The 142,626-nt window shown below is 34.8% G+C and overlaps 13 protein-coding genes across 17 annotated transcripts; 6 read left to right on the top strand and 7 right to left on the bottom strand.

Annotated features, from left to right (window-relative positions):
• Positions 1–23,903: 23,903 nt before the first annotated feature.
• LOC145625441 (beta-amyrin synthase 1-like) lies at positions 23,904–34,120 on the bottom strand. Its single transcript, XM_081678483.1, has 18 exons — positions 33,920–34,120; positions 33,573–33,758; positions 33,359–33,448; positions 32,914–33,111; positions 32,372–32,456; positions 31,962–32,128; positions 31,045–31,236; positions 30,736–30,843; positions 30,486–30,608; positions 30,171–30,293; positions 29,182–29,280; positions 28,197–28,253; positions 27,912–27,958; positions 27,664–27,807; positions 27,181–27,358; positions 26,984–27,061; positions 24,160–24,243; positions 23,904–24,029 (listed from the first exon to the last, which is right to left on the bottom strand). The coding sequence occupies exons 1-18, from the start codon at positions 34,118–34,120 to the stop codon at positions 23,904–23,906; spliced, it is 2,286 nt and encodes a 761-aa protein (XP_081534609.1).
• Positions 34,121–37,973: 3,853 nt separating this feature from the next.
• Positions 37,974–47,905, bottom strand: LOC145617910 (beta-amyrin synthase 1-like). The gene is made up of 18 exons (XM_081672677.1): positions 47,703–47,905; positions 46,536–46,721; positions 46,350–46,439; positions 46,047–46,244; positions 45,856–45,940; positions 45,581–45,747; positions 45,277–45,468; positions 45,067–45,180; positions 43,632–43,754; positions 42,530–42,652; positions 42,310–42,408; positions 40,179–40,235; positions 39,990–40,036; positions 39,745–39,888; positions 38,793–38,970; positions 38,485–38,562; positions 38,322–38,405; positions 37,974–38,163 (listed from the first exon to the last, which is right to left on the bottom strand). Exons 1-18 carry the CDS (start codon positions 47,901–47,903, stop codon positions 38,038–38,040), a joined length of 2,292 nt encoding a protein of 763 aa, XP_081528803.1. The 5' UTR covers positions 47,904–47,905; the 3' UTR covers positions 37,974–38,037.
• Positions 47,906–56,898: 8,993 nt separating this feature from the next.
• Positions 56,899–64,304, bottom strand: LOC145624314 (beta-amyrin synthase 1-like). The gene is made up of 18 exons (XM_081677319.1): positions 63,764–64,304; positions 61,455–61,640; positions 61,247–61,336; positions 60,939–61,136; positions 60,740–60,824; positions 60,462–60,628; positions 60,161–60,352; positions 59,968–60,081; positions 59,734–59,856; positions 59,289–59,411; positions 59,072–59,170; positions 58,854–58,910; positions 58,500–58,546; positions 58,244–58,387; positions 57,825–58,002; positions 57,530–57,607; positions 57,284–57,367; positions 56,899–57,161 (listed from the first exon to the last, which is right to left on the bottom strand). Exons 1-18 carry the CDS (start codon positions 63,962–63,964, stop codon positions 57,036–57,038), a joined length of 2,292 nt encoding a protein of 763 aa, XP_081533445.1. The 5' UTR covers positions 63,965–64,304; the 3' UTR covers positions 56,899–57,035.
• Positions 64,305–68,519: 4,215 nt separating this feature from the next.
• LOC145625440 (protein STRUBBELIG-RECEPTOR FAMILY 5-like) lies at positions 68,520–83,926 on the bottom strand. The gene is made up of 22 exons (XM_081678481.1): positions 83,370–83,926; positions 81,949–82,099; positions 80,790–81,050; positions 79,642–79,723; positions 79,188–79,384; positions 77,180–77,468; positions 75,810–75,920; positions 75,485–75,617; positions 75,317–75,388; positions 75,135–75,200; positions 74,734–74,805; positions 74,558–74,629; positions 73,542–73,613; positions 73,409–73,474; positions 72,646–72,711; positions 72,128–72,426; positions 71,664–71,911; positions 71,039–71,310; positions 70,612–70,726; positions 69,992–70,128; positions 69,683–69,839; positions 68,520–68,849 (listed from the first exon to the last, which is right to left on the bottom strand). Exons 1-22 carry the CDS (start codon positions 83,603–83,605, stop codon positions 68,742–68,744), a joined length of 3,282 nt encoding a protein of 1,093 aa, XP_081534607.1. The 5' UTR covers positions 83,606–83,926; the 3' UTR covers positions 68,520–68,741.
• A 1,168-nt stretch (positions 83,927–85,094) lies between these two features.
• LOC145617888 (organic cation/carnitine transporter 7-like) lies at positions 85,095–90,244 on the bottom strand. 3 transcript variants are annotated; one of them, XM_081672657.1, is made up of 6 exons: positions 89,962–90,244; positions 88,789–89,057; positions 87,796–88,033; positions 86,541–87,078; positions 86,247–86,449; positions 85,095–85,344 (listed from the first exon to the last, which is right to left on the bottom strand). In XM_081672657.1, the coding sequence occupies exons 2-6, from the start codon at positions 89,055–89,057 to the stop codon at positions 85,096–85,098; spliced, it is 1,497 nt and encodes a 498-aa protein (XP_081528783.1). In that variant the 5' UTR covers positions 89,962–90,244; the 3' UTR covers position 85,095. The 3 variants fall into 3 exon arrangements, with proteins under 3 accessions (XP_081528783.1, XP_081528776.1, XP_081528792.1); XM_081672650.1 differs by lacking the exon at positions 89,962–90,244 and having other exon boundaries at positions 88,789–89,075; XM_081672666.1 differs by lacking the exon at positions 89,962–90,244 and having other exon boundaries at positions 87,796–87,995; positions 88,789–88,908.
• A 4,009-nt stretch (positions 90,245–94,253) lies between these two features.
• Positions 94,254–98,502, top strand: LOC145624313 (myb family transcription factor PHL6-like). 2 transcript variants are annotated; one of them, XM_081677318.1, is made up of 8 exons: positions 94,254–94,478; positions 95,222–96,340; positions 96,511–96,718; positions 96,866–96,942; positions 97,022–97,061; positions 97,421–97,493; positions 97,580–97,643; positions 97,907–98,502. In XM_081677318.1, the coding sequence occupies exons 2-8, from the start codon at positions 95,762–95,764 to the stop codon at positions 98,228–98,230; spliced, it is 1,365 nt and encodes a 454-aa protein (XP_081533444.1). In that variant the 5' UTR covers positions 94,254–94,478; positions 95,222–95,761; the 3' UTR covers positions 98,231–98,502. The 2 variants fall into 2 exon arrangements, with proteins under 2 accessions (XP_081533444.1, XP_081533442.1); XM_081677316.1 differs by having other exon boundaries at positions 94,257–94,478; positions 97,418–97,493.
• A 1,806-nt stretch (positions 98,503–100,308) lies between these two features.
• Positions 100,309–107,020, top strand: LOC145624310 (uncharacterized). Of its 2 annotated transcripts, XM_081677314.1 has the most exons (12): positions 100,309–100,549; positions 100,695–100,789; positions 101,055–101,151; positions 101,801–101,887; positions 103,045–103,158; positions 104,289–104,459; positions 104,686–105,152; positions 105,493–105,592; positions 105,686–105,745; positions 106,182–106,274; positions 106,373–106,492; positions 106,595–107,020. In XM_081677314.1, exons 2-12 carry the CDS (start codon positions 100,755–100,757, stop codon positions 106,910–106,912), a joined length of 1,662 nt encoding a protein of 553 aa, XP_081533440.1. In that variant the 5' UTR covers positions 100,309–100,549; positions 100,695–100,754; the 3' UTR covers positions 106,913–107,020. The 2 variants fall into 2 exon arrangements, with proteins under 2 accessions (XP_081533440.1, XP_081533439.1); XM_081677313.1 differs by having other exon boundaries at positions 100,309–100,789.
• Positions 107,021–107,131: 111 nt separating this feature from the next.
• On the bottom strand, positions 107,132–108,313 carry LOC145624312 (uncharacterized). The gene is made up of 3 exons (XM_081677315.1): positions 107,797–108,313; positions 107,632–107,676; positions 107,132–107,448 (listed from the first exon to the last, which is right to left on the bottom strand). Exons 1-3 carry the CDS (start codon positions 108,195–108,197, stop codon positions 107,391–107,393), a joined length of 504 nt encoding a protein of 167 aa, XP_081533441.1. The 5' UTR covers positions 108,198–108,313; the 3' UTR covers positions 107,132–107,390.
• An 804-nt stretch (positions 108,314–109,117) lies between these two features.
• On the bottom strand, positions 109,118–113,849 carry LOC145624309 (protein HIGH CHLOROPHYLL FLUORESCENCE PHENOTYPE 173, chloroplastic-like). Its single transcript, XM_081677312.1, has 13 exons — positions 112,986–113,849; positions 112,187–112,399; positions 111,583–111,787; positions 111,209–111,284; positions 110,952–111,087; positions 110,738–110,842; positions 110,503–110,583; positions 110,303–110,392; positions 110,040–110,105; positions 109,884–109,940; positions 109,714–109,791; positions 109,587–109,634; positions 109,118–109,472 (listed from the first exon to the last, which is right to left on the bottom strand). Exons 1-13 carry the CDS (start codon positions 113,550–113,552, stop codon positions 109,401–109,403), a joined length of 1,794 nt encoding a protein of 597 aa, XP_081533438.1. The 5' UTR covers positions 113,553–113,849; the 3' UTR covers positions 109,118–109,400.
• A 1,077-nt stretch (positions 113,850–114,926) lies between these two features.
• LOC145617880 (putative auxin efflux carrier component 1b) lies at positions 114,927–118,002 on the top strand. The gene is made up of 6 exons (XM_081672639.1): positions 114,927–115,739; positions 116,246–116,462; positions 116,594–116,679; positions 117,020–117,177; positions 117,354–117,430; positions 117,526–118,002. The coding sequence occupies exons 1-6, from the start codon at positions 115,073–115,075 to the stop codon at positions 117,599–117,601; spliced, it is 1,281 nt and encodes a 426-aa protein (XP_081528765.1). The 5' UTR covers positions 114,927–115,072; the 3' UTR covers positions 117,602–118,002.
• Positions 118,003–122,710: 4,708 nt separating this feature from the next.
• LOC145625439 (uncharacterized) lies at positions 122,711–123,829 on the top strand. The gene has a single exon (XM_081678480.1). It carries the CDS (start codon positions 122,711–122,713, stop codon positions 123,827–123,829), a length of 1,119 nt encoding a protein of 372 aa, XP_081534606.1.
• Positions 123,830–128,508: 4,679 nt separating this feature from the next.
• On the top strand, positions 128,509–129,846 carry LOC145617872 (glutathione S-transferase U8-like). The gene is made up of 2 exons (XM_081672629.1): positions 128,509–128,923; positions 129,354–129,846. Exons 1-2 carry the CDS (start codon positions 128,594–128,596, stop codon positions 129,744–129,746), a joined length of 723 nt encoding a protein of 240 aa, XP_081528755.1. The 5' UTR covers positions 128,509–128,593; the 3' UTR covers positions 129,747–129,846.
• Positions 129,847–130,746: 900 nt separating this feature from the next.
• Positions 130,747–141,749, top strand: LOC145617861 (uncharacterized). The gene is made up of 9 exons (XM_081672619.1): positions 130,747–131,126; positions 131,387–131,711; positions 131,810–132,034; positions 132,399–132,658; positions 135,105–135,310; positions 137,777–137,899; positions 139,718–139,903; positions 140,508–140,645; positions 141,057–141,749. Exons 1-9 carry the CDS (start codon positions 130,937–130,939, stop codon positions 141,366–141,368), a joined length of 1,965 nt encoding a protein of 654 aa, XP_081528745.1. The 5' UTR covers positions 130,747–130,936; the 3' UTR covers positions 141,369–141,749.
• The last annotated feature ends 877 nt before the right edge of the window (positions 141,750–142,626 follow it).

Raw genomic sequence — 142,626 nt, 5'->3', positions numbered from 1 at the left:
AAACCCATTTATTCTCTTTGTGCGCCTCTTCATTAGCCTTCTAAATCTCAGCCCTCCATTTTTTCCCTTTAGAACCCACGATCTCCATCTTCTCCCACAAACAAAATTGATAAACTCCCATAAACCCACCTTCACCCATTTCAATTATTTTTTAAGCTTGAACCAAAAATAATTCTCCATAACTTCTTTTTCCTTCTTCTCTTAGTTTTTAAGATTCAGACTATCTCCTTCACCACCGTTCTTCACCAAACTCTCTTATCGCCAGGGTCGATTTCAGACCACCTTTGGCTCCGATTTTGTCAATGGAAGCGATGCATCTTTCGTCTTGCGATTTCTTCTCTGATTTTCTAATGTTTATTTCTCATCTCTAGCTTGTATTAACGAAAATTTCTTTTTTTTTTCTTCTTATTTTCGATCTAATATAGTTTCTATTTAATCCATAGATGTTTAATTTGTTTTAATCAAATTAATTTTAAGGAGTATTACTTTGGTTTTGGCCTGGGTTCAATGTTTGAGTTTTTGGGGGAAATAATTAGGTTTTTGCATACTGTCTTTTTCAAAAAAAAATTAAATTGCTTTTCTTCTTAATTATTTTTTTATGAAGATCCGTAACTGAATAGTTATTTACGAGTAGTACTAAATTTTTTTATCCTGAATTATCGATAATTTTGTTTTCCTTTTGATGCAGATTCATCAATGGAAGCAAGAATAGCCGACTTATTTGATTCGAACTTTTTTTTTAATTTTTTATCGCATTCTTCTCCATTATACAGAGTATTGAGAAGTTCAATTATTGTATTAATTTTTTTTAAGTAGAATTGTATTATACGAAAGATTATAATACGAGTATGAGTTATAAATTTTGAATACGTATCATTTTGTTTGATTTAGCCTATTTTTACAGAATAGCAAATGTAAATACGATAAATAATGTACTGAAAATTATTTAAATATTTTCTAATTATTTTTTTTTTAAGAAAAAAAACGAAGAAAAGAGGACCGTTAACTGGGACAGGCGTTCTATTTTCATATGATTATAGAACGCCTAATATGAGATGGGCATTCTCTTTGCCTGGTTTTTTTTATCTTTTAGTGGATACAATTGGAAACGCCTATCTTGGATAGGTGTTATGTATTGTATTGAATATAGAGCGCCTCAAATAGGCGTCTTATTTACTTTATAAGGCATCCCACTTGAAGGACGCCTCTAAGGCGTTCTATATTGCCTATTTCAGACGTTCTCTATTGCATATTTTGTAGTAGTGAACATACTACATAGAAAGGGTTTCATTCCATTCCCTTTCATTCCCTTTGTTCATTCCATTCCCTTTCATTCCCTTTGTTTATTCCATTCCCATTACCCCGTGGTTAAATTCCTATGGAAATTTATGTCTATCATTACTAAATAAATACCTTTAAAAAAACTCACATGAATCTAATTATGGAATTTAATTCTCATATATTAGAAATTCATGAGAATTTTCACTTTCTACGTTAACCAAACAAGTAATGGCATGTTCTGATTTACTGAACTGAACTGAATGGAGCTGAACTGAACGGAACTGAATAGAGTTGAAATGAACTGTTTATGAGAGAAGGAAATTAGGAGCTGAATTGAACTGAACTAAACTGAATGGAGTTGAATTGAACTGAACTGAAATTAAGATGAAGAAAACATGCCCTAACTTTTACAATAGGTTTCACATGATTTAATGGTCCATTAAAGCTTTGATTAGTTCAGCTAATAGCAACATCAAAATCAGGATTTGGGTGTTTGAAATGCTTTTCATCAAATCTACTTTTCATAGGTTCCAAGTTGACTATATTGGGTGTTTGAAATTAAAGCAGGGCAATGTTGATTCTGCTGCTTCTTCGAGCACTGCTATGAATAGGATTTGGGCTCCACCTCATAGAGGTTTCTATAAGTTGAACTCAGATGGTTCATGGCTGAACTTGGAGAATGCAGGGGGAGATGGTGTCATAAGATGCCAGAAAGGTCTTTGGCAAGAGGGCTTTGCAGTTAGCTTCAATGTTGTTTCTGCTGCTGCATCTGAGTTGCTTGCAGTTAGGGAAGGGTTGCTGATTGCATGGAAAAGGAAGATTGAGCTTCTTGAGTTGGAGATAGATGCGGATGGTCTTTCTAAAATGCTCAAGAATCCAGAAGCTTTTTTAGACAATGATCTTGGAAATATCATAAGGGATGCGACATCTCTTCTCAATAGAAATTGGACAATCACCATTTTTCATGCTAGAAGAAGTTATAATCTTGTAGCAGACAGAATTGCTACCATTGGAAGAACTAGAGTCAAGAAGGGGGAGAAAGAAAACTATTTTTCCCCCCACCTGATGTCTTTGATATGTATTGTTTCGGGGGTTTTTGTCCCTCGGGAGAGTTACAACACTGAAACTGGATTCAACTGAGGATGCCTGTACCTGCAAAGCAAACGAGCCGCCGGATGGTCGGTGGTCCGCCTCCGAAGATTAAGTCAGTAAACGTTCGGAAATAAAACGTGCGGAAGTAAAGTTATCTGCTTGGATTCCAAGCTCAGGTAAAGTGATGTGTGTTCCTTGAAAACGACAGTTCTGTGGTAAGTGACGTATTGTCTCGTAATGCGTGTCAAAAATTCTCTCTCTGTCATAAATGACATAATGTCCCTATTTATAGGGTCCTTTTAAAAAGTGTGCCTTCCTAGGATCAGGTGACCTAGGAATTAGGTCACGCCGTTTTGCGGCGCCTCGGGATTTGGGCCTTAGAAGGCTGCCATCTCAGGGCCAATGCCTGAGTGACATGTGTCACTGTGCCCAAAGGATTTTGAAGCACTTTTTGTGTGACACGTGTCGCCACCTGAATGGTCTTTGCTGGACCTTCAGTCCACGTAGGACGGAGAAAAGTCCACCCTCCACGTGTCATCATTCCATAGGGCCAAATGGCATCTATACAGAGGACACGTGGCACTTTCTGATTGGGCCACCTGGCCGGGTATAAAATACCCAAATCATTTGCCCCTCACAGGGGTCACGTGCATTGTACGTGACTCCTGTGATAGGTGTCAGTATCTGAGTGGTCAGATTCAAAAATTACTGGAGGGAAAAAATTAGGGTTTTACCCCCCTATAAATAGTAAGGTTTGACCCCCCCCCCCCCCCCTTGGATTCACACCTTGGCGAATCTCTGGAGAATCTTGGACTTTTTGACTTAAAGAATCTCAAAATTCCCTAAGCGTTTTTCAAGCATCCGACACTCGGCCAACAGTCCGACCGTTCTTTAGTCAACCAGGTGTCTTTCTCCCTTCTTCTAAAGGTAACGCCTGTATTTTCTTTTTACTCTTCATTTTTTCTTTGTTTTCGAAAAAATGGCTCCCCAATTGCATGCGGCACGGCGTAGGATAGTGATCAGCCGGTCACCGGGGACGGCTGAATCTAGAACTAGCAGTGCCGAATGCTTGTCCAAAGACCCTGCTTTGCGAACTTCTCCGAATCCGACCGTTTCCGTGTCTGTGATGGACACTATGGCCAGGACCAAAAGAACAGCAAGGCAGTGTAGCTCCGATGGAGTTTTCTACCATTCGGACGGGTCGACTGTTTATTCAGACGGCTCAATAAGAGTGCCTCGAAGTGAGCTGTCGGAACACCCTGACAGCCCTTCCTACCTTCCTCCAACCCCCACCTTTTACCATTCGCCCACATCTAGTGGAACTCCCAGTGATGGAATCCTGGGGGAGGCGGATGAAGAATATCAACCCGGGCCTTCTGGACAGGCGCCGGAAGAGAGTCTAGGGGAGGACCCCGCTGGCACCATTCGGCGGTCCCCTAGCTCTGATGAGAGCTCTGATGACGAGTCGGCCTCGTCATCTTCTTCAGAGAATGCCTCCGTAACTTCAGAGGAGGCTAGATCAAACATAAATTCTGCCAGAGAGTCCCTGGCAGTGGATAGGGGGGAAAGCTGGGCCGAGCCGAGTGCTTCCAGGCGCTTGAAGAGAGCCCCCTACTATCAGCATGTTCCGCCAGGCAGGCGGAGCGCCATGGCATCCGGCCTTACCAATTTTAGGCGCAAGGTCGTCCTAGGTTATGGCTACACTTTGTCGGTCCCTAACGAGGGCGACACCATAACCTGGCCGAGCCTGGCCAGCTATCAAGACAAAGCATTCGGCTGCTATGAAGCGGCCTTCCAGGCTGGCCTCCGCTTCCCTCTCCATCCGGCCGTGGAGAGGATCTTGGACGGATACCAACTGGGTATCTGGCAACTTGTACCCAACTCCTGGATCAATATTCTGGGGTACGTTGCCGCCTGTGAGATGCTGCAGGTGGAGGCGAGCTTTGAAGCGTTCGCCCACATGCACTATCTGAGCAGGGCGCCTGCTAGGGGCGGTGAAGGCTGGTACACCTTGACCACTTGCAAGGGGTACATGATGGCTGTTGGCAAAGAGAACAAGTGGAAAGACTGGAGGACTAAGTTTTACATAGTCAAGTCTGCCGACAGCCGCCTGAACCAAAAGTATAACAGGTGGAATAAGGATCCACCTCTCCTAGCAGGCAGGAGTGCATTGCCGCCTATTCCCAGGCGGGCAAAGGAGGAGATCATGGACGCGGGGTTGTTTACCGTGTCCGTGTGGACGAATGATGAGGGGGACAAGGAGGTCACCCCTCAATGCTATCTCCCTTTGTACAAGTGGTTTGAAGAAGGGACATTCTTAGCCGCCTGTGGGCTAAGTTCTGAGATGCCGAGAGGTAGTCGGCCGTCTGTTTTATATGCAATTTACTTTTTCTTTTCAGTACTTGTTTAATGATGCTAATCACTTGTTCATTTTTGCAGACAAAGCAATGGAAAAGCTCTCGGCCACAAGGAAGCCGGCTGTATCTGCTTCTCGATACAGGTCGAATGTCCTAAACAGGGCAGAAGTAACTACTCACACCAAAGTGGACGAGCAGAAAACTGGCAGCACCTCCAAGGTAGAAAATTGTTATACTTTCATTTCTGACCTATATTAAATTTGCTCGAATGATTTCTAACTTGCGTTTATCTTGTGTTGATGTAGGATGCGCCTTCCAAATCTCCTTCAAAACCATCTGACCCTAAAATCCAAAAGACTAGGGCGGGTGATGTGAGCGCATCCGGCAAGGGCGGCCGGAAGCACATTGCTCATAGGCCCAAGAAGGGCCCAGACGCCTCTTCTCTCGAAGCTGAAAAGGAGATCAGCAAACCGGATGCCCAGAGGGCATCGAAGGGTGGCTTTAAGCAACCCACCACTGCTGTCGGCTCAGTAGGAGAGAAGAGGAGCTTGGGGAGAGAGGAGGAACAGAAGGACGACGGTAAAATCCATTCGCCTCTATTGTTCTTCCATTTAGATATACTTGAGTTATTTTTCTAACTTTCTCTCCTTCTCAGTTCCTGTGCAGAGGCCGAATGTAGTCCAGATGGCTAAGTCCATGCTGAGGGCGGTTGATCCTGACGACAAGGCGTCTGTCAGAGGAGTCGGCACCCTTGACTTGGATGGCATCTTGGGGAACCTCTGCGAGGTATGAGTCTTAGCTCAAGGGAAATTTTTTTTTTTTTTTTTTTTGGTTTTAACCATTCGGCTCATTTGCAGGCCATGCTGCGCGTCCAAGGGCTCAGGCAACCCCTCAAGGAGAAATCCAAAGAGGTAACAGTCGCTAAAGCTCGGGCCGAGTCCACCTTGGATCGAGCTCAATTTGATATTGCTCAGAATGAGCATCTGACGCTTGATATGATGTATTCGCAGGCGGAAGCCAATATGCAGGTGTAGAAGGACTTGGACTCGGCCCGCCTGCGCATCACTTCCCTTAAGAAAGAGATTACAACTCTTAAGGAGAAGCTCGAGCCTCTTCAAGATGCCAAAGAAGAGGCCGAGAGAGCCAAGCAGAAGGTGGGCCGCCTGGAGCAGCGCCTCAGCAACCAGGAGCATCAGCTGAAGTCCAAGTTTGAGTCCGTGGCTGATCAAGAGAGAGAGGCTCTTGTTAAGCAAATGATGAGCGATTATGAAGCCATCATGCGGGACACTTGGGCGGCTGTACAGCCGGACTCGAACTATCAGATTTGGAAATCCAAATTTGACGAAGCCAGCAAAGCATTCGACGCTCGCCTTATTGAAGAGGCTGAGAATGCTGAGGCCGAGGAAAGTTCTGGGTCCGACTCTTCTGGGGAGTCGTCCTCTGGTGGCGAGGAGGAGGATCAGGCAGAGGAGCAAGAGAAAAAGGATGAAGAGCAGCCGAAGGACGACAGGTCGGCTGTCACTGAAGAGGCTCTCCCCTGATCACTTAAGCTTTTATGCTTTTCTGCGGCCGAATGGCCATGTACTTTTCTTTTCCGGCCTGCGTGCCGAGTATTTGTATCTTTACCGACCGAGGGGTCGGGTAATTTGACAATCTTTCTGGCTTTGCCAGATGACAATCTTAACCAATCGTCTGGTGACGATTGGTCTTTTTTAATTTGAATCATTCGGCCATTTGGCTGAAGTTATCCATATTCTGTCCTTTGAACTGTTTGAATGTTTATTTCTCATTGCATGTTTTTGGCTAAGTATTATAACCTGTATACCATGCGAATGTTCTTGCCCCTGGACGGATGTCGAGTGGTTTCGGTTTATTGGATTGATTGACTTAGAAATTTTTGATACTTAAGAAGAGTATGCATGGTTTCTAAGTCAATCAATCACTATGGTGATTGCCCCAAACCACGCGGCAGACGTCCATCCAGAATTGGCAAACATAAGTGTTCATTCGGCCATTGGCTCGAACTAACTCAAATTTCCAACTTAGCTAATTTGCTAAGGGTAAACCTACGCCTGTTCTGCCCCATAAGCAAAAACAAGCGCCTCCGGCCATAGGCCTTTTTGAGATAAAATGCTAAGTTTGTAACTTAACCAATTTTCTTTAAAAATAATTGTCCGCCTGTCTTGCCCCATAGACAAGGATCAGGCGTCATCCGGCCAATAGCCTCAATAAGTGCTAAGTAGTTAACTTAACTTGTATATTAATCAAATATTCCGCCTGTTTTGCCCCTGAGCAATAACAGGCGCATCCGGCTTTATGCCTCGCTTAGCCTCTACTTATGAAACAGTGACCATTTCTGAACTGCGCTAGATAGAAAATTCAGGTCTTTTAGATTTCACTTTCGATTAAAACAAACGACTGCGAATGCTGCCTTAGCATTCGGTAGGGCCGCTTGATATGTTCGTAGAGCAATGTGCCACCCAAATGGGAGATGCTTCTCCTCGACGAATTCGCCCAAATGGACGTCGCCGGTTATCTGACTCATGTTGGAGCAGACGGTCATGCTCATGTTGGAGCAGACTGTGACCATTCGGTCTCTTTTTGTTTATTAACATCCGGCCATGGGCCTCATCATGATTTTATCTGGCCTTAGGCCTCTTTAATGATTAAGTAAATATTCGTCAAGTGTTGGTGTAAACTTGATGAATTTAGTAGGAAATGAAGGCCGTCTGTATTTGGTACAGGCGACACTTAAAAAACAAATAAAAAGATAAGTTGGGAAATGAAGGCATATTCTCATCAACAATACGTGAAATTTACAAAATTGAGGTTTTTACATTCGTACTTAGAAGTAGTACTTTTTCAAGTTGTCTACATTCCAAGTTCTGGGCAGCTGCCTGCCGTCTGGGTCTTCCAGGCGGTAGGTGCCGTCTCTTACTTCCTCATAGATTTGGTAAGGGCCTTCCCAATTTGGGGTTAGCTTTCCCTGTTCGTTCGCCCTACCGACTGCCTCCATTTTCCGTAGCACAAAGTCCCCCACTTTGAGAGGACGCTTGTGTACTCTTTTATTGTATGCCCGAGTCATTCTCAGACGGTATATCTCATGACGCAAGGCAGCATTGCCCCTGCGCTCTGGAAGTGAGTCCAATGCTAGGCGCATGGCCTCCCAATTTGCCTCTTCATCATACAACATGATTCGAAGGGTCGGCTCATAGTGCTCAATGGGCAGAACAGCTTCTGCACCATACACCATTAGGAATGGGGTTTCTCCCGTTGCCCCTTTAGCAGTCGTTCTGATGGACCAAAGGACGTGTGGTAATTCATCCGCCCAAAGGCCACCAGCCCGCTCAATTTTATTTTTAATCCCGTCTGAGATTAACTTGTTGAAAGCTTCGACCTGGTCGTTTGCTTGCGGCCGGCCGACTAATGCGAAGAAGCTTGAGACCCCCTGATTTCCCAGCCAAGTCTTGAGTTGAGGCGTCTCAAATTGAGGACCATTGTCAAAAACCATAGACATGGGCACCCCGAAACGAGTGACTATGTTCCTCCAGATAAAGGAAATGACGTCTTTAGTCTTGATGTTTTTGACTGCCTCAGCCTCTACCCACTTGGTAAAGTAATCCACAGCCACCAATATATAGCGCTTGCCGCCTGGTGCAGTTGTATATGGCCCCAGAATGTCCATGCCCCATTTGGCAAAGGGTATTGGGCTGTGGATGGCCGTCAGGTCTGTAGCCGGACGATGGATGAGTTTGCCAAACTTTTGGCACTTGTCACATTTTTTCACCATTTCCATGGCATCCGACTCTAGAGTTTTCCAAAAGTAAAGCCGCCTGGCCTTGGCTGCGAGGGATCTGCCGCCTATATGGGAGGCGCAGAATCCCGAATGCAACTCTTCGAGGACTTCCTTCCCCTTTTCAGGGGTAACACACTTCAACAGGGGTTTCAGAAAGCCAGCTCTGAAGAGTTCTCCTTGTCGCAACTCGAAGTTAGCTGCTCGTTTTTTTAGAACAGCCGCCTCCCGTGGTGAGTCAGGGAGCGTGCCGTCTGCAAGATAGGCCCGGATGCTGTCCATCCAGGTTGAGCTTCGGTCAAGAATTCCAATGGGGTCTTCCTCAGATATACTTTGTTGTAAAAGACATATTCACTTGCGTAAAAGTGTCAAAGATCTCGTTGGGAATTATGGATGCTGTCAAAAACAAAAATCCTAAGTTGCCAAAGGAACAATGGAAGAAACTTTGATAGAACAAGACAGATAATTAAATTCCCAAACTATTTTATCTCATATGGTTATATATTTTAGAGGGAATGAACCTATCTTTTTTCCAACTTTCAAATTATCTGCACCATTCATCTTTGAAAACAACATTATTCTACAACATTATGTTGTGTGTCCGTGTTGTGTTATGGTTTGTGTTTCTCATTTTCATATCTTACATATACATAACTTTGAAGATCCTTATTCTCATTATGTTTTCCTTAGCTCATTCATATCCTCTCATTTTATTTTCACACAACCCATGTGCTCTAAGTTAAAATTCATCCCTTTTTATGGTTCAATGATACATGAAGAGTTGGATGAATACATGTTGAGGGGGAAGTTGTGAAAGGATTGAAGTGCGTGTGATTTATCATTTGATGTCTTGGAGGAAGAATCAGCTTGAGGAATTTCTATAATAAATTCCAAGATGAAGAAGAATGATAAGAAACTAAGGTGAAATAAGGGAGGAACCAATCAAAGTGGTTCATATATTTGGTGTTGAAACTCAATAGTATATGAGTAAGTTCTATCTTCATTACTGTACGTGAATGAAAGAAAAATTTGAAAGTTGCCCAAAAAAAAAAAAAAAAAAAAAAAAAGGTGAATATTGAATCTTTATTTCCTAGATGATGAAGGATTTTATTCATGAAGCTTGAGAAAGCTAAGGAACAAAAGGAGATGTTGAAAAAACTTGATTATGAATATTCAAGTTTCACTCATGAACATGTTCCTTAAGGAAGGTTGGTGGTTGAAGTGAAGGGAACTTGGTAAGTACATATATACCAAGGTAATTATGTGTGTATATTGTTTTTCGTTGAACATTCAAGAGTGTGAGATGAAGGTAATTAAACTCTTATGATTGTTAAGAACCTTATCTCAAACTTTCTAAACTAAGAACACAACATTCGTCTCAAGTTCCTTCTACTCGAAATATTTCCATTATCTTCTTTCGTATCTTTTGAGCCAAATATTCATTATCCTTTTCTTTAACAAACTTTCAAAATCGATCTTTGCTTGATTTTGTATCTTATATGTCAAGTTCCTTCATTGGTTTTGAAGTTGGATCTTTAGATTGTGAATTGGAAATTTGTGTAGCAGCATCCTAGTTTGAAAATTGAGTCTCTTAAACTTTTAGGAATACCAAGTGTTTAATCATTTTTATGGTGGTATGTGTGACATTTGCCCTTATGTATGTATGCATAAATGATTGAATTGAATTAATAATTGTGTGCAAGAATACCCTTTTCGATAATGACAAAAGGGGGAAGAATATGTGTGTTTGATGCTTATTATGTGATGTGCTAATTGAAATGCTTATTGAATATTTATTCATGAGTGATGCGTATTGAATATTTATTTATATAGTTAAGCTAAGTCATATTGATGAACATCCATATAATGTACTTTAAACATGTTATTGTCCTTTTATGAGTAGTTCCTTATCGTACATGCATGAATTGTTCAATAGCTCCTAATTTGCATGATTAAGGGGGAATATATATATACATCTTCTGTTATTTATCTTGTGATAAACATCATTTGTTTGTCATCATCAAAAGGGGGAAATTGTTGTAATGTTTTGATGATTGTGAACAAATGATGATTATCTAACTAACATGTGTATTGAGATGTGCATGAACAAGTCATGAAGCAAGAAGATGATTGAGTACAGGTTAGATCATTATTGAAGATGGTTCCAACATACAATGTATGGATCGTGCTTAAGTTCCTCAGGGGGAACACAAAGAGAAGAAGTCTAAACGTACAAACGTATTGTTAGACTTTGTATGCAGTTCCTAAGAAGAATGAGAAGTAGTTCTTTGCAAGGAATAAGCAGCAATTCGTATGTGAGAACAAGAGAAGAGAAGTTCCTTTAAAGGAACAGAAGCTTTGGAGTAGAAGCTTCAAGACAGAAAAATAGGAGTATATTTTTCTAGGAATCATGTAAGTATGTTGGACACGAGAAATTGTTTGGAACATGCCTATGGAACTAAATTGGAACTTCAGTCTCGATGGAACTGACAGTCTGGAAGGAACTGGGTGTTGCTGACCAGCCAGTTCCTTACGGGTGAGTCTAAAATTCGTGTATAAGAGAAACACACGTTTACACAGCACTAGAAGTCAGTTTTCCATGTTAGTAGTCATTGCATTATCTTTGCCTACTTTCTAGGTAATTAGTTTTGACTTGGTATAATTTATTTTAAATAGATTTTATTTTATAAAAGATAAGTTTTTAAAAATAAAATCTGATTTTCTTTTTAGTCAAAATGATATTTTATTCTCTTTATTTTCTACTATATTTTAGGGATATGTTTTAGGTTGTTTCCTATCTAATTGGTTTAATATTTCAAATTAAATAGGATAGTTATTTTGGGATAAAATATTTTTATAAAATATTTATTCTTAATGAATAAATTCCGAATTAGTTTTTAATTAATAAAAATCTGATTTGGTTAGTATTTTATTTTCTTGTATTTTCTATTTTTATTTATTAAGTTTTTGGAAAAATAAAAATTACTTTTCACGTTTAATTTGAAACAGCTTTTCACTAGAGAAAAATAAGGAGATCATGGAGAACATGTTTTTAACTCCAATCCATGTCTTCCATTACTTCTTATGTTCATGGAGTTAATGGAGATAATGCCTAGAATTTAGGAAGCACTACTATTATGGTTGAAGATCATGGGGTGAATGGGTTTGTCTTTGAAGCACTATAAAAAGAGAAGTTTTCATTCATTCCAAACTGTCTGGCTTAATTGAGTCATTCCATAATGGAGTTTATCCAAAGTGGTAGAGCAGTAGAAAAGAAATATATTTTCACTCCACGTTGGTAAGCCAGTTCCTCCAGGTTCCAAGTTCCTTACATATCTCAAAGTGTCCAACATATTAGTTTTATACATTATATCTTTTATATGTATTTGAGAGTTGTTTAAGGGTTTGATTGAACTCTTGTAATAGGGAATTAATAAGGGTTTGAGTGAACTCTTGTATTGGGGTGAGAACTTGAGTGAGTTCTTTGTATGTAGAGAAGGCTTTGAGTGAAGCTTGAGAGAAAGAGAAAGAGTAAGGTTTTGAGTGAAGTCTTGAGTGAGAAGAGAGGTCTTTGAGGGAAGATTTCGAGCTGCAACTATTAAAGGGAATAGTTGTTGGGGATATGAGTTCGTTGAGGAACTCGGTAGAGGCTCAAGTTCCTCATAGGTTGTAACAGAGTCGTTGGCCTATTTTAGTGGAATGTTTTGAGTCAAAATCCCTTTGGGTCGAGGTTTTATACTTCCTATTTGGCCTAGGAAGTTTTCCTCGTAAAATCTCTCTTGCACTATTTCTCTATTGCGTTAAGTTTCTTTTAATTCCGCAAAAAGTGACTAGCAATCTCCATACTACAATTCACCCCCCCTCTTGTAGTATTTCATCTAAATAACAATTGGTATCAGAGCAAGATGAGTACGTACAAGAAAATTTAAGGAAGGAACTCAACCCTACGTTGTTCCAAGAAGCACATGAAGATTAACTTTTTCTGCAGAAGTGAAAGGTATTCAAAGACTCATACTTTTGAGGTAAGTATTCTGTTTTTGAGTTCTTCATTGTATACATACATTAGTTTAACCTTGTTCCTTGTAGTATTTTTGTTAATATGATTTTAATTCTTATGAATTTTTTTTTTCATCAAATTTGGATAATGTCTATTCTGATTTTTAGTGTGTTTAAAAGTCAGTATGTTAGATTTCATGTTTGATTGATTAAAACTAGTTCAAGGAACACATCTTGTGGAACAACAAACTTAAAATCCTATCAAAAATCAAAGTACTTAACAAATATACAAGAAGCCTAAAATAAATAATAAAGATACAATAGACTACTTGGTACTCAGTGAAGCTTCGACTCTGGAGCTTCAGTTCCTCACTTAAGGAACTAGGTTTCTGATTGTCTTCTATGCTCGTCCATAGCTCAATCTTAAGACTTGTTCCATGCTCCATTCTGACTCTAGAACTTCGTTGCCAATAAGAACCTGTCAAACACATCAAAGCTAATAGACAAAGGTTAAAGCCCTTATGGGTTTGCTTAGGTTCCTTAAGTCATCATCAAAACTTAAGATCAACAATATTCCCCCTTTTTGATGAATGACAAACCTAAGCAAACTCACAAAATAAAAAGTAGAAGACAACCAGAAAAGAGAAAAAAACTTAAAATGAAAAATGAACTAGTTAAAATTAACCAAGGAACTGAATGAAAATAGTTATGAAAATAGTTATGTACCTTCTACGTTAAACGCATGGAGAGCTTGTCAACAATTGAGTTTGCCTTCTTTTTCCCCCTTTTGGCGTTCATCAAAATTAATGCATACAAAGACAGATATCTAAACACAGCACCATTTTAATGGTTTGTGTCCAAAGCACAGAACAAAGCACATATAGGCAGAAATAGTATGCAAATAGTCATAAAAGCAAGCAGGCAACATCCATATAAGCAAACTGATGTTCCTCCAGAACATCGGAACAAAAGAAAATACCCTGTTTTAAGTGTTTACAGACCAAAAGAAGCAAAAAGAAACAAGATTTTCAATCCAGACCAAGTGCAAGAATCAAAAAGTTTGATAGCTCAAACATAAGAGAAATAGAATTAGGCTTCAGGGGCAGAGGATAGATGCTCTTCTCCTGCATCTTCTTCTGAAACTTCTTCAATGACCAGATCCTCCAGCTTCTTCAAAAGATCTGACTGCCCTTGAGATATAGTGGAGGTGCTCTGCTGCACTGCTGTTGTGAGCGCAGTAGAAACCTTTGCCAAGTCTGACACCATCTTTTCTAGAGCCTCAATTCTCTGAACTAGAGCAGGTTGTGCATCCACCAGCTTTTGCACTGTATCCTTGAGATTCTTTAATTCCAAAGCAGCACTAACAGAGTTAAATCCTGTAAACCCTAGACCTTCTCCTGCTGGAACAGACTGACTTCCTCCAGTTTCTTGCACAAAGGTGCCCTGTTCCCCCTGAACCAAAGTTCCCCCTTCTCCCTTTTCATCACATAAATCTACTACAGCAGTAGATTCAGCCTTGTCTTTTCCTTTTGGCCTAAAAGCCAACCTTGTACTCTTCCTCTTTCCAATACTAGGAGCACTCTTTGCAGGCATTATGAGCACTTCCTTAGTCTTCTTTTCTCCCTCACCCTCACTGTCCTCCTCCTCCAGCCATCTATCTAACTCCTCTTCCTCCAATTTCTTCACAGTTCCTTCATCCTGCTTGGTTTTTGAAAGAGATTTGGAGAGGAATTGGGTTACTCCATTTACAACAGTTAGGTTTCTGGCCTCAAGGGTTCTTGGTTGCACATAATGGTTTGTTTTTAATTTGAGGCGTTCATAATTTGTCATGGAGACACCACAGCTTTCTAGGAGAGTGATCAACAAGTTAGCATATCCAACCTTCAAATGGTTGGCGATGCAGTGAGAGAGGTGCTGGATCATTAGGGAAGGGAAGTTTATTTGTAGTTTGTTTTCAAGGCAGTACATGAGCACAGCATCAAGGTGATTAGCCTCGTTCCTGTGCTGAGTTCTTGGTATTATGGCCATATGGACAAAGATAAACAGCAATTTTTGGATAGGAGAGAACAGGTTATGGTTGGTTTTTACTTTGGAAGCTTTTCCCCCAATTGACTCAACAATCTTTTCAATAGAAACATCATCAACACTTAATTCAGTTTCTCCTTTAAAATACTCATCAAACCCCTCATTAGGAGTTCCAAACACAGCAGCCAAATCGTCAGCATCAAAACTAATTTTCTTATTTTTAACTCAGCTAGTACACACACCATTCACATTCTTAAAGTTTGCACAAAATTCTTTTAACGGAGCATGAGCAATCACATTGTCATAACATTCACTAAACAACTTAACCCAATTTTGAGCCTCAAGAATATCAAGAAGTTCAGTATACTTACTTATCTCACACCACTTGAGATTAATGCAAAGACCAGCGATGAATCGATCAGAGCTTGCTTCAAGCCTCTTGACAGCAGGTGACTTTGATTTTTCCCCCTGAATCGGTTCACCAAGTTCCTCGTAGTCCAATTCCTCTTCAACCTCTATCTTCCTCTTCTTCGAATCACTGCGATCCATGGGTTTGTTTTGTGGGGTTTCAGTGATAGCTTGAGTTGAGGTTTCAGTCTCAACTTCCATGGGTGATGCTTTTTGAGGTGAATTTTGGATTTTTGGTGAGATTTCCATGGGAACTGGAGAAGAATCACTGAAGACAAGTGTGTATTTTACAGAGTAGGGTGGTGAGGAACAGTGGTTAGGGTTTGGTTTCATTTTATAGTGGGGTGAATTTTGAGAGGTGAATTAGGTCGGTGGAATAGTGTAGAAGGTGAATTGAACGGAGTTGTTGAAAGGAAGAACAGGACCCTAGAAGACATGGCAAGAACTATGCTCATAGCAAGTGGTCTTCCAAGGAACTTCTGGGCTGAAGCTATTAATACTGCTTGTTATATTATTAATAGAGTTATGATGAGACCAATCATCAATAAGACTCCTTATGAACTGTTTAAAGGGAGAAAACCCAATATCTCTCACTTTCGAGCTTTTGGATGCAGGTGTTTTGTCCATAATAATGGGAAAAGGAACATAGGAAAATTTGATGAAAGAAGTGATGAAGCTGTGTTCCTTGGCTATGCATCAAATAGCAAAGCCTACAGAGTTTACAATAAAAATACATTGTGTAGAGGAAAGCATTCATGTGATATTTGATGAATCTAATATGTTTATGAATGTGCAGGAAAAAGACAATATTGATTATGAAATTGGTATGATTAGAGACAGGAAAGAAGATGAAGAAACCTCCAAGCAAATCAAGGATGTAAGTGAGGAACCAGAGCAAGAACATCAAGAAAATGCTGAAGTTCCTGATCAAGAAATCCCGGAGGAACAAGATCAGGGAGAATCAGGCAACGAGGAAAATTCAGAAGAAACCAAAGAAGAAGTGCCTCAAATTGGAGTTCCTCAGATATACTTCTTTTTTCCATGACCTCCCAGAAGACTGACCGAGGCGTTTCCCAGGAGGCGGATGATGCCAACTTGGACAGAGCATCCGCTTGATTGTTTGAAGACCGGGGCACTTGAGTTAGAAGAAATTCTTCAAGTGACCCAACTTCACTCTTGACCGCCTGCAAATATTTTACCATGGCCGGATGAGTGGCCTCGTACGTTCCATTAACTTGGAGTACGACCAGTTGAGAATCAGAGTAGGCGGATATCTTCTTCGCCCCTGCCGCCTTGCAATACCGGATGCCGGCCAGCAGGGCCTCATACTCGGCCTCATTATTAGAGACCTGAAACTTGAACCGTAGTGCGTATTCGTACTTATCTCCTTCAGGAGATTGACAGATAATCCCCGCACCACAGCCGTTCACAGTGGAGCTCCCATCCACATACACTTTCCAAACCTGGTCAGTATTTTCCGGAACAACCGGCCTTGTCATTTCGACAATAAAGTCAGCGAATGCTTGTCTCTTTATTGCCTTCCTTGGTTCGTAAGTGATTTCTAATCCTTGCATTTCAATCGCCCATTTGAGCATTCGTCCAGAAGACTCCAAGGTTGTGAGCGGCCGTTTGATCGGTTGGTCAGTATAGACCTCTACCGCATGCGCCAAGAAGTAAGGTTTAAGCTTCTTGATGGCCATGTAAAGGGCAAGGCCGAATTTCTCAACCATGGGGTACCGAAGCTCCGCATTTCTCAAAACATGGCTTATGAAATACACCGGGAGCTGGATGCCGTCTCTTTCAGCTAAGAAGACAGCACTGAGGGCATAATCAGAGACGGCTAAGTACATGAAGAGCTTCTCTTTAGGCAAAGGGCTGACAAGCCTCGGCAAAGAGTGCAGATGAGTTTTTAGCCTTTGAAAGGCCGCCTCTGCATCATCCCCCCATTCAAAGTTTGTCTTCTTTTTGATTGCCTGGAAAAAGTAGAGACACTTGTCACCTGAACGGCTGAGGAATCTCCCCAGGGCCGCCAGACAACCTGTTAGTTTTTTCACTTCCTTCACAGTACGGGGCGACTGCATGTCGATCACCGCCTGTATTTTCTCAGGGTTGGCCTCTATTCCCCTTTGGTCAATCAAAAATCCGAGAAACTTCCCAGACTCAACACCAAAGACACACTTTTTTGGGTTAAGCATGACCTTGTGCCGCCTGAGTGTGGCGAATGTTTCTCGGAGATCAGCAAGGTGATCCGCCTGCTGTTTGGATTTGACTATCATATCATCAATGTACGCCTCTACATTCCTTCCGATTTGATTAATGAAGACCGTATTAATAATTCGTTGGAAGGTAGCAGGCGCATTCTTCAAACCAAACGGCATCACCGTATAGCAGAACAACCCCTGATCAGTGACGAATGCCGTCTTTTCTTGATCTTTTTTCCACAGGGGGATCTGATGGAAACCTGAATAGGCGTCCATGAAACTCATCAGGGCATGTCCGGCTGTTGAGTCGACCAGACTGTCGATCTTAGGCAGTGGATAGCTATCCTTTGGACATGCCTTGTTGAGATCTGTGTAATCAACACACATCTGCCAAGTTCCATTCGGCTTTTTTACTAACACAACGTTAGCTACCCACTCAGGGAAGTTGCACGGCCGAATGAACTTGGCATCTAACAGCTTTTTTATTTCGGCAGCTGCCGCCTGACTTCTTTCTTCGCCGCGGTTTCTTTTCTTTTGCCGGATGGGCTTCTTTTTAGGATCCACGGCGAGTTTGTGGACAGCGAGATCCGGGCTGATGCCTGGCATCTCCTCCACTTCAAAGGCAAAGATGTCTTTGAATTCCTTGAGCAGCTGGTGAAGGTTTTCACCCAGCTTTGCAAAGGCAATCGTCCCCACCTTAACAGTCCGCTCTGGACGGCTGTCATCCAGAGGGATATCAATGTGTTCACCAGCAGGCTGGGGACGAAGATCATCCGACCGTTCCCCGGTCAGTGATTGTTATTGCTTTTCTTTTTTGACCACCACCAGCTGATCAGTCTTTCTTTTCTTTCCGGCTGGTGGGGCCGATTGTTCTTCCTCGTCATCGTCGAGGTCAATCATTTGCTTGCCCCGGCCGGATGCTGCGGCCGCAGGCTTGACGTCCGAGAGATAACACTCTCGAGCCGTCTTTTGGTCCCCATTAAGGGAACCAACTGTTCCATCATCCTTCTCATACTTGAGTAGCATGAGAGTAGGGATGATGACGGCCTTACACTCATTAAGAGTGGGTCGGCCAAAGATGAGGTTGTAAGCCGTGAGCTCTTCAACCACTAGGAAACGGATGGTCATGTGCCGACCGTCTCCCCTGCTTCCCAGGCGGACAGGTAGGTCAATTCGTCCGACTGGGTGCACAAGTCCTCCCCCAAACCCAACTAAGGTGTGGGTGACCTCCATCATGCTATCCGGTTTGTACTTGAGATTGGACAAGCATTTGAGGCTGATGAGGTCAGAGGAACTTCCTGTGTCAATCAGAATTCGGCCAACCAGCTGGTTGGCGACTTTACACTCAATGACAACAGGGTCATCATGCGGCCGACGGACTTTGCCTCTGTCCTGTTCGGTGATGACAACTTTAGGGAAGGTGGATGTGTTAGCTGCATCCCCCTCCTCAACAGAATTGACCATCTTTCTTAGATGGTCCTTGGTACCCCGAATGGTCGGGCCACCACCGGCAAATCCGCCTGCTATGGTGTACACCGGTTCTTCATCAGTTTCGGCACTCACAGCAGGCCGGGGAGTCTTTTTCTTGGACTGCCCCTGATTTGCTTTTGAAGTCACTTTGGACTTCACATAGGACTTCAGCTGTCCTTTGTCGGCCAGACGGTCGAGCTCCCGCTTGAGACTAAAGCAGTCGTTCGTGTCATGGCCAACATCCTCATGGAAATGGCAATGCTTGTTCTTGTTCCGATTTTCAGCGGAACCTTTCATAGCAGTCGGCTTTTCAAGAGTTAGCCGATCCTTAATTTCCAAAAGGATGGAGCAGCAGTCCTTGTGGAATTTGTACCTTGGGACGTACGACTTCCACTCTTTTTTCTTCTTCTGGGCCGGTTGATCAGAGTTATCAATGGCCCAGACTTGCTTTTTCTTTTTGCTCTCTTCTGGCTTAGGAGCCGGCTGAGCAGGCCGACTCTCTTTCTGCCGGTCGGACTTCTTATGGTCCGACTGCTTATTGGAGGAGCAGAGTTCGGTCGCCTGTATGTAGGCTTCCGCCTCTCGCAAGGCTCCTTGTAGGGTAAAGATTTGTTTGCGGACGAGTTCGTACTTAAAAGTAGACCCGTCCTTCAGACCCTTAAAGAAGTCTGTGAAGGCGACCTCATCAGACAGCCCATGAATCTGGATTCGGACCAGATTGAACCGCCTGACGTAGGATCGCAAACCTTCTCTATCTCCCTGCTGTACATTGCCCAAGTCAAAACTTGTCTTTTTGGCGGGGATGTTCATAGAGAAGTTTGATGCAAACAAGAACGCAAGCGTCTTGAAGCTATTTATGCAGCCAGCCGGCAGGTTGCCAAACCACTGCTGGGCTATGCCCTTCAGGGTGGCTGGAAAGCAACGACACCATGCGGCATCATCCAACCCCTGTAAATACATGAGGTGGGTGTATGCCAACAGGTGGTCCTCTGGGTTGGAGGTCCCGTCATAGGCCCCAACCAGAACGTTTTTAACTTTAGCCGGCTGCACGGCTTCAGTTATTTCTCTGGAGAAAGCAGAGGGTTGGTCTCCAAGGTGCTGCAGTCTAAGCTGCCAGTCCATCGGCTGATAGCCGTATGCCGCCTGTCCCCCGTAGAGGGTAGGCTGCATGTAAGGTACTATTGGCGCCTGGTACAGTGGCGGTGCCATGTACTGGGCGGACTGAATCACATGCGGCCCAGACTGAACCCTTTGGCTGCTTGCTGGGGTCTCATGTACAGACTGGGAACACCTCACAGAGGTATTCCGAAAGCTATAATGTAAGTCGACGTTGAAGCCGACTCTGATTGCTGAGTTCTCCTCTCCTCAATGTATTGCCGAACGTCAAAGAACGTTTTCTTGCTACCATCCGGCTGTATGTGCCGGATGGGTTTTCTTGCGCCCGTTTCTGGGAAACGGAGCCGATTAAGGTCAAATTGGGGCCTGGCCTTCTCCTTAGGAGCAGGATGAGGAGTCGGCTGACGGTCCCTGACCGACTTCTGTTTGCCAGCTTGGGCTGGCTTCTTGGCCGACTGCTCCTTTCTAGGAGTAGGCGACTTCTTTGAGGCGAGCTGCTTGATTTCACCCCTGAGGCTGCTCAGGAGTGACATTAGCTCATCCCGAGTGACGGGAGTTGATCCTGCCGCCTGGGAAGGATCAACCGGCCGCCCCGAAGGCTTCTTTGGCTGACCAGCAGTTTTGCTTGGTCCTGCCTAACATGGGGACGTTCTCGCCGTTCCTTACTGCGGATGCGTTTAGAGATGAGGGATCCATTTGGATCCACATAGGTTTCGACATCAGCGTCGTCACCTGAGTCATGGTCCGTTTGGACCAGTACATCATTTGGAGGCCGAATGGCCTCCGGATTTGGTACAGGTTCTTGTGAAGCCATTTCAGAGGTACTCTCCCCACAGACGGCACCAAATGTTTCGGGGGTTTTTGTCCCTCGGGAGAGTTACAACACTGAAACTGGATTCAACTGAGGATGCCTGTACCTGCAAAGCAAACGGGCCGCCGGATGGTCGGTGGTCCGCCTCCGAAGATTAAGTCAGTAAACGTTCGGAAATAAAATGTGCGGAAGTAAAGTTATCTGCTTGGATTCCAAGCTCAGGTAAAGTGCTGTGTGTTCCTTGAAAACGACAGCTCTGTGGTAAGTGACGTATTGTCTCGTATTGCGTGTTAAAAATTCTCTCTCTGTCATAAATGACATAATGTCCCTATTTATAAGGTCCTTTTAAAAAGTGTGCCTTCCTAGGATCAGGTGACCTAGGAATTAGGTCACGCCGTTTTGCGGCGCCTCGGGATTTGGGCCTTAGAAGGCCGCCATCCCAGGGCCAATGCCTGAGTGACATGTGTCACTGTGCCCAAAGGATTTTGAAGCACTTTTTGTGTGACACGTGTTGCCACCTGAATGGTCCCTGCTGGACCTTCAGTCCACGTAGGACGGAGAAAAGTCCACCCTCCACGTGTCATCATTCCATAGGGCCAAATGGCATCTATACAGAGGACACATGGCACTTTCTGATTGGGCCACCTGGCCGGGTATAAAATACCCAAATCATGTATGCTGCTGAAATCCCTGAATACTAGGCCTAACATCAGGGAAGTGACTAATCTGCTAATGCTTCATCAAGATATTTTGCTGCAAGGTTTACCTTGCTCTACAGTGCTTCATCGAGCTATCTGGAGAACCTTTTGTTATGACTCTAGCTAGTCTTTTGTTCTATTTTCTGCATTTTGCTTCTTTAGTTCATCTTCTGTCTTTTAATATTTCTACTTCAGACTCCTGGTTGCTAAACATGCACCAGTTTATCCTTCTTTTGGTCAGGTGGATGAATCCACTTTGATGTAATATATATTTCCCTTATTGCGTAAAAAAAAAACATCAAAATAAAGCGTCCCTCATTTACCAATGAATTGAGCAATCCTTTAGAAGTATTTAAGATTGAGAATATATTTGGCCCTTTACATTAAAAAGCAAAAGCTAATAACAAACGTTTTGGGGTGTTGAATAAGATAATTAAAAGTAAATATTAACTTGAAATAAACATTAATTATACCGATTGACGCATAATTTTGACATGTATTCCCAAATTAATATTATATTAGGAAATATTTTATAGGGTTATCCAACGTCCCAACAGTGTCCATTCACAAGATCGTTACAAAAAAAAAAAATAAAAAAAAAAGTCAAAAGTACTTTAATTTCTTGAACTCCTAACAGCTAACTAGTGAAGCTGTCAACTACTTGCACACCGAAATTGTGGTTGAAGCTTTGCATTGGAAGACTACTATGCAATCATTAGTTACAAAGTCATGTTGTTAGTTAAGGGCTTAAGGCGGGATAAAGCCATAAAGGGTATGATTTAGATGTACTTTTTTTTTTTAATTTTTTATCCAAAACTGGAATTTTTAACGTTGTCCTATAATTGTACTTAGTACTTTCATTTAGGTTGTGATTTTTTTTTTTTTTTTTTTTTGAACGGGAGGTTGTGAATTGATGACATGTCAAATTGTCAATCATCATATTCATAAATTGCGTTATAACATTCGTCAAAAAAAAAAAAAAAAAAAAATTGCGTTAAAACATACTACCTTTGTACAAAATATTGTCAAATTGATGACATGTCACGTCATTTAGTTTCTATGACTATTATCATTGTTTTTATTCTATACAAGTATATCCCTTAAGACTATGTTTAATTTGCCTTTTTATATCATTAATATTTGTTAATTTTTCATTTGACATGTTGAATTGTTGAGGTTAATCCTAAACTAAATTTGCAAATTAATTACTCCACTTGTAATGTTAATTTCAAACAATATTGAGCTATGTGCTTATATAAAGGTAAATTTGGTGATATATAGATAGTTGGTGGATGGAGGTGGGTAATGGATGAAGCATCACCTATTCCACCTCCGATCGATTGTCAGTTCTACAGTCGAGTGGAGAAGGGAAAAGAAAAGAGCAAACTACATTAAAGAGGAAAGAGAAACTAACTGAAGGCCCCAAGTTCACTTGATAGTTTGATACTCCATCCGTTTTTAAATACTTACTCCATTTCTCCATGCGCGGAGTTTTAGGAGAAATTAGATAAAATAATAAAATATGGAGGTAGTGGGGTTGGTGGAAGAATTAAAAAATGTAAAAGTCAAAAGTAGTGGAGAGAATTGGAGGAGGGAGAATACATGTTGGGTCCACTAGGTGAGAGAAATTAATTAAATATTGTAAGAGCTTTCCAAAAAAGAAAATGGAGCAAGTATTTAAAAACGACCGCAAATGAAAAGTGGAGCAAGTATTTAAAAACGGAGGAGTACTAAGTACTAACTATAGGGGGGTTTTGGATACATACATGTGTTCTATGAGCACCACACATTACAGGGGTATTTTGGTCATTTATTAGAAACTTTAAATATCAATGATATATTTTGTACACCATTAAAAAGTATGTACCCGCATATCAGGTATGTACTGAGTAGTCTTTTAAAAAAAATAAAAGTACTAAGCATTTACTCTTTCCGTTTTTTTGCCCTTTTGGGATTTTGGCACTATTCATTAAACATACTTAAACCAATGTTTTTGAATTATACAAAAGAAAAATAGTCTTGTGACTACTTGTTGAAATTGTCTCAATGAGTGGATTATTAATATTCAATTCTTATAATTTATAGTTGATGATAATTAAAGATATTATTGTTTAGAGCTTTACATTAGCATATGTGAAATATCACTATGACGAATTTAAAAATAAAATGGAGGGAGTAATTTTTTTAATATTTTCCAATCTTATTTTTTTATTCTTATTTTGAGGCCCCATTTTTCCATTACAGCTGAGGCCCAATTAAGTGTCGGGCCTGCTTTTAATTACCTATATACTTGCGTATTCCAACTTTTTTTTTTTTTGACGGGACGTATTACAACTTTACAAAGTTGTATTGGGTCTACTTCATTATACTATGGACAGGTACATAATTTTATATAATAAAAAATTAGAAAAAAAAAAAAAAAAAAGACAGGTATATAATAAATAAATTTGTTATTAATACAGAGTGCAAAGTGATTATAACCATTTTATTTTTTCTTCTCATTCAAAAGAGGAACAAAGCCAAAGAAAAATTAAAAACAAACTAGCAAACTACAAACGAAAACACGTTGATTAACCATCTTATGCATTAGCACAAACATCTACATGATAGATATTATGAAATTGTTAGCTTCCCTTGAGATAAATTCAATTTTTTTCAAAAGGAGTTGATTGAAGGTAATGGAACAAGCTTTCTGTATTCAGCAAGTGCCAACAACGGATAATAATTCCTGTACATTGGATAATGTAAAATGCAATTCTTCAAGGATGTTCCCGTTGATTCCTATTTTCCAATAAAATTAAAATCACAGCAATTGACAAATATAATTAGTTTATATTTCGAAAGAAGTATCATTATAATTTAATCATTGATTGAAACCAATAATGACTATGTGGGAGATTAATTGAATTACCTGTTGTGGAAAATCACCATTATCTAGTTGTGAATTGATCATAAGTCTTGCTGCCCGATGTAGAGGAATAGGGTCCCTCTTCGCCTAATAAAAATTTAATCAAGTTATTAAATCAAGTTTTTTTACGTACTCCCTCCGTCTCTTTATTAAAGACCTATTTGGGTTTTTTCACGCAAATTAAAAAAGTTGAAGGAAGTATATAAGTCATGTAGGGTTAGAGAGATAGAGAGAGGAAAAAAAAAGTGTAGTTTTTATTTAGGAAAATTTGCCAATTACTACCGCAAGTTAATACTAGGAAATTTTGTGAAAAACTACCTATTATAGTCTAGAATTTGCGAGAAACTACCTATTAAAAAAACTGTTGTAATTGACTACCTAATTTTCGAAAAATGTTGTAATTTACTACCTTACGCCGGATTATGAAAGAGTTTGACCAAAGTTCTCCGGTGTTGACTTGGTCACGTGACCATCACGTGACACTTAATGACCCTTTTCTTTCACCAAGTGTCACGTGACCAAGTCAACGCAGGAGAATTTTGGTCAAACTCCTTCATAATCCGGCGTAAAGGTAGTAAATTACAACATTTTTAAAAAATTAGATAGTCAATTACAATATTTTTTTTAATAGGTAGTTTCTCGCAAATTTTGGATTATAATAGGTAGTTTTTCACAAAATTTCCTTAATACTACTTTGTATGAAAGCATGGTTCGTGCAGGCGGATGCACGATCCACATGGTACATCTCTTCCAAAAAAAAGCGGAAAGAACATTGCATAGAAATATAAAGAACATTTAGTTTAAGTGAAAAGAACATATTATAGAATTGTAAAGAACATTCCGTTAAAGTGCAAAGAACATGTTATAAAATTGTAAAGAACATAACGTGCAGTTAAGTAATGTTCTTTATCTTCATGTTCTTTGATGTCAGAATAATGTACTTTTATTTGTGACATATGTTAATTGTTTAATTTGAAATGTTCTTTGAAATTTGTCTTTAGATTATGGTGGTCGAATAAAAATAATGTTCATTACATTATATTATCGTTAAAAGTGATAAAAATTTCGGGTCGGGCTGGGTTATAACATAATATCTCGTGTCCAAAAAACCCGAAAAATGTAGTGGGCTTTTCGGCTTTTTTCGGGCCGAGTTTGGATTTTTTTTAACTAAAAATGCATTTTAGGCTTGTCTAAACCCGCCCTATTTTCGGGTTGGATCGGGTCGGGTCGGGTCGGGTCTGGTCGGGCCAAAGTTGATCACCTCTAATTATCATGTTTTTAATTAATATTACGGATGTTCTTTAGATATATTTAAAGAACGTGAAGTTGGATGTTTTTTTTACAAAATAGGTATATGTTCTTTATAAAACAACTATATGTTCTTTACAATACATCTCTAATTTGGATTTTCGGCTTTTTTTCGGGCCGAGTTTGGATTTTTTTATCTAAAAATGCATTTTTAGGCTCGTCTAAACCCGCCCTATTTTCGGGTTGGATCGGGCTGGGCCGGTTAGGGTCGGGCCGAAGTTGATCACCTCTAATTATCATGTTTTTAATTAATATTACAGATGTTCTTTAGATATATATAAAGATATCTAAAGAACATGAAGTTGGATGTTTTTTTTACAAAATAGGTATATGTTCTTTATAAAACAACTATATGTTCATTACAATACAGCTATATGTGATATTCTTTATGAAAAAGCTATATGTTCTTTATAAAACAAATGTATGTTATTTACTGAACAACGGAATGTTCATTCCGCGTTTTTAAAGAGAAAACGGATGCACGAAGCATCGTGCATCCGCCTCCATAGAAAAAATTGTACTTTGTAAATTACTACCGCAAATTAAAAAAGTTGTGAATTACTACCGCAAAAAATTTTAAGATGTTGCGATTACTACCAAACCCTCATTAAACCCAACTATGACGTCATTATATCACTTTAACCCATGGTTAAATCCCTTAACCATGACGTCATTATATCCCTAACCCATTTTATTTTTTTTGGGGCTGGTTAAAGCCCTTAACCATGGTCAAACACGGGTTAAAGGGATATAATGACGTCATAGTTGGGTTTAATGGGGGTTTGGTAATAATCGCAACATCTTAAAATTTTTTGCGGTAGTAATTCACAACTTTTTTAATTTGCGGTAGTAATTTACAAAGTGGTATTAACTTGCGGTAGTAATTGGCAAATTATCCTTTTATTTATTTAAGAGCTACAAGAATCCAACTAGTCAATAAGTTTTTACTTCATATAAAATACAGTGATGGATGAAATCTATGATTGATTTTTAATTATACACTTTATCGTGCTCCTTCACACATCTTCGTACCCAACACTAAATATTCCACAAGCAAGAAATGAGGGGCCAGGGTGAGGGAAATTTGAACTCATTATCAATATATATATATATATTTTCCTCACGTTTAGCTTTTTATTAAATGAAGCCTTTGATTAGGTTTTAAACTTTATCACAAATTTAGCTTTGTATTAAAACCAATTATTGTGTTTTATACTCTATCAAATAGTGTGGGAAACAGGGGTGATAAAATAGTAAACGAGGTTTTATGAAAAATGAAATAAATTAAAGTAAAGTCAACCCAAATATGTAAAGTGAGTCAAACTTATGAAGTTGGCGGAAGTATTTTCCAAACGCTCTAAACTTTTATCAAATACATGGTAAGTTAATTGAAACCCATAATAGAGCTATCACCTTATTTACCTTTAACTCTTTATATATTTAAGTATAATAAGGTTCGATCACAAATTCAAAATATCACATACATCATACATGTACATAACATGAGTTGGTTATATACCTGGTCAGCATGGAGTAGACCCATCAAAGCCCATGCAGTCTGAACCACATTCGAGTTTCCTTCTAGTGGCACAAATTCCTTTATTGTTTCATCCATGAAAGCCATTCATCATATATATATAGGTGCAAATAAATATATAATTGGTATAAAAAAGTTCTTGTACATAATTATGACATGAAAGTCATAATTTTAATTACCTCTTTAGTACATGAAAGGTAGCTCTCACCCCATCCACCATCTATCTTTTGTATTGCTAGAAGAAATTCAACACCTTTTCTAATGGCTACACAATTATCGTAATTCTTTCCTGCTGCTACTAGCCCTCCAAGAGACAAATATGTCCCATACGTGAAGCAATTCCCCCAATTTCCATACCTATAAAGAGTATTATTGCAATTAATTGATGTTGCAATATACTACCTCCGATCCATCCATATTAGTGATTGACGTGTTACTTGTTGTTCAAGTTACATGACATTATCAATATACGGATTATATATTATCCGTTAAATGTTACGTGCAACTTTGAAATATTTTATATCTCACAAATAATATCCCAAAGTTGCACATAACATTTAACGGAGGTAGTATATCTATCTGTATATGACATAATGAGAAAATAGTAATCAGATTTTCATCATCAAGAATATCATGATCGATGATGATATGGAGTACGATACCAAGATCCATTAGGGCATTGAGAGTTCTCAATGAATTCGGTTGCCTTTGTGATGAAAGTTTCAATCTCTTTCTTCCTATGGCTTGGGTATAAATTCTTGAACAATACTAAAGCTTGAATTGCGGAACTTGTACACTCAATGTACCTATAATTTGCATCATCTTGTTATTCTTCAATTCATTCAAAACTCAAAAAATATAGTTAGTCTTGAATTTGTGATTAACATTACTAGTAAATTTGAATACTCACTCGTGCTCGACAACAACGTTGGCAAATGAATCCGTAGGATTTAAGAACTGACGAATTACAAAATAAAATAGAACATTATGTCAACCATCATATTTATATATATCGTAGAAACATACTATCTTTTTACAAAATATTAATCAATAGTCAATTATTTTCCATCATATATCGTCTCAACCTAGTATAGTTATTTTTTGAAATTCAAATTTAAGTTGTATTTCAAGACATCTCAAGATAATGTACGTGCATAACCTAAGATATTACGAGTAGTAATTATCATTTACTCACCTCTAACCATTTTTGACCTCTCGCTGGCTCCCAGCCAGTAACACCTCCATTTTTACTCTGCAAGTAATTAAATTTTTGAATGATAAGAGAATAATTAAGGGTGTTAGAAATAATATCGGAAAATATATGTGTGATATATTTTCCGTATTGATCTTATTAGGAGAATAATATATTTAGGTTTATTATATGTTAAGATATTATTAAAGTATATCTTTTAGGAAGATTGTTTCCTATCTTATGTTCTTAGGTTTTGTATAAATACTCAACCTATTGAAATAATAATCAAGCAATACAAAAACTATTCATTCTCTCTTCTCCCTAATTTGTCAAAGGGAGAGACACTGTGATCGACATGGTATCATGTTCTCTTTTAAATTGGTATAAAAAGCGTCATTGATATCATTGCATCAGATCAAATTCACAAAAACGTACACTATATTAAATTGCAACTTATATTTATAAAAATGTATACATATTAAGGGTGTGTTCATTTCACCTGATTTTCACTTATCTAAACTTAACTTAAAACATATTTTAATTATAATTTGTACTTGAGTAACACTTATAAATATTTTTTTTTTTTTTTTTTTTTTTTTTTTTTTTTTTTTTTTCTGAACTGAACTTATTAAACTTGAAGTGAAATTAAGATGAACAGTTGTGACATGTATGGTACAATAGTACAATACTAAGAATTTTGGCAATGAAATTTTTTTTTTTTATTATTGTAGTTACTCATGGGAGTTTGGGAGAATTGTGACATATATAATTTGGTAGGAAATTTGCCTTTGGATAGTTTTTGTTTATTATTATCATAATTATTTTTTTTACAATCGACTGTGTTGGTATAATGGAATGTGTATGTATGTGCATGTATAATAACCCTGCCTTAAGGTTTTTCTTTTTCTTCTTCTTCTTCTTGTACTAAACTATAGTCTTGAAGATCATAATATGAAAATAATGTACCCAAAAAAAATGACAAGTTTACCTGTAATGAAAGCAAAAAATTGATGGAGTCAAATATACACTCAATGTCCATCTTTTCTCCAACAAGTTCAGGGGGCATCGTTGATAAGATTAAGCAGCACTTAACAATGAATAAAACACATGCATAGTTAATAATGGTAATTGAATAAAATTGACATAAATGAAAATTAAACAACCCCTTCATTCTTAAAATAAATAAATAAAATAAATAAAAGAAAAGAAAAACCTTCAAAATTTTAATATACACTTGATGCATATATATAGTCGATATAGGTGTACCGTGTATCTAAGGATGATTTTTTTTTTTGTTCATTTGATAAATCTTTACTTATTTATATTTGAAATCAGACTAAAATATCAAATGAGTGAAAAAAAAGAACTCTTCAATATACTTATTTTTTTCCTATCCACCTGTTACATGTAAGAATTGAAAAATACCTAACCCCTTGGTCTAGATTATTTTGAAATATTTTATTTAACTATTTCATCTTCACACAAATAAATAAATAATAGTAATGCCACATGTAATCTATCCTTCAGGTTCAAGAATAAGTATTTAATTAATATATTTTAAAATTTTGTATTAATTTAAGAATGTATTACAGAATCATGAGCAATTTAGTGTACTTAATGTTACTTTTTTTTTTCTCTGTTTTAAGTACCTTATACTCCCTCTATTCCTATTTTAGTGCCCCATTTAATTTGACTTTTCATGGTCTTCGAGATGTGAGTTAGAATGTATATATCTCTAATTCTATAAGCGTAAAAATTATAAAAACTTGATATTATTAGTATTTATAACTAGATGAATCTAACAAAATCTCACATGACTATATTAATATATTATTACTTATAATTAATGGGAATTTGTGGTCAAAGTTATGAAAAGTTGACCCAAAATTTGATTATGGAGCAAAAAAATAGGGATAGAGGGAGTATAATGTAGCACTAAGAGTTATGTATAACATTTTCCAAAAATAAAAAGTCTACCTTAAGGCTATCAGCGGTGCAATCAGAAACTTGCCAACCTTGATCTCGATCAGAGAAAGCCCAAGCTCCTTTCGAGATGTGTCGATACATACTCTTGAAGTCTCCCAATGGATTATCCTTTATCTACATTTTAACTAACGATTTAGCAATGGTATTTTTTTTTTTACAGACCAACATTCAATATTACAGTATTGAAATTTGATTTACACTAGCATTTGGTCATATATTGTGAGTATATATGATTTACATGTAAGATAAACATATATAGTCACGTAAAATCTTGTTGAATTATTTCTATTTAAAGATGTGTACCACCTGTGACTCTTTGATGTAGAAGTGAGCTTTCTTTAAAGCAGGTCCAATTTCATCAAGACCCAAATTTGAAGCTAACAATGCTTGGACAGATAATCCACAATCCCATTGTTGGCTCCCAATACCCTAATTTTTTTCAATAAAAAAATATATTGTATATATTATGATTTTCTTGAATAAAATTAATAATTTTGCGACAAAATATTTGTCGCATGGATTTAGCCTAAAGAGAAATTTTATATTTTATATGCACTTTTAATCCATCCTCGGATATCCAAATATAATCAGGAATTCTAGCAAGATGCTTCTTAAAATAATCTCCGTCGGGATCTTCCACCCAACATGCCATCATACATAACACCTGTAAACAAAGACATATTGCAATTGACATCATTAACCATAAAATGTGTAGTCGCAATTATATGATTATTTTTGTCAACTACCTCAATTGGTTAATAAGATTCTAAAAAAGCTATTCAAAAAATACATAATCAATTTTGAATATTGTTTAGGCAACTCTCAAAAAACAATCACTTGCTACTTGGTAACATCCAAGTGTTACCTTTTCCACAGTCGCAAGTGTTATGTAACGACTATTTTCGTCTTCATAATGTATGTGCTTCATAGTAACCTCCAAAGCTTTCTTTCGAAACAACTTGTTTAGGGGCCATCGAGTAAGGAAAGGCTCCACAAAATAGTGAAGAGTGTCCCAAATCAAATCTTGAATCAATGGATGAGGGTAATAGAGATCTTCCTGTCCTTGTATAATCACGATCATTAGTACGTTATATCATTAATGTAATTGGTAATTAAATGCGATAATTGTATTAATTGATCCCTCATCTTCTTCTGATTGATTGCAATATATGTCTCGTTTCATTTGATTTTACATAATGCTCACTTGATGTTAACCCTATAATTTATCTAAAAGACTAAAACGAAGGGATTATTTATTCAATTGTTGCATTTGCAACCGTGCAACTGGTTGGAATTATAGATTACTAGATGAAGCCCGTGCGATGCACGGTTTGTTTGATTTTTATTTTTTTTTTGAGCTAAAATTTGTTATATATTTAGATAAAATTCCTAATATTAAAAGATAATATTTAATATTTAATTATTTTAAAATTAGAAATCTCATTCGCCAATTTTGCTTACGTGACATTTGAATTATTTAATTCTAAAAGAAATTAATAATCTCTTATTTAATTGGCTATTGCTAAGATTTATAATCTTACATGGCGTGCTAAGAAAATTAGATCCTACGTGGCTCTCTAAAAACTCGGGAAAAAACTCCCCTTTATATATATATATATATATATATATATATATATATATATTAGATTCTAAAGTTACACATAACATTTTATTATATTCAATATTTAAATAGTTTGGATCACTCGAGACAATTGGAAGTTGGACACTACGGCACATAAGCAATTGCAAATTTGCAATAAGAAGGTCTAACGTATATCTTACCTTAGCACATGCATGACGAGCTTTACTCCAACTAATTTGCGTATAAGGTTCCTTGTAGAGTTCTTCTCTAAGCTGCTTAATTAGTGGCGTAATTGGACCCACATATCTTTTCCCATACAAATAAGACACTGGCATAAATACCATTCGAATGTAGCACCACATTTTACCTACGTTATCACATTATAGTATAAATTTCTGAAAATTACCCCTCATAATCATAATATTTGAATGTTTACAATTGTTATATGTGTCTGAGTATACAAAATATTTATCTTAAAGTCTTTAAATAAAATGTTCAAATTAAAAAGAAAAAATAATCATTGAGCACACCTGCCTCTAACAACGTAAAGAAGATTCGATCTGTATAAATATTATTGGACTAGGGGGAACTTAAAAAGTCCCTTACATACCCATATGCATTGGAAATAAGGATGGAAGGAGCAATAACTCAGGTGGCATCGGGTTGCATCCGGACCAATCGTACAAACCAATTACCTGAAGATAGAGTAAACAAAACCTTATGTAGTCAAATAACACAAAGTCATTTAATTGATCCCTAAAATTCTATTTTATGTTCATTCATTATTATAGATCACTCACAGTTTCACCAAGGTTTATAAAGTCCAGGATGTCTAATTAATTTCCTTTATGCATGGCTTTACCCTACAACAAAATAATTAATATGTTATGTTCTTCTAAATTATACAAAGAATTGAAGTACATATATAAAAAATAAAAAATAAAAAAAAAACGGTATACACGAATATATTATGAGTTACTATTATTTTTAAGCATGATCCAAGACATGTCTTTGATCATTCTCCAAGCAAAAATACATGCAATTACGAAAAAATTAATAATACCTTGTGCAAAAGTATGTACTAATTAAGGGTACTTACAGAGAGCCAAATTTTACCTTGTGCAAAAGTATGTACTAATTAAGGGTACTTACAGAGAGCCAAATTTTTCCCCAAGAAGGAATATGTGTAATACTACCATGGTCAAGGATCCATTTACGAGCCCTAGGGCACGCGTTGTCATCACCTTCATCAGGTCCTACACCAAGTATCCTCAAACAAATGTAGTTGAGCGCGGTACAAAACATGGTGCTATGTCCTTCACAATGAAATCCCCAACCTCCATCTTCATTCTGTTATCAATTACGTGTTATATATTTTTTTGGTGTTTAAAGAGCCACAAGGGCGGGGGTGAGAATCGATCCCAGGATCTCCTGGAATCGAGAGGGAAGCCCTAACCACTTGAGCTATCCCTCACTCTCATTACGTGTTATATATTATATGAACAACATCAGTATCTTCATATGGGGTATAATTTAATAGTGTACTACTACAAAAATATAGATATTATATTATAGGAATAAAGAATATAAAATCAACCTGATGATTGTAAATGCTACGAAAGATTTCTGTTCGATGTTGAGCTGAGAATGTAGAATTTAGATGTCCTGTTATGTTTAAGCAAAATACCTGTTTAATTGTGTCATTAGTATTTTATATTACTCTAACACTTAGAAAAAAAAAATTCGTATGTTAAGTGCGAAATATATCTTATACTATATATATTGATGAACAATCATAAAAGATGACTAACCAAAGGAGGTAAGTAAAATTGAGGAAAAGAAGCTTGAGCAGGCCAATGGCCATCTTCAGCTTGCAAAGCTATGAGGTAATTAGCAGCTCTCTTTATGGTCGTCGAGGCGGTCTCATATGTGATCTCTTCCCCATCTCCTACCTTCATTTGAGGTATTGTTTGCTTGAAGTTTTTCTCTCTTAGGAACTATTATTTGTTGTTCAATTAATCAATTAATTAATCAACTAATTTGTGGTTAATAATTAATAGATAGATAAAACATAATTAAAGAAATATTCTAGTAAATGGGACAAACTTGAAAACAAATGTAGCCTAATATTTTAGGATGGAGTTAGTAGTAGCTAAACCTGGAGACGCCATATGAGATCACCACAAGCCTTATCTTGAAAGCGGTTTTTATAGTAGTTACGACGAACCTCTTCAACCTCCTCTATCTCTTTGGGGGTGCCATAGTTGGGATCAAACTCCCAAGTTTGGCGCCCCATAAAGTTGTTGGTAGTAAATAAGTAAGGCTCATTTTCTCCTTGTGCTACTTTCAACCTCCACATTTTATGATTTGCCCTATAACTTTATATATGTATAATTTCGTTGTTAATAGGAATAAATTAATTCAATGAAATGCTAGTACGTATATATAAGATCAATCTTAAAGAGAGGAGAGAAATTTAAAGGTTTTTTGAGATGTACTATTTGTGACGATACCGAAGTAACGTCCGTGAAGCTATATACGTACAAAATTTAAGTTGTAAAACTTGGTTAAAAAACTACTCCTTTTATATACTTGCTCTATTTTTCGCTCCGCGGAATTTTAGGAGAAATTGGATAAAATAATAAAATATGGAAGTAGTGGGATATGTGAAAGAGTAAAAATTGTAAAAAGCAAAAGTAATAGAGACAATTGCAGTAGAGAGAATATGAAATTAATAATATAACTAGTTTTGTGTCCCGTGTGATGCCCGGTTTGTTTATTGAGTTTTAAAATAAATTTTCAATTTATATTAAATTTTAAAATATATAATTGATACAAAATTAGGTAGGAATTGATGTGCTTTTGTTACGATTTGCCATCTAGTAGGCATGTAATGAGTAATAATAATGGTGGTGGAAATTTTCGATTTAATTTAATACATTAAAAAAAATTAGCAAAATAAATAAATAAATAAATAAAATAAATGTTCAAAGCCCGTTGAATTGACCCGAACACATAACTTTGGGCAAGGGTTGAACATTTCTTGACTCGTAACCTAAAGTGACCCAATCCGAGGTGAGTTATGACCCGACCCTAATTAACAGGTTTACATAGTAATAAAATTCTATTATATTGTGAAATATATATTATTTTAACCGATTTCTATATATTATAAATGGATGCATGTTTTACGCTTAAAACTACTTCCTTTGCTCAAAAAAAATTATGATATAAAAAATAAATTTATATGATAATTATTTAGAATTATAATCTAATATATTTTTTTTACAAAGTTTCATATGTGGCTGGCCACACGGTGTGGCCAGCCACAATTTTTTTTATTTTTTAAAAATTCTTTCTTTCTCCTCTCTATTCTCTTTCTCTCTCCTCTCTATTCTCTTTCTCTCTCCTCTTTTCTTCTTCTTCAAGCCAGAACATTCATCTCATTTTCTCAGAGAACGTAACACAAATTTCGCAATCGTCATCAATAGTCGTTTTCATGGTTCGTTCGTCGGTGATTCGTTCATCGGAAGTAGTGGTTTCACTGGGAGGGTAGTGGTGGTTTGGTGACTCCGTCGTCGGAAAACAAGTTCAAAGTTTTTAAGGCCAAATTCGGCCATGAAAACTCTAGATCTAGAATTTTCATGGTAGAATTTGGCCTTTTTAGCCATATTTGAAGTGATATTCGAAACCATTGTTAACATTTTAAGGTATTTGTTTGATTTGATTTTTTTTTTTTTTTAATGGTTTGGTTGGATCGGGGTTTGTTTGTGGGTTAGGGGCTAGTGGCAAGGCGTTTAGGTTGGTAGTGGTTCGTTGGTGGTGGTTGTTGGTGGTAGTTTTTTGTTAGTGGTGGGTAAGGGGTTACTAGATCCGGGGTTACTAGGTGGTCCGGTTAGGGGTTACTAGGTCGTCGGTCAGGGGTTACTTGGGGTTACTAGGGGTTACTAGGTCGGGGGTTACTAGGTCGGTTAGGGGTTACTTCGGGTTATTAGGTCGGTGGCCAGGGGTTACTTGGGGTTACTAGGTCGGGGGTTAATAGGTCAGTTAGGGGTTACTTGGGGTTACTAGGTTGGGGGTTACTAGGTCGGTTAGGGGCTCCTAGGGGTTACCAGGTCGGGGGTTACTAGGTCGGGGGTTACCAGGTCGGTTAGGGGTTACTTGGGGTTACTAGGTCGAGGGTTACCAGGTCGGTTAGGGGTTACTTGGGGTTACTAGGTCGGGGGTTACCAGGTCGGTTAGGGGTTACTAGGTCAGGGGTTATTAGGTCAGTCAGGGTTACTTGGTTAAGGGTTACTAAGTCAGTCAGGGGTTACTTTTGTCTTGGGGTTACTTTATCTGGGGGTTACTTTGTCATTTGCTAATTTGACAACCTGCCGCATGGTGCGGCCAGCCGCACCGGAAACCCACTGTATTTTTTTACATCTGAAATATTGGTATTTTATCGAAAATAAAACTTTTATAATAAAATTCTATCCAAATAGAATTCTAAACTAATTTTTTTTAATCCTAAGAAGTCTATTTAAATCTATCCAACGTGGCAGAACACTTAGCGAAAAGTTAGAACGCCAAGTGTCGTGGCTCGTGATCTGGCTAAAAGTTTAGCTTTATATATTAGTTATATGATATCATAATGGGTCCAATAGGTGAGATAAAATAATTAAATATTGTAAAAGCTTTTCAAATAAGGAAATGAAGTTAGTATTTAAAAACGACTTAAAAAGAAAAGTAGAGCAAGTATTCAAAAACGGATGAAGTAGTTATTTAATCTTATAAACTTAATGAGCAATTGATGGTACTTTAATTTGAGGGGCCAGCTGAAACAACCCATCAAGCATAAAAATGGGCCTCATTGACATAATAAATTAGGCCCACATAATAATAATAGTTTCATTCTAGACAAGAGATCCTCTAACATTAGGCTTATTATTACGTATATTGTGATGAGCTACAGCCCCTAAATACTACGGAGTACGGAGTACAATAGTAGTTTTTAAACCTTTAATTTCATGCCAAAATCATTTTTACTTCGTATAATATTTTGAAGTCATAGTTAGAAATAAGTTTTAAGATCATTTCTTAGAAATAACTCTGAGATACACAAAATTTGTTCATCACATATTTACATGACAATTTTGTTTATTTATCAAAATGTCATGTTTGTTTATCCTAGAGATTAATTGGGGCTTCCTCGTAAGAAACGGAGGTAAGTATAACTTTTTATTGACGAAGTATATCATATTGTAATTGATTTTGGCACAAGCTAGTTCCCTTTAAAAGAAAACATCAACAATATGATCTAGTGTGCATTGTTGTGATTATAATTAAAAAGACTGCTTTTTATGGACATCTGGTCTTTTAGGTGTGCTATTTTGATTTGTTTTAAAAACTTTTTTTTTTTTTTTTTTTTTTTTTTTTTTTTTTTTTTTTTTAATAAAAAAATTCTTCTAAAAAACCCTATATGCTCATGGATCTACAATAATTTTCTTTACACTTTGTAATTATTTTTCACCCAAATTTATATCAATTCTTTAAAAATTAAAAATCTTTGGTACTTTTCATTGTCTATTTTCTTGTACTACATATCGTGCAATTAGTATACTCGTGTATTATACAGTGTTATGGGAATGTATCAAAGTAAGTGTATGTGATTAGTTATAATTAATTCAATTATAATACTAGTATATATTTTTTTTAGTGTATATGTGAAATCGTTAGCTTTTTATTATATTTTGCACGCCTGAAATCTTTATTTAAGTGTAATATTTAATTTATATAATTGGTTTATTTGTTTTGTTCAATTATAGACAAATTTAGGGGAAGAATACGCGCAATCACAAATAAGAGTAAGAGTATGGAATTAATAATTAATTGAAAGTCTAGTATGACAAATTTTGCGTTTTATAAATTTTTTTAACAAGCCTAATTATTTACCCCCATACCTTAACTCTTAGATCCGCCACTGTGAGCATATACCAACAAACGAACAAAAAAAACCTTTATTAATCTATTTATATATCTTATTCAAAAATCAACTTTACACCATTAGTATCATATAGTGATCACCAATTCACCCTTAATTAATATGTTGTTCATCCTAAATCGCGCATAGGGGAAATACAAGGAAGAAAAAACTTCCTTATACGTGGAAGCACACTCCATTAGTATCATGCTTATTGGGAAGGTGTCAAAAAATACATCTGTGAGGGCTTAGACTTAAAACAAACAATATATATCATACGAATATGGAGTGTAATGGACTATATTGTAACTCGATTAGGCAGAGTTGATAGAGGGTAATGGAACACGGTTTCTGTATTCTGCAAGTGCCCACATAGGGTGAATACTCCTGTACATTGTATAATGTGACATGCAATTCCTCATGAACACTCCTGATATTTCCTGTTATTTTTTTTTAAATCATAAGAGTAAAATTACGTTAATTAACTGCATCAATTAATACATACGTGTGGTAAACTGGGAAAATATTTAATATCAGAACTAAACTGATCTAAAATTCATTGTTTTCATAGGAGATTAATTAAGTTAATTAAATTTACCTGCTGAGGAAAATCACCATTTTCGAGTTGTGAATTGATCAAAAGCTTTGCAGAGCGATGTAGAGGACTTGGATCTCTCTCTGCCTGATAATAATAAGGAAAATTACATAAATTAAATCAGCGGTTATTGTTTTAGTATTTGATATATAAGTTATGAAAATACCTGTCCAGCGTAAAGTAGACCCATTAAAGCCCATCCAATTTGAACCAGATTGGATTTTCCTTCTATTGGTACAAATTTCTGTGGTTTATTAATCACAAATTGTTAATTAATTACTGAAAAAATATAGAAAAGAGGAAGTATTACATTGTACATGCTACAGTGAAATAAACATTTAAAATTAGAAGTGCACATTTAAAAATAAAACAGATTTAGAGATTGTACACTATTAAGTTAAAGATAACATATAAACAGTGCAAAATATCAAATGATGCATAAAATAAAAAATTAAAAATAAAAAAAGGAATTACCTTTTTGGGACATGAAACATAACTCTCACCCCAACCTCCATCCTCCTTTTGTGTTGTAAGCAAAAATTCAACACCCTTTCTAATAGCAGCACAATTATAGTACGTCTTTCCACCGGCTGCTAGCCCTCCTAGAGCAAACCATGTCCCATATATGAAGCAAATCCCCCAGCTTCCATACCTACAAACAATAATACTCGAGTGGTTAGAGCTTCCCTCCCGATTTCTGGAGATCCTGGGATCGATTCTCACCCCCGCCCTTGTGGCTCTCTAAACACCAAAAAAAACAAACAATAATTTAACTTATGAATTAGATAATACTCGCCAACAACAACACATGTACACGTCGTACGTGTACAAATATTATTGCACAATCCATGCTTTTTTTTTTTTTAAATTTGTGTTCCACCCTTTAAGTTAATTCAGATTCAAGGATCAGTTTTGAGTGGTTGGGTTTCATTTCACTCCTAATAGTTATTATGGGGGATCAATATAATTGGCATAGATATATTAGAAGTGTTAGTGGACCATCTCAACCAAAAGCTTAAGCTTATGTTAACCTTATGATTGAGGCCCAAAAATATGTTTTATACTCTATCACGCCCCCTCACACGAGAGCCCGTTTTGGCTAAAAGTGTGGATGCAGCATAGGCCCTCCTCATACCACCACCAGCTTAAACTGATGTATGGTTAAGGCCCAAAAATATGTTTTATACTCTATCACTCCCCTTCACATGAAAGACCCTTTAGGTTTGAAATGTGGATGCAAGACAGGCTTACTCATACCTAGCGTGAATAATTCCACTTTGAAGGAGGGGTGGATGAGATTTGAACCCGTGACATCTATGTCACGTTGGCTCAGAATTTTCGATACCATGTTAGTGGACCAACTCAACCAAAAGTTAAGATTATAGTTGAGGCACAAGAATATGTTTTATAAAAAGTCATAACATACCATCCTCCACTAGGGTATTGGGTGTTCTCAAGGTATCGGACTGCGTTTACGATGAAATTATCGACCTCTTCCTTCCTGTGGCCCGGGTATAACTTCTTGAACATAACTAAAGCTTGAATTGCTGAAGCTGTACATTCTACGTACCTATTATATGAGTTCCTTTTTTTTTTTTGTTAATTGTCCATTTATAAGATAAACATAAAAATCGAAAATAATGAACACCAAGTAATACGAACAATACTCACTCATATTCAATGACAATGCCTTCAAAAAATTCTATTGGGTTTAGAATCTGGAGATTGTACAAAAAAAGTTACATAAAGTTTCGTATACTTGTATATATTTATTAGCAAACTAATTATTACTATTATTCTTATTATTGTAACATTATCAATACTTTAATTAATTGGCTGTTGTAAAACTAAATAACTCACCTCCAACCATTCTTGTGCCCCTGCTGGTTCCCAAGCAGATATCCCACCATTTTTACTCTGCAAAAAGGTTGTTAATGTAGAAAATATTGTCCAAAAAAATATGAATATTCGATAGCATGTCATACACATGACGACTTTTTAATGTTAAATTTCGAAACAATATAAAATGAGTCTAGACAACCCAAATAAGGATGAAGAGAGTTCGGTCCACAAACAAGGTCTCACAAGTGGACTACAATGGGTTTCAACATTTAATTATTCAAAAATAATATTACCTTTGAATGGTATTTGCTTTAACATGGCATAGTAGATCTGACTTTAAGAAAATATATATTAGTGAGGTGGTGTAACATTCTGGTTATGGCAATAGTATTTTAAGCACCTTTTACAATTTTGACAATAAGATATTGGGGCCGGTGACATTAGGGTTTTGGAAAATTTTGGATTGTTTACCTTTTTAACAATTAAACTAGTGGGGTGGACTGCGATGTCTCGAGTAGCTACTTGCATTATATAGTTTGATAACCATGTTCGACTGTGTTTTTCTTAATGTTTAGATAATCATTTTAAACATTTTTATCTGGAAAAAAAAATATTTGTATTAGGAATTAATGTTCAATATTTTGTATGTTACAATTTAATGATTTCCAACAACTATATTGAATATTACGCAGAAAAATAAAATTATTATTGTTCAAACATCAAAGCACTAATCATCTCCAAATTAATTATAATTTTGTTGAATAAATAGCATAATAAATGGAGAGTTGAGGTGATAAGACTTGTAATTTAATATTTGTTGGTCTCGAGTTTAATTCTTTTTATCTTACATAACTAGCATGGGACAAGAATATAAATGTATGCAATTATGACAGTTTATTGTCACTTTAACAAGAGATTGTTTATAACAAGTGATTTGGTGTAGTGGTTTATTATGTGTTTTTAGAGCTTGCCCATAACCTTGGTTTTTCCCGTCAAAAAAAAAAACCTTGGCTGTGGGATCGGACAAACCCTCACTCCTCATTTTAGCCCCTATTTAATTTTGAATCAGTACAATTACTGAGTACAGAATTTAAATTTGCACCTTAATTACAACATTCAATAGTTGCCTTCTTTATTTAACTATCCTTGTAAAAATATTGATTTTATTTAATTTTTTTTGTCAAACTACTCAATGTCCTCTCGGCTTGAAATTCCAGGCTGTGCCACTAATAAACATATGATTAGGAAGAAAAAAAAAAAGCATAAACACAGATCTTACATCTATTTAATCTAATGTGTGATTGGTACATCAGGCAATGGTGTATCCGGAAAGAATATTAGGTATATTTAAAAGAACATGGGGGAGAAAAAGAACATTATAGATATTTATAAAGAACGCGAGCATAATATGTTCTTTAAGTTTGATTATTATGTTCTTTGAGTTTGAAATATATGTTCTAAAAAAAAAAAAAAAAAAAAAAACCGAGTAACCAGGTTAAAGAACATGTTTATTTAATGTATTATCATGTTAATTTTGTACAGACTTTATGTTCTTTGGCTAGAGGTAATCAAAGTTAGATAGGCTCAGCCCGATTTTAGACGGGTTTTGGGCATAATTTTTTTACCCCCCAAATCGGGTCGCACCCGGCCCGTAAATTTATTTTTTTGGGCGGGTTTGAGAATGCGTTTTTATGCATTTTAGTTGATTTTTTTTACTAGACCCGAAAAACCCGCACGACCTGACCATTTTGGGCAGGTTTGGGCAAAATAATTTATGTCCAAAACTTGTCCCGACCCGAGAAGTGAGCTGATTTTTTAACCTTGGCCTGGCCCGCCCAATGACCACATCTATCTTTGTCAAACGCAAACATGTTCTTTTTTGTTAAATATTGTATTTTTTTTCAAACACATTCAACCACCCGATTAACCATGAAAAATAACATGTTCTTTTTGTAAAGACGTTCTTTGTAATGTCATGTTCTTATGAAACACAAACATGTTCTTTTGTCAAAGTTTTTTTTTCAAACACTAGCACTTTTTTTTTTTTTGCCCATGTTCTTTAAAATATGTCTAATGTTCTTTCCGGGTGCACTTTACTATTTTCAATTTAATCCCTTTATAGTTTATTTTTTTGAACTCTTATTAATACCTGTAGAGAAAGCAAGACATTGACGGAATCATAAAGTCGTTCAGGGTCCATCTTTTCTCCGACAATTTCCGGGGGCATTGTTGATAACATTAGACAACACTATATAATACAAAAGAAACCAAAGTTAATTGTATAAAAATAAACATCAAAATGCATTATATTTTTCTGAAACAAAAATACAATCTACTTGTACATTATTGCTCTTGTTTAAGGGTCTTACGTTGAGGCCTTCAGCAGTACAATCAGATACTTGCCAACCGTGATCTTGATCGGAGAAAGTCCACGATCCTTTCGAGATATGGCGGTGCATAGCTTTAAAGTCGCCCGATGGATTGTCCTTAACCTAATTTATGGACAAACATGTAGCATTAATTTAATAGTATGGTTTAATTTACATATTGATCATTTATGTTACGTTGCATTGGATTGTTGGTGCCTTTGGTGACTAACTTAATTTTACTCATGCTGTCAGGGTCCGAGAGTTCTGACATCGGATTATGCGACGTGCTCTTGTCTATTGGCGACAAGGACGCATGCAAGCCTAGAACGAAATAGGTTCGTGAGCACATAGCAATAACACGGACCAAAGGTATCTCAAGGGAACACTCGCACACAACAGGTGCGGAGTCAGGACTTGTAACGGCCGATACTTCGAAGCGGGCACAAGCGGGACCGACGAGATGAAAGCGTATTTTGAGGGTCTCTTGGTTTGGTGGGGATGCATTAAAACAAGACAATCACAATATCTATAAAGGGTTAAAACAACACACAAGTCTTAAAGCAATAGCAACGGGGTAAGGAGCTTTAATTTGATTCATGATTTCGATTGCATATTTTGTTCTTTCTTGTTGTGCATGCATACTCATATGATAGATCCACATATAACTAATTAACTATATACTTTCTAGTATTTAGGCCACGTTCAATCTACCTTAAAAAAATATATAATATTCAGTAAAAATAATGTTTGTTCAGTAAAATTAATTTCACTTCAATAATAATATATGTTTAATTCACTAAAAATAATTTCAGTTCAATAATATTATGTTTAGTTCACTTAAAATAATTTCAGTTCAGTAAAAATCAATAAACTTAACAAAAAACAAATATTTTAGAAAATCTGTAAAAATAACTTCAGTTCAGCAAAAATAATTTCAGTTCAGCAAAAATAATTTTAGCTCGGTAAAAATAATTTCAGTTCAGCAAATTCAAAATAAGGTGAAATGAACGGGCCCTTTATATATGAAAATTCTAAATTGAAACATAGTCATTGATGTATTAATTCATGAAAAATTCAATTTAAAAAAAAAAAAAAAGAATACCTGTGACTCTTTAATGAAGAAGTGACCTTTCTTAAGAGCAGGTCCGATTTTGTCGAGGCTAAGATTTGAAGCTAGCAATGCTTGGATAGAAAACCCACAATCCCATAATTGACTTCCAAAACTCTACAATTTTTAATCATAATTTAGGACAATTTTGCATGTACGTGTGAATAATAATAATAATAATAATAATAATAATAATAATAATAATAATAATAATAATAATAATAATAATAATAATAATAATAATAATAATAATAATAATAATAATAATAATAATAATAATAATAATAATAATAATAATAATAATAATAATAATAATAATAATAATAATAATAATAATAATAATAATAATAATAATAATAATAATAATAATAATAATAATAATAATAATAATAATAATAATAATAATAATAATAATAATAATAATAATAATAATAATAATAATAATAATAATAATAATAATAATAATAATAATAATAATAATAATAATAATAATAATAATAATAATAATAATAATAATAATAATAATAATAATAATAATAATAATAATAATAATAATAATAATAATAATAATAATAATAATAATAATAATAATAATAATAATAATAATAATAATAATAATAATAATAATAATAATAATAATAATAATAATAATAATAATAATAATAATAATAATAATAATAATAATAATAATAATAATAATAATAATAATAATAATAATAATAATAATAATAATAATAATAATAATAATAATAATAATAATAATAATAATAATAATAATAATAATAATAATAATAATAATAATAATAATAATAATAATAATAATAATAATAATAATAATAATAATAATAATAATAATAATAATAATAATAATAATAATAATAATAATAATAATAATAATAATAATAATAATAATAATAATAATAATAATAATAATAATAATAATAATAATAATAATAATAATAATAATAATAATAATAATAATAATAATAATAATAATAATAATAATAATAATAATAATAATAATAATAATAATAATAATAATAATAATAATAATAATAATAATAATAATAATAATAATAATAATAATAATAATAATAATAATAATAATAATAATAATAATAATAATAATAATAATAATAATAATAATAATAATAATAATAATAATAATAATAATAATAATAATAATAATAATAATAATAATAATAATAATAATAATAATAATAATAATAATAATAATAATAATAATAATAATAATAATAATAATAATAATAATAATAATAATAATAATAATAATAATAATAATAATAATAATAATAATAATAATAATAATAATAATAATAATAATAATAATAATAATAATAATAATAATAATAATAATAATAATAATAATAATAATAATAATAATAACTCTTTGATGATAAATAATTACCTGCATTTTTAATCCATCTTCGGCAATCCAAATGTAATCTTGGACTCTAGCAAGGTGTTTCTTGTAATGATCCCCTTTAGGATCTTCCACCCAACAAGCTAACATGCATAATACCTAATATAATGGATTTAGTTGATTAATTAATTAATAGAAATGCTATATTTTTAATAATTGTGTATAATCAAGCTAAGATTTTTGTATAATCGATACCTTCTCAACACATCCGATGGTTATGTAACGGCTATTCTCGTCTTCGTAATGAATGTGTTCCATCGTAACCTCTAGTGCCTTTTTTCGAATCAACTTGTTGAAAGGCCAACGAGTTAAGAGAGGCTCCGTAAAGATGTAAAGAGCGTCCCACATTAAATCTTGAATTAATGGATGAGGGTAGTAAAGATCCTCCTGTTGTGTATCATGAATCATGATATATAATTAATTTTATTAGTGTAAGTTGCATAAGATTTTATACAAGTTTAACAAAGATTAACGAATGAAACAATTAATATGATCTTACAGGTGCACACAAATGGCGCATTTTCTTCCAACTAATATGCTCAAAGGGATCGTTGAAGAGTTCTTCTCTAAGTTGTTTGATGAGAAGTGTGATTGGGCCTATAAACCTCTTTCCATACAAATATGACATTGGCATATAAACCATTCGACAGTAGCACCACATTTTTGCTGTATAACATCAAATTTTAGTACCAAAAATTTCAATAATTAGTTTTTCTTTACATTATTAGAATTAAACAAAATAATATATCTACTAAATAGTACTAGATCCAATACTTGGATGCATAGGGAGAAACGACGGAAGGATCCAAAACTCAGGCGGCATTGGATTACAGCCAGACCAATCAAACAGGCCAAGTATCTAAAATACATTGTAGAAACAATGTTGCAATAATCACATAATTAGTAAATCACAAACTTTTAAAAATGGTGAATTCATGACTATTGCAAAAACTATGATGACTTACAGAAAGCCAAGTTTTTCCCCAAGAAGGGATATGAGTAACGCTACCATGATCAAGGATCCATTTACGAGCTCTAGGACAAGCATTGTCATCACCCTCATCCGGTCCGATTCCAAGCATTCGCAAACAAATGTAGTTGAGTGCAGTACAGAACATGGTACTGTGTCCTTCAATATGCAATCCCCAACCTCCATCTTTGTTCTATGTTTTGCAAAACACCATATATTTAAAAATGTATATATGTATTTCTTTTCAAGGTCAAATTAAAGTTCATTTCAAATAAAGTATGGAAGTTAATTATTTAACCTGATGATAATAGATACTTCGAAGAATCTCTCTACGATGCTCTGGTCCGAAAACAGAATTCAGATCCCCTGTAATGTATAAGCAGAATACCTGCATTACATTACATGTTTATTCATTATAAAAACTTTGTTATAAAATGATGCAATTACAAAATTAAATGAGCAAATGTATTGTTAAGGGGCTAACCAAGGGAGGGAGGAAAAATTGAGGGCCACCAATTTCAGCAGGCCAATGGCCATGTTCAGACTGCAATGCTATGAATACATTCACTGCTCTCTCTAATGTTGTCGTCGCGGTTTCGTATGTGATCTCCTCCCCTTCTTCCACCTTCACTTGAGGTATTGTTTGCTTGAAGTTTTTCTCCCTTAAGAACTAACAATTTCAAATGATTGATTACATTATATATTAAACTATTATTAGTAGTTAATAAATAATTTATGTTCTAGCAGAAAGTTACTTCTATCAAAAGTAAAAAGATCTTACATCTAATATATCTATACCAATTACCACATACATTCTAGCACATACATTCCTGACGGATTTAAATTCTGTTGGAAATTTCCAACAAATTGTTTTAATTCGTCGGAAATATCAACCGATATTAAAGTCAACGAAAATTTCATTTTTTTCGACGAAATTACCTATCCATCCAAAATCAACCTGATTCTTGTAGTGTAAGAAGGTATACTATGTGTCACTCCCCTTTCATGCAAGGGCTTTATTTTTCCTTGCACCAAATAAAATTACTATGAAAGATTAATCAATTCATGTCAACTCCTTATTAATTAAAAAATAAAAAACTCTTGTTTCATCTAATCTGATTGTCTGATTTGACCTAACTTTGACCTTAACTGTATGATAATCTATAAGGATAAAATATATCAAGTAGGGTCTTATTAGATTCGTAATAATAATGTGTATTTTATTAATATGTAATTATCATAATTTTTTTCAATACGAAATTAAAGATAATTAGTGATAAAAAACTGCACATAAAACGATGATATGATCTAAACTTATTTTTTCTAATATGATCTGGTCTAAACTTATTTTCTAATCTGATCTGATCTGAACTTATTTTTTCTGAAATAAGTAAAAATAATGTGCACTAAAAAAGGTCTAAGTGTCAGCATGCATGTAACCTTTCAAATGAAAAATGAGAGCTCATAACTAACATTTCAAGACTACATATTGTTTAATGTTTGAAAAAGATATATTAGAATTGTCAGTTTGGTGTATTTATGTTAAGTTTGTACATTTGTTAAGTTTATACGGTTTGGAGTTTAGGCAAGTTAGGTTCCTATTGTATTGTGTATATAAATGTGCGTGGTTAATATCAATAAAAATAAAAACCTGGAGACGCCATAAGAGATCTCCACAAGGCTTGACTTTAAAGCGATTGTTGTAAAAGTTACGTCGTGCTTCCTCCACTTCCTCCCTTTCCTCGGGGGTGCCATAGTTGGGATCAAACACCCAAGTTTGGCGCCCAACAAAGTTATTAGTGCTATATAAATAAGGCTCATTTGCACCTTCTCCTACCTTTAATCTCCACATCTTATGATCCTGACTTATAATATAGAAAACAATTTGTAACCTATATATTCTAACTTCAATACTATGGATTGGATGGGAGTGAATATTTTACATTAACCACTAATATAATACTTGATTGATTTTTTTTTTTTTTGTCTCTTTTTTTTTTATGACAATAAGCATAACATACATGGCTATATCCTAAATTCATACACTACTACTCCGTAGTCCGTTTTTATTATGCTCCTAATTTCTTAATCATACCCTTTATCCCACCTTAACTAACAACAAGACTTTGTAATTAATGATTGCAGAGTAGTCTTTCAATATAAAGATATCGACCACCACAATTTCTGTGTGCAAGTACCACAATTTTGGTGTGCAAGTAGTAGACTACTTTCTGTGTTTGAATGTTTCATTTATCATAATTTTACAAAATACGTGTATGGAATTCCATTAGAGATGTCCATTCGGGTTCTGTGAGGTCGGGTCAGATAAAATCGATTTCAAACTTGAGTCAAGCTAATTACTATATATATCCATGCGAGTCGAAATCTAAATCGGGTATTTTTAAGCTGATTTCATATCGGGTTGGTAGAATCCGATTTTGACACCTTTAATACGAGTCCCTAAGATTTTTTCCTTTTTATTGTTAAGTATTTTTTTTTAAAATGAAAAGGACCAAACAAATTTTCAATCTTTAATGATTATTATTGAGATCAATTGGTCAATTCATTAGCAATTGGGGGACCAAGGCTTTATTTTGAATTGAAGTTGCTAGCTGAACCAACCAAAGCTTTAATGGACCATAAAATCACGTGCGTGAAACCAATTATAAGAGTTAGGGCCTGTTCTTATTGACTGAAATGAACTGAATTAAACTTATTAGAGCTAAATTGAACTGAAGTGAACTGAAAATAATCGTATGAGAACAGACCCTTAGTTAACTAAAATTGTAATTTTTGCCCAATTATGTAAGTTAGTTAATGCATGGACCATAAAACGAATAATGAGAATTAGTGAGAGAAAGACTAGAAAAGGTTATATATGTATGTATAACCGTATGAACAGACCAAGGTGAATTCAATTCGTAATCGTGTAATTACGAGCTGGTTTATAGAGAATGGGCTTGATTGTAATTAGTCTGTTTCTTAAGAAGGGTATTTTCGTCATTGCAGAGCTAATTGAGCTTAAAGACCTAGGTTAAGCCCAAATAAAAATTAAAAAAGTTTTTAAATTAAATATGAATTAATTTAATTAATTAGATCCTTCATTAATAAGTTATTATTGAAGTCAACGATATGATTCAATTTGAACTACCTTAGGTACCATGTAATGCACAGACTTAACAAAATTTTGTAATGAATTACAATTTTTAGTTTTATACGAAGTATACAAGGACACCTTTCTTAACTACAAAACCTCAAGAGAAAGATACAATTTTTTGTTATAATGTAAACAAAATAACTTGAATTTTATACTTATTATTTTTATTTATTTTGATGCAGAATTTTATACTTGTACTTAACAAAGACACCTTTCTTAACTACAATCTTTAGTTAGTTCTATGATAATTTCCAAATTGTGTAGAGAACTATAGTTTTTTATAATATGCATAAAATAACTATAAGTTTTTATCAGAGAAATCTAAATTACTCATGCACGCAATACTCTCTTTGTACCTATTTAGTTGACACACTTTAATTAGCACATGATTTAGGCAATAATATAATTGATTTATTTAATTAAATACTACGAAGGCATGCATAATAAAAGCATAGATACTATTTTTTAAGGAAAATTTGCAAATTGCAGCCATTTAAAATTCGTATTTTGCAAATTGCAGCCATTTAAAAATAAAATTAAAAATTGCAGCCCAAAAGTTCATATAAATTGTAAATTGCAGCCCGATTCAACCTTTTCATCGGTTTACAAGTTGAAAAATCTTCGATTAAGGTTCTAGGGGCCATTTTAGTTCTTAGGGGTCCGAATAGAGCTCGGAATTAGCAAAAAAATAACGCAAGTATCTCGTTTTGCGTAACAAAAATGTATCGATTTGTGGGAAATTGTAAATATGAGACACTTACGTTATTTTTTTGCTAATTCCGAGCTCAATTCGGGCCCCTAAGGGCTAAAATGACCCCTAAAACCTTAACCGAAATTTTTTCAACATGTAAACCAATGAAAAAATTGAATCGGGCTGCAATTTACAATTTATACGAACTTTTGGGGCTGCAATTTGCAAAAAAAAATTTAAATGGCTGCAATTTACAAAATAAGAACTTTAAATGGCTGCAATTTGCAAATTTTCCTATTTTTTATTGTATAAGTTTAAAATACAGTGATGGAAATTTTACACCTATACGTATTGTATTTGTTAGCAAAATGATCACTTCAAAATTTTACCACCCTAAAACAGTATTAAAGAGAGTCGTTATTTTTTATATTAGGTATCTTATTTCAGATTTCTTTGAGCATTTTTGTAGCAACATGAATTAAAATGAAGCAAAATGTTGGTGAAGAAATTGACGAATATGAGTCCCTTCTATTATTTCGCTGAAACTTTTGATCTGCAATGATAATGCAATGATTTAAATATATAGCACTGGTGAGTGGTATTCAAGAGATTTCCAACGATATATTACAAACCTCAAATAAAGCTTCAAATCTCAAGTTATATGATTAGTTTAAGATGATCAGCTATCTGCGTCAGCGGCAAGAAGCGTTAGTGCCTCTGAATGGCACACCCATTATGCTTGGTCAAATTTAGGCGGTTTAGAGCCATTTATTTGTTACTTATCTTGGGGTTACTCGTTTAGTTAGGGTCTTATTTGTTACTTATTTTGGGATTACTCGTTTGATCAGTGCCTCAAATCAGTTTTTGTTAAGAGTAGGGAGATCTTAACACTATGATTTATGATTGAACACTTTTCAATTCATTTTTGTTAAGAGTAATGGAGATCTTAACACTATGATTTATGCTATTTTTGGAAAATTTATCCTCTTACCCTCTATTACTTCAAAATAATGACACATATTCACTTTCTCTTATTTTTATACTCCCACATTTTTGTACACCCACCCACTACACAATTTGAGTGTAATTATTAATTGTTATCATGAAATAAAAGAAAAAATAAAATAAAATTGTTGATGATACTGCAGAATATGATGATGCTGATTATTTCTGCTAGAGTCATGCTTATGGCATGTTTGCCACGTAGGCTAAGTTTGTTACAAGATTCTTGATCAGTCAGCAATTCTGTTATGATTTTGTTGCTTGTAATAGAAGCTAAGCATAGAGTATTATAGCTAAGTATAAATATTCATGTTGTAGCTATTCTCTAATTCTGAATTCAATTAAATGAGAATACTCTCCTCTCTTTTCTCTCTCTAATTTCTTCTCTCTCTAGTTCATATTGTTCTTCACTGATTTCTTATAGCAGATTTCAATATGGTATCAGAGCTTCGCTTCTGGAATTCCAGAATTGTTGTTGAAATTCTGCTAGTTCCTGTTCTTCGATCTTCCGCAATTTACTCTGATTGTTACATTTTTTTATTGTTGATTGATTGTTCAAATTTCTGCGAATCATTTTTGTTTGATTCTTGAGAGTTTGTTCAATTTTATTGTTGCTGTTTAAATTTTTCTTCAATGGCGGCAAGTCTTCTTCCTCCTACTCAGGATCCTACCAGTCCATACTTCATTCATCCTTCTGAGAACACTAGTCAATCCTTGATTTCTGAGAAATTTTCTGGTGAAGGTTATGGTGAGTGGAAATGCAGTATGATCATTGCATTGTCTGCTAAAAACAAATTGTGCTTCATTGATGGCAGTCTTCCTCAACCTGCTATTACTGATTATGTTCATTCAGCATGGAAGAGATGTGATGCAATAATCATCTCTTACATTCTGAGGTCTTTGGATACTTCTATTGCTCGAAGTGTTCTATATCTCACTACTTCTAGAGAGATCTGGAAGGATCTGGAGGAACGATATTCCCAAACCTCTGGTCCTCAACTCTTTACTCTGCAGCAGAAATTAACAAATCTACATCAAGGAGCTGAAACTTCGATTGCAGATTTTTTCACTCAGATCAAAGCAATTTGGGATCAGATAAGTGAAATGAGTCCCTTACCTACCTGTAATTGCAGTGGATGTACTTGTGGTTTAACTCAGAAGTTTCTCAAACAACAGCAGGAGGAGAGATTAGTACAAATGTTGATGAAATTGAACAATAAGTACAATAACACTAGATCTAATATTCTGATGATGCAGCCTCTTCCTCCTATTTCTCTTGCTTACAAATTATTGATTCAGGAGGAGAAGCAGCAGGAATTAAGTGTTAATGATAACACTAAGGTCATGGCATTTGCTGCAGATTCAAGAAAATATCCACAGTATTACAAGCCACAATATCAGAGTTCAGCAAATTATCAGAATAGGAAAGCTAATCCTGTATTATGTGAATATTGCAAAATTCCAGGCCATACTGTTGATAAATGTTTCAAGAAACATGGATATCCTCCTAACTTTAGCAACAACAGCAAGTTCAAAGGCAAGAAAGTTGTTGTAGTGGCACAAAATGCTGATATTGATGATGATGTGTATACTGAATCAGATGCTCAGGTCACTATGTCCATGGATCATTACACTTCTATCATGAAGGCTCTGCAATCTCAGGATATTGGTGCAAGCTCAGCTGGAGGTTCATTTGCACCAGGGCCATCTGCAGGAGGTTTTGTGGCAGGTAATTGCTTACTTACTTGCTCAAACTCTAGCTGGATTATTGACAGTGGAGCAACTGACCATATTTGCTCTAATATTGATCTGTTCAGTGATTATAAAGTGTTTGATAAATTTCCTAACACTATTACTATTGCTGATGGAAAGAAAGTAATAGTTGAGCATATTGGAACTGTTAATTTTGAAAATGGCATACAGTTGAGGAATGTGTTGCATGTGCCTGGTTTCAAGTTCAATTTAATTTCAACTTACAAACTGTGTAAGGATTTGAACTGTGAAATTACTTTCACTCATGATAAATGCTTAATTCAGGATCCAACCATGAATCATTCCTTGGTTCTTGGTAGTTTGAGTTCTGGCTTATATTCAATTGATGATTCTGATCCTCTGAAGCAGCAGAAGACTGTTCTATCTGTTCCAAGTTCTTCTTCATTGGTTAATAATGAAGCAGCTAAGCTCTGGCATCTTAGGCTAGGGCATCTTCCTTTTAATAAGTTGCATTTAGTCAATAATGCTTTTAATAGCACTGCTGGTTGTGATATAGTTTGTCAAGTCTGTCACAAAGCTAAGCAGACTAGACTTCCTTTTCATTCTAGTTTGTTTAGATCAACTAAGTGCTTTGATTTACTTCATGTTGATACTTGGGGGCCATACAAATCTAAGACTCATGATGGTTGTAGTTATTTTTTTACTATTGTTGATGACTTCTCAAGGCACACTTGGACTTTTTTGATGAAAAATAAAACTGATGTTGTCTTTATCTTAAATAACCTTGTACTGTTGATTGAAAATCAGTTTGGTGCTAAGGTTTTATGCATTAGAACTGATAATTCTAAAGAACTCTGTGAGGGTGAAATCTTGCATTTATATAATGATAAGGGCATCATTAATCAGAAATCTTGTCCAGATACTCCACAACAAAATGGAGTGGTTGAAAGGAAGCACAGACACTTGTTAGAGACTGCAAGGGGTTTATACTTTCAGTCAAGGGTTCCTATCAGATTCTGGGGAGAATGTTTGATGTGTGCAACACACATAATCAATAGGATGCCTTTGAGCAGTGTTGATTTCAGTTCACCTTATGAGAAGCTGTATAACACTAAGCCTAGACTGGATCACTTTAGAGTTTTTGGTTCATTGTGTTACATTTCAACTCTAAAGAATGATAGGACAAAATTTGATTCAAGAGCAAGTCCTTGTGTTATGATGGGATATCCTCCAGATCAAAAGACATACAGGGTTCTGAATTTGGAAAACAACAAGATCATTATCTCAAGAGATGTTGTGTTCTATGAGAAACATCTTCCTTTTCACTATGATTCAACCTTAAACCAATCTAAAATTCCTATTTTTCTACCCACAGAAACACCTTATCAGCTAGACATTTCATTTGATATCCCTGAACCTTTTATCCTACAACCAGAACCTGACTTACAACCTCAACCAGAGTCACATATCCCAGATCCCTGTACTGTTCCAGAACCCTGTCCTATTCCTATCACACAGCCTGAATCTCATTCAAATGCAGAAACAATTACAGTACAATCTTCAAACACAAATTCACCAACCTTAAACACAAATCCACCTACCCCAAACACAAACCCTATATCTGCTAGACAGTCTACCAGACCAAGAAAATGGTCTTCTCACTTTGACAATTTTGTCTGTATGGCAAGCAATGTAACTGAACACTGGTGCAATCTGGTTCAGTTCAACATTATACCTTCAGCAGCTAGAGCTTTGATTAATGTTGTTGCACAGGTTTCTGAACCTGTCAGTTATTTAGAGGCTTCTCAACACCCAGACTAGGTTACAGCAATGAAAAAGGAACTGGATGCCTTGATGTCTAACAATACTTGGGATTTGGTACCCTTACCTAAAGGTAAAAAACCAATTGGCTGTAAATGGGTGTTTAAGGTGAAATTGAAAGCAGATGGGTCAGTTGAAAGACTGAAGGCCAGGCTTGTAGCTAAGGGATTCACTCAGAAATATGGTATTGATTACTTGGAAACCTTCTCTCCAGTTGTGAAAATGGCCACAATAAGGTGTATTTTATCTGTTGCAGCAAGTAATCATTGGCCAGTATATTAGTTGGACATAAATAATGCTTTTCTCCATGGTGATTTGTCAGAAGAAGTCTATATGAGAGCTCCAGAAGGGCTAGCTAATCCCAGCAATATGGTCTGTAAACTAAAGAAGTCATTATATGGTCTAAAACAGGCTTCTAGGCAATGGTTTGCAAAGCTTAATGCTGAATTATTGGCCATGGGTTATGTTCAGTCAAAGAATGATTATTCTCTTTTCTTGAAAAAGAGTACATCTACTTTGACAATAGTAGCAGTCTATGTTGATGATATCCTTGTTATAGGGTCAGATTCTACTGAAATTGAATACTTCAAAGCTCATTTACATGCTCAATTCAGCATCAAAGATCTTGGTGTATTGAATTATTTTTTGGGAATTGAGGTAACACACCTACCTTCTGGGATTATTCTAACTCAGAAGAAATTCACTAAAGAATTGCTTAGTGAATGTCAAATGGATGTGTCAAAGCTTGCTAAAACACCTCTTCCTACTGGGGTGAAACTACAGAATTCTGAAGGTGATTACTATCCTGATCCAGAATTGTACAGATCTTTGGTAGGAAAATTAAATTTTCTATCTAATACCAGGCCTGACATTGCTTACTCAGTCCAGACTTTGAGTCAATTTCTTCAACAGCCCAGACTTTCTCATGTTAAAGAATTGCAGCATGTTCTTAGATATATTGCTCATACTCTAGGGCAAGGTATTCTGCTCAGAGCTTCTACTAAACTCACTCTCCAGGCATTTTCTGATTCAGATTGGGCATCTTGTCCAACTACAAGAAGATCTGTGACTGGCTATGTTCTTCTTTTTGGAAACTCCCCTGTATCTTGGAAGTCCAAGAAACAGACTACAGTCTCAAAGAGCTCAAGTGAGGCTGAGTATAGAGACATGGCTACAGCTGCATCAGAGACTACTTGGCTTGTCAGGCTGCTTTTTTATCTTGGTGTTACAGACTTGCTACCTGTAACTCTCGATTGTGACAATCAAAGTGCAATACACATTGGCAGAAATCCTGTCTTTCATGAGCGCACTAAGCACATTGAATTGGATTGTCATTTCACCAGGGATAAAGTTCTTGAGGGCTGCTTGATCCAACTGACTTATCTTCCTACAGCAGAGCAACTTGCAGACATCATGACAAAAGCTCTGTCAATAACTCAACACTCTAAGCTTTCTTCCAAGCTGCTCATGTCTGAAGACTCCATCCATTCCAGCTTGCGGGGGGATGTTGATGATACTGCAGAATATGATGATGCTGATTATTTCTGCTAAAGTCATGCTTATGGCATGTTTGCCACGTAGGCTAAGTTTGTTACAAGATTCTTGATCAGTCAGCAATTCTGTTATGATTTTGTTGCTTGTAATAGAAGCTAAGCATAGAGTATTATAGCTAAGTATAAATATTCATGTTGTAGCTATTCTCTAATTCTAAATGAGAATACTCTCCTCTCTTTTCTCTCTCTAATTTCTTCTCTCTCTAGTTCATATTGTTCTTCACTGATTTCTTATAGCAGATTTCAACAAAAATGAACACCGTCTTTCTGTACTACCTCTATTTAATTTGTTTCTTATATTTGCATACTCCGTATTAAAATTTGTTTTTACATATATAATTGACAACTACTATTCTTTTGTGTGTGTGTTTTTAGAGAGCCATAAGGACGGATAATGAGAATTGATCTCAAAATTCTTTAAAGGCGAAGGGGCTCTACCTACCTTAACTATCTCTCACTCGATCTCACAACTATTACTCATTAATTTGATAATATCATTCAATTAGGGGGTGTTTGGTTCGCAGATTATAGGTATGAGGTATGAGTTTAGAATGACAAAAACCCATACCATATGTATGGTTGTCAAAAATATGAATTTTAAACTCATACCTCAAACCCATGAGATATAGGGTTTAGAAACCTTGGGGGGGGGGTGGGTTTGGTCATTCCATTCCATTAGGTTTAAATACATAAAATTAAGGGGATGATATTCCATTCCAGAATTGAACCAAACACATGGTATTAAGTATCAAGTTCCAACACGATACCACCTTAACCCTATTCCTGATTCTAAACCTATACCACTCTACGAACCAAACGCCCCCTTAGTCATTATCCTGTCAATATTAGATTTATAAACCATAAATCCACTCGCGAAAACTTTGCTCTTGCGTTTGTTTTCCACGTATAATTAACAAGACTTATCTTTTCATTTTATTAAGTACAACTTTACATAATTACAACTCTAATAATTCATATTAGATAAAAACTTATTTTGGGACAAAATTATTGTAACATATCTAGCTTGATATGAAATAATTAAATGGATTAGGCAGAGTTGATAGAAGGTAATGAAACACGCTTTCTGTACTCCGCAAGTGCCCACATTGGGTAAATACTCCTATACATTGGATAATGTAACATGCAATTCTTCATGAACACCCCTGTTATTTCCTGTTATTTTTTTTTTTTTTCCAATCATAAAGAGTAAAATTATGTTAATTTATCAATTAATACGTAATTATATTATCGGAAATTAATTATTAACACTTATTATAGGAGATAAATAATGTTACCTGTTGGGGAAAATCACCATTTTCGAGTTGTGAGTTGATCAAAAGCTTTGCTGCACGATGTAGAGGAGTTGGATCCCTCTCCGCCTGATTATAATTAGAAAAATTGTATAAATTAACGTCATTTTTAACAAACATCTAAATGGGAAACATATATGAAAATGGCAAATTAAGCATAGTTTTAAGCGCTTTTTTTTTTTTGGGAAAAGCTAGGTTATTAGAGGAGTATTAGTAAAGTTATGAAAATACCTGTCCAGCATGAAGTAGACCCATTAAAGCCCATCCGGTTTGGACCAAATTGGACTTTCCTTCTATTGGCACAAATTCCTGTGGTTTATTTATCACAAATTGTTAATTAAATTCCAAATAAACAAACAAAAAACTTACGAGTAATAAAAAAACAGTTGGAGTACGAAGTCCAGTATTAAATTGTTCTATTAAATACAGAGTATGTAATTGGTATTTGAAAATATGGGGTTTGATAATCAAGACTTGGGATCAAATATCATCTATATTATATGTAATTACAAGGATAGTTAATTACCTTTTTGGGACACGAAATATAACTCTCACCCCATCCACCATCCTCCTTTTGCGTTGTAAGTAGAAATTCGACACCCTTCCTAACAGCAGCACAATTGTAGTACGTTTTCCCACCAGCTGCTAGCCCTCCAAGAGCAAACCATGTCCCATATATGAAGCAAATACCCCAATTTCCATACCTACAATACAATTTATGCTATTAATTAGATTAAATTTATCAATAAGAACGCGTACACAACTTGTACAAACTACGTACAACATAATATATACTACCTCCGTTTCATATTATTTGCAACGATTTGGCATGAAGTAGAGAAAAAAATGTTTAATCATTGTAAATAATATGAAATGGTGATAGTATATACAAATGGAATAGATATGCTATACAAAGTATTAGAACTTAGAAGTCATATAACATACCATCCTCCACTAGGAAACTGGGTGTTCTCAAGGTACCGGACTGCATTTACAACGAAATTATCGATCTCTTTCTTCCTGTGGCCTGGGTATAACTTCTTGAACATAACTAGAGCTTGAATTGCTGAAGCTGTACATTCTACGTACCTATTATATATATATATATATGTGTTCTTTTTGTTAGTAGTCTGCTCATTAAGTTAAAAAAATTAAAACCATAATAACAATTTAATGAATATAAAGAATAATATATACTCACTCATATTCAATGACAATGCCTTCAAAAAATTCTGTTGGGTTAAGAACCTGGAGATCGTACAAATATACTTATATTAAGCTCATATACATTGATTAACAAATTGATTACTATATAATATTGTTAAGGGTAAGCATTAAATTCACTCTTAGCTTGGAAATTGTATAAAATTAGGAATTCATGACAAAAACACGAATAAATCAGTGTAATTAGTGTTTATATATTTTATGATTTTTGAACTTTTTACGATTTTCAAGCATAAATTTAATGCTTATATGTAGCCCTAAGGGCTATGTATAGCATTTTTCTATTGTTAATACGTAAATTAATACGTTGTAGTAAAATTAAATGGCTTACCTCCAACCATTCTTGAGCCCCTGCAGGTTCCCAAGCAGCTAGCCCGCCATTTTTACTCTGAAAATAAATAGTTGATGTCGTATTATTTTCAAGTTTTTGGGCTAGAAAAATTGAAATTTAACATAATAATAGATCTCACTTCAAATAAAGATATATTGGTGTATGGAACGCCAATATGTAAAAAAAATAACTATTACAATATAGTAATGGATTCTTACCTGTAGAGAAAGTAAGACATTGACTGAATCATAAAGTCGTTCAGGGTCCATCTTTTCTCCAACAATTTCCGGGGGCATTGTCGATAAGATTAGACAACACTATATAATACAAAAGAAACCAAAGTTAATTGTATAAATTAAATAAACATCAAAATGCATTATATTTTTCTTCTATAACAAAAATACAATCTAATTGTACATTAAGGGTCTTAATTACCTTAAGGCCTTCCGCGGTACAATCAGAGACTTGCCAACCATGATCTTGGTCGGAAAAAGTCCATGATCCCTTTGAGATATGGCGGTGCATAGCTTTGAAGTCGCCTGATGGATTGTCCTTAACCTAATATATACCCAAATATGTAGCATTAGTTATACAACTATTCTCCTTTCTAGTGTTTATGAACATTTTATAACACTAGTCCTTAAAGTGTATATGATAGAGTATAAAACATATTCCTGGGCCTCAACCATCAGCTTAAGCTTTTGGTTGAGTTGGTCCTCTATCATGGTATCAGATACGGTTTCGACCTAGGCTTCACCTCCCTAACAACCGCCCTTAAGCTTTTGGTTGAAGCCCAGGAATATGTTTTATACTCTATCAGTATATGAATTTCTGCACCTAATATACATGAAAAATTCACTAGTTAAGAAAAAATGAATACCTGTGACTCTTTAATAAAGAAGTGGCCTTTCTTAAGAGCAGGTCCAATTTCGTCGAGGCTAAGATTTGAAGCTAGCAATGCTTGGACGGAAAACCCACAATCCCATTCTTGACTTCCAAAACTCTGCATTTTGTTTATCACATATATTTATGTTAGTAATGATCACCTTTCATAATTTTGGAGAATTTGGTAAGTACTTCTTTATTAATAAAACTCTACTTGATGATAAATTACCTGCATTTTTAATCCATCTTCAGCAATCCAAATGTAATCTTGGACTCTAGCAAGATGTTTCTTGTAATGATCTCCTTTAGGGTCTTCAACCCAACAAGCTAACATGCATAAAACCTACAAAATTCAAAGAAATTAGTCAATGTTTTATATCTTTAGGTACTAAATTATTATAAGCTTATTGATCGATATATACCTTCTCAACACTTCCAATGGTTATGTAACGACTGTTCTCATCTTCGTAATGAATGTGTTCCATTGTAACCTCGAGTGCCTTCTTTCGAATCAGCTTGTTGAAAGGCCAACGAGTAAGGAGAGGCTCCGTAAAGATGTAAAGAGCGTCCCACATTAAATCTTGAATCAATGGATGAGGGTAGTAAAGATCCTCCTATTTGTTAATCATAACAATTAGTTGAATTAGTGTAAGTTTTAATAAAAAAAATAAAATATCTATGAGTTTATCAAAATTAATAAAGGCCAAAGTTATATGAGCTTACCGGTGCACACAAATGACGCATTTGCTTCCAACTAATATGCTCAAAGGGTTCGTTGTAGAGTTCTTCTCTAAGTTGTTTAATGAGAGGTGTGATCGGACCTACAAATCTCTTCCCATACAAATATGACATTGGCATGTATACCATTCGACAATAGCACCACATTTTTGCTGTATAATAATCAACATCAAATTTTATTAGCACCAAAAGTTTCAAGAATTTAGCTAGCTTTTAAACATAACTTGTACAAGATATCTACTAGGGAATACGGAATTTTATACCAGGATACATAGGGAGAAAAGACGGAAGGAGCCAGAACTCAGGTGGCATTGGATTACTTCCAGACCAATCAAACAAGCCGAGTATCTAAAATGGTAGAAATATATATATGTTTGTTACAATCACATTAGTTAATTAATCACAAGTACATTTAATAATGTTCAAGTTATGACTTATATGAAATTACGTTAAATGACTTACAGAAAGCCAAGTTTTTCCCCAAGAAGGCATATGGGTAACACTACCATGGTCAAGGATCCATTTTCGAGCCCTAGGACAAGCATTGTCATCACCCTCATCCGGTCCGATTCCAAGCATTCGCAAACAAATATAGTTGAGTGCAGTACAAAACATGGTACTGTGTCCTTCAATATGCAATCCCCAACCTCCATCTTCATTCTATTATAATAAATTATACAATTAGTCCAATTTTTTCTTAAGAAAGTAAACGTATTTCCATGGTCAAACCTCTTCAATTCATCATTATATTGTAAAGAATATGAGTTAACCTGATGATAATAGATACTACGAAGAATCTCTCTACGATGCTCTGGCCCGAAAACAGAATTCAGATCCCCTGTAATGTATAAGCAGAAAACCTGCATGACATTACATGTTTATGTACATGTTATTACATTATAACGAACTCTTGAAAACTTTGTTATAAAATGATAGAATTACATAAATGAAATGTACATATATTGTTAAGGGACTAACCAAGGGAGGAAGGAAAAATTGAGGGCCAGCAATTTCAGCAGGCCAATGGCCTTGGTCAGACTGCAGGGCTGTGAATACATTCACGGCTCTCTTTAATGTTGTCGTCGCGGTTTCGTATGTGATCTCCTCCCCTTCTTCCACCTTCACTTGAGGTATTGTTTGCTTGAAGTTTTTCTCCCTTAGGAACTATGGTTCAAATGATTAATTGCATAATTAGTGGTTATTAAATAACTAGGTTAGATCCGGTGCCATACACGGTAATTTCAATATTTATCATTAGTTTAATACAATTATTTTACTATAAAAAATAATATTAAATTGCAAAATAGGATGAATGTTCTTGCATATAAGTGCATAACGTTATATCACTTTATTAAACTAAAAAATTTGCATTTAAATTTTCTAATTATCAATGTTGGACAAAATTATATCATATTGTCTCATATTGTACGAATTATTAAAGTTTACTAATTAAAGGAGCATGAATGATCATCTCACACCACAAAAAGAATGAGATGAAAGATAATGAAATATCATACGAGGTCTAGTGTTTTCATAATAATCCTTCGTACATTTATTTAATTTTTGAAAACGGAGTTTTTGTTTTAGTGACAAATATTGAGGGATACGTATATTCACAGGTTCAAATCGCCCGTCTTTAGTTATTAATGTCATTGTGACATATCATTTGTATAGTAGTTAAGAATGGACCTAGTTACTAATGTCATTGCGACATATCATTTGTATAGTAGTTAAGGATGGACTATTAGACACACCCTCATAAAAAAAAAGGCACATAGTTTTCTAATATGTACTTGTACAAGTAATTTAGAAAAATGTACACATAAAATCATTCTCATTTTAAGAATTTTCTTATTTGACACGTTTAAACTCGAATTTTTATGAGTAGACTATAAAGTCCAATAGTCCATGTAAAATTGAGTGTATACATTTAGGTAGTCGTAAAAGTCCGAATGTGCCCAACCTACCCACGAGGTGCTCGAGGGACATGTTATTAACCCCAATTTGTGAAATTCCAACTACCAAATAATTTCTAATTATTCAATTAATAAATCAATATTGATTTCTGATTCGTACATGTGCAATAATTAATTAATTAATGGATGAAGTTATTAAAGTATCTTACCAAATCGAGTAATCTTGGTTCCCGTTGACTTTAAATCCAATTGGATTCTTTCAATTTTTATGTTACTTAGAGTAAAATTATTAGATACGAAGCGTATTATAACATTGTTTTGGAATTGTTTTTGCAACTTTTGAATTAATAAGTGTAATAAACTTAAATAAACTTGAGTTCAATTCAATAAGATTGATTTTTTACATTGTTGAGCTTTGTCATTCCCAAACAATATTAATAATAACAAAGTAACGTACGCTATTAAAATGGAAAGTACCACCATTGTTTAATATGTTTAATTTGATAGTGTACGTGATTTTATAAACATAATCCTCATCTTGCGTTTGGCATGTAACTGGAATAAGGGGTTCGTAACGACTAACGACATTTTATGTTAGTGTGAAAAATTACCGTATTGCTTGCTCCCAAACTCTTATAATTATTCCGTTGTAAATAATTCTTTACACATAACAAACACCACAATTACCTCTTATAATAAATATTTTATAAACACTCGGGTGTATGACGCACTCACACAAAGTTAGTTTTTGCTCTACATTTGATGATTAAGTGATATCAATTATTAACATGAGAACAAATTAAAAAGTTCATGGATATATCATGCACCCGGGTATACATAATAATCTGTCAAACCTATTTAACGTGATATAATAAATATTCTTTGTATACAGTACATGAATTATGAATATACATTCAATATAAGAGGAGTTTGTTCTATACTTCCGTTTATGAAGGAAAAGTTCAATACCAACCATTTGAGCAAATGCTATGTAATAGTAAGGGAAAATTTCTTATCACTTCAGATTTCACAAACTTGTTTAACCTTAAATCAACTTTCGAGTTATTTAAAAATAAATAAATAAATAAAAAATCAACTTCCGACCTTAAAAAATCAACCTCATCACTGTTTTCCCTCTTTTTATCCCCAGGCTCCCAATCAATATCTAAATCAACTTCAAATATTAAACAATGTAAACAATAAAGGTGAATATGATCTTGTTAAGCTCGTATATATTGTATTTAGTTGGTTAACAGGTTAAGTTTTGGCCCTTCACTTAGGTTGTATACTTGTATATATACCTTGTTTACACTCAATACAAACTAAGAATACACATTCTTGACAGATCTATAATAAAGCCAGAAAACAAACCTGAAGACGCCATATGAGATCACCACAAGGCTTAACTTTAAATCGATTGTTGTAGAAGTTGCGACGTGCTTCCTCCACCTCCTCCCTCTCCTCAGGGGTGCCATAGTTAGGATCAAACTCCCAAGTTTGTCGTCCAACAAAGTTATTAGTGCTGTATAAATAAGGGTCATTTGCACCTTCTCCAACTTTTAACCTCCACATTTTATAATCCCAACTTCACAACTTTAGCACGTAGAGAAAATTTCCTGAGCAAAATTTATAAATCTTCAAATTCTCAAATTACGGGTCACAATTTCTGTGACCAAACTAACTGACAATATACTATATAATTGATCAGCTCAAATTACTATGCGATGTAGTTGGCAAGTTTTATGTTTTGTTGTGCTCAATTAGATATGGTAGAGTGACTTTTATATGAAAACTTTGATGTATGAATATTAAAATATGTGTGTGAAAAATACAAGAAATTATGCATGCATATATTATATAATATGCTAGGTTGGTCCAATAACTAAGTGGGAAAAGGGAAAATAAATAATGAAATATTTTATGTAGGAAAGACGAAGACGTTGAGCGATATGATGAGGTTTATTATTTATCTCGCGCTCCTCGCTTTCCTCGTTGCTACGAAAGCAATCTACGTGTATGACGATTTATTTTGTGGTCGTTTTTTTTTTTTTTTTTTTTTTTTTTTTTTTTATATTTTATGGTAAGGAGAAGGAGTCTGACCGAACCTCAACCCTTACGGTTTTTTTGGTCCGGTATTTACAAGTCAGACACTTTTGAGAGTGAAGGAGGAAGGGTAAGGAATCCCCCACCCTCAAAGTGCCTCTATTGGAAATTAAACTCTTAACCTCAAGGTTGGAAAGTGCAATCCTTACCACTAGACCAAACTTAGCTTAGTTTGGGGTCGAATGTATTGCCTATTAAATTAATTGTGTGGATTCTCGACTCCTCATACATCGCTTGTAAAGTTGTAAACTAACTCGTATATAATTATTAAATTTACACCATAATTATAAAATTACTAAAGTTTTATATATGATTACATGACTAAACATGATGAGTTTGACTTATTAAAATTACAGTAAAGTATGGACTAACACATTTTTAGTACTAATGATGATAATAATAAACTAATTTGGAGATGCAAATTTTTTAAATAAACTAAGTTAGAGAGAGGTGGGTGGTTGCGGCGGGGGAAGGGGGAGGGGCTGGGTCAACCGGCGCAGGGGAGGAGGCTGGGTCGGTTAGCATTCGGGGGGAGGACTGATGTCTGCTGGAGGGTTGGGGACCTTGGGTTGGGGTGGCACGCGGAGGTTAGGATATATATATATATATATATATATATATATATATATATATATATATATATATATAAAGTTTTTGACTAATCAATCACGCAATGATATGTGTTACTTAAATTTAAAGGGAAAAAAAAATACAGGTTACCAGTCATAAGGAACCAGTCAAAAAAAATGCTCTATAAAGGCGAGATTATTTAATGATAATCGAAATATGAGATTATTAGCAGCAAACCGACAAAGATAGAAATATTAGAAGCAATTTTTTCGTTTTTTTTTTCTTCCTAAATTAGCCACAAGTCTTAACAAAGTATATAAGTTAATGAGATAATTTGAACCTATGACTTTTACGTATAGTATACGTGCACATGTAAGATGTGACATGTCCTTAATATTTATCACTAGGCACAGTAGGGGACTGATTCGTGGTGTGAGAAAGGGAGAGGGGCTGTTTTATGTTCTAATATATCGTTTTCTTAATTTAATGAAAGAAAGAAAGAAACATTTTTCTACTCCCTCCATCCCTAAATTAAAAACTTCTTTTTCTTTATTATGTGAGTAATAAATGCTAGAAAGTGGCTTTGTATTAAATGACGGATGAAATACTATTTAGAAGGGCATTCAAGTATATAGATAATAACAAGATATTTTATTTTGTTCTTAAATACTTAGGACACTTGAATTCATAGGCACTGCCACCATAATATATATAGTAATTAATTAAATAAACTTATGTCACAAGTATTGTAAGTATTTAGAAACAATTTGAGTATCATTAGAGGTTATTAAATTACCATTTCCCTTGAAATAAAAGGAAAAATACAAGTTAATATGCCAGATAAACGAATTTTTGTTAATCTGATGACATTTTTGTAAATATATTGAAAAATCAGGGTCATTTATTCACTACTTTTGGTAAGCTGTCCAATTACTGTTTGCTTTTTGCTTTTACTGTTTGATGAGGAAATTACACATGTACCCCTCAACCAGTACATTAAAAGACGTATATACCCCTCCACTGGTACCTGAAAAGACAATTATACCCCCAGATAAACAAATATTATTCATCCGGGGAATTGACTGGGTATCCCTCAAAATAAAAAGTAAAATCACATTCTCTATTCGTAAATTCACAAACTACGAAAAATAAGGCAAAAGGAGAAGGTTTTAAGAAAAATCAATTTGCTTGTTTGCTTAGTGTAAAAAAAAAACTCTTAACTACAACCTATACTAAGGTCTTGTTCACTTTACGTTATTTCAGTTCAACAAAAAATAATATCACTTCAATAAATATAATTTTAATTTAACAAAAATAAGGTGAAGTAAACATGACCTAAATAAAAAAATAAAAAAATAAACGAAAACTAGATAATAATGATACACGTATGGTATAATAGCACCTCACCGGATATTGGAGATACGAGATGACACCCTCGTTTACCTCGAGCGCCAATGTTTGACATTGAGAATTTTCATTAAATTATTTGGCTGCGACTCTCCTTCAATTATCAGTGTTTACTCTTTTCTTCTCTTTCTGTTTACTTATCTCCACGTGCTCAAAGTGTGCAACTTGTAAGCTAATTATTCATTTTTTTTTTTTAAATTATTCAACGTAACCTATTTCAAAGGGTTTTGTACTTTTGTTCATTTTTGTCAATTCCTTTTAAAGTTGCAACCTTTAAAGTTTATGTTTGTCAATCCATCACTAAAATATTAATAATTTTATATATCAACAAATAAATTAATGTTAATAGCCGACATTTACTGATTTACCATGTTTTAAATAAATATACTTCATGAATGTACTCAAAGTTAATGTGTGAAAAGCATGATTTAAAGTGTCATTTAGCTTTAGCACAAGATATTAGTCGCTTTCAAAAAAAAAAATGTATTAGTCTTTCCAATTATACCTTCTTATTATCTATAGTCATTTTTTTTTTTCCTCAAAAAAAAAACAAAATAATTTCAAATCAAACCAGATAAAAAAACATAGGTTCAGTTCAAATGAAATATAATATGAAGTATAAAAAATAAAGTAACTAAATAAGTTCATTGGTAACGTGAAATGTAATCAGTGGCGGAGCCAGGATTTATAATTCGGGGGGACAAATTTCAGATGTTTAATAAAATCGACAAAAAAATTTAAGAAAAAAAGATGATCACATAAATTTGCTTAATATATATTTTTTTTATGGACAAGACAATTATTCTTATATGGCAAAAGAGGAGTTTTTATAAGTTTCATTGCATATTAAGAAAATTATCAACAAAAAAATATTTTTTTGTTGGTGAACCCCAATTGTAAGTTATGTGATCCCCGATAATCGAAAAATACGATTTATCGAAAAATACGATTTATTGAATAACAATATGAAAATAGATATAAAGGGATTTGGGTTACATTCCGAAAAAAAAAATAAACACAACTTTATTTGACTAATGAAATTATTAAAGTGTGTTATGTAAAATTAAAATTAGAAATTTAGTTCCAAACACTATAAAATAAAAAATTTGAATTTAGGCACACATAATCAAAGAGATAAAAAAAAATATGAAGATATGTAGTTGAATAGCAAATTATTAATTATTATAAAAAAGGCGGTACTTGATTAAAGTTAACTGAAAATAGTTAGAGGTTTAAAAACTTATAATACTTTAAATTTATAAATTATATATTATAAAATGAAATCCAAAACAAGTATATAAAAAAGGGGAGAAATCCAAAAACAAGAAAATGAAGTTAAATGGCAACACTTTGTATAAATTATAAAATGAAATAAATATTAAGTCCAAAAAGAGGGAAAAAAAAAAAAAGGATACCAAAAAATGAAATAAATATTAAGTCCAAAAAGAGGGTTAAAAAAACAGGATACAAAAAATTGTATGTGTGAAGAATTGAACAGTGGGACAGTAGGAGGAAGGGAAGCCTTATTCAAGGCCCAACAACCACTAGACCATCTTTTATCATTGTGATATAGTTGTTCATGTAATGTATATAAACGCATTTACTGTGTTTTTTTTATACTACGAAAATCATTTTTTTTTTTTTTTTTTTTTTGAAAATGGGGGGACAGCTGTCCCCCCATGTTCCTATAGTGGCTCCGCCACTGAATGTAATATGAAGTATGTTTATAACTTAATATGTTATTTAAAAAAATATAGATGGGTGTAAAGGTGGTCATGAGTCATGACCAATGACCTCAAGGGCTACAATAATGTTACTACTCCCTCTTACGAGTATTTCATATTGTTTTTCCTATTTTTTTTTTTTTTACGGGTATTTCATATTGTTTTTCCTACTTTAACCAATTATGTCTCGTTAAAAATTTTTAAGTAGGAATAACAATACAATAACAGCGTACAATATATACGTAGTATATGAACTTTACCGATGATCCAACCAACAACATCAGATAGCAACATAACACAAGGGAATAAGGGATACATATATATAGTGCAAGTGACCTTTACATTCAATTCACTACCAAAACGCATAATCATCGTGTGAAGAAGAAACTAAGACAAAATTCAGAATAATCCAATGTACTAGCATCTTAAATCTTAAATCAAAAGCAGAAACTAAAAATGAAAACAGATCAATCAAGGAAAAAAAAGAACAATTTGTACACTCGATATAGTCAAAAACTGTTAATAAAAAAGAAAAAAAAGAGCAGCTAGTAATCAAAGTCATCTACCCCTCGATTGCTCATGCTGGGGCGTCTAACTAACCGATGTAACGACTGCACCACCTCTGACATTGGTGGCCGAAATTCTGGCTCCGTCTACAAAATACCAAGATAAATTATGAAGTTAATGGAAATTGGCTATGATTTATGTTATATGGACTCAGATACTCATGTCCGACACGGGTATGTGTCCAAGCGTCCGACTCGGCTATTTTGTGGGGGAAATATATATATATATATATATATATATATATATATATATATATATATATATATATATATATATATATATGTTTTTGAACAAAAGGTGAAGTGTCCAAGTGTCATATCCACGTCTGAGTGTCAAGGGTCCGGCATGGGTACTTGAGGTGAAATGAAGAGTCCATGTAACATAGGCTATGAATGCAAGCCCATTGCAATTAAAGCTTTAAGTTAGGAGGCACAGGTGGGGACGAATATGAATTGTGATTGTATCTGCCCCATACCCAATCACGACACCTCGCCTCATACTTAAATTTCTTATCATTTTTTGGAGTGCATTATTATGTCAATTAAATATTGGTTTATCGATGTTAAACAAGTAATTGGTAGCAGAGGTGGGTAATGGATTTTCAAACATTTAGTCGGAATGAATGGTTAAGGCATGTATGGTGGTTGAGTTTTAATTCGTTCCTACTGGGAGTTAGTGGGTATGAAGGTATTAGGCGGGTATGAGGGCATAAGGGAATGGTCCCTCGTGCCCACATCGCCCCTAAACTTGTCAATTATCGATAATACACAAAAGTTTATTATTAATTACGCATAGTTATTAGTGCAGGTATGATCGCACCTAGGTAAAGGGTATGGGTGTATGGCCGCCTAAGTATTGGTTTTTAGTAATACGCCTTACCCACAATTGTTAAATTTTGAAAAGGACATATAGTGCTCACCTGTACACAGAGCGCGACAATATCGGCAAACCGAGAAATTGACTTAGGAGGGTAGAGGCCACGTAGTGCTGGATCAACCATGCTTTCAAGAGCGTCGATATCATGAAGCTGTGATAAGGCCCATTGGACAAGATATTGTTCTGCTTTTGGCTTTGTACTGTAAAGAAATGAAGGTAAAAATCAGCAAAGATAATACAGTCTGATAGAGCAAATGGTTGATATTGATTCTTGAGTCACATTCCAACACAGTCTGTGAAATCGAGGGTGGTATGGTTTGAACTTTGAAGTACAATAACAAAAACAGAAAACCTGTCATAAGGCATTCGACCAGTCAACAGCTCAAGCATGACAACTCCAAAGCTATAAACATCGCTCTTAAATGTGTAAGCTGCACCATTTGTGCATTCTGGAGCACACCAGCCACCTCCAAGGTTTCCAGTTGCATCCTGGAGTAATCATTTAAGAGGAAAAGGATCAAAGGATTTTCAGAAAGGATATTAACAAAGAAAAGGAGAAAACATGGAAACAAATGGACCAAAAACTTGAACTTTATCACGGCTGTATTCAGTTTAAAGGTTACAAAAGTTGCTTGATAAAGGCTCACACCTATACAAGTTAACTGAAAACTCACAACTCGCAATAATAACGAACAAATCACATATGAAACAAATCCGACACCTAAAAATTTTGAATTCTCTTACAAGGAAACCCACTTTGTGCAACTACAATATCAGCCACAGATCAGAAATAATAATGAAAAATATCAGAGTTATATCTACAGAGCAGATCAAGGTTCATCAATGATGGAAACAATGCAATCCTGGCAGGAAAACCTAGAAGCAATGACTAATATGAACATATATAGTTGAAAACATTAGACTAGAATATAGCACCACCACCACAATTGCCAGCCATTAGCAGCTTCTAACCTGATAAAAAATTGCCAAACCACACTCCGTTAAACGAGGATTCAACTCCATATCAAGTAAAATGTTGGATGACTTGATACTCCTGTGAAACAGGGAGCAAGTTTCATGCAGGTACCTGTAGACAAAGAGGTGTGAAATAACTTGAAAAAATACACATTACACGAGGATGTACATGGCAACAGTGGAATGAATCTCCCTTTACAAGAATGTCAAATTTAAATAATTAGAAGGAATAAAGGATTGCATGCAACTCCCTCAATAGTGTAATAATGAATCAATTAGCATTCACTATTTCACTTATCACAAAATTTTGAACTACTGTAATCAACAAGCATTTATCAAATCCGAGCATGCATGTATATAAACAATACTTTGTATATTTCCAACTAAATATTCATTCCAAGGAGCATGCAGCGAAGTAACATACTCAACAGCTCGTGCAGTTCCTAAAGCAATCTTCACCCTAGTATTCCAAGTAAGCGGTCTGCTGAATTCATCAGACAAGTGGAGATACTCATGAATCGAACCATTTCTAAAATACTCATACACCAGCATGTTATGCTTCTGCTCTGAACAATGTCCAGCAAGCTCGACAATATTTGGATGGTAAATCTTGGAGAGGCTTGAAATAATATCAGAAAACTTTTCATCTTGGCCATCTTGAAAGAATGCAGAGCTAATTTTTTTCACAACTATTACCTAGAAAACAAATCAAGACATAATCTGTAAGTCAACACACAGTATGATCCTATAATGCTCATGATCATATAATGCTGAAGTCAAAGCACCATAAGAAATACTACAGATGGTAAAAAATGTTGTTTACAGTTTAAACATCAACATCAGCACAAAAAGAAAACTTAGTATACAGGGGCTCAACATATCATCAACAATGGGAAATTATTATGAGAACATTGAGATGTCTTATCCTTTGTAAATAAATGAAAAAAATTTAGTAGGATTTCAGGCTATCTGATTGACAAGCATCAAACGCATGCTGAATTCTATGAGACATATTTACAGTGAGTATAAAGTATTCAAGCAACTGATACCTTGCCATCTGGACGTTTGGCTTTATAAACACGTCCAATGGATCCTTCTCCAAGCAATCGACTCATAGCAAAGTTGCTAGTAGCAGTCTGCAACTCTGACAAAGCATAAGGGGTGATTTCAAAAGACACCTTTCTTTGAGAAGCAGCATTATTCGCAGGCTCATTGTTTCTAAACGACTTCATGCGGTATGATAGTGAAGGCTTAAGACCAATTGGACCAGAAGATTGTAAAGCCTTTATGTCGTGGTCTGCCAAGTATGAAACAAAAGATAAGCAAAGAAGTGATCAGAACAAGAGAGGAAGTATGAACAGAAACACTATGACAGCTCACACAGAATAATAAGGCTGTAGGCATTGAACAACAAATTATGAGATAAAAACAACTCAAAATGACAGGACCAGCATAGAGAATTCCACGACAATCATGAAAATTTTGAAAACAAACTGCAAAGAACAAGAATCACCTTTGAAGCCTTTGTCTTTATCTATTCCCAGTTCAGTTGAGTATCTATTGGACCCAAAGTAATTAAATGATTTGCGACCACTTTGATTATCTTGTTCATCATACAAACTTGAAGAGAAAGAAGATCTTTTTCTCGAAAGTATTGCTAGAAATGTTGCAATTACCACCAAAACACCCATAATAATCGCAGCAATCATTGCCCCACTTAACCCACCTTTGCTCATATGGGTGGACTTAATATTGCCACTCGAAGTCATTCCAGGAGGAGGTTGCCCAGAAGACCAAGAATTTCCTTCAATGCTTCAAAATAATTACTAAATGTTAGAGATGTTACTATGACAAGCTCAAGAAACTTATATCGATTTGTTACTTCCCAGTAATCTAAGGCAACATCAACAATAATATCCCAATGAACCCAAAGAGGCTCTTAAGAAGGCGAGGAAAGCTTTGATGAGAGAAGTCCAGTAATCTAAAGCAAGACAAAACTAGACAAGAGTTTATGCGTATGCAGATACTTACTCTATTTTTTTCACTTTTGTCAACTCATTAGGGATCCACCCACTGAATTTGTTGTTCGCTATATTACTGCAAGCATGACATATATACTATTATCATATCTCCAGAGAACAGTAGGCATGCCAATCTTCAACATATAATAATGCTTAACATAAGCATATTAGAAGAGATAAAATAACATTTATTATTCAAAAATGAAACTAGGGAAACTATAGAACTTGAGCTCTGTTGAGATAGAACTTATTTTGTTTCTGAATCATTCACAATAACATGTTTCTGCAAACTCTGCATGCTACCTCACCTCACCATAACAATAGTCCTCCTCTTCCTCTGTTATGTGTTCCCATCCATTATGTAATAAATGCACTCTCAAAAATATCTTTCCCTCTTCCAACATAAGTAGCCAACATTACATTCGATTTCATTAAACATTGTATTGGTTCTCTTTTAAAACAGGAGTCATGTGAGCAGTATGCAGTGAATATTCTCACCTATATTTGCAAAAAGACTAAAAGAGGGTCCTTGATTCAAATGCAAGAATAGAGTGTAGCAATATATGTATTCAGAGAAGAAAAATATATCGAATCAAGACTCAATAAGAGATGTTTCTGAGTAAGAAAAGCTTATGAGAAGATTGTATAGCAGAAACTATGCATGTTATGTAGGATATATAGTAGAATGAGGTAAATGCATAGCATAGCTCCATCTGAAAAATAAATAAAATTCTAGTCAATATCATACAAAGTACTACAAGTAACCAACTTACAGCTCGTCAAGTTTTAACTTTCCAAGCACATTTATCTGGCCATTAAGTTGATTGTTCTGAAGATACCTGTGATACAAACAGGTTCAGCTTCATGAATTCTTAAGGCACAAAGGTATATGCAATTATTTCTTACAGTGTAGAGAGGCTTGAAAGAGATTCAAAACTCTGAGGCAAGCTGCCAGATAGTTTGTTATATGAAAGATCCCTGCATCATTCAGCAATTTGAGCACTATCAACACATCCACCAGAGTGACAGAATTAAACAAAAACAGGCAGTATCCATCTGATAACAATGCATGGTAAACAAGTCTCCACATAATTTAAGAAAGATGCAAATATCACAATCCATCCTTCATCAAACCATGCTCCGTCCAAAAAGGCTATAAATTCAGATGTACATTATTTGGATGAAATATAAAATCCATACAGAGCCACATCAAGTTATCATTTAAGATTAGAAGTTTTCAAAATTAGAATGGAGTTCCAGGCTTAACTTTTTTCATATTGTCGAATTATGGTTGAATAGCTTGAATTTGAACTCATATCTTCTAAAAGATTATATTTAGGATTTTAAGACTAGCAAATTTATAAGAAAACTTAGCTCAGAGCCCAAAATCCAATGATGGTTCAGGTGTGACCATTTCATATAAGTTATCAAACAAGAATGTACAGTCTTCATATATTGCAAGTTTGCAACAAATAAACTTCTAACCCCACTGAGCCACCTCCCTTTGCTCTGTAGGTACAAATTTTTTTTCTCAGTTTAAAACATTAAAGAGCATCATATGTCCAGCCTCCAATATACTTTGCATCCAATAATTCATGAACTTAAGTTCAAAAGTCCTATCATCTGTGGTGCTATATTATCATTAGCTCTAGCTGTCTTATGCTTACCATTATAACTAAATGAAATTCCATTCATTTATAAAGCACATGCAACTAACAACTTTTATTTTCTCAACCTAAACTTTCAAATTTAAAAGAGAGGATACCAAAAGCTCAAATCACTGCGTTTCTGCTTCAACTTTCTTATAATGCACAGCTTATCTATACTATGTATCATGAGATGTAACAAAGAAAAGGAAGCACCGGTTGAAAGGTATGAACCAACAAAATTCAGAGTTAAACAAGTTTGACGAAAGCACTTACAAGAGATCAAGATTTGAAAGTGAGCTAAACATGTCAGTTATCTGACCATTCAGCTGATTATGACTTAGGTCACTGCAGTGCACAAAAATACACAAACTTAATAATGAAGCAAATGTCTCAACCAGGGCACAAATATGTTTCTGATAAGAATAAATAATATGTCAAACATCACTTACAGGTCCTTAAGGCTTTTCATTAGTGAAACAGAATAAGGAACAGTACCAGTAAAGCCGTTGTTGGACAGATCACTGATAATCACAGCAGTATTTAGAAGTCAGTCAACTAATAGAATCAAGTTCGGAATAAATTATCTGGCGAATTCAACTGTGCAATAAACACATTGAATAATGATTAATTGATGCCTTTCAAGACTACATTAGTAAGCCAAAGCAACCAAAATGAATAGGATAACTATACATCAAAATCTTGAAAAACAGCAATAATCTTTACAGCCTCGCTATGAATACCTCTCTCAGAAGATATGGGGTGACATTCACATTATGCAACTAAAAATTAACATCATAAGCAGCTCAGGCAGCACACTTAAATAGCAAATTCGAAAATGTCTCACACTCACAGGTGTTTCACATTGGGAGGAAGTTGATAAGGTATGTCACCACTGAGTTTGTTGTTGCTCACATCGCTGTTCCATGACAAACAGATGCATAATTAATAGCTTAACAGGTTAATTCCTTAATATTGTGAATAGTAAATCAATTACGAAACTAAGACAAAGCAAATAAGAGTAAATAAGCTCACAAGTAGGTGACTGATGCAAGGTTTGATAACTGATAACCCAGTGATCCTGTCAATCCCAAACCAGATAAATTTCTACAAAAATTGATCAAAGAAAAACAAAACTGTCAAAATTTAATTCAGTAATTAAGAAAAATATTGCTAAAAACTGCAAGAATTTAGAGAATATACATTTCAGTGACTGATGATTTAGAACATTCAATGCCTTTCCATCCATCACCACAAGGATCACCACCATCTGATTCCCAATCTTTCAACTTTTTAGGAGAATTCAAGCTTGTGAACATCACATTAAGAGCAGTGACTATATACAACAAATAAAAACAAAGATTCCATCAACATATAATCATATAATAACAAAAAACTCCTGAAAGTTTATGTTAATATCCGAAATTGATCAATCTCACACACACGAACAGTAAAACCGCTAACATAGACTTCCTTGAATAACCCACATCATAAAGGGAAGAAATAAGAAAATTTAAGAAAGAGTTACCATCTTTAGAATCAGTTTTGGAGTGCACTAATGTAAGAACCCCACAAAAGAAGAACCATAATGATAATCCTATGAAATTGGGGGACATTTCTGAAAACCCAATTCCCAAAAAGGACAGATAGGATCAAAGACAGACATACACATCAAAGCAGCAAATTCATCAAAATAAATTAGGGATTTTGCAGATGAACACCATGAATGTTGCAGGAAAAAAATTGAGAAAATGGAGAATTTCCCAGAACTACCCAGAAATTCTATGTTTCTAAATTTGGATTGTTGAGGCATCATTTCTGCTCTCTCTTTCAATCTAGTGTTTTGGGTGCAAAGTTGATGCATGCCAAATTTAGGAAAATCCTAATATGTTGGGTGAGAGAAAATAAGGGAATTGAAACTGATGATAGATAAACCGTTGAGTTCGCCCCATCTCTTGGAAAATTTAACATCTTGTTTTAATCTTCATATTCATAGCCCCTTTTCATTTGATCTATTCCCGCTCTCTTCGAGTACTCCCTCCGTTTTCAAAAGATTGTCGTTTATTTTATTTTTGTGGTATGACCAAGGTTGTGTATGGCAATATCATACGGTAATCAACGTAATTAATATTATTTGCAGCGCTAAAGGCTTTCAGAATTCTTTCACGAAATTTTTACATGTACAAAAGTAAGGTTACTAACATAGTAACACATGAGTCTTTTCTTTGAATGAAAGAAATGATACAAGCAATCTAGAAAAAACGCTAGTCTTCTGCTAGACAATACATGATGAAAAATTCTACAAGAACAACTTAGCTGAATATTACACATATAAACATATGATGAAAACTTTAGGCACCACCATACTCGAGAGCTTGAGAAGACGAGAACTTCCCAAGAAAATAAATCGGAAGTGTAATTCTATTCAATTGATTCTAGCTGAATTATTCAGAGTCAGCTTTGTTAGAAATATTACATCAATTTCAATTAACAAAAACAACAATATGCCAACTTGTGTATCATATCTCTTACAAATCAAAAAGAAAAAATGACAGAAGACACTGTATGTCATATTGTCATCGGATCTATAATCAACAGTTAAGACTTTAGCCCTTTAGGTCTTTAAGGATTTTGTGGTTTTTGCTCATAAATTAAGCACAAGGAAAGTGCAATTATACATAAGTCACATGTGAGTCGATTTGCAATCGATATACTTGTATAATATACGTACTCACATATATACAATTCCAAGCTTAGAATGAGCACTATCTTTCTGCTATCTTCTTCCAATTCCCTCAGGAATATGAGGTACAGCCGAGATATGAATCAATGAGGAGCCAACGGCTACATATCTGGAATTCCCGACAGATGAAATGATGTATAAACTTTTTTATTAGCCCTGCTGCTTCTGACCAGATGATGAGCCCCGCTTACTTAACTTCTTCAAAACACAAGCAATGGCAACTTTGGCACCTAGACCCGGATTGCCGTGGGATAAACAGATTAAGCCTCCAAGAAGAAGCAAGCCATTAGCTATCAATTTCTTTGAAGGCTTCCTCTTGCACTTTTGAGAAATAGGTCCATTTTCCTGACCACTGATGCCATTGCTAGAACCAGAACCAGAACCAGAACCAGAAGCTATATCCGAAGGTGCTGCTCTGATAATGACATCTAGTTCACGGGGAACCTACATACAAGATAAATCACCACTACAATCATGCTGTATTATATATAAAAATCTAAGTAAATAAAACATCTGTAAAATCTTACATCAATACGAAACTAGCACACAGTAGAGATTGTGGCCTACAACCAGCAGTTCCAGAGTATCCAGTTATCCCTACCACCACAAATGCAGAGGAATGCTTCCTACTTATATAAACAACTTTACTAGAATTTTTTTACAGAGGTCCCGCCCAGGATGGAGCAAGCATCGAACAAATGTATGCAGTCTAAGTCTCAATCCTGCATTTACAGAGGAAGTCTCCTGTTGACCTATGATCTAGATCACCATTTACTATAATACGACAAATTAGACGCATGGCTGCATGGATAGTAAATGAGCCCTTAGCTGATTTATATAAACCAAAAGCCAGCAAAATGTAAACCTTCACATTTTTAAGCTTCAATTGCTGTATTAATTATACTTAATTCTTTGCTAAATTACATCCTAAATTTCAGTTCAATGAAAATTAGTATATTGACCCTGCAGCTTGGAAACTTCAATGAAATAGTAATATAGTACGGAGTATTGCTTTAAGCAACCTTGCTAATCATATAGATTACCACTCCAAGTTTTAATTGCTGTATTAATCACTTCTTCATTCTGTGCTAATAAACATCTTAAATTTCAGTGCAGTGAACCTGTGAAGGCAAATGACAGAACACTTACCATAACAGGCAGCATAGCAGCCTATACTCTGTCAGTGTTGTATGCGATTAAAATAAATCCACTTAATGTTAAGTCTTTGGTGATTATGACCTGGCTTTTTAAAATCCTTTAGATAACCTTTTTTAATAATTCAAGTGTGCAACCGCAAATCATATAACATTCCTAGGCAACATGCAGCAAAAGTAGATACTTCTGCCCAAAGTTCCAATAAATATAATGTTACTGCAGCATAAGACGTCAGAAATTGCCCGTGATCACAGTATAAGCAACATCCAAATTTGCGTATCTTATGAAAGAATTACCAACATAACAAGATGCCTATGAAACCAGAATATTATTCACAAGTCACTACAGCATCAAACAGTCAAACACCCAAAAGACTTCTCCAACTTTCTCAAAAGAGTAAGGTACTCATTTTGCCCTGTCCCAAATTACATACCCACTTTCCTTATACAATGTTCCAAAAAGAGGTACTCACTTTCCCATCTAGCTATCTCAATTTCAATACTTTCTTTGACTACTTATTTTCAAGCTATCCAATTTTTCATTATACAATAAAGCCCCCATTGTAGTAGCTTTAGGACAACATTTAGACATTTAGTTCTAGTCTCCATGCCCTGATTCCCTACATAAGTGGGAACTGCAAAGTTTAAAAAAAAAAAAGGGATGGGGGTAATAGGGTAATTCACATCTTCATCAGAATGCTGACCGACTCTATGTACAGAAACAATTGTTACTTTGAGCCAACCCTTCATAAAACGATAAGAAGGTGGCAACAAGGTTTCCCTACAGACCCGCTATAATAATTATATCATTCCACACATTCCTTATCACTCATTCTAAGTTGGGATTTTTTTTATTATTTTTTTTTAACAATTAATGTAAAAAACATGACAATTTTTTGCGGATATCCCAAATAGTAAACATGGCAGATTTCCAAAGGAAGCTTTAGCTTGCTGACACAGTTTAAAGTGGTTATAAGGAAAAGGAGGACAAAAAATAACTGAGCCTAACCTTCTGAATGACAGAAACAGCAGTCGTTGTTGAACTTGACTGCGGATGAGAGATTGAAGAATACTTGCGTAAAGCATCATCCATTTTACAAACATAACCCCATATCCCTTTTGCAAATGCCAACTTTGCAAATTCCACATTCAAACCAGCATCTTCTTGATGCACCATTCTGATTTCACTTGCATTTCTTCCAGGTACTGAAGCAATACAAACTCACCATCAACTCATCAAGTTTGTGATATACAACCACTCCTAGTTTCTTCATCATAATAGCAGTTCTACATCCTCAATTACTAAACAAGAGAGCACTAATACCTCAGATGATTTTTCACAGAAGACAATGCATTTTAGAAATACTAAAAAGAATCACCTTCAGAAAGATGAAATATACATTTAGCAAATATAGGCACTCAAAGCACAAGAAAAACAATATACGAAGTATATATTTACTTGCCTTGCCGTATTCTCCACCCAGATCTGAAAAATGCAACACGTACATACTTCTTTTGAATAGGTGCCAAAGGATGCTCACATTCCTAATGAAGGTCATCAGCAATAGGCAAAACGTCTCAGGAAAAACACAATCGCAAAATAGCTAAGAAAAGTATAACTCAAAAGCTCAAGACACCTGAGCCAGTAAAAAAAATTTAATATTGACAAAGAAGCTCTGTGTTTAATACAATGACTCGGTAAAAAAAACATGCAACATATGAAATTATTAGAGCCACTTGTGAGGATTTGAAGATAACCTAGCCTGCAAAAAGGGGGGAAAGGACAAGGTGATGAAATGAATATCTAGCTAAAACAATTTGAAACTTTAACATGATTTCTCAAAAATATCTCGCATAAAACCTCCTAATGCTTTTGCAACAACAGCATTAATTGCCCCTTCTCTAACAAGAAAAAAAAAAAAATAAATAAAATAAAAACAACCAAGCCAAGCACCAGTATACTATATAAGGAATGTAAACAGAACAGGAACCAAACATCCTAAACAACTCTAAGTAGTTAATAATAACAAAATCCCTCCACTAGCCACCACACTGCAGCCCCAACGACTTTTTTTTTCTAATATTAATTATAATACATTGGTCAAGAAGATTTGGATTCACTAACGAAAACTAAATAAAATTATTGTTCCCAGGTGACATGTTACTTGTCGAACATTAAGCTGTTATGATGTACTCGTGTACAGCAAGGTAATTCAAGCATATCAACAAATACAGATTATGATACCTCAGAATTTTAACTTCCACATCGCAAACAGTATGTCAACCCGGACTTTCTACAATGTTTCAGGAATCAGGAAAATCAGTTGACCTGCTCTTTGAATATTTATTCCAGTCTATTTTGTTTTGTGAAGTAGTTAATCATAATTCACATCAATCATATTATTTGTAAGAAAAAGAGCATAATAGAACTTCAAAATTCAACATTGTTGATAGAAATTCTATAAGGCCACAAGGACTATGCAATATCTTTTTTCTGAATGTGGAGTATACAATACTATATGTCACACACCAAACTTTGTCAAACAAAACTTTGAAGAAGCTCTGGTAATATTTTAGGTTAAGATGAAAGGTTAAAAGTCTAAGAACTCACCTTTGAATAGCAATAATACGTCTTATTGTTGCCTTTCCAAATCTTCCATGCCAAAACATATTCTCTGGGCGTCAAAAGAGGAAACTTCTTAATGGTCCTCCCAATCTCAGTTCCATTTTCTTTGTCAATCTGCAATTGCTCATGAGCAACCACTGTTTTGTCCCACTGCGTCCTATAGTCACAGTCCATATAGAAGTCTCTTAGGGCTTCAGGGGTGCAATTCTCAAAAACAGTCACACTCAAGTATTTGATAGGACCATCCTACATAAAATAACAAAGAAACACACATCAGTAACACTATCGCTGATTATCAAAGCAACCTAAGTCTTGCTTTAAAACAAGAATAGGGATCGAGAAATGACAGAGGCGTCAGTTAGGGATGACCAATGGGGCTAAACGTTGAGCAGAAGATGCACAAAAAAAGTGGTTCTACAACCTACTCATTAATACAGGCCCATTATACAGGAAAGCCTTATATAACTCAAATCTCTTTCAAAGATTGATGTATCACAAGATGCAAATTCAAATGGTCACTCTGAAATAGAGGTGCAAAAACCATTGCAGTAATCTCTGCTTCATAAACTAGCTAGAAGAAAGACAAACAGTCACCCGCCAGAAAGCAATTTAACATCTACACCATAAGGCAATCAAACACACTTTACTAGGAAAAGAGTTCCACAACTAAAACTCAATTGGAAGTTTGGAACGTAATGATTGTGTCCTTTGCAAGTAATGAAGGGATTGATGAGCCATTAGCATAGTCTCCAAATGTGTTCAGACTCTACTCATAAGGAATTTGACATATCCAAAGCCTAAAACAAAGAGAGAAAGGAGCAATTGTAAAGTAAATTATTCAACTCTATATCCATGCACAATATGTAAACAATTTAATAAATATGGTTACCAGCGTACCAGTAGTGAAATTCTATGTCAACAAGCAAAGAACATCAGTGGAAACTGGCTAGAAAGAAAATTTAACCAGATGCCAACATAAGCTAAAGAAGTACACAGAAATGTATAATAATTTCATCAATTGGTCAAAATAGAAAAATACGCGCACGAAATAGAGACTAGAGAATCCAGATCTAAGGAAACACCTACGTGGTAACATCCCTCCAATTAAATCAGTAACCAGAAATGGTGCAATGTTAATAATTACCTTTGGTTTACAGCATTTTGCCTGGTAGGACATAGAAGTCCTGCTTTTGGCAATGACGTTTTCCCATCTTACTTGTTCAGTCTCATTGTCTTTCTCATCCAAATTGTCAATCAAACTTTTCAAATCACCGTCTGATACTAGGTCTGATATTCTGCAATTGAAGCGCAGAATTTATAATATGAGAAGTTGAAAAGGATATATAATTATATATAAGTATGTATAATATAAATATAAAAACTTTGCTCTCATTGCACACAATCAGCCCATGAAGATCAAAAAAATCTGTACAATTAACATCTATGCTATTTGGTGCAGATCAAATCCAGCGCAAATAGAAAATCAGAATATAAAGGAAATAGAAAGATATTGATATTTGGAGATGACAATTGTATAGCAGATCAAGATATACAGAAAGTCTGATAGTAGTATAGCACTGCGCTGTGATTCACAATGCCCAAGCATATACTCAAGAGAGGCAAAGCTATTTCTACGAGTATGAGCTACACTTGATAAAAATATATAATGATACATGTAACAACCACCACCACCAAAGAATGGGGTTTGCTATGCAAACCAAAGGTAATACCTCCGGTGATCATCAAAGTGTCTTGCCTGTTTTACTGGTGCCCAAAAATGCATTCCCTTCATGAGGGATAATCACAACACATATGAAGTACAGTACTATCTTAAGATGCTTCCAAAAGATTTTCCAGTTTATAAGAGTGATTAGAATTTCGTATACACCCCAACTAAAATGAAAGGCAAAGCTGGCAGACCCACAATTGTAAAGAATCTTTTAGTGAATTCATATCGACTCTTTAGTAATATGAGGTTAGTTTAATGCAGCAACTATTACAAAACAGAGAAAGGGCATTGGAAGTACCTGCAACTGACTGTAACTCAATTCTTAAAAATGATTCATTCAACACAAGTAGACATTGGTATCGGTACCTATTTTGAGCATAGCACTTCATTCATTTAACTTCGAAAACTACACATAGCTTATTGCGTTTTCAGTTTCGAGCTTTATTTCTTTTTCTTTTTTTGACAGCTTTAGATTTAGTTTGCCCATTACAAGTAACACACTCCATAATAATAGTTCTAGTGTAACTCGTACCTTCGAACTTCTATAATTTTATAATCTTTAAACAATATACGAGTATGTTCGTAAATCGTAATCTTTAAGCTATATGTTCGTTACGTTTAAACTATTTTGTTCATTCGAGACCACGATGCAACATCATCATATAATATGGAGTATTCAATTTATACAACAAATTATTTAATCACGTTTTTATAATCTAATAAAAACTGGAAATTCAAACTAAAAAATAGAAACAATTACAAAATTCCAATAAAAACTACAGCATTGGCAAAACAAAATATAACAATCAAAAATAGCAAATAGAATGAGAGATTACCGAAGAGAGGAGATAGAAGCATCATCAGAGGAGAGAGAAAGAGGAGGAGAAGAAGAATTGCGTCTAAATCGAGCGATTAAACTTCGAAAAACTGGGAAAATAAACTTGAAAATTTGCCATACAAAGATGAAAGAGATAGCAGCAATTGCAGCCCAACCTCCTCCTTTGTTTTCCTTCCATAATTCTCTGACTTCTGAAAATGTTGACGATGATGACGATACCAAAATTTCCGCCATTATTGATGTCCTTGATTACTTTGCTGAAACCCTAATTTGATTGCAAGCATCAATCAATGAAAAACAGAGATGATTTTGATGGTTTATTGCGGTAAAAATGAAGAAATTTGATTGAATTTAGGGTAGCTAATTTGAATTGAATTGATTCGAAATTAATGGAAACGAAAATCCGCCATTGATGAGGTTTTGGGAAGTGAGGAAAGAGAAGAAAAAGGATAGAGTGTTTTATAACGACTGTCGAATAAGTATAAACCAATCTCTCTTCTAGTGATGTTGACCTGTCTTGGATTGACAAATGGCCAATTCTTCCGTCTTTTATTACGGAACAATACATTTCATATCAAATCGTTGAAAATAATACGTATGAATACGTATGAAGCAAGGTAGTAATTGCATCATTTGAACTTTATGAATACCAAAATACTCTCCAGCTACGAAAGTCACATTTTGTAGTTGGTGCGGCTCGAACTTGTAACCACAAAGTCTTAGGTTGGTGTGTATCTTGCTCTAATATTGATTTAATATAGTTAGAGTATGTACCAAGAAACCCCAACTCTAATGTGAAACTTATTTGAACATTTTGTTGTTTATTTGAAAAGTCCTCCAAATATTGCCATCAAAGAAAAACTAATTGTCCAAAATATGAACAAAATTACAAGAGGGAAAATTAGCTAAAAAAAAAAAATGGGACAATTAGAACAAGATATGTGTACACAGATCACATTGGAGGTAATCGACAAATCGAGTTCAATTGGATTACAACCAAAACAAAGAAAAATCAAAAGAGATTATTTTACTTTTTGTATTATCATGTGTTTTTATTAACACCTCAAAATTTGTGTGTTTTTTTGCAACCAAAAAAAATTTGTGGTTTCCTTCTAATTGGGGTAGGAAGTATATGTCAGCATGTATTGTGACAAAAGTTTATTGATAAACTCCAAAAATTATTTATTAAATTGGACTTTTTGCCTTTCATAATGGATTTATCATCACTAATACATTATCCATGATACTTATTTAGTAAATACTCACCCTTAAAAATATAAGCTTTCAATTTTCTCTTTCCTGTCAAATTCCATACAATTTATGAAATAAAACAAATTGAAATAAAGGTTTAATAAACTTATACCCTTGTCACTCAATGACTCAGATTTTACCTAAAAAAAAAAAAAAGGTAAGCAAAATTTTACAAGTGTTCTATCAATCCTAGAACAAAATTTTATGGTACATCTCAAATCAACTGATCAGTTACAAAGTTACAAAATTAGATATGCAAGAACTACTAGGCCTCAACTAACCCAAATTCTAAACCCCAAAGCTAATATGAACACTGATCGATCTAGCTAGCTCTCAGATCATTTACAAGAAAGTAACAATTATAGTGGGGTTATTGCCTGTAGTTATGAATTCTTCGAATTTGCTTCTATCTGCAAGAGCTGTTCTAATCCACAGCATGTCAAGTCTACAAGTGTATGAATTACTGCTGGTGTTCAGGTTAATTCAACTTCCTGATTCATGTCAGATACTTCATCACTTAAGTCACGACCTGATGTTTCGATAGGGAACAACAAGACAGATACCCCAGAAACAAAGATAATGGCCTCAAACAGAAGAATGGCTGCAGTTCGGTGACAACCATGAATCAGACTCACTGCCACAAGGGGGCAGGTCATTCCACCAATTCTTCCCATAGAGCTGGCAACTCCTACTCCCGTTGTTCGAACTGAGGTTGGGTATATCTAGACAAACATTTATAGACAGAAGATTAATATTGCAAATTAGAAAGTCCAAAAAAATAGATAAAATGAATAATATGCGTCTGTTAGTAGATCAGTAAGCTCCTGTTAGTCCTGTAGAATGGCACAGTACAGATGCTAATTGTCAACATCATGGACATTTACAGATTCCACACATTCCACTTAAATTCAAATACAAACTCGTTAACATGCCTTCAATTAATGTCTTTGATCAAAAAAAACTTTATAAGTAAGTTATACGCAGCAACTCATATCGACATACTCATTTTACATTAGTCAGCAAACAGCTGAACATGAATTTGGGACATCAATGTCGTCAAGGCATTAAAAGTAATCAAGAAAAAGTTGGGTTTCCTATCTTATGAAATTGCTCTTATAACTGACAAATTTATCACTTTATTCAATTCTCATTCCTCAATCATCCAAAAGACAGGTAAAACCTCACATGCTTGGTTCCTCGCAGATTAGAGGTTCCACTCTCGTATTACAGAACTTGAATAATACTAGGGGAGAAAAAGAGGGGGGGGGGGACTAGCTAGAAACTATTCTCTAAATAGAATATATATAGCATTTATGAGATGTTCTAGACTATCTCAATCACATTGGCTACAGCTACCACCAAAGGTAGTAAAGAATGGCAAAATATTCAGAAATTATTGACTTTTGAGGTTTTGCATTCACAATTTACAGCAACAGATAAGGAATACAGGGATACTAAAATGCATTGAATTTTGAAAGTCACAAGTCAATCACTCTTCAACTTTTACGAACAACTTAACCAATATATAGATTACTGATAATGGGAAATGTCCAACCTTTTGGAATTTTTTTACAGTATGAAGGTATAAAAATTCAAATTTGGCAGACTAAGTACTGTAAGTTACCTCTGGGGCATATATGTATATAATGTTGAATGTTGATGTGATACATATGCGGGCACCAAATAGAAGGGGTGTTACTAAGCCCCCGGACTGATAGAAGGCCAATGGTAGTAGGAAAAGGCAGCAAAGGAAAAACATAGATGCCATAGAAACCTTGCGACCAACATTGTCCACCATTGCTGCAGACAGAAGCAGCCCCGGAAACTCTAGAATATAGCAAATCAGCTGACATTAATTAGTCCCTATTACAAGAAGTAACAGGATAGTCACTCCTAATCTGAAGTACAAAGGTAATACCTGCAAAACTGGTTATGAAAACATTTTTGTAGTTTACATCCACAGATTTCCCCGACTCTGATGGAGAATGATTTGGAGTACACTTATTATCACTGCTGCTCAGAGCAGTCGTCAACAACACAAGTCCATAATATGCAAATGCATTTCCAATGAACACTACCCATAAGAGCAGGGTTGACCTTAGTAATTGTGGTGAAAGAAGGGTGAAGACAGAAGTTCCTTTTTGTGGACTACTTGTAGAATCCAAGCTATCAACTATTTCAATTTCTCCTTTATTTGGTGATAGCAAACGTGCATCTTCTGAAGGAAGATCAACTACTTTGGCAACTTGGTGATCAGAAACAAGAATACCAGGTGGAAGTTCTGCTTGGTTCAATCTTGCTATCCTCTCCAAAATTTCTACTGCTTCATCTGTCCTACCTGTCCTGCACAGATATCTGGGTGATTCGGGTGCAGTTCGGTAGAAGACGAGAAGTACTGCAGAGGGGACTGCAGAAAATGCCAGTAGCCATCTCCAACCCAATGAAGGCATAACAATCTACAAAAGGCAATTTTTAACCGAGTAAATAAATGGCAATTCCATAGCTGAAGAAGCTAACCATAACAAATTAAATCATAACCCCAACTCCCCAAGTCCTAAGTCCTAACACACTCCACCTTTTTATTCATTGGTGAAAAAAGCATATACAAAGTAGTTGCCAGAATGAATTCCATCCCTCATACATCCCCCAACACCCCCCCCCCCCACCGCCACCTTTGATAATCAAACCATGGAAACATACCCCTTCTAATTCCTCTTCCTACATGACAAACATGGGATACATACTCCCTTGTCCAAAATCCCACTGAAAAGAAGCCCAAAACAGAATTAAAAACATAAATTGGGTTACTGCCATTGTTTTATTGCTACTGTAAGCGTGCATTGACTGATGCAGGCCACTATCAAAGAAATCAATTCATTAAATGGTACAAATGTGTTCCAAGATAGAACTGGCAAACATTATAGGATGGAGGGAGTATCTATGATCATTTTCTAAACTTTGACGCTCAAGTATCAATGATGGCATAGTCATATCATTGAATTTTTCTATTAGAAATTACATCTGCACATATTTCCTTCCAAAGTCTGCTTTTCATTTGCTAATGGCAGATTGATGTATTCTTTTTGAAGACAGTACCATCACAACACACAAATTCGTAAAGACTAATAACGATATAGGAGGGATAAATGATAATGCTGTTTATAGAATAATACCCAAGCTAGTGAAGCCTCCAACAAAGTCCCAACAGTCCAAAAGGCTGAAAACAGAGACATCCAGGTACCTCTTCTGGGAGCAGGAATGAATTCCAAAAGCCAGGATGAGAGTACCGGCCCTCCTCCCAAACCAAGACCAACAAAGAAACGAAAGAAGATCAATGTCGCATAGTTTGGAGCAAGAGCACTAGAAATTCCAGCTGTTGATGTAAAAATTGCAGTTATGAAAAATCCATTCCTGGGAGATAAGATAAATGTGATAAAAGTGACAAGTCTGTGTGAATATAGGATAAATGGTATGGGAGCAGCTTTATTTTTTTCAGACCATTATCATAATTTTCATGAAACACAAGCTAAACTATACAGGCAAATCATTAGCATCGGAGCAAGGAGTCAAAGACTCAATGAAGTAGAACAGAAACTGGCAAAAATGACATATAGGAGAAATGCAAATAATTGATATTCGCATTCCTGTGGAAAAACACAAGCCTGTCTACCCTAAATCTTACGATACATGCGTATAAATAGAACGAGGCATGACTACTTTATGCAGACAGAATAATTTTTAAACCATTAAATGATTCTGCTAGAGCATGACATCAGATTACATTAAAGTTTTTAGAAAGTTCTTACACAAACAAGTTCTTTAAGAGGCATAGAGAAAGCCTACATAATTTCTGGTTCAGGCAATATGGCCTCTCCATAGTTTTAAAACATAACTTCAAGATTAAGGCTAAATAAACACTTAGAGATAAGGGGTGGAGGGGTCCAATGTTAATTTGTAAAAGTCAAGAGAAGTAAATTTTATATATGCAGAGATGATTGTTATGAGATATTTGCAAATGATGATAACAATACAAATGGATGGGAAGGCTAAATCAAAAAGATATCTGCACTCACTATATGTTTTAGCTTGTACAAGATAGCATCATTAACTACATCAAATACTTCCTAGCTTCCAAGAATATGTAATCAACTGACAGAAGAGCTCACCTCCGCCCATACTTATCTGAAACTATGCCCCATGAATATGAACCAATCAGCATGCCAGCAAAAACCACACTGGTTATCATACTTTCTTTATTTGGAGAAAGGCCCCATTCTGCCTGAACAGCTGGTCCAACAAAGGAGAGAAGCATCATCTCCATTGCTTCCGCAATCCATCCCATTCCAGCATATGCAAGGAGATAAATCTGAAATTTTCCAGAGCCCATGGCAATGAGGGCATCATCAACCGTGTACTTTTGCGCTTCTTCTTCCATCTGCAAAACATTAAACATTAGATCAATATTCTACTGACTTTAATTTACAACAAATTGCTAACAATATAACAATTGTAAATCTCAATAAGCAGCACAACACCCACTCCATCAGCCTGTATAAAATCACTAACATTGTAAATGACTTAAAAAAAACTAGATGAACAACTAAAGAGTCTGCCACAGAGATTCGGCTAGTCAGCTTCCCTCCTCAAACATAAAATTAGCAGTTTTGCTATACAATAGCCAATGTTTCCATGGGGGAAAAACGTCGAATTCTCATCATCAGCTACCACTTTTTTTCAACCATTTCTCAGAATATTTTTAAAAAAGAAAAATATGTCTAAACAACTCCATTAAAAGGAGAACTTTCTATTACTCATGTCAAGACTCAAGAGTCAAGACCATAATCTACAATGCATTGAGTACTCAACCGTCAACACACACACTTACTCATAATACACACACATCATACTTTTACTAATTAGAGAAACTGATACATAACACCCAAAAATTAACCCTTTACTGAACCTACACAATGGCATTATACCAAAAACCAAGATCAGCAATCAGAAACTGGAACTCGACTCGAACCGATGAATGTTCCCTGAATCACCAACATTTAACCTTAATCATTTGCAATTTTCAAGCTCCCACATTCTTAAAGTATACCATAACAATGCACATTACCCATTTCAACTAACCATTGTCTCAAAATGCAGATCTCTATATTTCCACTGACTTACAAACTTACACTATCACAAATAATAGGTTAAATCTACAAACAATTCTAACAGCAACCCAGATTATCTAGTCAACAATCATATAAACTACAAATCAAATCAACCCATTATACCATCAATTAACAATAACACTAAATACCCAATTAATAAATAATCAAACAAACCTCAATGTATAAGCTCGAATCCCAAAACTAAGAAAAGGGAAACCAATCAAAGATGGGTAAAGCAGAAATTTGTTCTAGAAACTGGCGTAAACGATGGATTACTTTCTGCTTAGCCCCCAACAACAATGGCGGAATTGAAATTTAAATTCTTTCTCCTTTGATTCAGAATCAGGGTAGAAGATGAAGAAGAAGATAGTAATAAGAAGATGAAGAATTGACTGACGCATTTTTTACTTTTCGACGTTTTATAATAAGGATTTTCGTCAAATAAGGAAACAGTGTAATGTCATCGACTTCGCCAAGTTTGCACATGCCGGATTTTAAATTCAGAGAATATTACAACTTGCGTCATTTTTTTAAGCACAATCTCTAAATTCGACGCTTTAGTTGAGTAATGTGTAAAGACGATTTTGCCCTTTGGCACTTTCTGTCCCCAAGCTCCAACACCATAATTCATTAATTCTTATTCGTCTTAGCAACAAGCCTAATATGTCTAGTACTATTATGGGATGGATCCATCATGGCACGTGAGGCTTGCTAGTGGGGTGCATCATAGACTATGGAGCTATTGGGAAAGACGATTTTACCCTTTTGCACTTTTTGGTTCGTTTCCAAGTTTGACATAAGCACAAGTGCACCACGGGCGGTTTTTTTTGGTACATTTTGTTCCTTTTTTTGGTACAGGCAAACAAATAGTCTTAAAACTTTTATGAAGCTATGGGGCATGAGTATGATAAGTTGATTTTGGCCCTGTTTGGTAATTAGCTTTTAGCTGATTGATATACCTGATTATATTAACTGGTTTGACTAGCTGGTTATATTAGCTTATTTGACTAGCTAGTTGTAAATAGCTGATTGTGTAAAAGTGTTTGGTAAATAGCTGTTTATTATTAGCTGATTCAATGTATTTAATACCCAAAAAGCTAATTCTTCAATAAGCTAATTGTAAAAAGCTCTTAAAATGAGTTTTTTCAAAAAGTGCTTTTTGGAACCAAAAAGTTCTTTTAATAAGTTATTTACCAAACACCCAAATTAGCTTTTTAAATTGGTCAAACCTCTAATATTGCTCAATAAGCTAAAAGCTTTTCAAAAAGCTCTTTACCAAACAAGGCCTTTGTGTCCCGAAGTAAACTCCATTGAAAGAGTTTGAGTTTTTGTCCATCGATACTATCACTTTCGATACCTTTTGTCTCCACCTACATGTCCACCTCCATTTCTGACAATTTCGCCACTAAATCAAACGAAAATTCTAAGATCAAAGAAATGAATGACATGGTTGACCCTAAAGGGTAATTGTGTTATGTTACTCCATTGAAGCATCCCTTGAGCTTATAAAATCTCTATTAAACCTTTTGAAATCCTGTTAACGAGCTCTTCAAATTTTAGTCAAGATCACGAACTTAGCAAATTGTTAACTTTAGTTATGGTTGAAAATACAAATTTATCCCCACATACTCAAAATGATAACAATGCTCCCTTGAGAAATAAATTTCTTTTCTCATGTTCAAGAACTTGTATTTTCTCCTATTCTTCTTGACTTTAATGGGTATCCAATTTCTCTTCTTTTATAATTTGTCTTAATCACCTGCACGTTCTAAGAATAAAAAATCCCCATACTATTCTTCTTTTATAATTTGAATTTTCTCTTTAAACTCAAGTTCCCAATCTCAACTTCCTATTTCTTCTTTATAACAATATAAACTTACTATATACTCTTCTCCTACTATAACGGGTATCCAATTGGTTATTTTGGAATTACAGTATAAGATATATCAAATAAGATCTCACATATCTATGTTTTTCTAATTTATTTTGGAAGTATGGGATACTACGTACAAAACTATTTTGTGATCATTTTATGCAACACCTTACTTCAATGATATGAGATCATCAAATCAAAGAAGATGCTTTATTGATGCAATAATAATAACATTCAATAATATTTTAGATGCTGAGAGTGAGGGATAGTTCAAGTGGATAGAGCTTTCCTCCCGATTCCAGAAGATCATAAGATCGATTCTCATCATCCCCGACCCTTAAGAGAGCTTTGTTGTTTTTTATCCTCTAAATGTAAAATGGCGTATTTTTTTCACGTAAAATAACCCATACATAGATGACAACACTTGTATACAGTGTATTGGTTTATTCCATATCATTTGCTTCAAAGACCTTTAGTCTCTATAGTTTAAATTAACTTTGTGTCCTTATAACTTTGATTTTATACAGTTTGAACTTAAAAAAAGAATTCATTTCACACATGTTTTGTGAGAAGTTTATATGATTTCTCTCACTTCTTATCCACTTTCTTAACTTCTACGCCTCTCATCATACATCAAATTAGCAATATTTCGAGATCAAAGCAAATATTTTTTTTAAAAACAAATTCATATTCAACAATCATGAAATAACTCAAGAAAACTTCACTATGACAATTGTTATACCAAATTAGAAAATTTAATTTGTTTCCAACTTGCTTAATTGTACTTGTGGGATTGTGATTTGTGGCGACTAGCAAGTGATTGTGAATTGTGATTGTAACCTAGTAGGGACACAAAAAGTAGTGAATGTGATACCAACCATAAAAGTAGAAGGTTTCCCATCCATAAATAATTTCATTTTAAAAATCTCAAAGAAGAGTATGATGTCATCACAAGTACCGTATCATGGGTACCAAAGGCCAGCCAACTACCACCTTCAAATTCCTTAATGATCTCACCAATCTTTAATTCATACACTAATTATAGTTTACTACTTGTACTTTATTAGTATTCATAGTACTTGTCCAAGAAAGCTTATGACCAAATGGCTCTTTGTAATTAATATTTTCGCTGTTTTGTAGCGTAGCAAACTAATAATCAATTATTTAATAAGACGTGTTATTATCCTACGTGATAAGGTTATGCTACTTTATTTTTTTTCTGTTATAGAAATTATTGACACACACTTATACTTCTTTTGACCGTATTTAAATAATTGATGCATTATTATAAATGAGAATGAATGTTATAAACTTATATTCATGGTACTACTAATCATGATCCACTAATTTTTCTCATTCTCACATTTCTCATTTTTTTAAACTAAAGTGTCTAATAGAACATGTCATATGTCTTTGATATAGATGAACTATTACCTGAATATGAGTAATTAATTATCTTTGTAACTTATTATGAATACAACACTCCGTATTAGTATTTATAGATGCGAGTGTGCTTTTGATATCACATCCGAAATTAAAATATCTCATGTACAATTACAGTTTACAAATTGCAACTATTTGCCTAATATTAGGAAGAGTACAATTGCACTTAAATCACTTTGGAAATTATTTAGTGATTGGCTAATTGTAGCCATCAACTTGACCATGGCAAAGAAGTAGGAAAGTAGGGCACTTGGGCAGGTAAAGTTTTTGGATAATTCTGACAGCAGCAAATTATTAATTTGACTAATTAACTTGCAAGTGGAAGAGTGAAAATTGGAAAGTGGCTAAAGTCCAAGAAAAGAGGGGGATTGTAAAGAGTATTAAAGAATCAATCAAGGTTTTATAATAGACAAATTAATTGAATAATATAAAGCATAATAATCCTGATTATGATACATTATTGCGCTATTAAGTCATTCACCTAAGGGTTGATGGCTATCTCACTCCTTTTTATCATCAACGTTTCTTAATAGTGAAACCCGATCTCACTCAAATCCATATTAGTCAGAGTCAATACTCTAAATTATTACTCCCTCCGTTTTTAAATACTTGATCCACTTTCCTTTTCCGGCCGTTTTTAAATACTTGCTCTATTTCCTTATTTGGAAAGCTTTAACAATATTTAATTAGTTTCTCTTACCTAGTGGACCTACCATAAACCATATTTTATTATTTTCATATTCTTTCTCTTCCAATTCTCTCCACTACTTTTGTTTTTTACATTTTTTTTATTCTTCTACTTACCCCACTACCTCCATATTTTATTACTTTCTCCAATTTCTCCTAAAACTCCGCGCATGGAGAATTGGAGCAAGTATTTAAAAACGGAGGGAGTACAAATTAGTTGCTTTAAAAAGAAACAGTGAATTAATCCATTTAACGAGTAGTTACCAATTTTTTTTTATAACCATTTCACCATAATTGATCACAATCAATTAACTTTATATTTTTTTAAAAAATTCTCGCACCTTCTCTTCCTTTCTTAACAAGACGACAACTCTCGGGATTAACCAAACATTTCCCTAATAAACCCCACACATTAGCAAATTAACGATTCAAAGTAAAATGACAATGATGATGACTAAGACTGCACAAATTGTCCCATTCACAATAACTAGGTCCCTAATAATTTTTCCACCATCATCTTTCGTGTTCTTTGTGGTTGTGTGAGTTCTTCTCTCTCTTCAACTCTTGGCTCATTCTCTCTGCTAAATTCATCTGAAATCTTCACCCTCTAACTTTAACCCACCATTTTTTTCCCCCTGATCTGTTACTTTGCCACTTGTAAAGTTCAAATTTTTCTCTGGGTTTTCAGGTATGCTTAAATTCTTGTAAATTCTACATTCTAAATATGCAATAACACTAATTTAAATCCCATTTTTCTGGGTTTTTTGTTGCATTTTTTTTTGCTCATTTCTTGTTAATTTGTGTGGTTTTTTGTGTAGAAAGTTTTTGCATTTAACTGGGTTTTTGTTTATCCAGGAAACTGTGTATGTGTAATAATTCTGTTGCAATTGGAGTAAGCATTTCTTAAAAAAGAGAAAATAATGACTTGATTAAGCATGAACTTGATTTCCCCCCATTTTTTTTTACTTCTGATTTATTAGTTGAATTGTTTGAGTATGAACAAAGCATTTTTTTTTTTTTCTTTGGGGTTATTTAATTATTTGAACAGGAGATAATCTTGTTAGAGAATCTGGGATTTATGCTCTATGTTTGTACTTTTGAATAACAGAACTGTTTTTGCCTTTTTTTTTTTTGGGATAAAATGAACTTACATTTTGCAAAGGTCTTTTTCTGTGTACTTTATTTAAGTAATAACTGGATAGATTTGCAATCATAAATCTGTAAACTCGAATACCAAGACATATACTTGTATATTTTAGGCTGGCACACTTTTAATCTAATGTTGGTACATTACATAACATACTCCTTAACATTTATCAGCTTTCTACATAGATCGAACTCGGAATTTTCTTTTTTATTTTGGATTGTCATCATATATTTGTTTGATTTAATTAGATGTATAAGAGTCTCATTAAGATTGCTTGTCTGCAGGAGAGATGCTGTATAGGTACCGAGGTTTTAGGGAAAATGTTGCGCGTTAGAGTGAGTGATTTAAGTAGAAGCAGAACAGTTATCATACAATAGCATTGTGTTTATTGTTGCTGTTGATAAATTCGAGTGAGTGAATGGAAGAAAGCTTCGAGAATAATGCTGATTCAGAAACAATTTGGAATATATTGCATAATGGGATTTCCCCTTGGTGTTGATTGCTAATAACATGAATAGATTCCTTTCTTAGGAAATCAAAGTGTGCGTTATTGGTTCAGTTATCGATCGTACTGCTGATTAAGCTTTCGACTCTTCTGCAGACTTTTATTTTATATCTTTGTCTAGTTGACAATCATATGTAGCTAATAGCTCCTGAATGCTACACTGCTCACTCCTCCCTTTCTGTCTACCAAGCCCATAATCAGGCACTTGCAAGCCTTTTTTGCACGGTACAGTTACAACATAAGAAATATTCTGCAGACTTGCAGAGTAATTAGCATCTTGCATCTGTCAATTCTGGTGAAATATAACAGAATCTGCATCATGAATCATCCCAGTAGAACATGCTTGACTGCAAGTGAGTCTAGCAAAGGGACTACTGCTTTTTGTCAGGCTCTTCCGCCGCTTGACTTCTCTAGTGTTGAGACTTATCAAGGTTTAGTGTCAAGTGAATCTTCATATCCTTTTTTGAAGCAATCAGGAAAACTGAGACTCCCTTCTGGACCAAGTGATATCTTCTCATCTAGCTGTGACAACCATCTTAAAAGTGCACCTTCTCGTTCTTCTATGTTCTGCACGAACTTGTATCTATCATCTTCAACGAGTTCAGAAGCTCAACGACAGCTTGGGAATCTTCCATTTCTTCCAAGCCCCTCTGCACCTCGATCAACAAAGACTCAGTTAGTTCTGAATGAAGATACGGATAGTCAATGTGAGCAAAAGCACTCAGAGGATACATATAGGGATTTTTTTAATTATTCTGGAAGCTTTTCTGATGGTGACTTTGATGATGTTACTTGCGGAAGTGACTCTTTGGCCTTTTCAGAGCGTTTGGAGCTACAGTTATTGTCTGATGAACTACAATTAGCTATAACTGATAATGGAGAAAATCCTGGAATTGATGTAAGTGCCCAAATAAATAATCGTGCTCTATGAGAATTGGCTGGTCATATGTAAAGAAGATTCTACAGCCCAGTCTCTATATATCTGACTATCTTAACTTTTTGAATAGCTGTTTGAACATTTTCAGGCTTTTTTAAAAATATGATTCTGTTTGCACTTTTGGTTATTAGGAACTATATGAAGCATCTCCTGTGGCGTTGAGGCCAGTCGTCCCATCAACAGTACAAAACAATGCTCAGCCTGTTTCACCATCCTTAAGTGTTATTTCTTGTAACAAGACACCTGAGGCTGGTGCTTCTCATAAGCCAAGGATGAGATGGACACCAGAGCTCCATGAACGTTTTGTCGAAGCTGTCAAAAAACTTGATGGTCCTGAAAGTATGTTTCTGATTTTTCTTTCTTTAAATATGTTTTTAGTGTTAATAATAACTGAGACTACAATGGTTTGGGATGGAGGGAGTATAATGCAGATGGCGGATCTTTATTGAATTTTGTGAAGTTTGCTCATTGTTCATTAAATTGCAGAGGCAACTCCTAAAGGTGTATTAAAGCTTATGAATGTTGAAGGGATCACCATCTATCATGTTAAAAGCCACCTGCAGGTAAGTAGATAACTTTGGTTTATGCTTCTATGTTGTTGTTTTTGTCATTCGGCTGAATGCATTTTTTCTTTTTCTGTAGAAATACCGACTTGCAAAGTATATACCAGAAAGAAAGGAAGGTGAGACAAGTTTTAATTATGATTGTCATTAGTGAAATTAGAAATTTCAGGAGCATGAGATGTTTAAATTGACTATGTAAGCATTAAGATTTTCTCTTCAAATCAAATTCATGGGCTCTTTTGAAAGGTTGAATTATTACAATTGTTTTCTATTATGCATAATTGCTTCCCACGAAGAAAAATAGATCAATAACTATCAAGTTACTGAAAATGTCTCAAATGTCAATAACGGCTTCTGAAACTAATATATTTTTCTTAAAAGGGGCTGAAGCTATATTATATGTGCCTGAGAAAACGTAGTGCTTTTATGTCCTCTGGAACTTGAATATTAATTCCTTTCTTTGATTTTATTTCAGTAGAGAAGAAGACTTCTAGTTCAGAAGAGAAAAAATCAGATTCAAGTACCAAAGAATCTGATGCATCAAAGAAAGGGTTTGTGACCTAACAACTAGTGGTTTTTTCCATCTGTTTGTTGTCATTGTTAAAATTAAACAGTTTTCTTCTTTTTACAACTTCAGGAGTATAAACGAGGCTCTCCGAATGCAAATTGAAGTTCAGAAACAGCTGCATGAACAACTTGAGGTTGGTCTAGTTATCTGTAAACTTTGCTTTACTTGCAATATCTTCTTGTCAGACTGCACTACACTCCCCCTCCTTCCAGACCATTCATAATCTATGTTATGGCTTGGCTCCTATTAAAATAAGTCGGTAACCTTTTAAAAAAAGTATGATTATTCTAGTAGTCGTAATATTATCTTCAGAAAAAAGATGGATACATCTATTATAACTTCTAATGTACATTAGTAGTATCCAAGGTGTTTTATTCTGATTTGTTCTGTGCACAGGTGCAACGAGCACTACAGGTACGTATAGAGGAACACGCACGCTACTTGCAGAAAATCTTAGAAGAACAGCAAAAGGCTCAAACTGCCTTGGTCTCATCACAGTCCTTGTCATCAGTTACAAGTGAAGAGCCAGAGATGGAACCGTGTCCTGAATCGCTACCTAAGCCTGCTGAATCCAAAACTGATGTATCCTTTACGTTGCCATCAAAGCACACAAATGAGGAATCTGAGCATGAACCATGCCAGAAAAAGCCTCGACTGGAAGATGATTCTAAACCCGAGCCTGTTTCAGATGTGCCACCAGTTGTCGACATTTCTCTATGATTGAGTGGTATCTAAGACTTCTACCCGTCAGTCTTTTTCTCTACCTTGTAAATATAGTCTCTATGAGCCATAGCTAGTATCAGTATTCACCAAGTTCCAAGCTGGTGTGAATTAATTTTTTCAACTTCCGTAAGTACTCTAGGTCATATTTTCGCGCTTAATCAGTGATTCCTTTTCTTTTTTGGCACTCTCCTTTCCTCCAACTCCAAAAGATTCATACCAAAGAGAGGAAAAACAAGTTATTCTTTCACATTATTGTGCTTGAATTTTAATATCTGAAGACTGAAGCTCTTTGTCAATCTTTTAAACAGGAACAGTTGGTGTCATTAGTCAAAGCAATAATATAAGCAACTTTAAAGCTCTTGTTAAACCTACTTTCCTACCAAGTTAATTTAGTTTGCTAATTCAAATTTAAAAACTGTTTATTTTTAATTTTTAGATTTTTAAATTTTAAACTTTTTATCTTAAATGTATTTGTCAATGTTTTAGACTGGTGCAGTTGGTATTGTCAAAGCAATAGCATTTGCAATTAAGCATTATTGCTATCTAATTAAGCCTTTGTAAATGTGAAGTTATATTTGGTAACTGTATTTGTTTATGTGAAAAAAATGAAGTGTATATAACAGTACAGGAGACAGAATATTTTCTTGTCAGGTTCAATTTAGTTAATTATATTGATGATATACTTTTTGATCCAGCTAATTTCTTTTACATTCTACATGTTCTAGCCATATTGTATTTATAAAATTTTGTTCTATAAAATATTTCAAAGTAAAGGTTGTGTAGTACGTATGATCTAGCTTTGGGCCTATATACAATAATGTACAACTTTCAATTATGTGTTGCCTTTGAGTATTTGACCCTTTTGTGACTTAGCGAGTGTGTGTACCGTGTAGTAGTGTACCCTCGATGTACCATCAAAACCTAAGAAAGACAATTATAAGAGGGTGAGGTGGTGGAGTAATGGGCTAATGACATAGTTTCACCTTAGTTTTTATGTGGTCTAACAATCAAATCAACTCATTTGAGGGATTTTCCTTATCTTCTTTTTAGTCAGAGCGTCTATATGTAAAGTTTTCTAAACTACTTTAAATTATTAATTTTATTTTAATACAGAGTAGTATATACTCCGTATTTTTATTATAGGTGAAGAACACAATTTTTTAATAATATGAAGCATTTCGTAAACTATTCTAAATCAAAATTGGATCATTAAACTGACTGTTGTGCATTTACCAAGAAGAATACAATTTTTGTTACTTAATTTTACTGAGAAGTATACAATTCATGTTATTTAATTTTTACTCTATTAACATACATTGAGAATATTCTCAATCCCAATAGAGGTGCACTCCATTTTGCTCTTCTTCAAATACTCATACGTTGTATACGATGTATCTTCATATTTTACAAAGCATTGGTAATTAACTTTGTTGGAGTCAAATTAGTAATGGTAATTTCTAAATCAACCACTTGACTAGCTAACTACTAATAATTCAATTATTTCTTAGGAACTAATAATTGATCTTGTTTGTAAACCTAAACCTACTTTTCAATGGCTTTTTAGGTGGGTTTTTTGCTAGTCAAAATTTTCATCAAGAGTCATTGAATTTATGTTACAATATTAAATACGGAGTATGTAGTAACTTACACTTATCTCCCACTTTGAAAATTTAAAACTTGCACTTGTGACATTAATTATTACAAATTACAAACTCATATTAACACATATTATCTTTCGTTTACATTTACAAATAAACCGACAACCTGCTCAAACAAATGACTAATTCCGTATACTCCGTATATAGAAAACTTTAACCTAATTACTTGTATAGTTGTATTACAGTACTTGGAAAAAAAAAGGTAAACCGAAGAGAGTAAGAAGTATTTGTAGTAGACATAATATACGGAATTATAGAATAACATACTCCGTATAAGGTAATATATGCATGAATGTTTGGTAAACTTATTATAAACCCGATACACACGAGAGACTTGATTGGTAATACGGAATACTACTCCGTATATTCCTAATTCTTTATCGGAAAACAATGAGAAAAGCTACCTGTTTTGGTTAAAACTATAGCAGGTTTGATAAACAAGAACGATAATGAGTTTATTGTGGAATTGTTGGAATAATGAAAAAGACTGCTAACTGTTCACTCAATTCATGTAATTAATGTCGTGGTTTTTGGCCTTTTTCTCAAATTAAGTTCACATGAGCCATAGTATTGTCACCCTCTCCATCTCTCATTTCTTGTCTTCTCCTGTCAATTCATTATTTGCATTTTACATGAAACTTCTTCTTCAACATTACAGGTTTTAAATCCCTATTTTAACCATTTTTTTCTTCTTTAATCTTCTTGTTTCGTCTTTTTGAATTTCTGGGTTTTAAGGGTTTTGCTGTGAAATTTTGCACTTTTTTGTGGGTTTTTTTTTTTCAGTTTCTGTAATTAATATCCAGTTGCAGAATTCCGCCATTGTTGAAAAGCTTTGAGTTTTTAGGGGTCCCATTAAAGTATGCATGATTGAAGACATGGCTGCAACTTCAGCGGTTCTGTAAGTGTTTCTCTCTCCTCCTCCTGTCTTTCTCTTTCTAAGAGTATTTACAACAAGTGTTTAGGTTAATGGGTATGTTTGAAATTGAATTTTCCCTCCTTTTTTGAGTAAATTATTGTTTGGTTTAATGTGGATTGCAACTGGGTACTGTTGAATTGATTAATTTCTGTGTGTATTGAAATAATTTCGAGGAATTTACTTTACTGCTATAATTCTACATATTTCTGTGTCTTACATTGTTTATTTTTCATTCAAATGTTTGTAGAAATGATACTGCACTTGAGTATGCTTCTAGTGGTTCAGTTGATAATGGTTCCAATTCTCGGTTGGATGAGGGTCAGTGCCATTGGTTTTCTCCCAAGGTGAGGTCTCTAGTCTTCATAATGTGAAATAAGGAAAGATAATGGTAATTTGTCGAGTTGTTATCGGTCTGTTGTAAGGTTTTTGACAATTAATTTGAAGGAGAAGTTCAATTTTATGAATTATAGTCGTGGGTTTTTCGGAGCCGGATTGAAGGCCAGAAACTTGTTATCAATTAGTGATGTAGCGAAGTTGGTTGCAATTTCTTTGATTTATTTTTGATGTTTTCAGTTACGAATTCTCAACCTTAATCTAGGTAGGATCTGGGAGCCATTATTAGTATAGGGGCAAGGCATCTCTACTGTGCATTTTTAGCTAAACTTATTGATCATGCGTTTTTGCCATCACGGCCTAAAATGTGCTATACACAGGAGCGTGAAATGTAGGTCTATGCTGGGTGAAAATGTGAGATTTAGTGGAGGCAGTAGATGGTACATGGCAGGAACTTGAAATGTACGAGGATTGTTTTCTGTTTCCTTTAGTTTTAGATACATGATTGATTAACTTTTAACTTAGAATCAATAAGGGTGAAGCTTTGTCTATACTAAAGTTTTTTCCTTCCATTAAAAACATGGCTATATAAGTTTTCTAACATATGACTGATCTTGCTTTCTTGTCTTTTGGGAGCTAATTATTTGTGATTTATGCTAGGCAAGCAATTATACTGAAGCCGAAAATGGGGGATACTATGGCAGAGGTGATGGTGTTTTTGATTACAAATTTCAGCTTGAGAAAGATGTAAGTCTTTGAATTTATGCTATTGTTATGTTTATCTAAAGAAGGCCTTCTGTTTCTTCACCCAGCAATCTCTGCAATATTAGAAGTTGAACTTAAACTAAGAATTAGAAAGAACAAGACATGCTTAATTTTGCAATCCGCAAACAAAAGTACCTGTCTATATACTGGTTAAACAAAATAGACTCGGTAGCTTCTGTTTTCAACATAATTTAATACACTCTCACTTTAATGTCTGAACTCATCCTGCTAATGTTACACAAAAGATTGCTGGTTGTGGACTAAAGTGAAGGGTTGAGACCAAATTAAGAGATTGCAAAGTGTTTTGCCTTGGTCTTTTTCTTGTTGCCACTCTCTAGTGTGGTTCTGTAGAATTCTGGTTTAGTACGATTGTTACCTGTGTTTCCTTTTAGTAAACTCTAGTTATTTACTTAATTTGGACTTGGCCTCTGGGAACTCTGTGAGAAGTCTGGCATTGGATAATTTGGATTATCATGGATGTTCAGTTACTCTTGGAGTGAAAGTTGATGTCCAACTCTGAAGTATTGCCTCATCTTGTTAAATAATTTGAACTTTCAGAAAGTTGATATACTGGGCCTGATGATAGTTTCAAACTTAGGGTAATAGGGGTCGTACATAATAGCGTTAACCCTAGAGATGTGATTTGTCCCCTTGTTGCTACAGGACTGCTGTTATTGGCAGTTTGCACTGACAGAAGCAACCAAGAAGATAGACACAAAGGATGCATACAAAAAAGATTTCCACTACATCTGGCAATACATGATCCCTATCCATAGATTAATAGACTTTGATTAATTAATTTGGGTTAGACTAATAACTTCCCTTGGATACGCATCCAATTGTTTTTCCCCTACATACCACTTCTCTTATCTGACTTAATGAGATTTATATTTAGTCCATGCCAATAGTTGTGTACATGTGTTGTGAGGCGGCTAATATTGTCCTAAACAGAAAGGAAAACCCTGTGTACTCTTACATAGTATAGTTTATACTATGACTTCACTGATACCTGGCTCATATAATGTAGCTCTCAGATATAGTTAGATACCATTTTTTTAAGTAATTGATAATAGATCATAGTTCTAATATAAATTCTCTATTCTGCCCTCAAAAAAAATAAATATAAATTCTCTATTCAGGTTCGAAGTTTGCATCAACAGCTGCAGGAGGAAAAGGAGTTGCATGTGACTCTGGAACATGCTGTCGAAAAGAACGTCATGGAGCTTTCTACTCCATCTCACTTTCCTCAGCGTGTATGTCATGTTTAAAGTTTGTTTTTCAATCGTCTTTTGGTTTTGGCTCATTCTGAATCTGTCTCATTCATAAAAAATGATTTGAGCATTCCAGGACACCAGGCAAATTAAACAATGCGTAAATCATTTTCTGATACTTCCTATCTTCTTTTAAATGCAACAATTGACTGGCACATTGCCAAGGTATATGACCGTAATATCTTTGATTAGGGGTGAGCGTAGCAGGGTACCCTATAAAAATCTCAGGACCCGAAACCGGAACCCGTTCAACAAGTTCTTAAAAATTAGGAACCGTCCGGTTCCGGAACAGGGTACCCTGTCTTTCAAAGTAAGCTTAATAGTTACTTGATTGTCTAGAATATTTATACAAATTTACAAATACTTATATTAATACCATTAATTAAACCTTCAAGAGTAAGATGAAAAATGAATAAGAGGAGGGAGAGAGGTAGGTGATGGCTTTTATATAATTTTAATATAGGGCTTTTATACTTGGGCTTAAATGATAGGTTCCGGTTTCGTGTAACCTATAAGGGAACCTATACTAATAGGGTACCCTACAGGTTCCGGTCCAAAATTTTATTACCCGGAACCGGAACCTGATCTACAGGTTCCGGTTCTAGAACCTATGGTTCTGAACAAGTTCCTGTTCTAGGTCAGGGTACCCTAAATTTTTGGTCACCCCTATCTTTGATTGTATACTAAAAATAAAAAAAAAAAAAAAAAAAAAAAAAAAAAAAAAGAAGAAGAAAGTTACTACTTACTAGTATGAAGAGGGAGTATATATGTAGGGAATGTGGAAGTGGAATTCTGGTGAGGTTAAAGCCTCTGGAATTTGAAATGCTTTATAATATATGATGGTATATTGGTATAGGCATCCTTTCTTACCCCCCCCCCCCCCCCCCCCACAAAAAAAAATAAAATAAAAAATTGAGATGGGAGTACTTACAATTGTCTTTTCGAAGGTAGTTAGGGCGGGGGGGGGGGGGGGGGGGTTGTTGTAGTTGTATATGTACTATGTAGCTTTTTGTGTACAAAATTATATTTGGACAGGCTAAGCATTACTATTGATTGGTGACAGATTCTGTGTTCTTTCTGAACTGATAGCAGTTATTATGATAACTATGTAGACAGTGGAGCTTTTGTCCAGTATTGCAGCACTAGAGGCCTCAATTTCAGAACTTGAAGAAGAGATGGTTTCTCTCCATTATCAACTCAGTCAAGAAAGAAATGAAAGGAAACTTGCCGAATATCGTTTGCAACGTTCTTATTCTAAGAAGACATCTTCACCTTCCTGGCAGGTATCTTCGAAAATATAGGATGGAGTGTTAAATTGTTAATTATTCCCTTTGCATCAGTATTCCATGTCATTAATGGCATTACCTGCATTCCTGCATAATCATCCACAGCACTTAGTACTTGCCTACTCGGATATTGGTTGTATGCAGTAATGTTTATGATGTTAGCAATTTAAATAATTTATGACTTCATGTTGCTCACCTGAATAAGTAATTTATGCTTTTTCAGGGGAGCCAATTGTCTCCAAAAATGTATCCCAAGGATAGTGGGGCTGTGAATGTTGGAAAGCTCACTAAGGAGCTTTCTTCTAAGGGTCTATGGAATCATCCTAATCGATTATCAGAGGAGATGGTGCGATGCATGAGAAGTATTTTTATCTCTTTGGCAGAATCTTCTCCTTCGTCAAACGATATCACAATGGATACCCCGAGTTTACCTCATGCTCATCCTTCAAATGCACCATCATGGTCACTATCTGAACACTTGATGGTTCCCATGTGGGCGAAAAGCCCACAGATTGATTTGCCGCGTGATTCTGAGGTGCTAGGAACAGAAGGTACTTTTGACCCTTATAAAGTAACTGGAAAATTAAGTTGGATGGAGATTGGGAGATATGGAGTGGCAACAGAAGTTTCTTGGATGTCAGTAGGGAAAAGCCAGCTGGAATATGCTGCAGGATCTCTGCGGAGATTCAGGTAAATATTTATCTTTTTTGCTTTGGTTCTTAGATAGCCACATTGGGTACTGATGGAGACATAATTTGATCTTGTGTTCTACTCCAAAGTCTACCTACTAGGTTACTAACAAGTTGGCATCCACAATTTTCGTTTTCTTTTTAATACATTTGACACAGAATTGATGGTATGATCTTGAACATGGTATCAAGTAAATTTTAGGTTGCTCAGAATAGTGAATGGTTTAATTTTTATACAACTTGCATTGTCAATCTTGTCAAATGAGGCTAAGAGGTCCAGGCCTGATCATGGAATTATTGCTTATTAATGCATTATGGTTTCTCATTTTTTCTGAGGACAGGATACTTGTTGAGCAATTGGCCAAAGTGAATCCTATCCTCTTGAGCAGTGATGAAAAGCTGGCTTTCTGGATCAACTTATATAATGCCTTGATTATGCATGTGAGTTTCCTACATTCTGTTACATTGAGTAATAATGCATTTTGGCTGTTAAGATGCCAACCTAATATTTTGTACTGTTGCACCTTACTATAGGCTTATCTAGCATATGGGGTCCCACGAAGTGAAGCAAAGTTTTTTTCGCTGCTGCAAAAGGTTTGAGCACTGTTATCCGCTTTATCTTCTTTACCATTTTGGGCCTTTTTGGCTGATAAAACCATTTTACTTCCAAAAAGTGTTTATTTTAGAATCAATAGAAACCAAGACAAATTAGCAACAAATGTCAAATGACTTTCTCAAAACTAGATAATAAAAGAATGTTTTGGGTTAAGTAATTTATTACTCAATGTTAGAAAAGAGATGCTTTGTAAATAGAGAATAAATTTAAGGAAGCAAGCAATGCATATATGCAAAATTAGATACAACTTTAAGCTCCTGAACAACAGAGCTGATCAGTTGCTCCTTCTGCAAACTTCATTCAAACATAATGTTTTTTCGTAGTAGTCATTGTAAAAAGATCTTTGTGATTGTAGTGCTGTTTTTGGAAGATAAGAAAAATAAAAAGGCTTACATTAAGTGTCCTTGTTCTCAGGCAGCATATACCGTTGGAGGCCATTTATTCAGTGCTGCTGTCATTGAGTATGTGATTCTGAAGATGAGACCACCGATTCACCGTCCCCAAATTGTACGGATCTGCCTTCTGATGCCTGTTAATCTGATTATTTTATTTCCTGATCGATTTTTCACTCTGTGATGCTTCTTTTTTACTATTTCCACCTTTAGGCCCTGCTGCTCCCTCTTAATAAGCTAAAGGTATCCGAGGAACAAAAGAAATTCGCAATTGATTCTTATGAACCAAATATCGCATTTGCCCTCAGTTGTGGGATGTACTCATCGCCTGCGGTAATTCTCAACAAACGTTAGAAATCCTTTTTTCTTGTTTTTGGGTGCTTTTGTATCATCACTCTGATATCTGAAGTTTCTTGTTTCTCCTGTCAAATGTAGGTTCAGGTGTTCACAGCAAAGAATGTTAGAGATGAACTTGAAGCAGCACAACGTGATTTTATTCGGGCTTCAGTTGGTGTGAGTAGCAAAGGGAAGTTGCTGGTGCCAAAGATGCTGCACTGCTTTACCAGAAATAACGTAGATGATTCAAAACTCGCTCAATGGATATCGCGTTATCTGCCTCAGGACCAGGCTGCTTTCATTGACCAACACATAACTCAAAAGCGTCAGAAACTCTTTGGCTCTCGAAATTGTGGGGTCCTTCCTTTTGATTCTCGGTTTCGCTACCTTTTCGTGCCTGAATTGGTTTACCAGTAATGGCATGCCTGTTCAGTGTAGTTCAGCATCAACTCTGCTTGAGTACATGGCGGCTTAAATGCTACCCAGACCTGCAGTGTAAATCAGGAATAGGAGGGTATAGAGTGGGACAATGGGTGCTTTTTTTTTATCCCAAGGAGCAAAATTTAGTTCAAATTTCTGGTACATATAAATGTAAATACATATCAGTGTAATCATAAATTTGTCAGTGCAAATAAATTTAGTTTCTTCAATTTGAATGATATTGAATCATTAATTCATTACATTACTTGAGTGAGTACAACAGTAGTCAGTGTATAATTACTATGTACACACCATTTCTGGTTAAAATTCCACAAAATTCATGATTTTCATCAAAATTCACATAAATGTCGACAGTAACACAGGAATGACCATTATCCTTTCCCTATTTGAGAGTATAATCACAATGAAATGCATTGATGTAGATACTGAGTGAAATATGATGACCGAGATTATATCAACGTCTCTTATCTGCATCGTCGAGCAAGTTGCATATATCTGAACATTCCACCAAGCTGCACAACAGATAAATCCATGAAAGCATACAAACAAGAATTAGAAACAGGTCTAAATATGAGTTCAAATTTCTCTCATAATCTAAAATACTACAGGCACAAAAAAACCTCATTACAGAGAATTATGTAGAGCTCAGCTATAACGATCTTTGATAATATGAATAGAAAAAGAAAACATCTTACCAATATTGTCGACTTCGAAATCCCTGCTTAAATACAATTATAGGCCTGCAATCAAATACACCAGCATCAAAAAAATTTGAATTCTTTTAATTTACCCTTGAAAATAAACATCTTGGTATACTATACTGGTGTTAGTTAATAAGGCCACTCTGTCACTTATAATACCTTCGAACATTAAGAGGACCTTCGTCGCCACCACGAATACAAGTGCCAACACACTTGGTAGTACAAGACTCAGCATTCCTAGACTTTGGACGTTGGATTCTGTTCTTCTTCATATTACTCTGATCACACTCTTTGTCCAAAGGATCACAAGACTTCCCTGAGAGCTCTTGTGGTATATTGGACAACGTTTCTTCGGAAGGCGGAGGCGTCGAAAGCACCACTGCAGCTGCTAGCATGCCAATCCCACTGATGGCATGACAGTTCCCTACATTTGCATTATTCCCATTTACATTGATGATCTTCCATACTGAAGGTGAGGGGTGAGAATGGGAATAATGATGGTATAGTTTTTTGTTGAAAGTTAAGGATTTGAGATTTTGGGTGTGTAAAGTTAGCATCATTTCAATGGTGGAATGAAAGGAAGTTGGGATTTGTGGATTAGATTTTCTTCCCTTTTTTTCTGTTTTGTTTGGATGGGAGGATTTCCAATTTGGATTCCTGGACCCTGGTTAGTTTGATAGGTTGTGTTTTGAGGTTATTAGAGGTTTCGAGTTCGAGGACCGTATCAGACAGTTCCAAGTTGAGTTTATAATATCTTTATGAGGTTCTAAAGAATTTTTTAGACATTTTCCAAGTTGAGTTTATAATATCTTAGTCAATTGATAGACTAAAATCTGCCTATTATAACCTTATAGGGCAATAAAAATGTTGGATTTTTGATGTGATAGCAATTTAAATGGTAAAAAGTCAACCTATCTCAGAGAGTGGATTCAAAAGTCTACTCTCGAACTTTTTTCTTCTTACAAAGAACTTTTGGCTAGCTTAAAAGTTCCAAAAAGATGTTATATTTATTGAGTATTTCTTGAATCTTGAGATTGAATAGTGTAGATTTTAATTTAATATAAGCTACAGTCATTTAGTCTAACTTTTAGGTTAGTTTGATTTCACTAACATATGCCATATTTTAGATAGGAACCTTTAATGGAGCCTTTTAATTGATTAATTTTGTAACTTAAAGCTTATGCACACAAGTTAGAAATTAATGATATTGAGCAATCTAATGAAAAATTCTGAAACGAGAGAGTTAAACATTGTTAGAACACTCCAATCACTCTGTATGCAACATACATACGTGGCATACCTATATTGAGCTTTCACTCGAACTTTTCATTTTACCTCCTAGTCAGATCTTCGAAACTCCCAATATGGGCACGGACATTTAACACTTCATGTTGGATACGTTCAAACACTTGGAACTGTACTGACACCACACAAATCTGAATAGCACAGTACTTAAACAAGATTCAATTCTCTTATGGGAAGCACATAAAAAGCTCGTTGTTCTTGATAATAATCTGCAACTTTTTTCACACAATACAATGTCTTCATTTTCTATTTGCAGCAGATACAGGGTTGCTTGGTATTGATATTATATCTGTTTTCATCCCAAGAAAAAAATATACACGCAGTCTTTATATCCTATATATATGCTATACACAATTATATCACCAAGAAACAAAGGGAAAAATGCTCATCAGATTAATCTCAGTTCTGAAGCAAACGCCAATGAGACGATCAAAATCTTTACATTAAGATATACTCCATTAGGTGTTCTTCTCAAGAACTGAGAGTGCTGGTGCCAAATAATTATTCGCCTTATCAGGCAGATGTGCCACCTGCAAGACACCCGAACAACATAAGCTGCATAAAAACTAACTGTAAAGAGCGAAAAAGTGCAAAACCTGTAAGCTAGAGATTTGATAGAGTTATGCAAGAGAATCAGTTATTACCAGTTCATAAAGCTCCTGACCTTGCTCAGCCACATACTCATAGCACACCTGAAATTTTGCAGTAAGATAAAAAAAATCAGGAATGTTTGAAATGCTCTAATTGATCATGACTTCAGTATTAACTCACATCAAAGCTCTTATTTCTGGCTGTCGAATCATGCAATGCCTTCACACAGATATCAGCAACATCAGCACAACTAATTCCCTGCAATCAGTTTTGATTCAAAGATGGAATCAGAAAAACCAACAAATATATAGAGGCTTGCAGTATGGTTAGCTCTTTCCTATTATGTTCACCTGAGAAATTCGGTTTCCCTGGTCAAAGATCAAAGCACGTTGCCCCCCGGGCTCTTCCTATGAAACAAGTTAAACATACACTTTTAAGTCATTTATAATCAAGTGAAATACAAGAAATTGAACACAGGTTATATATGCAGAAGACGTTGAACATACCATCAAAGGACCAGGACGGACAATTGTATAACCAAGTCCTGATTTTCTCAACGAATCTTCACCAGCCTACAAAGGAGATTAAATGTAAATTTAGCACAATTACGCAGTTCCTATATTGGTGTTTACAAAACTAACTTTTACTGATCAAATCTGATGATTTTATATTATTTAACTTTTATCGAATGTTTGCTTTACAAATTGAAGAGAGAAAGGCTAAGGTTATGGAGAGTTTTAAAAGCTTCTGTTAAAGGTAAAAGTCATACCTTCTTAGCTCTCAAAACCTGTTCCCTTCTTGAGGTCTCTATTCCTGATCCTGTACACGATACCAAGATGAAATCTGTTTCCTGACCGCTCTGCACATATAGATAGATCATATCAGAATGTTATGAAACCTGTAAGAACTTGCTATCATATAGTTTTCTGTGTTCTTAAGGCACTGAAATAAAAACAATGCTGAACTCACGGGCAAGGCTTTTATGTATTCCAAGATTAGCTCGAAATTTCTTGGGTCTTGCTTCATCCCATTAGGCCCTTCAACAGGTCTCTGCATCAAAATTTATATGAGCAAATTAGCAGGACTCAAAGAACATGTGATACAATGTACATGTTTCTGTACTGTGTTAGATGTTTGGCAGATGATTTTTGCATCAAAAACACTATAAAGATCAATGTGTGTTAAAGGAAGATGTTATAGTTACCTGTCTTCTAGGCTCAAAGCGAATGGTCAAAGTGTGCGCAAGAAACGGATCCAAAGGTGGATCACTTGGATTCACTGGGCGAAAGGCTGAAAATGGAACTCTGACCTTCCAAACAGTAAGGAGAGAAATACAGGTTTCAGATACAGTACACTTTAGCGCTTACAAAAGGAATTTTAAGAAGCTAACATATCAACATTACTTATAGATTCTGTACCCTGCAAAAGCCTGCTTTTGTATTAATTCTTGCAAAATACAATTTGCTTTGGGTTGAATCCGCAAGAGGACCAGTTTCAAGGATTACAACATAAGAACGACCGTTGCCTCCAACAGAAAGAACAAGACCTTCATACCTAATCATCACACATTCTCCAAAATTAATGGCCAAGTTTCCATCACATAACATAAGGTGGAAAAAAATAAGAAAAATGTGTGCAATATTACAATACTTGGTAGGACTTCGGAGAAGCATACCTGTCTAGAGTAGAACCCAAGGGGAGTGAAAGCTTTCGTGATAGTTCCACATATCCTCCTCTGGTGAAAACATATCCTTAAATGAAAATGGTAAATTAGAGATACAGAAACCTTAGAACCCCTTCCATAAGTTTTTTTTTTAATGATCAGTAAATGTCAACTGCATATTTTGCTTATTGTTCGGTATCAGGATCATTAACTGGACTAGTTGTTATAGTACTGAATCACCCAACAGTTTTCCAACCAGGCCGTGGTTTTCAGGCCTAATTTTACATGAATTTGCTTCAGTAAGATTATTTTTAGAACAAACATGTATATAAGTCTTTCTTTAAGCACACATGACATAACCAATAACCAATAACAAAAGTATATACCAGAGAAAATGGCAAGGCCGTTCTCATTGAACTCAAACTTGGCTTCCATTCCTCCATCATATTTGCTGGCCACCACATCCTGGAAATAAGTCCCTTGTCGTACTTCCCATCCCTCAAGTGAATCTTTCGATTTGAATTTTGCAATTAGAAGTTTGCTTTTGCTGCTTTTACCTGCTCTTAACTGTGCCAATTTGTTGTTGTAGTCCTGCAATGTACACCATTGCATTGTGATTTAAGTACTCGTTATTAACGTATAAAAACCAAACAGCAATGCACACTATGGGAAGAGCTCTACCATTACACTATCTTCTAGTGACAAATAGCATCAGACCAACACTAGGAAGGATAACACCTAAAAGAAGGCACTGATTTACACTAATACAACTCATCCTAGTATCCTACAATCAAACACTAGTTTTACTGAGCCCTACTTTCTTTCTGATATATGCTTCACAGTACACAACTACATACTATCAAAGCTATCAATGAATATTCTCACAGAAAGTACCATCACTACTATCGATCAATCAAAGCCTTAATCCCATAAGTGGGATCGGCTACATGAAATCAAAAATTACCATCACTACTATAGACAAGGTAATACCTGAAAGGCTTTCGCAGCATTATATACTCCACGGTTGTCAACTCTGTTGAGATCCCCTGTAATGGCAGAACGAGCAGTGGCACAATAAATGATTTTACTGCAACCTTCCACCGCATTTTGGAGACTAACAGGATCTCCTACATCCCCAACCACTAGTTCAACTGATCTCGGCATCATATCCATCACTCCTTGATCAATTCTCCTCACCAAGCCCTAGCATTCATTCATACATATCTTTCAACTTAAGAGTAAGCTTAACTGAATACAATCAAATGAAAAACAAAAACCATTTCATCAAATTCAATCTTGGTCATTTTAAAGCTTGTTTCAATCCAAGTTCATCAACAATAATGCCATGAGGCAATATTATGAACTACAATATTGTTACTTATTAGACATAATCACATCTAAGGGCTTGTTCTCATTTACTGAACTGAGCTGAGTTAGGCCGAACTCAACTGAGCTGAAATTAAGCTGAAGAGAACAGGCCCTAACTCGATTTCAATTTGCAATGCTCCCTTAAATAAAAAGCATTACATTGATTTTGTAAAATGACTTGCATTAAAGTAAAACTTCAATATCAAAAGTTATATACCCTACATTATAAAGTAATCTTTAATAGACTAATTCAAATTGCTCAATACTACTAAGTATTCCTCTACTTATAATAACATATTCTACCATGACGTACTAAGGTAACATACACATTTCAATTCGTAAGGATAAGACTGCATACATCTAATCAAACCGTGACATAAAAAAATAACAACTACACATTTGTAACAAATCAAAATTGTACCTTAACAGCATAGCCTCGAAGCATGAGCTTACGAACAACGAGGCGTCCAATACGACTAGTAGCACCAACAACAAGAACAGTAGTATTCTGAGCACCAGGAATAGGTGCACCATCACCATACACCAACAAATTATTACTACTACCATCATCATATTCAGTCCTAGAAATCTGTCCCAAGTTCGAAAACTTTTTCCAAACCTCGTCGAATATCTGCCTCGACTTCCGCCCTAATCCGACCGGATTAACCGCCTCATCAAGCCTTTTAATCACATCATTATTACTGTCACTATTGCTGTTCTTCCCACTCTTCTCTGTTTCAACTTTACTAATAATTTGCTCCTTTTTACTACCATCAATAACATTACTATCTTCTTCCTTAAATTTCTTGTTCTTTTTTGTCATCTTGCTGTCTTTCTTCCCTGTACTGCTGTTTTCTGTACTTGCAGATGCTCTGACAATCTGGGTTTTTCTGAATTTGTCAGTTGATATGAAATTTACCCTCTTTCTGCTGTTGCTGTTTTTTGTTGCAGCTAACAGATGAATTGCTGTTGCTGCTGCTGCTGCCATTTTATTTACTGAAAATTCAAAATTTTGGGTTAGTTTGTAAATTGAATTTGATAATGATGATCAAGAATTCATTGAAAAAATGGTTGAAAATTAGTGTAGTATGTAAGAAAACAAGGGAGGAAGAAAGAATTTGTGATGATAAAGATTTGAACTTGTTTTAGTGATTTTCACAATTTTAGTTTGCTAGAATCTAGATTACAAGTGGATAAAGAATTTGTGATGATAAAAATTTGGATTTTGTGTAGGTGTTTTGGGAGGTTCCCAGAATCTGAAACTGTGAATGGCCACCATCAGAAAGTGTTGATGCAAAACTAATCTGAAAAGTGCACTTATCCACCACATAAAAATGGTGTGGCCCCCACCCATTTTGTGGCTACAGAAAAACGATATGTAATTTTATACTCCCATTGACCGGCTTATAACATCGGTTACCGTAAAATTTTGACAAATACAGAGTATATAATATCAGTATAAATTGTACTCCGGTAATAACTTCCTCATAGTATTCAGAAACAATACATTTGACAAATACTTGTACCCATATAACTACCCCGGGCCTGTTCTGTTCAGTTTAATTTCAGTTCAGTTCAGCTTAGCTTAGTTCCTAATTTTCTTATCTTATGAACAATTCATTTCAATTCAGTTTCAATCACTTCAGTTCAGTTCAGTTGTTTTCAGTAAATTGGAACAGACCCACTGTATGTTTGATCTTATTTACAAGTAAAAAGTACAATCTTGTCTTTGTGGTTTTCCTTGTTGGAATTGGACTCTTAATAATTCAATTAATTAAAGATCAAATTTTAAAGAAATATTGCCTTGTTAATTTCTCATCTTGGATATAAAGGTTGTTCAACATGGATCTTTCAAATTAATACGTAGTACGTAGTATTAGCTTCGATCAATTCTATTTAGGTCATGTTAAGATAATGAGCCATTGTAACCCTGTTACACGGGTTTGGTCAAAATTGGGCTGGATTTATTGGATGAGTTATTGATAGTTTGAAACTCCGTACTACTTAAATCATCTTGTTGGGCTAAGTCCACTGATAAAAATATACAATGAGATATTGTAGAATTCACATCTTTTGCCAAATGTTACGTTGTTTTGTTCATAAAATGATTTTCAAAGATCCGTATTAAATGCCATACACCTAGCTAGTTATTATTAGAATTAAAACAATAATTATATTTTCCTTAAATATGTATTTCAGTCAAAAAAGTTTCTAAAACACCTAATACTTAGCTGTCAGTTCAATCATTCTTCTCTCAGTCCATGTTGAGGCAGTTTTTTTTTGGTCCAAAAAAAAACTTGTATGTATAACACATTAACACGTTACATACTCCATAAAAACCTTATTAGAAACCTTGCTTTTATTCTTCCCAAATAGAATTCTCTCCAATTTCTACTACTTCTACAAGAAATCTTAAAGTAACTGGACGCGGTTTAATCACGCATCCAGTTACTAGAGAGAATCCTAATCAATTTTTATCATTTCAAAGATAGAATTATTAGAAATCCGATGATTTCTTGGGAGAATCTATACCATGTATTGTCCAACGTGGTACCACTATATGTCGTAATGATCTTAGCTTATAGCTCAGTAAAATGGTGGAAAATATTCACCCCGGATGAATGTCTAGGGGTTAACAGATTTGTAGCCCTATTCGCGGCTCCATTTTTATCTATCAAGTTTATCTCAAACAACAACCCTTACGCGATGAACTACCGTTTCATAGCAGCAGATACGCTACAAAAAGTCGTAGTCATATTTATCCTATTTTTATGGTGTAAGCTAAGTTCAAGAGGCTCTCTTGAGTGGTGCATCACACTATTTTCTCTAGCGACTCTAACAAACACGCTTGTTATGGGGATCCCTTTGTTAGAAGGAATGTATGGCGAAAATCAATCTAAATCTTTAATGGTGCAATTATCTGTGATACAATTTATTATTTGGTTTCCTTGTTTGTTGTTCTTGTTTGAATATAGAAGAGCAACGTTATTAGTCCCACAAAAATGTTGTGAGAATGAAATTGGTTTAGGGTTTGATGAGGAGATACGAATTGGTGTTGGTGAAGCTTCTCTTCCTATTGAATCAAGTGAGATTAATGAAGCTAATCGAAGAGGTAACGAAAATCTGACTAATGATGGTCACGATCATGATCATAGAGGGGATACTAACCCTAAAGGTTAGCTTCCAACTTCGATTAATGTTTTTTTGATTTACATTTCATACATGCTGATGCGAGAAATAAAATGTTCCCTCACTTTAGTGGTGGATCCCGAAAAAATATTTAACGGGGTCATAATTAATTTGATAAGTTTTAATGGGGTAATTTGATACAAATATAAGCAATTTTATTCGTAAAAACATGTTTAATAGATTTTTTTTACATGTTTAAGTGGGGTCAAGGTACCTCTACTTGACCCCACTTGAACACCATGCATCTGTCAGTCTTCCACTGGTTCTCTCTATCCTTAAATAATGTTAGGAGTTACGTTTAGCTAATTGGAACGGTGAGATTATTATAACTTAAAAGATGTATGCTTTTTAGTGAACTTTACTAGCTAGAAGGAGCATCCTCCATCTAGAATTACTTGTCACAATGTCTCAATATTTTTATATTTAAGAAAGCATTAATAAATTTTAATCTTGATAAGCACTAAATATATATGATTGCACTATTGATGCCAGGCTCAACTTTGCAAGAATTGGGTACTAGATCGACGATGGTTGATCAGGTCCATCCTGAAACCGTGGCTCAACTCGAACTCCAACCCAAACCCAAGGAAACAATCCCTGCTGGTGCGGCAACCAGGCTGATTTTGATCATGGTTTGTAAGAAACTAATGAGGAACCCTAACTTTTACTCTAGTGTTATAGCCCTTATTTGGTCCTTAATCTCATTCAGGTGAATCACATAGAACTAACATGTTTATTTGTTTCAAATGTAGTTTCATTCTCTAATGTTAATACATAATTATAAGTTGATTATACACATACTAGCTTGATCTTAGTAAAAAAATTTCCAAATTTTTGAAGGTGGCATGTACAAATTCCAGCAATTGTGGACAACTCAATTAAAATTCTCTCTGATGCAGGATTAGGGATGGCAATGTTTAGTCTTGGTAAGCTCAATGTTTATTTTTCTCTTTAAAATATGCTGGTCATTTTGCTTTGCTTAGTTATTAGAAATTGAACAAAGGTTCGTGTAATCGTGTTCAAGTTTCAGACTCAACTACTTTATAACGACAATTTTGTTTTCCAAAATAAATGTATAGTATGTGAAAACTTTGTATGAGTATTGATCACATAGTCATAATACTAGATCTACCCAAGATAAATTACTTCATTTAGTCCCAAATTTTGGCCCAAATAAAATTCACCAGACTCTAATCAGAAGTACCTCGATATTAATTCAATAATATATAATTGAGCACATTTCTTGTTTCATGTCAAAATGTGTAGGTTTGTTCATGGCTTCACAACCAAGGATCATTGCCGGTGGGAATGCATCAGCTGCCCTTGCTGCCGCGATGAGGTTCCTCGTCGGCCCGGGTATTACGGTAGCTACTTCATACATTGTAGGGTTAAGAGGAACCCTGTTACAAATCACCATCATGCAGGTAATTAATGAAATCTTTATGGTAGTCGTTTGAAATATGACTACTAGCAATAATGCAAATTTTCAAAAAAAAAAAAAAAAAAAAACAAAAAACTATGAATTCTAATTTCTTGTTGAATGAATTAATGCAAATTTTCTAACCATTGCAAATATTTACTAATTTAATTTGATTTATAGGCAGCTCTGCCACAAGCAATTGTCCCTTTCATCTTTGCTCGAGAATACAATGTTCATCCTGGCATTCTTAGCACTGCGTATGTTCCTTTTAAACTCCAATTATTATTCAATTAACACGATATAATTATACCTTTTTTCTTTGTGTTAATTAATTTATGATTGTTTGGTGCAGGGTTAGCTTTGGCATGTTGATATCTTTACCAATTACATTGGTTTATTACATCTTATTGGGGCTTATTATAAAGTGACAAAATTAGCAATACCATGTTGATATTAGAGAGTGATGCATGGTTATGTATTATGACTTTGTTTGTTTTTATGGTATGTAAGTTGGCGGGCCGGGACCCTCCATGGATTAATTTAGCCTAAATTAGCAGGCTGGACAATTTGGGAGAATGGAGGAAAAGGTAAGGGAATCTTTTCCCCAAGTTGTCGTTTCTAGTGGAAATTGAACCTCAAATCTCATAGTTAGAAGGTGTTCGTTCTCCTATATATCCACTAGATCAAGCTTAGTTTGGTGATTATGAATTGAGAATTGTTGAGCGGAGAATATCAAAGAAGAGAGATATATTGATAAATGCCCCAGATTGTACCTTGTATGTAAGACATATTAGCTGCCAAATTCAAGATATCGACCCTTTTATGGACACTCTTCCCTCCCCTCCCTTTCCCTCCCCTCCTCTTCTCCTCCCTCCGATCCCCTTCTTTTCCTTCCTCCTTTTTTTTTTTATCCAAACACAGTTTTATAATACATAATTGTATGAAATTGCCGATTTAATCTGTATGATATACTGATTAAATTTAAATCCAGATTGATATCATGCATTCTGATTATTATGAGTTTATTGTAAAATTTGAGCATCTTTCACCAATTGACCAAACATATATGGAAATCTTTCACAATTTGCGTATCTCTTAATAAAAATCAATGTTAGAAAATAGCTGAAAACCACATTGTATCAGTGCAAATTTTCCTAAAATAAATTAATAAAAAAAATAGCTTCATTTCTTCATTTGGATAACCCATCTTGTTTTAATAATGTAACTATTATAATAAACATAATTCAACTTCTTTATAAAAGTAATCTTGTTATTATTAATTTCCACTGAGGTGAACCATCCAATTGAAAACCCTTTTTTTTTTTGTTGATTCCGTAAGACTCTTAACCCCTATTACCCCCTATTATAGTGTGACCACTCCATGCAATTGACTGGCCATATATAAAAACTTGTGTTTGACAAAAATCAATTTTAATGGGCAAAAGTTAGTAATTACAAAGAGCAAAAAAATAAAAATAAATACAAAAAAGTTTTAATTAGGGAAAATCATATTTGATATAAATAAAAGCTTCTACACATCAATTTTATCAAGTGTCCAATTTAAAATCTAATAATATTATTAATAATAAAAAAACATGATATTGAAGCTAGTTACAAAATATACTAGCTTAAAAATTTGATATGTAAAGGTAAGCTATAAGGTATTTTGGTAATTTAATTTGCAAAGTTTTCGTACGAGAGGGGTTTAAAATTATTAAGTAGTTTATTCTTGGTGAGGTGGCAATCAAGTGGGGTAAATTGATTAAATAAAAAGATAAAAAATAGTAAAATTTTTAAAGTAATTTATTTTTACTCAGCTGAAATTAATTAATTTTATTAATCTAAACTAAAATTATTTTTACTAAAATGAAATTGTTTCTACTTAGGGTCTGTTCACATTTACTAAACTTGAAAATAGTATAGTGCACCCGGAAAGAACATTAGGCATATTTTAAAGAACATGGAAAAAAAAAAAGAACATGCTAGTGTTTGAAAAAGAACATACTTGTGTTTGACAAAAGAACATGTTTGTGTTTGACAAGAACGTGACATTACAAAGAACATAAAGTCTGTATAAAAAGAACATGTTATTTTTCATGGTTACTTGGGTGGTTGAACGTGTTTGAAAAAGAACATTATATTTGATAAAAAAGAACATGTTCGTGTTAGACAAAGATATAGGTGATCATTGGGCGGACCGGGGCAAGCTTAAAAAATCAGCTCACTTCTCGAGTCGGGCCAAGTTTTGGGCTGAAGTTTTCGTGCCCAAACCTGCCCAAAATGGTCCGGCCGTGCGGGCTTTTCCGGTTGAGTAAAAAAAAATCAACTAAAATGCATAAAAACGCAATCCCAAACTCGCCCAAAAATTTAAATTTACGGGCTGGGTACGACCCGATTTGGGGACAAAAAAATTCTGCCCAAAACCAGTCCAAAATCAAGTCGGGTCAGTCTAACTTTGATCACCTCTAGCCAAAGAACATAAAGGCTTTACAAAAAGAACATGATAATACAGTAAAGATCATGTTCTTTTTTCTAGTTACTCGGATGATTTTTTTTTTTTTTTTAAATGTACATACATTAAAGAACATATTGTATATAATATAAAGAACATATATTTCAAACTCAAAGAACATAATAATCAAATTTAAATAACATATTACGTTCATGTTCTTTATAAATATCTATAATGTTCTTTTTTTCGCCCATGTTCTTTTAAATATACCTAATGTTCTTTTCGGGTGCACCAACCATACATTATACTAAACTGAGCTGAACTGAACTAATTGAAGCTGAACTGAACTGATTGGAGCGGAGCTGAACTGAATTGAATATTTTATGAGAGAAGAAAATTAGGAGCTGAACTGAACTGATTGGAGCTGAATTGAACTGTAATTAAGTAAATGTGAACAGACCCTGAATATTATTATTTCAAAGTGAAGTGAATAAGGCCAAATAACCCTATAACAAATAATCTAGTTTTTCCCTATAAAAAATAAAGGGAAATTCTCAATGGTACTCTTGAATTTTTTATTTTTCTCAATGGTAAACATCAAAGAATTAAAATATCTTTGGTAATAAATTATTTGTATTATTAATTCAGTGGTAGTATTAGTGAGATTACTTTATATTTATAAGTCTAACTATGGTTAGCTAAATGCAAAATGACTAATATGCCCTTAAAAATCAGATTTTCATTTAATTTTTAACAATTAATTTTTTTTTTAAAAAATAAGAAAAATCACCACCACACTTTCCCCCAACCACCACCGCTAGCCACCGGCCTCCAGCCTCTATCCCCATCTCCCGGCGCCGGCCATGCCCAGACCCTCCGGTGTCGGCGTCACATGAACCACCGGCCCTCTCCCTACCCCCACGAACTCTTAACCTTTAAAAACCATCCCAAACCTCGAAAAACCCCAACCGAAACCCCCAACAGCCGACATCAACCCCCTAATCGATTACATTTCACCCAATTCAACCCAAATTTCCTCAATTACAACAACAATGAGCCCACAAATCCCTAACAACCTTGTTGATCTCGACCTAGGGTTCGTGAAATTAGCTCCAAATTCATGTAACCTGCGCCAAAATCGACCCGATTCGTTGAAGCTTGTTCGATCTTCATCGAAACCATCGGAGGAAGTAGCTGGTTCGATTCGTTGAAGGGTTAGCTATGATTTCGCCGGGGAAAGATTTCGACGCAGTTTGGGGTTGTTGGTTTCGGGTAGGGGGTTTCATGAGGGAATTAGTCGGAAAATGGAGTGGAAAGTGAGGGGAAGGTGGCCAAGGAGGGGTGGCCAGAACAGGAGGGGAAGGAGGTGGCCGGATTTTATGGAGGAAGGGGTTGGCGGGCAGGGATGACAGGGGGAAGAAGGGGTGGTGGGTTTTTGTTCAATAGGGTATTTTAGACATTTTTCTTTCCCCTCCCTTTTAAAGCTTAAACCATGGTTAAAATTTTCTTAAAATGCTTAACTAATGTTACCATTAAATTAGTTTTACAACTTATGGATTACCAAAGATAATTTGAGAATTTAGTGTTTACCATTGAGAAAAAAAAATAAAATTGAAGAGTACCATTGAGAATTTCCCAAAAATAAAATAAAATAAATTCTAGTTTTCCTAATTACAGGGCCGAATAACCCTAAGGGGGTGTTTGGTAAGTGGGAATTGGGGCTTGGGAATGGGAATTGGAATTGAGGAGGTGGGAGTATATATTGCCTTGTTTGTTTTGTGAGAAGGGGAATTGTAGGTGGGATTAAGAATGAGAATAAAATTGATATATTCCCATGATTTTATTACTTGGGAGAGGGGGGGGGGGGGGGGGGGGGGCAAGTAATAAAGATGGGGATATAGGAAAATACCATTTTGTCATTAGTGAAAGCATAAGGATATAATATTAGTAAGGGTGTTGTTGTAAATTTGTTATTTGCTTGTCAAAAAAAAAATTTGTTATTTATTCCCAATCAATATCTTTCACACCCCAAACAAGGAATTGTCGTATTTTATTGAATTCCAACCCTCTAATCCTCAAATTACCATTCCCACTTGCCAAACGCCTCGTAAGTCCCTAACATCATCAATCAATCAATCAAGCGAATCTTAAGACACACTTGTCAATGTATTATTAAAAAATTTCCCGCCAAAAGTACCTTCTAAAAAAATTATTGTTACTTAAGGGAAAAAAAAAATTACATACTACTAAAAGCGAATCTTAAAACACACTTGTCAATGTATTATTAAATAATTTCCCGCCAAAAGTACCTTTTAAAAAAATTATTGTTACTTAAAGGGAAAAAAAATTATATCGAAATTATGACATAATTTGTTTTATATAAAATATAAATCTTTTCCTAAAAGATTAAACTATCCATTATAAGTTTATAACTATTACATGTTTTTTAAAATATTTTCTCTTGCATGCTTTTGTTTAATATATACTCTATATTTTTTAATACTCAAGTCATTATATTAAAAAATTTATAATAAAATTGTCAAATATATTTAACAACCGTGCATTGCACGGGATTTAACCTAGTATAAATCTAAACAAAAACATAAATTTTCCTAATTACACGCGTCCATGCCTCCAATTCTTAAGCCGTAGCCACGCCTTCCCTACTAGCAAGCGGAGGTAGCGTCTGCGCAATCACAAGGTTAGCCCTTTTTAGTTTTTACGTTTTTTTTATAATTTTTTTTTAAGGCAACGTTTTTATAATTAATAATACATAATTGCTGATTTAATTTGTATGGTTTAGTGGTTTACTGATTAAATTCAAATCAAGATTGATATTATGCATCCAGATTACTATGAATTTACTGTAAACTTTTAGCATTTTTTTAATTTACATTGTGTCACGTAATTTGAGTATCGATATTTAACTTAGGGTTTCAAAAAAAAAAAAAAAAAAATTGTTCTTTGCCTAAAATTATTTTGCCTGATTTATTAAAATTGGTTAGTTATTCTTCATTGAATTCAATCTGATATTTTTGTAATTGATTTATTGTAGTTCGTTTATAGTTTTTGATAATTTAGGAGCATGGAGAAGAGGGGTGCAGTAGTAGATTACTCAAAACTTTTAGATGAATTGTTGATACGAATTGTTGAAAACCACATTGTATCAGTGATAGAGTTCATCAATTTCTCTTGTGTTTGTCATTCATGGCGTCGTGCTGCCAATGCTTGTGATATTGCGAAATTAAGAACAAAATGGCCGCGGCATCAGATGCCGTGGCTAATGCTAACTGATGGCATTGACGGTCCTGAAGTACAATCCAAGATTAGAGAAGCTACATCTTGTCCTTCCGATAAAGCTTCTAGTATTATTATAAGCAACCGCGAATTGGGGTTGTATTACTCAAGCATTGACCCTCTTTGTTGTCAAAGAAGTTTGCTAAATATGAGCTGGAATAGGAACATGAGTTATGATTTTAACATTCCTGAAATGCACGGGAGGGCTTGTTGGGGTTCGCCTTATGGTTGGGTTGTCACATTAGGTGTTGATCGAGAGATGTACTTGTTTAATCCTTTTACTAGGTCTCGGCTACCCCTTCCTTCTCAATCGACTTTCCATCGTGATAGTGATAGTGATCGTGATAGTGGTTATGTAGAGATATATGGCCCTGTTCTTTCTAGAGTGGTCTTGCTTCGAGTTCCTAGCAAGTATCGTGGTGTTGATATTGATGCTCGTGTTTGTGATAATTATGATAATGATGATGATGTCATATGGCTTGTGGTTGTTATGTATAACCACCTTGTAGGTGCAGCAATGCCGGGAGACAATGCTTGGACAATATTATCCGGGTGTTTTTTTTTAAAAACTAGTTATACTTTACCTATGCAAGATGTTTTCTACTGTCACCAAATGAGGTCATTGATTTTTGTTGATCGCAAAGCTAACTTGTTCTACTCCGACCTCCATGATCCAGAACACCCACAACAGATACAGCCTTATTTGGCCGGGCCTCCAATCACAGAGCAAATAGGGGATGAGTACAAGTGTTCTATCACTCGATATATTATCGAGTCCAATGGCAATATTCTAATAGTAAATAAGAAAACTTTGATGGGTGAAACTTGTAAGTATCATACTTGTAATTTTAGTGTCTACAAGCTTGATGAATCCACAAAAAGTTGGGAGGAGGTGAATGTTTTGTAGGGTGTTTCTCTGTTTTTGGGCCTTAATGTAAGCATGTCTATCAACGCTAAAGATGCTGGTTGTCGAAGCAATTGTATATACTTTTGTGATGATCTTCGAGCATTTTATTATGGTACTAAAATCAGTTATGTTGGAGGGCATGACATGGGTGTATATTCCATGGATGATGGGACGATCCAACCTTTGTATACAGGTCATCATTCAAGGTCATCTCATTGTTGTCCATTTTGGTTATCTCCTATGCTATGATAAGTTATTCTTAGTAGGGTATTATATATTTGTGTACTAGTTTTGTTTTGTTATGTTAGCTTAATTTATATTCAAAAAGGTTACACTTAAATGTCGGTGTAACTGATACAAACAACAGAAAATTTTATATCTTAAAGAATTATTAGGATTATGATTTGATGGAGACAATGGTAGCTCGATCTTAAATAAGCTCAATCTCCTTTTAGAGAAAGATTGATATAATAAGGGTTTGTTCTCATTGACTAAACTCAACTGAGCTGAACTGAAATGAATATTTTATAAGAGAAGGAAATTAGGAGCTGAACTGAACTGGAAATAAACGTATGAGAACAGACCCTAACATTCGCTTGATGGCGTGATGCATGGTACGTAGAAATTGCTCTATATCTCTAAGCAGCAAGTATAATGCAGCTTGCCTAGCTAGACATGCCTGATGGCGTGTAGCAAGGTATATGGACGTAAGAGGCGAAGAAGCAGAAAAATGGCGGCAGTCTTCTCAACATACTTCTTTCTTGGTACATTTCTCTTCCAATCTTCTCATTGAATATAATTCGTTAATTCCTTCCTCTCTGGTACATATCTCTTCCCTTTCTTTCCCCATTTATGTATACATTAGTCTTAATTAACCGTAGAAACTTTTTGGGCATAGAATTAAGTTTTCTTTTACTAAAATTGTACGTGATTTATGTTTTATATTGCATGATAAAGGGAGTTGGGTTTGTTTTTGATCATCAATTGTGATTATCTTATGTTATCTTCTTGTGTAACAATCGCATTTAATAGCCTTTAATGTTAGTTTAGTGATTAATGCGTTCCATTGTGTGTTGTTTAGGGTATGGTAATGGTATGTTCGTTGTTGTCTCTTAAATTATTGGTTACATTACATGTACAATTTATCTCCTATGGAGTATTTGTTTAGGCTATATGTTGGGCTGGTTATCCAATAGCTTGCGGCATTTGATTTCTATCTTACTTAATTGGGAACTGTTTCTGGAAACAGAATGCTCCTGGGAGTCTTAGGGTAGTAAGGTATCAAGATGTCCTAGAGCTTGTGTCCGATTGTCCATATGTCTTTCGGCTCTGCCTAGCAAGGGTCTGTCTGAGGGCTTCGCCTTGATGTCCGAGAGCTTGGCCTGCAAAACAGAGAAGGTTAGCTGCCCTGGGGGTGTGACCCGGGAGAGCCCCTCCGATGCTTAAGTTAGCAAATGTACTTTCTAGAGAGAGAAAGTAGAGAGAGAAGGTTAGAGAATTAGAAAAAAGTTACCATCATGAATGATTGGAGAGCTATTTATAGATGTAGTTTCAGGTGGCAGAAGTTGTACTTAATTGGATAGATTAGGGGTAAATCCGTACTTTGCTCTGACTAATGATGGGCTGGATCATGGAGGGACATTCTCGTAATTCCAGGTCAATGGGCTTAAGACAATGGACTTGACCCAAACAGGAACTAACGATTTTTGTTAACACTATATATATTGATTTTGTGAAATTGTGAAATTATACGTAGGAAGTAAGAAGAGTCTTTCTAAATAGGACAAGGGACGAGTGCATGATAGACTTATTATATTAGGGAGACAAGGAAGAGGGGGGAAGGCAAAGAATTGAAGGTGCAACAAAGACATGAATTAGAGAAGCGCGATTTTATTTCTTTACTGTGGCTTTTTCTAATCGAAAGAACAATCATTAAGGGGGTGTTTGGTTTACGTAGTTAAGTATAAGATATGGATTTAGAATGATTTAAACCCATACTTTAGGTTCGTTTTATGATTTTAAGAGTTCCAAACCCATACCTCAAACCCCCAAGCTAGGTATGGGGTTTAGAAACCTTAGGGGGGAGGTGAGTTTGGCTCATTTCCATACTTTTAGGTATCAAATAAAAGAAAAAAATTGCATTCCATAATCATACCAAACATATGGTATTAAGAATCAAGTTCCAAACACATACTACTATGGTTTCATTCCTAATTCCAACCCCATACCAGTTTGCGAACCAAACACCCTCTAAGAGTTTTGTAAAATGTTAAAAGATGAACAGGCTAAGGGTGGAGAGGATAAGGGATGGTTTAAATTAAAGCACCATTTGTTTTATTCTAACACCTTTATGTTCATTTGATCATACTTCTACCATTTTCATTTCTAAAATGTGGTTTTGCTCCTTGATTATCAAGGAATGTCTTAGATGCATATGTGAGGATAAATGTGGAGGAAAGAAGACAAAGTCAAATGTGATGAGATATATACGTCGTTTAGCATAGCAAGAGATAGAAATTTGTAGGCAAAACAGCTTGCCAAATATTCTTAGATTGAATTGATCTGATTGTTAAGTGTTATCTTGCTTGCTTCCCCTCTCTATTTATAGGTCGATTACTAAGAAATAATAAGGTTGATAGGATTGAGATGACATGCATGCTAGCTAGATCAATGAAGGATGAAGAATTGAATCGTAAGATTATCCACATCATTAAAATAGGAGTAATAAAAAGGTTACAACATGACTAGATGCACATCTTAAATTTAAATTAACACCGCGGTATGTGGTTGCCAATTGCAGCCGGCAACTCCGCAAGGACTTGGCCAAACTGATAAGAAGCATAAACATCTAATAAGCACCCTTTCACTATCTGCATGGGGTAATATTCCCTCTGAATTGCACTCTTTTAGATGTCATGCATTTGACCTAGCCACGAAAATCGATAATTTTATTACACATTAAAACTATAGAATTACTAATCTTGGAAAAAATATACATAAATGATACTAGTATATTATATGTTTTGTATACAAAATTATTATAATTGGATAGATGTGTAGCTTGAACAATGAACATGCAATGTGTCTCATGCTGCTATTTTTATTGAAACTTTCCATGCTCTTGAGTTAAATACTAATAACTTAATAAGTAATGAGTTAATTACTAGACATAGAATTGTGCTTGTCATGAAGAAATTGCATGCTGAAGCCATGTGGCATCCTCTAAGTGGTAGAGCACGACCAATCGAAAGATGCCAAGTCTACTTAATTAATCTAATTTAAAGATTAATGATTAATTACTGATTTCTAATTAATCAAGTTGTTTAACTAGTGTTTTTAATGAATAACACTTGTACTTAACGTTGGACCACATGCCAACAAAATTAGGATGTGGGCCAACTAACCAAAAAAATCGATAGGGATGTACGTTGAAAGCACTAATTTTGTGCTTATTTGAAAAATTCTTCTTTCATAAAGAAGAAAATTTAAAGCATCACTTAATTAAAAAATTGAAGGGGAAAGTTCCCTTTTGTTTGATATTATTCTCATAAAATTGTACGGACAATGTCCCTCCACGCATTTGGCTAAACCTACATTGCATATGGTTTAAAATTACATGCACTTTACTCTATATATATTTGGGTGGATCGCGTCTAAAAAAGTCTAGATGTACATTGTAATCAAGCTGTAGAAAATTGATAGTTATCTAATTATATCAGTTTTAGCATGCCTTAACTTAATCGAAAAATTGTATTCCTTGTCTCAAATTAGTTGTCTTATTTGGTTTATAATATACTTTGGAGTCATGGCACATATTTAACCATTCGAATATATAGTTAATTATGTTTTTTTTTTTTTTTTTTTTTTTTTTTTTTTTTATTTTTTTTATATATATTATAGAAAATTAGTATTTTGAAAATAGACCTTTACTCAAAATTCATCAAGATCTTAATTGGATGGAATTGTTGCTTGGGTTAGGCTACACGTAGCCAGATCAATTTTATAAGTGATGCAATGAGGTAAATCTATATAATTAAGTATGCCGATTATCTTTATTTGTTCATTCATTACTCTCCCAAATGAGTTTAGATGTGAAAAGGTATAGTACGAATTACTCCTTAGTTTTTAATGCATGATACATCAAAGCGTATAGTGGCATGGTAATCACCAAGATATCTAAGGTATCGACTTGTCATTATTCATCTCAGCAATAGTACAATAACACTCTGTCCTTTACACTCTAACAAAACTAATGAAACAATTCGATAATATTTTGATCTTATAATTAAGTTTTAGAATTTTCATTTTCTCGTGTGAACAAAAAAAAAACAAGAAATTTATTTAAGTGGTATTGACTCAGAATAAAGAGAACACCCTTCCATGTTGCGGTGAATTTGACACAAATGGAATACATAAATTGTTATAATAAATAGAAAGTTCTACTAAAAAAAGTGAATGATTCAAGTCAAAATATTACTAAAATGATATCATTGATCATGTCACAAGAAATTAGTATAATGTTTTTATGAACATTCAACACATAATACTATACAATTATATGTACAATTAGAGTGATATGGACCGGTGGAATATTTATGACTTATATGTGATGATTAATTAATAAAATAGTGTAAAGTTAATCAATAATTAATCTACATAATTAAATTGGTGTATATATATATATGGTCTAAGAAAATGATTCTATCCTAATCTAAAACTAGAAGTTTCAGAGGAATTATTGAAGAAAAGTCGAAAATTTGATCGATGATTATGGCGGCTATTGATCCAGAAATGAAGCTGCTAGGATTATGGTGCAGCCCTTTTAGTAAAAGAGTAGAAATTGCTTTGTGTTTGAAAGGTTTACCATATGATTACATTGAAGAAGATATTCAGAACAAAAGTCCTGAACTTCTCAAGAACAATCCTGTTCATAAAAAGGTTCCAGTTCTTGTCCGCGATGGTAAGCCCATCGCGGAGTCACTAGTGATTTTGGAGTACATTGATGAGATGTGGAACGACACGCCTTCCATCTTGCCTGAACAACCATATGAACGAGCTATGGCTCGATTTTGGGCTAGATTTATTGACGAGAAGGTAACATATCACATATGCAATGCTGTTATATTATATACATTCATTCATTCATTCATTTTCCTTTTCTTTGGTCTTGGATATTTTAAACAAAAATTAAAGGAAATTGGAATTTAAGGAAATGTAGCTCATTTCAAGATTGATTAACTCTATGTTCATATTACAGATGCATACATCTTTAAGCATAACTTATCATTCTATTTGGAATATATTTATTTACAAATTGGATTATTCAATTTTGTGTAGAAAATTTTTGATAAAAAATGTACTAAAATGGTCATGTAGAGCACAATCTTAACACATGTTGATCAAGCAATATGAAATAAAGAATTAAGTTTTGTGTTATAACTTTTGTTTGTTACATTTTTAAGATATAAATCGGTATTAGTTTTATTGGATGAAACTAATTGAAATTTGTTGTTCTTATATATAGTGCTTACCTTCAATTTGGAAAGCCTTTTGGGGACCCGAAAATGAACAAGTAAAAGCAGAAAAGGAAGCGCGAGACAATTTGAATGCATTAGAAAAGGAACTCGAAGGGAAGAAATTCTTTGGAGGAACAAGCATAGGTTATCTTGACATAGTAGCCAATTTCATTGCATATTGGCTTGATGCCATTCAAAAGGCTGCTGGAAAGAAAATACTCACAAAAGAGTCATTCCCATTGCTAAGCAAATGGAAAGATGATTTTATTGCTTGCAAAGTCATAAAAGAAAATCTACCCCCTTGGGAACGACTCGTTGCTTACTACCAAATTCGCATTGAAGCTGCTAAGGCTTCTAAAATTGAGGAAAATAACAAGACTAATCGACGAGCAAGCAATTAGTTGTCTAACTCATCGCGATTCTGCTACTATTTTTGCAGTTATTATTTGCTCGTACGTTTACAAAGGTTGATCTTCATGAGCTCAATTTTACTCATACTCAGTCCACCAAATTATTGTTATTATGCTGGGTTACATGGTGACTAATTGGACCGTTTTAAGGCATAGCCTCTTTGGAATTTAATTTAATTGATCTTGATTTAATTGTTATTGCTTTCTAACTACTACCATGGATATTCTTGCAATGAGATGTTTTGAGATTTTAGATTTATTCATAATAATAATAAATTTGAATTATGATCTACTCTAGAGCCATATCTAGCTAAAATTCTACTCAAAAAGTATGGATGACACCAAACATTTAATTTCTTAACACTTACTAGTGTACCAAAATGTCCATAATTCTACAATTATCACTACATTTTAGTCTATTCGGTGGTCACTTGACACGGTAAGTGAAAATTGATTAAAAAAATAGATTCAATTTTAGAGTATTTTTTATTTACTCAATAAGACCTATTGAAAAAATTTATTTACCAAGGGTTAAATATGGTAACTATTCCTAAGCCCTAACTACGTAGAATTATACTCGTATCTTAATTTCAAAATCGCGGTGTAAATATGATATTTTAGTTAGTATGATTACTCAAAGCAAAAGTTTAAGCGGGACATATGCTAGGTGATGTAGACCCACATTCATGCCAACAAAGCCCATGCCTCTAATACACCGAGGAATAACTATGTCATGTTGAGTTCATGCACGTTGATCTTTTATAAATAGGGCTCATATACATCTGAGACCCGACTAGTCAACCCATGTGTCATGCCAAAGTACCTCTAAACAAAATTTCAAAAATAATATTCATGCACGGCTCATGTCCCACTCGGTGGCACTCTTGTGTTGTGTGATGCTGTTCCGGGCTTTGCCCACATATTGATCCGGGCCATTCTATGCCCATTTCTAGTGCCAAAAACCCATTTTAAGTCCTCGGTTTCAAACTCTCCCAAAGTCCCAAGTTTCAATTCTTGCTCAGAAGTTGAAATTGGAAAAAATAGAGTCGCACTTTCATCAATGTTATTGCAAATGCCACTGGTAGAAAATAGTGAACAAAACAACAAATTATTTTCAAGCTTAATTCATTTCAGAGGAACCCCCAAAAGCTAATTTTGATTTACAGTAAGAAAGCACTGTGATGCCGAATTCATGGCTTCGTGCAATTTCTATTGGAAAAAGGAGACACCCTTTTTTGGGTTTTCTCTACCAAACAAGCTCTCAAGTTTTAATTCACAGCAGAAGTATTAGTGTATTGGTTGATAACCCAGTTTCAAATTATCTTTGCAATGGTGGAAATGTTCTTAATTCATCCCCAACTTCAATTTTTGGTAATACCCAGTTCAATCTTTTATCACTTTTCGATTATTATTTTAATTTATTGTTTTATTTTATATATAGTTATGTTGGTTTACTTGAAGTTATGTGATTTTCATTGTTTTAGTTAAAATATAAGTGGAGAATTATTGTTGTAGTTCTAGAGGAATTGGAATTTTGATTTGATTGCATATATTTTTGAGTCTCGTTTGAGTAATTGGTTTCTTTTGGTAAGTTAGAACTCAAAAATTTGTTATAAATTTTGAAATTTCAGGTTCATTATTAGGTAATTGGGTACATGGAAAAGGTAGAGTAGGAGTAGGAGGTTGTGTTGGATTAGGACTTAGCTCGCCTTTAAGGTGCCAATGCACAAGCATTGCCGGTTTTTGTAGTTTGCCGGGGTCTAGCACTTGCATATCTGAAAAGTCGGATTTCAACTGCAATGCATCCGAGCTTGCTGAGGAGAATCTTGTTGAAGAAGTGAAAACCAAGAGTTTGAGCAAGAAGCTGGTGGACTTTACACAGGTTGATAAGGAATTGCTTCCTACTGTTATTATTGTGGGGCGGCCAAATGTGGGCAAATCTGCCCTCTTTAACCGGTACACTATTTTGGTTTAGTTCGAAATCTTTAGTGATAGTTGTGTAGAGTGACTAGTGATATTTATTGTCTATGTTAATGCCTGTGTTGTCATTGTAGTTTAATTCAGCGGAGAGAGGCTCTTGTATACAACACTCCTGCTGATCACGTGACTCGTGATATACGGGATGGGATTGCCAAACTGGGTGATTTGCGGTTCCAGGTACTTGATTCAGCTGGCTTAGAAGCGGCGGCAACTTCAGGGTCTATCCTTGGACGAACTGCAGATATGACAGCCAATGTGTTGTCGAGATCCCAGTTTGCCATCTTCTTGATTGCTGCAAGGTATGTGCTATTTCTTTGGTATGGGGCAGAATGACTTGTGAGTCCTATCTTTAAGCAGAAAATGTGATGGAAAATTTAATTGCTGGAACAGATTTGAGAAATTAGTAATGATTTTGTAACAGAAAAGTGCATTAAGGTTAACTTTTGGGGACTTTTTAAGTTATAAACACTAGAACTTTTAAGAAGTCACAGAGCATGATATTCAAAGGTATTATAAAATCAAGGAGGTTTATGTGAAAGATGGTTTTGATCCCTTTGCCTGCTAGAGTGCTAGTTACTCCCTATCTTTTGACACTTTATTCATAATTTGACAACAAGTGACAGACTATGTATATATTGATATCTCCCTCTGTTAATCATGTAGAGATGGCTTGCAATCCATGGATTTACAGGTTGGGAAGTGGCTGCGTAAGCATGCGCCTAGAATTAAAATTGTTCTGGTGATGAATAAATCTGAATCTCTAGATGAGTCAGATGGGTCACTTGCAGCAGTTGCTGGTGAAGCATGCAGATTAGGTTTTGGTGACCCTATTGCTATATCTGCTGAGACTGGTTTGGGCATGTCAGAACTTTATGGTGCTCTAAAGCCCTTGCTGGAGGAGCATATGCTCCAAATCATAAATGGTATGTGATTTTTGACCTTCCTAAAAATGCCCTTGAAGACTGCATATCTTAATCATTTATAGTCATTGCTGTTTCTAAGGGGCCGTTTGGTTCGCACAAGTTAAACGGAATGAAATCAACAAAGGGAAAGGAAGAGAAAGGAAAGCTAATCCTTCATTTTTTGTATTGTTGTTTGTTTTACATATACAAAGGGAATCACATTTGCAACCACCACTACTCTCCTTCTACAACCACCACTACCCCTTAAATCTACTCTTCACCTACCACCACCACCACCACGTTAGCCACCGCCCTCCTCACGACCTGCCACCGTCTCCCCTATCGCCTGCCCTTGCCGCCACTGGTTCCCTCCCCTCTACCGCCGTTGATGTCCTCTTCTCTTATTTATTAGATCTAGTTGTTTGGTTGTTTATAGGGTGTTAAGGATTATTTTTAGATGTTTGTGGGTAACTTGGGGTGCTTATGGAGAAATATAGGGTTTTTTGTGGTGAATCTGGAGGTTTTGGAGATATGGGTGGTGGCTGTGTCGAATTGGGTGAGGTGGTTCACATGGATGGGTTTTCCGGTGGGTTAAGGTCGATTTGGTGCAATTGTTTTCGGGGAGGGTGGATTTAGGGTGGTTTCGGTGGGGTGGTTGTCAAGGAGGGTGGGTTTTTTCCGGTGGGTTTAGGGCGATTTGAGAGGCCGGTTATGCCGGTGAAGTTGGGTCGGTTGATGGTGGTGGTGTCAACAGTTGGGCGGTGGTTCTGGCGGCGGTTAAACAATGGTGATGGCAGCTAAGGCGGCGGCTATGGTTGCTGGGCGGTGCATCTGCTGGTGGTTAAACAATGGTGATGGCGGCTAGGCGGCGGCTATTGTTCTGGGCGGTGGTTTTGATTGTTGGGTGGTGTTTTCAATGTTGGTCAAAGGTAGTTACAAGGTGTTCATGGCAGTTGGGTGAAGAGGGATTTGGGGGAAAGAGTGATTCCCTAGAGGGGGGGGGGGGGATCAAAGTAGAGGAAAATGGGGTGATAGGAAGGGTAAAGGGAATGATTGATTGTGTGTAACAAACATCATCAAAGGGATTTAAGGTAGTTGATTCCCTTTCCCTTTCTTGAATACCCCCAACCAAACGGCCCCTAAATATTTGCGGCATTGTTCAATAATTTCTTTCCACTGAAAACATGTAGTTGGCTCCTCACTTCCTCAGTGTACCTTTTGGCTGTTACACATCATAGGAAAATTCTAATAATTCCAAAATGGCTTCAGCTGTCTTTATATAATTACACAGTATGTCTGTATGTGTGCTAATTTACTAAACTTATTGAGTTTGCAACAACAGCTTCCCCTCATCTACCCCCTCCCCTTCTCAAAAGAAAAAACATCAGTTACTGTTAAAGAAAAACATTAGTGATTGGGAAGGAATACAATTGTAGAACTACTGACAAGGGGAAACGATATGGACAAGTTTATTTTGTTAAGTTCCCATTGAATAATTAATAATCTGCCACAGTAAATAATTGTTTGTGCTTAAGAATTAGGAGGATGGGTTTTTGGACTACGTGGTTGTTCTGCTCCTTATTTTTGCTACCCCTTCATGATCTTAATTTTCCTTGTCTTGTTTGCCAACAGTGTTGTCAATCTGCACATGCGCAAAAGGAAAGTAAGAAAAAAGTTGAAAGATTAAAACTAGCTTTTGAGTGGCATTTGAAGATGCTACCCTTACTTTAAAATGTTCATTTATTTCAACATCTGTCAGCTAGCCATGCTAACTAATACGGAGTATGTTAGAATAATGAGCTAAATATCATGCACATTTGACATTTCTGTAATTTCCAATTTATGATTAATATTCAACCATTTTCTTTTTCTTTTAAGTTTTGCCTTTGATAGTTTTTAAGCTATGCTGATTCATAGCACCAGTTTAGTTTTCTTTCTCAGTTTTGTGTCTCTGAGGCGCATAGGAATGCATGATTTCATGTTCACATTGCGGTGCACATGCATGTGTTTTTACACACTTTCTCTCCCTTCGGTCTTTTTTCCAGTTTGTGACTGAGGATATGTGAAAATTCTGTTGCATTGTCATGGTTATACTATATTATATTATTGTTTCAAACTGTCTTATACTCCCAAATAACTGACAGGTTGCACACATGCTGATGCACTAGTTTGACTTTATTTTTCTATAATTAACTATCAATGAAAATTATTTTAAAGATAATATTATGTTATAAAAAATTTATGGTCAATTCTAATATATGAATAGTGAAAAAAGTCTAACGTTTCAGTTATTCTGGTACGGAGAGAGTCGTCATGATGGTTCTTTTCCATCTCTAATGAAAATATTGATTTTCTTACTGTACTGACTACTGAGTTACTGCCTAATTTTGATCCTGTTTACCACATTCGACAAGCTTGTTTTTGCTTGATCTTATTATTCTTGAATATAAAATCTCTGTATTCTTAGATGAAGCTACTCTGGAAAGCTCTCCTGAGCCTGAAGAATCTAAGTTACCTCTACAGCTGGCAATTGTTGGACGGCCCAATGTTGGAAAGTCAACCTTACTGAATACATTATTACAAGAAGAGCGTGTTCTGGTGGGACCAGAAGCTGGTCTGACAAGAGATTCTATTCGAGCTCAGTTTCAGTATGATGGCAGAACTGTATATATGGTAGAGTGCTTCTTGTTCTATCCTTTTATTTTTTTATTTTGGTAATTCATGGTGATACTTATTGAACTTTAAATAATAGCATGATCAAAGAAAAATATTTTATTGTAGCTGTTTATAGTATTATAACTATTGTTTGCCATGTCTTCTTAAAATACTTTCTTTATGATATATATCATTTTGTGTCCTCTGCTTTGCTTTCTTCTCATATGGGTCATGAACATAGAATGTTCTATAGTTGATATAGATAACATAAAATACCTGATTGGTCTGCTAGCTTGCTTTTACATCCTTTGTGTTTGTGACTCTGTGGTATAATATGGAAGTCCTTTAAAATATGTGATGCAATCTGAGACTCTGAGAGCCTTGATCCTTGATAAGTTCATCAGCCCTTTCCGGTGTTCTTATGCACATCTGGTCCATACATTCTTTCCTGATTTGCTCTTAATAATATTTACATATCATCTTTGAAGAAGAAGTTGCCATATGCTTATGTGTGTGATATAATTTTTTTAGGAAAATATTTGTTCTCCAAGGACGTCTTAGCATCATTTAATATAGTGTATATAGCTATTGTCACAAATATCAAACCCTGCATTTACTATTACTTCATTGTCCATTAATTCGGTATGATTTGGGCTAGAATAGTGCATGCTAAGTACTTCTATTCCCAAGAGCAGGAGGTGTATATGGATGCATTTGCAATTAAAATGATGCTGTAAAATGCAGAAGCTCATCTCTGTTATGCAATGGCGGATCATCGAGAGAGGGGGGGGGGGGATTAGGCGCCTGGCCCCTGGTCCAAGCCCAAAAACTATTAGGGTGGCTATTGTAATTTATTGACATAGCCTAGTAAAAATAATGTGTAAGAGTAGGCCCAACTATATCTACTACGTATATGGTTTCTAATATACTCTACAATTGCAAAGCTAAAGCTTAAAACCCACTTTTAAGTATTTTGACCTTTCCACCTACGTTATCTCCTACCATCTAGATTCTCTAGCTATTATTATTACTTGTTTCTCTAATTCTATTCTAAACCTTAGGATGTATTAATGAAGTATAAATTTGGCGATATTGATCTCATTTGTTTGTATTACTTCAGTTGTATGATTGTATTTATATGTAACACATTTAATTTTGATCGACCCTCTAAAGAATTTTTTTCAAGATCCACCACTGCTGTTATGAATATGGTCATTTCTGATGTGTACTTCTGCATCAAGATAAATTAAAAGATTTCTTTTCTGATCAATAGCAGAGAAACTAATATAGTAGCCCATAATCTTTTTGGGCTAACCATTGTCATGATTGAAGTGAAGAAGATCCATAATGTAGTACCACAGTGCTCTAAAGATGCCTAATCAAGTGGCTTCTGCGCTGTTGATTAAATTGCTCCCTGGTTCTTCGCAGCTTGTTTCCGGCTGTATTTCTTGTGTTTTGCACCCTTTTCAGGCTTGGGTCATGTAGACCAAGTCCCTTATATGGATAACTGCTCTCTAACTTGTTTGTTATATGTCTTGTAATTTATGGTTCCATATATTCTTAAGAAGCGTTAAAATATCAAACCCTGCACCTGTACATATAAAATTATGGTTCCATAAAGTCTTTAACCTGTACAACATCCTATAGATGCTTACCAATATGAGAAAATATTTATAGCGCAATTTCATAAAGTCTTGATCTGTATTCAATAACCCATTTCACCATAAGCTTTTTAATGTGGTCTAAATTTCTTCTATTGACATGTGTAGAGGAAAATTGTATTGGTCACTCTGTGGCTGGTCTTTATCAGTGTTTAATTTTTAACCCTGTTTCCTCCCTAAGTCTGGTTATGCATTAAGAACGTTTTCATAAGTAGTTGTATTATGTCTTGTGTGGATGGTCCTTGATTAATAGTTGAGAGGTTGTTTCTGTGATCCAGTTTTATATTAATCTACTCCAATCATACATTTACAATTAGTTATCCTAATAGCCTGCTCTATGAACTCTCAGTATTACTCTAAATACGCTCTATACAGTAGTACTGTTATATTACTGTCACATAGAGGTCAAGAACTTACTGTTCTTATTTTTTTTGTATTGTCTTACCGTTCCTAAAGCCTCCATCATATTTCTCAAATCTTAAGGACAGTTATTCAGTTATTTTACCTTATTTAGCTGCTAAGACTTTTTGTTTGATGCGTTTAGACACTGCTTTTAGAAGATTTCATATTATAAATATGCACGGAAAGAACATACTTCAGGAATTCAGATAATGATAATTTCCTAATTAATGTGGCTCTACTGAAGTATATTTAAATTTCTCAAACTAATTTTAATATATATAATCTTTCACCTCCTTAAATGTTTGGTACTATCACACACTCTCCTGGATGTTCCAAAATGTATCACATGAAATGTCAAATTAGCAGACTTCTGATTTATGACTTCCAAAAATGTGAATGATATTTTGTTTACTTTCTTCAGGTTGACACTGCTGGCTGGTTGGAGAGGACAAAAGAGAAAGGCCCTGCTTCATTGAGCATTATGCAAACCAGGAAAAATCTTATGAGGGCTCATGTAATTGCATTGGTTCTTGATGGAGAGGAGGTGAGCCATTGATTCTCCCTTGCAGTGCTATGTTTAAGGTTGACATTAGACAGTTTATTTAGATAAGAAGATTTTATATAATTCAGTTTAAATAATAAGGTAAACCATACCATGAATAAGGTATAAAAGCAAAAGAGGTATTTAGAACTGCAACTACAACCAACCTGTATGATTTTTGGTAAGACAGGGTCTGAGTAGGTCCAGATTCCATCTGTAGCTATATACACAGCCTTATCATTGGGCATTCAAAATCCTTAGAATTGTTGTTTACGAAAGGCTAATCATTTAGTCAAATGATTAGAGTTTATTTTTCTTTGAATTAGAATGAAAGCAGTTATAGAAATATAGAATTTGAAAATCACCATTGATTCCTAAGAAGCAAACCATTCATTATGAGGGGTGAAAAAGAAACGAGAATTCTCCTGCCAAGGCTCAAGTAGCGGATTTTCAAATTGCCACTGATTCTATTGGTAGTAAACTAGTAATGCTATGTTATCATCTGTAATCTTCAGCAAAGCCATTATTTGCCTTAAATTCTCATTCCAATTCTTCTTCAAGCTATACCTTTTTTTTGCTATGCTGTGAGAGGATCTCTACTTACTACAGTGGGTCATTTTTTCATACATAGTTGTGTTATAGAGCTGGCAGATAAAAGGCAAAGCTTTAAAATAAGAACCTTGTCTGGGAAAGAATTATCTCACCTCACCATTTATGATTCTCTGGGGCTATGAATGACTTGTTGATCTTCAATCACCACACATTATTTTCTGTTTGGCGTGACCGAACATGCCCAAACAATTTGTCATCTCATTTTTTAAATCCTTAAATTTTAACCCACTCCACCCTTGTTACTTTCGTAGTTTCATCTTTAATCTCATCTTTTCTTGTATGGATCCTCTTCTTCTTGTATGCCCAAAACATCCACAATGGATCCTCTTCTTTGAATTGCCACAATAATGCTATGGGAGTGATCTTCTTTAACTTGCCAACTTTGCTCAATAGATAACAGGTGGTCTAATTACTACCATAATTTATGGGCTTGAGCTTGCTTAACTGGCCAGGTCCCTGCTCCATGGACGATATTGGCCAAATTGCTATGGGACAGACCATTTCCTTCAGTTTTAATGATATAGCTCATCGTAAAGAACTCTTGATGAACTCCACTGTTTGAGCTACGTAGCATTAATATGGAGAAGAATATTTTTCATTGACAAAATCTTGATAGTAATTTTTTGTAACCAAGAGATGGTTTGAATTTTGAAATCTTCATTACTTGTTCTCATCAGCAACTTCTTGCTAACCCATTCACTTCATCAAAAAGTGAGACAACTCCAACCTTTTTGGGTGGGGGTTTGAAGAGGTTGTTGAGCCATGCATCATTGCCTGAAACTATATGAGAAAAGCTATTTTTGAATCAAAACAATCACGATGATTGGAGAATAGCACATAGTAAAATCAGAAGCTCAAACAATTTGTAAAATGAAAGTTCGAGAAACTGTAGCAGAGGAAATAATAAATATAAGTAAGAAATATAAGTAGTAATAGTGCTAAAAGTTCTTGAAGTATGCAGCTCCTGTGTCAAGTTCCTAGCATGCTGATTGCATAATGTCTTTTAGATTTAGTTCAATTCCTTTTAGCTGTGTGAGAAACTGTTGTAATAGAGGCAATAGAGATTCCCCCATCTGGCATATAGCCTGCCCTCTCTCTCCCTCTCTCAAATTGTGCCTTTCTATATATAGATTTGATTTGCTTCCTCTTCTTGTTAGTGTACCATAATAAATTTTTGATTGTTTATTGCCTCCTCATTTTGGCTATTAGGTTGCAAAGACCAAGAGGAGCATGAAGCATGCCGAAATAGTTATAGCTAGACAGGCAGTGGAAGAAGGACGTGGTTTGATAGTAATCGTAAATAAAATGGATCTTTTGAAAGGAAAGCAGAAGTCTAAATTATATGAAGACTTCATTAAAGCTGTTCCTGAGGAGATTCAGAAACTTATACCGCAGGTTTGCTTTTTAAAACTTTCATTCTATAGCTCTCTGTTGCTAGTCCTTTTTATCACTTGTGATAGTGTTTCAAGATTTAAGCATATGAGCTTGTTTGATGAGTCAGTTCTATTATCTTCCATGCGCTAATGATATATTAATTCCCACAAAACTTATTTGTGCTTTAATTATCAATGGGTCTGGTATGCAGTGTATGAGAGAATTTAAGGGTGAGGAGTTGATTGTCCAAATTTCAGTTATAAGTGAGTGAGGAAATAAGAAAACTAATTGCATCTGAGAAAATTGGGCTTTAATCCTTGTTTTGGAACTCGGGGAAGAGAGAGTGAAAGGAAGGAGTTTGTTTGTCACAGTCTCACAGATTGCTCTGTTTATAAAGAAACCCTAATTTGAATTTCTCCTCCTCTCTTTCTTGAAAAATTACTCACCAACATCAATTTTTGGTAATCGATGTAACATTGTCATATCTAAATATCTTATAACGTGTACTTAAAATAAACTTACTCCTTGACTTGTTAAGTTGTTAACTTGTTATGCACCAAAATCCTAACTGAGGTCATGAAATGTCTTATTTTTGTAAAACTGAGTAACCCTCTCCTGTCATCAGGTAACTGGAATACCAGTTATATTTGTTTCTGCTCGGGAGGGAAAGGGTCGTATAGCAGTCATGCGTCAGGTGACTGACACTTACGAGAAATGGTGTCTACGGCTGTCAACAGCCCGACTTAATCGTTGGTTGCGAAAGGTATGTTTCCATTGTCCTTTAAAGTTTATATAGATATTAGATAATTCTTTTGGCAACTTGATACAAGGGTCAAAATGTGTTAGCTAGTAAATTGTGACTTAATTGACTAAGATGAAGCAGGATCTGCTGGTGTCCTGATCTTGAATTCTTGATAATTATTCACAAGTCCATGATTTACTCTATTACTAATGGTTAGCCATGGTAGCTTCCTAGTCTGTGGAAGACAAACTAGTGGCCAAAATATGGCAAAGGTGCCATTTCTCTGTTTGAGGTCGGATAAAATATAAAAGCCAAAGTATCGTCTTGATTAAGAATCAGTGCCTGCTAATGAAATTCTAATTTGAATTTAGTTCAGATGATCCACAGCGTACTGATTTTCAGATCCTAAAGGTGTTGATTTTCTGTTTCTAGGTTATGAGCAGGCACTCTTGGAAAGATCAGGCTGCACAACCAAAGGTAAAGTACTTCACACAGGTGAAGGCTCGACCACCAACATTTGTTGCCTTTGTGAAGGGGAAAACAGTGCTGTCAGATACGGAAATACGGTTTTTGACAAAATCTTTGAAAGAAGACTTTGATATGGGCGGGATCCCAATTCGTATCTTGCAACGGTCTCTAAGTAGACACGACACAACCTCCAAGAGCACCCTTGCTAAGCGTAGCCATACAGGAAAAGTGGTTGAAAGAGCATCTTCAGATAAGCGGAGTGTCAGTTTGAAATGAGGTTATAATAGTAACATTTTTAAAAAAAAAAATTATAATTGTAACATAATTACAAAGTAATGTATTTTCTTTGCCTAAAAATATATTGGAAAATATATTTGTGGGAACCAATACTCCGTACAACCAGTTGTACCTAGCAAGGAATAAATTTGCTCATTAGACTTGGAGCAAATTTGTACTAAGTTATGTATATTTAAAATCTTTGATCTTCTTCTACTCTCCACTGTGCTGGTATCCCATGCTAGTGTGCTACATAATATGTATGACGGACTGATGGTTTAACTCCTTATTAAACAGGGAACTTGGGTAGTTTACTAGTTTGACATACCTCCTATATACATACGAACATAATAAAGTGATTAATTAACAAAATTATTCTTTTGTTCAATTTTTTTAATCTATGCACATTGTCTTGTAACCATAGTACAATAAACTAATGTGTACTAACATTGATTGAACTTGTAGTCTTTTGTTTATGACCTCTTATATTTCTTGCCCTATGTTACTTTTTTTTACCAATATAAGATTATTTCAACAATAATAACTTGTAAAGTGTTAAATTTTACCTGGCAGGATCAAATTTGTGGTACACAACATAAGTTTGATTTCAATAAGCAAAGAAGAAGGTAAAATTTAAGGGATTTATTAGTCATTAATTATAGCGTCGTAATGTGTGCCAACGAGTATGATGTTCAAAGCTACTACACCAATTTTGAGGAGAGCAAATCAAATGTATTCGGAGAGCTGATACACATACAACCATTGTATGTTGTCCCTACATACAATACCATTAGAAATTTGACACATCAACAGAAAATAGGAGAAAATTAGGAGTCAAATATAAATTGAATTTAATGGAACTTGTGCCTATTTTTTCAGCCAATAGAAACATAACAAATTAGAGTTGTATGTAGGGACCACATACAACAATTGTATGTGTAGCCTTTACCGTATTTCAACCGAATATTGCTACAGTGGGCCAAGTATACATTACCATTTACAAATTGCCAACTCGTTATAAGCCAAAAAAAAAAAAAGGAGAGGGAAAATTGGGAAGGAAAAATTTTAGAGTTTGCGCCATATAGTACAAGTAGACGGGAATTCTTGTTGGCGAATTTTATTGGTGCCATATTACTATGTTACTTAAAAAATATATTACTCCGTACATTACAATCGTTATCAAACAAATACATTACGTTACTAATAAATACAAATTTCTTACCAGAGGTAATGACGTCGTACTCAGCGTCATTAATGA

Source organism: Chenopodium album, chromosome 3, assembly GCF_948465745.1.
Source record: "Chenopodium album chromosome 3, dcCheAlbu1.1, whole genome shotgun sequence".
In the NCBI taxonomy this organism is placed as follows: domain Eukaryota; kingdom Viridiplantae; phylum Streptophyta; class Magnoliopsida; order Caryophyllales; family Amaranthaceae; genus Chenopodium; species Chenopodium album.
This window is presented reverse-complemented; position numbering and strand designations above follow the sequence as displayed.

Excerpts from the sequence above, each read along its gene's own strand:
- LOC145617910 (XM_081672677.1), bottom strand. The coding sequence starts at position 47,903 with ATGTGGAGATTAAAGGTAGGAGAAGGTGCAAATGAGCCTTATTTATAT. Across the intron at positions 42,653-43,631 it reads TCTTCATTAAAGAGTCACAG|GTTAAGGACAATCCATCGGG; the intron begins GTATTCTTTTTT and ends TCCATAAATTAG. Across the intron at positions 40,037-40,178 it reads GGGCACAAGAATGGTTGGAG|ATTCTAAACCCAATAGAATT; the intron begins GTGAGTTATTTA and ends TACAATCTCCAG.
- LOC145617861 (XM_081672619.1), top strand. The coding sequence starts at position 130,937 with ATGCCGAATTCATGGCTTCGTGCAATTTCTATTGGAAAAAGGAGACAC. Across the intron at positions 131,127-131,386 it reads ATCCCCAACTTCAATTTTTG|GTTCATTATTAGGTAATTGG; the intron begins GTAATACCCAGT and ends TTGAAATTTCAG. Across the intron at positions 131,712-131,809 it reads AAATCTGCCCTCTTTAACCG|TTTAATTCAGCGGAGAGAGG; the intron begins GTACACTATTTT and ends TTGTCATTGTAG.
- LOC145625440 (XM_081678481.1), bottom strand. The coding sequence starts at position 83,605 with ATGGCGGAAATTTTGGTATCGTCATCATCGTCAACATTTTCAGAAGTC. Across the intron at positions 74,630-74,733 it reads ATGAAAAGCCTTAAGGACCT|TGACCTAAGTCATAATCAGC; the intron begins GTAAGTGATGTT and ends TGTGCACTGCAG. Across the intron at positions 71,912-72,127 it reads TAAAGACAAAGGCTTCAAAG|ACCACGACATAAAGGCTTTA; the intron begins GTGATTCTTGTT and ends CATACTTGGCAG.
- LOC145617880 (XM_081672639.1), top strand. The coding sequence starts at position 115,073 with ATGATTTCTTGGGAGAATCTATACCATGTATTGTCCAACGTGGTACCA. Across the intron at positions 116,463-116,593 it reads TGGTCCTTAATCTCATTCAG|GTGGCATGTACAAATTCCAG; the intron begins GTGAATCACATA and ends AAATTTTTGAAG. Across the intron at positions 117,431-117,525 it reads CCTGGCATTCTTAGCACTGC|GGTTAGCTTTGGCATGTTGA; the intron begins GTATGTTCCTTT and ends TGTTTGGTGCAG.
- LOC145624309 (XM_081677312.1), bottom strand. The coding sequence starts at position 113,552 with ATGGCAGCAGCAGCAGCAACAGCAATTCATCTGTTAGCTGCAACAAAA. Across the intron at positions 111,788-112,186 it reads ATGCTGCGAAAGCCTTTCAG|GACTACAACAACAAATTGGC; the intron begins GTATTACCTTGT and ends TGTACATTGCAG. Across the intron at positions 109,941-110,039 it reads TCCGTCCTGGTCCTTTGATG|GAAGAGCCCGGGGGGCAACG; the intron begins GTATGTTCAACG and ends CTTGTTTCATAG.
- LOC145624310 (XM_081677314.1), top strand. The coding sequence starts at position 100,755 with ATGATTGAAGACATGGCTGCAACTTCAGCGGTTCT. Across the intron at positions 100,790-101,054 it reads GCTGCAACTTCAGCGGTTCT|AAATGATACTGCACTTGAGT; the intron begins GTAAGTGTTTCT and ends AAATGTTTGTAG. Across the intron at positions 106,275-106,372 it reads CGATTCACCGTCCCCAAATT|GCCCTGCTGCTCCCTCTTAA; the intron begins GTACGGATCTGC and ends TTCCACCTTTAG.
- LOC145625439 (XM_081678480.1), top strand. The coding sequence starts at position 122,711 with ATGGAGAAGAGGGGTGCAGTAGTAGATTACTCAAAACTTTTAGATGAA.
- LOC145624312 (XM_081677315.1), bottom strand. The coding sequence starts at position 108,197 with ATGATGCTAACTTTACACACCCAAAATCTCAAATCCTTAACTTTCAAC. Across the intron at positions 107,677-107,796 it reads GGTCCTCTTAATGTTCGAAG|GCCTATAATTGTATTTAAGC; the intron begins GTATTATAAGTG and ends ATTTGATTGCAG. Across the intron at positions 107,449-107,631 it reads TTTCGAAGTCGACAATATTG|CTTGGTGGAATGTTCAGATA; the intron begins GTAAGATGTTTT and ends TCTGTTGTGCAG.
- LOC145624314 (XM_081677319.1), bottom strand. The coding sequence starts at position 63,964 with ATGTGGAGGTTAAAAGTTGGAGAAGGTGCAAATGACCCTTATTTATAC. Across the intron at positions 60,353-60,461 it reads TGCGTCATTTGTGTGCACCG|GAGGATCTTTACTACCCTCA; the intron begins GTAAGCTCATAT and ends ATTAACAAATAG. Across the intron at positions 60,082-60,160 it reads CCATTGGAAGTGTTGAGAAG|GTTTTATGCATGTTAGCTTG; the intron begins GTATATATCGAT and ends TGAATTTTGTAG.
- LOC145624313 (XM_081677316.1), top strand. The coding sequence starts at position 95,762 with ATGAATCATCCCAGTAGAACATGCTTGACTGCAAGTGAGTCTAGCAAA. Across the intron at positions 97,062-97,417 it reads TATACCAGAAAGAAAGGAAG|TAGAGAAGAAGACTTCTAGT; the intron begins GTGAGACAAGTT and ends ATTTTATTTCAG. Across the intron at positions 97,644-97,906 it reads AGCTGCATGAACAACTTGAG|GTGCAACGAGCACTACAGGT; the intron begins GTTGGTCTAGTT and ends TTCTGTGCACAG.
- LOC145617888 (XM_081672650.1), bottom strand. The coding sequence starts at position 89,075 with ATGTTTAATGTTTTGCAGATGGAAGAAGAAGCGCAAAAGTACACGGTT. Across the intron at positions 88,034-88,788 it reads TCAGATAAGTATGGGCGGAG|GAATGGATTTTTCATAACTG; the intron begins GTGAGCTCTTCT and ends CTTATCTCCCAG. Across the intron at positions 86,450-86,540 it reads TTTCATAACCAGTTTTGCAG|AGTTTCCGGGGCTGCTTCTG; the intron begins GTATTACCTTTG and ends GCTATATTCTAG.
- LOC145625441 (XM_081678483.1), bottom strand. The coding sequence starts at position 34,120 with ATGTGGAGGTTGAAAGTAGCACAAGGAGAAAATGAGCCTTACTTATTT. Across the intron at positions 30,609-30,735 it reads TATCCGAGGATGGATTAAAA|GGTATTGGGAGCCAACAATG; the intron begins GTGCATATAAAA and ends GAAAAAAATTAG. Across the intron at positions 28,254-29,181 it reads ATTTTTTGCTTTCATTACAG|AGTAAAAATGGAGGTGTTAC; the intron begins GTAAACTTGTCA and ends AATTACTTGCAG.
- LOC145617872 (XM_081672629.1), top strand. The coding sequence starts at position 128,594 with ATGATTATGGCGGCTATTGATCCAGAAATGAAGCTGCTAGGATTATGG. Across the intron at positions 128,924-129,353 it reads CTAGATTTATTGACGAGAAG|TGCTTACCTTCAATTTGGAA; the intron begins GTAACATATCAC and ends TCTTATATATAG.